The sequence below is a fragment of the Lithobates pipiens genome, unplaced genomic scaffold (genome assembly GCF_037356315.1).
Source record: "Lithobates pipiens isolate NorthernLeopardFrog02 unplaced genomic scaffold, aLitPip1_a1.2 Scaffold_22, whole genome shotgun sequence".
In the NCBI taxonomy this organism is placed as follows: Eukaryota; Metazoa; Chordata; class Amphibia; order Anura; family Ranidae; genus Lithobates; species Lithobates pipiens.
In genome coordinates this window covers 327,368,362-327,488,322 of record NW_027507784.1, presented here as the reverse complement: position 1 = coordinate 327,488,322, position 119,961 = coordinate 327,368,362, and the positions used below count along the sequence as shown (strand labels likewise).

The window sequence follows — 119,961 nt, the reverse complement described above, 5'->3', positions numbered from 1 at the left end:
AAGATAGTGGAATAGAATTGGTAAACCAGCCCTTATTCACACATTGTCATAGTGTTTTCAGCTGACTATTTAAACAGGACAATGTTCAGGGGAGGAGTGGAGATCCTAGCAGTGGAGGATCCTCTTATTGTCAAAGGCTGTAAGCCTGCAGGTAGGTGCAGTCTGCTGTCTCCACTGCAGGTGGTGCTCACCTGCAGTGGCAATGCAGAGGGATAGGAAGTCAATAGGAACCAAATTACTCAATGGTTTCCTGAGTCACTGGGGCAGCGTGCCGATTGGATGCTGGCCACCCATGTGACTCTGGAGTACATCTTAGGTATGGCAGAGTCCATTTAAGACCCTGGCCCCTGGGTTTGGTGCACTCTATGCGAGTGGGTAGAGTAAAGAAAGGTACCCCATCTGTTAGCAACAGTACTAGAGATAGGGAAAGGCTCCTGATGAGGAGGGAAAGCTTAGGGTCGCATCTCTCTGGACACCTTCCTGATTGGGCACAAAACGTCCAGGCCGTGTTCTGTTCCCTCTCAACAGACGCTGCCGGTTCGGCTGGAACCTGCTCCTTCATGTCATTGGGAACTGTAAGTGTGCCCGGCTGAGTAGCTGTTCCACCAGGCTTATTGTGAGCTGTTGCTACACTACTTCAATACAAGTTTATTATTGCACTTGACTGTGTGAATTATTGCCGCCGCACCAGGCTGCATCTGGCCTACAAGCCTGTGGGCCCCAATGATAGAAATCCGGTCCTGTGTACTCAAAGATGGCCATATTGGCTCATTATATATGCAGACTCTGGGTATGGTTCGCTGATCTGCTTATCTCTGTGCAGATCTACCAGAAATGGCTTGACCCATTGAAAACAGACCCAATGATGTGCAGTCAAGCATAGACCATGTGTTCATTTTTTTATTTTTATTCACAGGTAAGAAAGAATAACTTTTTTAAATAAAAATAAATTTGGTGATGCGGATATATGCTGCATTGATTCATATGCGGTGTGTATATCAATGACAGGTCCACTTTACCCCCCTCCTAACAGAAGACCGCATTTTTCATCATCTGCTGAACAAACATCCTCCACAACAAGCAGGAAACAGGATGCAGCCGCGGTTGGCAGAGCCGAGAGGAAAACCCTCCACACTTCACTGACTTCCTATCTGGCCTGTGTGTGTGTGTGTGTGTGTGCAGCCTGCAATCCAGCTGTTGTAGCACTGCAAGTCCCAGCATGTCGTCATTATTAAAAATGGGAACAGGAAGTAAGGGGAAAGCTCTGAATGAGACACAGGCAGAAGTAAAAAGCTGACATAGGTAAGAAAAGAAAAAGGTTTGGCTGAACTCTGGGCAGAACTAAAAGACATAAATGAAGCAGCTCTGAAATCATTACCATCAAGTACAGTACGGGAACATGCACAAAATCAAGTTTTCCTGTGCTGCCTTCTGCATAAGCATACCAGTACCATTAATGGCACCCCCTGCATCTGACATACACACTTACATTAGTGGCCGCCAAAATGCATCGTACCGCAGTACCGTTCTGTTTGGTGTTGGACAATTTTAGAAATCCTACCTGCACAACATTTACGCGTTTTACAGGCATAGAGCAGCCCACTGAAATTAATGGGTTGCCCTAAACACACTTCATGATAATGCACACAGAAACACAGGTGCTTGGGCACACCTTATGGGGTCAAAGAGCCTTAAATGCATTTTTTAATTAGTGTGATCTGGTATCAGCCTTTTCCAGTCCCCTCTACAGCACTGGAGTCTAAGAGCAGGGCCAGAGTTCCCGCTAGGTGAACTAGGCAGCCACCAAAGGCACAGTGCTTCCTAGGGGCGCAGCCATGGCTGAAGAATGTCCGGAGGGCACAGCTAAAGAGGCGGAGGACAGTGGGGAGCTGGATGGGATGAGGCGGGCACTGCTGAGGATCTAGATGGGATGAGGCGGGCCCAGGTAAGAAGGAGGAGGACAGTGGGGAGCCGAACGGGACAAGGCAGGCACAGCTTAAGGAGGGGGAGGACAGTGGGGAGCCAGACGGGATGAGGCGGGCACAGTTGAGGAGCCTGACGGGATGAGGCGGGCACAGTAGGGAGCCGGATGGGATGAGGCGGGCAGAGTTGAGGAGGCGGAGGACAGTGGGGAGCCAGGCAGGACAAGGTGGACAGAGATGAGGAGCCAGACGGGACAAGGTGGGCACAGCTGAGGAGGTGGAAGACAGTAGGGAGCTGGATGGATGAGGCGGGCACAGCTGAAGAGGCGGAGGACAGTGGGGAGCCGGACGAGGTGGGCAGAGCTGAGGAGCCCGATGGGATGAGGCGGCACAGCTGAGTGGACTGAGGACAGTGGGGAACCAGACAGGACGAAATGGGCACAGCTGAGGAGCCAGTCTGGAAAAGGCAGGCACAGCAGAGGAGGCAAAGGGCAGTGGGGTGCCGGATGAGATGAGGCGGGCACAGCTGAGGAGGCGGAGGACAGTGGGGAGCTGGACGGGATGAGGTGGGCAGAGTCGAGGAGCCGGATGGGACAAGGCGAGCACAGCAGAGGAGACAGAGGACAGTGGGGAATCAGACAGGATGAGACGGGCACAGCTGAGGAGCTGGATGGGATGAAGCAGGCACAGCTGAGGAGGCGGAGGACAGTGGGGAGCCAGACAGGATGAGGTGGGCACAGCTGAGGAGACAGAGGACAGTGGGGAACCAGACAGGATGAGACGGGCACAGCTGAGGAGCTGGATGGGATGAAGCAGGCACAGCTGAGGAGGCGGAGGACAGTGGGGAGCCAGACAGGATGAGGTGGGCACAGCTGAGGAGCCTGATAGGGTGAGGCGGGCCCAGGTGAGGAGGCAGAGGAAGTGGGGAGCTGGACGGGACGAGGTAGGCACAGCTGAGCAGCCCGACGGGACGAGACGGGCAAAGCTGAGGAGCCGGACTGGATGAGGCGGGCACAGCTGAGGAGGCAGAGGACAGTGGGTAGCCAGACGGGATGAGGCAGGCACAGCTGAGGAGCCCAACGGGATGAGGCGGGCACAGCGGAGGAGACAGAGGACAGTGGAGAGCCAGACAGGACGAGACGGGCACAGCTGAGGAGCCAGACTGGAAAAGGCAGGCACAGCAGAGGAGGCGAAGGGCAGTGGGGAGCCGGATGAGATGAGGCAGGCACAGCTGAGGAGGCGGAGAACAGTGGGGAGCCGGATGGGACGAGACGAGCAGAGCTGAGGAGCCAGATGGGACAAGGTGGGCACAGCTGAGGAGGTGGAGGACAGTGGTGAGCTGGATGGGACGAGGCGGGCACAGCTGAGGAGGCGGAGGACAGTGAGGAACTGGACAGGATGATGCGGGCTGAGCTGAGGAGCTGGATGGGACAAGGCGGGCACAGCTGAGCAGGCGGAGAACAGTGGGGAGCTGGATGGGATGAGGCGGGTACAGCTGAGGAGGCAGAGGACAGTAGGGAGGTGGACGGGGTGAGGTGGGCAGAGCTGAGGTGCCAGATGGTACAAGGCGGGCACAGCTGAGGAGGCAGAGGACAGTGGGGAGCTGGACAGGACAATGTAAGCAGAGCTGAGGAGCTGGATGGGACAAGGCAGGCTCTACTGAGGAGGCAGAGGACAGTGGGGAGCCGGATAGGACAAGGCAGGCACAGCTGAGGAGGCGGAGAACACACAAATCCCTGTTCTGTGAGGAGCTCCACATAGCATAAAACAATAAATGATTTATTAAAAGCTACTAAGAGCACACTTACAGCAAGTAAATTGTTGAAACACCCATAAATTAAAATGCGCAGGCCAGAACACATACAGTACCCATCTTTCCGGGTTTCCACGATCGTTGTGACGTCAGCACATCAACCACACTATGCGTTTCGTCATAAGTGGCGTCATCTGGGGTCAATATAAGAATAACAATATAACATTATAATAAGGTATTGTGATTATCTTCTAAACGTGCACCATTTAGGAGATATTTACTGTAGATGCAGCTGTTGACGTGTACGATGCATGCGCTCTGAAGGAACAGCCACTCGGCCAATTCCCACGTGTATGTGCGGGAGTGACGTCATCGTGGCTCCGGCCACTCACACAGCCAGAGTGTGATGCATACTAACACACTATAACTTTGCCTTGCAGGTAAAAAAAATAATAATCACCTGCGGTTTACTACCGATTGTATAAAGACCTAATGGTCTTCTATAGATTGTTATTGCCAGAGACGAGAAGTGCATAGGGGTGTACAGCAAAAAAATAGGCAACACAAACCAGGATAATGTATTTTATGCATAGAAGGATACCCTTCTCCCTCATTTGAAATCTGTAGGCACCCCTGGGGAGAATTAAATGCATCTAGGTCACAATACAATGTCCCCCAGACCACACACACAGAAAGGGTGCCGTACGGTCGTTGTCCTCTGCCACAAGAATCCTAAAGATTAACAAAATATGAATTGAAAACAAATGTGTACAACTTGGAGTTCCCCGTTACAGATGAGTAGTTTTCTTTCATTTCTTCTTTAAAATACTGTATATGAAAAATTCACAATGAGTTATGTGAAAGGGAGGCATGGAACAGTGTATGGGAAAGCTCTCCAAAAACAGAACAAAAAGTAGGAATTCCATAGGCCCTGACTCAGTGGTGGCTGGTGCTCAAAATGTTTGGTTGGGGGGGGGCGCAAAAAAAAACATAAATTGCAGCCTCACTGTACCCATCAAACGCAGCCACTGTGCCCATCAAACGCAGCCTCTGTGCCATCAAACGCAGCCTCTGTGCCATCAAACGCAGCTACTGTACCCATCAAACGCAGCCACTTTGTCCATCAAACACTGCCACTGTGTCCATCAAATGCTGCCACTGTGCCCATCAAATGCTGCCACTGTGCCAATCGAATGCTGCCACTGTGCACATCAAATGCTGCCACTGTGCCCATCAAACACTGCCACTGTGCCATCAAATGCTGCCACTGTGCCCATCGAATGCTGCCACTATGCCCATTAAATGCTGCCACTGTGCTCATTGAATGCCGCCACTTTGCCATCAAATGCCGCCACTGTGACCCCCCCCCCCCCCCCCCGCCAGCTCGCCATCTGCCCAGCACTTATCCTGTCTCGATGGGGCAGCAGGAGACAGCAGGGAGTGGTGTCCTCCATGCGTCTCCTTCCGTCCTCTCCTCCCAATAGGCATCCAATCACAGCGCCTGTCATTTCAGCCAATCAGGTGACGGGTAGCAGACCCGAGCACCTGATTGGCGGAGAGGCGGTTCAGTGTTGGGAAAGCGAATGGTCACCTTTTTTGACGCTTATTAGAGCCTATGACATTCGATGGGCACAGTGGCAGCATTTAATGGGCATTAAAGTACCTTTCATAGCTGTACCTAGGATTTTTAATTGTAAGTTACTACTTTTTGCTTTAATAAATTTGATTGAAACACTGCACTATGGAGCCCCCCCCCCCCCTCTTTATTGCATGACCCTACCACACCAGATGACCCTTAAGTCCTCCCCGATATTGGTACCTATGCGGATATCTGTGGGAGTAGATCGATTGCTGAGGATCCTGGTTGTATTCATACCAAGGCCTGACTTGACCTGTAGGGGTCTTCATATTTGGTGAGAGGCTGGGGGAAACCAGTGGCGCACCATTGATGGTGATAGTAATTGGATGAAGTGGATATCATTCGATCATATTGCCCATACACTTTTTTATTTTTCTATGATCTGTAATATGGAGATTTGTTCTCTCTTTATTGGACTTTGATTGCACTCTCATCACTTTTGGACTATTTTTTGCACTTTATTGTTCTATTTGCACTTTATGAGAATATTGGACCTTATTGGATTTTGATTGCACTACCTGCACTTTTGAGTAGTTTTTAGCACTTTATGGCTTTGCTCGCACTTTATTATTACTATGAATGTTTATTATTATTTATTATGCTGAAGATTGTTCACACTTGATTATTTAGCCCATTAGTTGCAGCACGGTTCTGGAAGTGATTTTTATCAAGTGTGTTTATCACACTTAAAGCGGTTGTATAGTCAAATATTTGACTTTGACTCACAGGTAAGCCTATAATAAGGCTTACATGTAGGTAAAAAGAATATCTCCTAAACCTGTACGGTTTAGGAGATATTCCCCTCACAATGAGCCGCTGACTTCAGCGGCACATGCTCAGAGGGGATTCTCGGCTGATAATCCGGCAGATGCCAGACCTTGCTGGGAAGAAAACTCCTGCGCGCATGCGTGCGAGTGACGATATCGCGGCACCGGCCACTCACAGCGTTGGAGCCGCGATACCGGGAAGACACGCCGAGGGAACATGTCAGCTCCTTCGGCGTGGACGGAGTGAGATGCCGACACCTCGTTCTAAGGTAAGTATTTCATAATGAGCTAGTATGCGGTGCATACTAGCTCATTATGCCTTTTCCCTTACAGGTGTTAAAAAAAAAGAAAAAAAAAGTGGGTTTACTCCCGCTTTAATACTGTTCACTATTTGTATTATTTTGTACTTTTAGTTAGCGCCACATACTTTTTTATTCATTAATTTTTTCTGTGTGGGAACACTTTTATTTGTTCTCATATCCTTGTTTTGTATATTTGAGTGAGTTTGGTTTTGCGTGTTAGTTCCTCTCTCTTTCACCACTACTGCCCTGATTCATCAAGCTTTGAGCTTTGAGCTTTAAGGCACCTTAAAGTGATTGTAAAGGAAAAAAATGTTATTCAAAAAAAATAACAAACATGTTCTACTTACCTGCTCTATGCAGTGGTTTTGAACAAAGCAGCCCCAGTCCTCCTCTTCTTGAGTCCCCTGTCCCCTCCCCCTTGTTGAAGGTCCCCATAGCAGAAAGCCGGTTGCTGCAGGGGAACTCGTGGGTGTTCACTCCCGAGCCAGCTCTCTGCGTCCATAAGACACAGAGAGCACGGCTCAGGCCGCATCCGCCTCACTGGCTGTAATTGACAGCAGCTGGAGCCAATGGCTTCTGCTGCTGAATCTCAGCCAATCAGGGGGGAAAGATCCAGGAGAGCCTCGGGTCTGGTGCATATCACTGGATCATGATCAGGCTTAGGTAAGTATAAAGGAGGAGCTGAGGGCAGAGCTGTATACTGAAGGTTTTTTACCTTCATGCACAGAATGCATGAGGGTAAAAAAAAACTTCAGCCATTGCAACCACTTTAACCACCTGCCTACCCCTACACTTTTACCCCCTTCCTGCTCAGGACAATTTTCAGTCTTCAGCGCTGTCACACAATATCAGGCAATGCTGTACCCATATGAAAATTTCATAATTTTTTTCACACAAATAGATTTTTGGTGGTATCTAATCACTGAGTTTTGCTTTTTTTTTTGCCAAACAAATGAAAAAAGACCGAAAATTGTGAAATATTTTATTATAAAATTTTGCAAACAGGGAATTTTTCCCATTGATCATCACCAATGTAAGGAGCATTCTTCCCAGTAATCACCAATGTAAGGGGCATTCTTCCCAGTGATCACCAATGTAAGGAGCATTCTTCCCACTGATCACCAATGTAAGGAGCATTCTTCCTACTGATCACCAATGTAAGGGGCATTCTTCCCAGTGATCACCAATGTAAGGGGCATGCTTCCCACTGATCACCAATGTAAGGGGCATTCTTCCCAGTGATCACCAATGTAAGGAGCATTCTTCCCACTGATCACCAATGTAAGGAGCATTCTTCTCACTGATCACCAATGTAAGGGACATTCTTCCCAGTAATCACCAATGTAAGGGGCATTCTTCCCAGTGATCACCAATGTAAGGAGCATTCTTCCCACTGATCACCAATGTAAGGAGCATTCTTCCCACTGATCACCAATGTAAGGAGCATTCTTCCCACTGATCACCAATGTAAGAAGCATTCTTCTCACTGACCACAAATGTAAGGGACGTTCTTCCCACTGATCACCAATGTAAGGAGCATTCTTCCCACTGATCACCAATGTAAGGGGCATGCTTCCCACTGATCACCAATGTAAGGAGCATTCTTCCCACTGATCACCAATGTAAGAAGCATTCTTCTCACTGACCACAAATGTAAGGGACGTTCTTCCCACTGATCACCAATGTAAGGAGCATTCTTCCCACTGACCACCAATGTAAGGGACATTCTTCCCACTGACCACCAATGTAAGGAGCATTCTTCCCACTGATCACCAATGTAAGGAGCATTCTTCCCACTGATCACCAATGAAAGAAGCATTCTTCCCACTGACCACCAATGTAAAGAGTACTCTTCTCACTGATCAGTGAGAAGAGCGCTCCTGACATTTGTGATCACCAATGTAAGGGGCATTCTTCCCACTGATCACCAATGTAAGGAGCATTCTTCCCACTGATCACCAATGTAAGGAACATTCTTCCCACTGATCACCAATGTAAGGAGCATTCTTCCCACTGATCACCAATGTAAGGAACATTCTTCCCACCGATCACCAATGTAAGGAGCATTCTTTCCACTGATCACCAATGTAAGGAACATTCTTCCCACTAATCACCAATGTAAGGAGCATTCTTCCCACTGATCACCAATGTAAGGAGCATTCTTCCCACTGATCATCACCAATGTAAGGGGCATTCTTCCCAGTGATCACCAATGTAAGGAACATTCTTCCGACCTATCACCAATGTAAGGAGCATTCTTCCCACTGATCACCAATGTAAGGAACATTCTTCCCACTAATCACCAATGTAAGGAGCATTCTTCCCACTGATCACCAATGTAAGGAGCATTCTTCCCACTGATCACCAATGTAAGGAACATTCTTCCCACTGATCACCAATGTAAGGGACATTCTTCCCACTGATCACCAATGTAAGGAGCATTCTTCCCACTGATCATCACCAATGTAAGGGGCATTCTTCCCAGTGATCACCAATGTAAGGAACATTCTTCCCACCTATCACCAATGTAAGGAGCATTCTTCCCACTGATCACCAATGTAAGGAACATTCTTCCCACTAATCACCAATGTAAGGAGCATTCTTCCCACTGATCACCAATGTAAGGGGCATTCTTCCCACTGATCATCACCAATGTAAGGAGCATTCTTCCCACTGATCATCACCAATGTAAGGAACGTTCTTCCCACTGATTACCAATGTAAGGGGCGTTCTTCCTACTAACCACCAATTTAAGGGACATTCTTCCCACTGATCACCAATGTAAGGGACATTCTTCCCACTGATCACCAATGTAAGGGACATTCTTCCCACTGATCACCAATGTAAGGAACATTCTTCCCACTGATCACCAATGTAAGGGACATTCTTCCCACTGATCACCAATGTAAGGAATATTCTTCCCACTGATCACCAATGTAAGGAGCATTCGTAACACTGACTACCAATGTAAGGAATATTCTTCCCACTGACCACTGATGTAAGGGGTCATTGACTGCTTATGATTTGGTTTTGGTAAGGGTTTCCCAAGTCCTGAAAATCAGTGATTCCACAGGTATGGGATATGCGTATTTATATTGTGCCAAACAGTACCAATGTTTCTATTCAATAAAATCCAAACCTGGAGCTCAGCTTTAATAACGAGAACACAGTGCCCTTTCCTGCTACATAAATCCTCCCAATGCTGAGACGGAATAATCTGGTGGAGCTTTAAAGGGTTAAGTTCCCTATTTTGTACTTGCGTTTTCCCTCAGCGAACTTTGTGAGATAAAAGTTTGTGGTGTTGTGCTGAGTTGACTGCTGAGAAGTTCGGACACCCTCTTCCTCCTACGTACACCCACCCGGCAGGTGCAGACCAACTCCCATGGGTGCCTAAGCTGCCGAGAAGTTTACGCTGAAGTGACTCTCCAGTCTTCGACAACTCTTGCACACTTTGTACCTCTCTCGGACCATGCTGGTGTTTCTGCTCTTCTGTTTTTGCGGAGCCAACTTTGTCCATTCACAGGAGTTTATCACAGTTTCAGCTGAAGGTAAGAGATCGTAGATTAATGTACATAGATTAGCCAGTCAACATAGAATTCTAACCCAAATTTTTTGTAAAAGGTAGAAGCATCAACAATTTTGTAAACCAACAATTTTGTATATTACAGTCTTAATGAATTTTGTTTCATTGTGTGTATTTTTTGGCTTGTGAAGTATCTATCGTACTCCAATGAGAAAAGATTTGCTTCTACTGAGTCCAGAATCCCCGGACCATTTCTCCTTATAACACTCATGATTCCCTTGGGCAAGTCTTGGTTTTGTATCTCATTTAGGTTTTGGAGTCTACATTAACATACACTTTTTTTCTTGGGACAGAACAGGATAGAATTTTAACTCAGACTGGAATACATATACTTTTTTTCCTAGGTTTTAATTAGGAAGCAACTGTGAAAAAAAGTACATTCCTGTATTTCTTCCCAACACAACAGTTACGCTACGTAATCAGCACAGCCCCCAATATGTACCCCTATAATATAACCATCAAATTCTGCTTATTAAAAGAATATCACAAAAAAACATTTTTATGTCACCGAGATCAGCTAAGTGCCCGCCAGACCTGCTGAGTCCCAATGCTGTTTCAAATTGGTACTCAAGATTAAAGTAGTTAAGGTAGTTATAACATGCTAGGTGCCTATGTGAATGAGCCAATCCTGCACACTCCCGATGGGGCAAAAATATAATAAAGTCAAAGCCTATGGACAGGATACAAGAGATGGTCAGGGACTGTAAACATGATACAAGAGATGGTCAGGGACTGTAGACATGATACAAGAGATGGTCATAGACTGTGGACACAATATAAGAGATGGTCGGAGACTGCTGACACGATGCAAGAGATGGTCAGAGACTGCAGACATGATACAAGAGATGGTCAGAGACTGTGGACACAATATAAGAGACAGTCGGAGACTGCTGACACGATGCAAGAGATGGTCAGAGACTGCAGACATGATACAAGAGATGGTCGGAGACTGCAGACATGATACAAGAGATGGTCAGAGACTGCAGACATGATACAGGAGATGGTCAGAGACTGTGGACACAATATAAGAGACAGTCGGAGACTGCTGACACGATGCAAGAGATGGTCAGAGACTGCAGACATGATACAAGAGATGGTCGGAGACTGCAGACATGATACAAGAGATGGTCAGAGACTGCAGACATGATACAAGAGATGGTCAGAGACTGTGTACACAATATAAGAGATGGTTGGAGACAGCTGACATGATGCAAGAGATGGTCAGAGAGTGCGTACATGATACAAGAGAGGGTCAAAGACTGCAGACATAATACAAGATATGATCAGAGACTGCAGACATGATACAGGAGATGGTCAGAGACTGAAGACATGATACAAGAGATGGTCATAAACTGCAGACATGATACCAGAGATGATCAGAGACTCCAGACATGATACAAGAGATGGTCAGAGAATGCAGACATGCAGACAGCCTCTAAGCTGCCATGTTGCCTTCTTCAACAAAAATTAATTCTGTTGTTGACAGTCAGCAAAACATGGCAGTTATGGGACACTCAATTCCCTTAACATTTCACATCCTCAGTTAGAAATGTTCTCTTCTACGAACTGATCAAATAAATAATGATACATACAGATACATGACTAACTAGCAAGGTGAAAAAAATCTAATTTTGTAGATCTCACAATATATTATATTATGTTGGATATTGTAAGATCTCATGCCACATAAAGAACAAAAATGCTAATTTAAAGTGGAACTATGGGCAAAATAAAAAATGTCATGAATGGTGCAGGCTATTAGTAATGTTATTATGGCAGTTTTTATTTTATAAGTCACCCTCTGTGAAAAGTTGTATTACCTGTTGGTTCTGCCAGTATAGACGTTAGATTCTCACTTCCTGTAACAGGGTGACAACGCTGTTTGTTCTGCCGTGAAATCACACAGTAGTGTTGTCACCCTGTGGACATCTTGATGGACATGTGACGACCATGGTTGTTATGCAGTGAAATAGCACAGCAGCATTGTCACCCCCTTGGACAGAGTAGTCTTAGATAGACATGTTGTTTAAAACATGTTATAATATAAAAGAGTGTGTAGGGCGCTATACTGCAATATCACAATGTGGATCCATATCAGCAGCCAGAGAGTGGTGCAAACCTGGTATGTGGACTTGTCTGGGCGACCTCAGAGTGACCACTGGGACAGTGGTGAAGACAATATACAGAAACACACATCCCTGGAGCGCCTTGATTGTGTTTTTGGGTATATTGTTTAACCACTTGCCCTCCGGAAAGGTTTTACCCCCCCCCTCCTGACCAGGCCACTTTTTGCAATACTGCACTGCATTACTTTAAATGACAATTGCACAGTCATGCAACACTGCACCAAAATAAAATGTATGTCCTTTTTTTCTCACAAATAGAGCTTTCTTTTTGAGGTATTCGATCACCTCTGCGGTTTTTATTTTTTGTGCTATAAGCGAAAAAATTCCGTAAATTTTGGAAAACAAAAAACAATATTTTTTATTTTCTGCTATAAAACACACCCAATAAATTTTTTTTTAAAAATCGAATTTCGTCATAAATTTATGCCAATATGTATTCTGCTACATATTTTTGTTAAAAAAAAAAATCCCAGTAAGCGAACATTGATTGGTTTGCACAAAAGTTATAGCGTCTACAAAAGAAGGGATATTTTTTTTTTTTTTACTAGTAATGGTGGTGATTAGTGACTTATAGAGGGACTGCGATATTGCGACGGACACATTTTGACACTTTTTTGGGGACCAGTGACACTAATACAGTGACCAGCTGTCACTGTACTAATGACACTGGCTGGGAAGGGGTTAAACGGTCAATTAAAGGGTTAAATGTGTTCCTAGCAAGTGCTTGTGTACTGTGGGGGAGGTGCTTTTACTAAGGGAAGGCATAGATCCGTGTCCCTGCTTTGCAGGAACACAGGATTAATGCCTTCCCTACCATTAGAATGGCAATTTGCCTTGTTTACACAGGCAGATAGCTGTTCTGCCTGTGTACTGAACAATCGGTGGGTGCCAGTGAACATTGAGTCCACAGTACCCGTCGCTTGGCTTCTGTGTGATCACAGTGGGAGTGAGCCGGTGGCGGCGTGTGTGCACGCCCCAGAATGGGAAGTGTCAGATCACGTACTAGGTATCTGATCTGGCGCAGAGCAGCCGCCCTGCTGCAGTATATCTGCGGTGGCCGGTGTGATAGACCTAGCCAGGACAGGAGCTTTTGGAGAGAACTGGGAAACCTTTGTTTCAGCCCCCATGTCCCTCTTATGTCTAAATCTCCCTGTGTCTATTAGGGGCACAGGGTGACCAAGCAAATAGACACATATGTAGCAAGGTCCCAGGCCTCCTTCAGTCTAATGAGGACCTCCAGGGCCAGAGGTAGCCGACATCCTTCTGTAGGTAGTGGGTTGTGAGGTATGGTGGGTGCAAAGATGGTGAAAGTCATTGGGCACCAGACACTGTATTTTTGAGGGCAGAGAGGGTTAGGGCCAGGACACCCTTGGATAGTGGAAAATTCAATTAGCAGACTCCGAGACTTCAATAGGAGGACAGCCGTGCAGAGAAAGGCATCCAGCAAGAAGCCACATCTGCACGTGCAGAAGTGCTGTTTCCTAAGGCAACAATCTTTAAAAGTTCCTTCACTTTCACTAAAACTTCTCCTTGTAGTTCTTCCATACACTGAGCTCCCGGTCTCTCACTAGACCCTCTGATTCACTGCCACTGAATCTCTTGTGTTACTCCAATCTTCACGGTGGTATCTTCCTCAAGCATCACCCCCACTTCTCTGCTGGGTCCCTAGCTTGGCACTCTAGATACCTCTCACCCACGCTGGTCTGCTCGGTCCCTGGCTTGACACACAAGGCTGCTCTGCAAGCGTCATCCCCGCTGGCTGGGTCCCTGACTTGATTGCCACTGAAGTTTCACGATTCTTCACCATCCCCATCTGGTGAGAATGCTGCTGTGGTACTTGCTTCAGTTACTCACTGTGGTCCCTGGTAATAAGGTGGATAGTCCCTTACTGGTGACAGCTTCTCCTCTACCTCCAACCACAACAGGTTCTCCGGCCGGCAGAACCATCACTTCTGGTTGGACTGCAATCCGCAATCCCAACCCTGCAGTACTCTCTTGCTTCTGGATAGGCCCTCAGACAGCCTAGCAGCCAGATGTGCCCAGGATAGGCCCAAACTCCAGCCTAGCAGCCCGGGCAATACAACTCACGTCCACCCAGACAGCCGTCCAGGTGGCATGGAACCCAGATCACCTGACTCCACCCGTATATATAGGTTCTCCCAGCAGGTCAAGGGATTCAAGAAAACCCCTGCCCATTGTCTGAGATACCCCACATACCCTTAACCTGAACCTGCGTTGCCCTTCTCGTATATAGTACCACCAAGTACCCAGCCACCTAGGGGTAGAAGAGAAAAGTGCAACAAGGCCAAACTAAGGGAGAACTTAATAGATCTCTAGCAATCAAACAGGATAACTACCCCTGGAAAGGAAATTTGTGAGGAGCAACCTGTCTAAACTCCAGGGTGCTACACATAGGAGGGGATGGGGGAACTAGACAAGGAGTTTCCAGAGCTTTCCAAGCTAAGCTGGGTTTCACAAGCCCCCCGCTCAAAGTGACTCCCGTCACAGCTGGTTTTCAAGTGATTAAAACTTGTGACAACCCATTTGTTCATCAAGCTTTAACACAGGTCTGGTAGGGCCACCTTTTTGGGAGTTTATTAACATTGACTGCAAAAGCTGTAAAAAAGGGTGAAGCTTCTTTCCTCTGAAACGCGTTGATTGTTTCTGATGCCTTTGAAGACATTTTTATTTTTATTTTATTGGATATGTTTTAGAGCAGAAAGTAAAAAATACAGTTTTTTGATCTTTTTTTGTTCATACTGTAGTGCAAAAAAATAAAAAAAAAACAGTGGTGATCAAATACCACCAAAAGAAAGCTTTATTTGTGGGGAAAAAATGATACAAATTTCTTTTGTGTACAGCATTGCGTGACCGAGCAATTGTCAGTTAAAATAACGCAGTGCAATAAAGCAAAAAATGGACTTGAAGGGGGGTAAATTTTCCGAAGGTCAAGTGGATAAAGTAAAGTTATATTATTGCAACAGTAGTGATTGCTGAATTATGTTTTATTTTCCTACAAACGATAAAGTGTAAGCCCAGCCAAAACTTTTTTGTTAGTTTTGGATAGAGTAAAAAACAATTAGAAACCCTGTTGGGTTTTACTGCTTTCCAGGGCTCTGTAAAAGAGATTTCCCTCACTTCCTGTCCTAGTGACAACATTGTCAGACAGGACATCAGCTTCTACCGCTGCACAACGTAAGCTGGCAATTAACATCCACCCTCCAAACACAGAAGGGGCACCAGCCCAGCATGCCGCGGCACATTATTATGGGAAGGGTGGACTACCAGTTATCTTTTTTTTTTTCCATCCCGAGTACATACTTTGGGGTCTATTTATTAAAAAACTTACTGGATACTAGTAAAACAGCGACCTGAATTTTTTTTTTGCTTTGGATAGAGCAAGGGAAAGGCTACTGTTATCCAGAGTTCCTTTATAGAGATTTCTCCCTCTATTCCTGCACAGGTGACCTCTCAATGGTGTTTACTCATTATTAAAATTCACTGTCTGAATGTCCCAAGCCTTTGCACAGCCCTGTAATTTGTCTAATTTGTGTATTTCCTGTGACCATTAGTTCCATCTAGTGGTCATAATGCAGCATCTTCCTGAAATACTGCTTTCAGAAAAATGCTGCATTATGACCACTAGATGAGGCTGATGATCATAGAAAATATATATTCAATACTGTACATTGTGGGAACTATTAACAACAGCTATGTGAATGCTTGGGGCACTCACACAGCAATTTTTTTATGAATAGACCTCTTTTTGTTGACACCTGTACAGGAAAGAAGAGGGAACCTATTAATAGAGCCCTATATAACAGTAACCTTTCCCCCACTCTATCTAAAATACAAAAGAAAACAGCCTTTACTCTTTAACCACTTAAGGACCGGGCCTATTTTTCAAACTTGTTGTTTACAAGTTAACCACTTAAGGACCGAGCATCTTTCTGAGCATGGGCGTCCGCAGAACTTTTTTCAAGGGGGGGCATAATTTTAGGGTCACCCATGCGCCGCCCCTTTTCGACAATGTCATTATCAGATTATCATGGTCAGAGACTGCAGACTTAGTACAATCCCTAGGATAGGTAATGGATAATGGCCAACAGGCCCTCTTATCAGACCCAGCGAAACAACACCAGTGATCCCTCCGGCTGGAAGATCGCTCACGCGCCACGGGGGCAACTCTGGTCAGTAGTGTAGCATGTATGTACCCTGGCAGTGACTCAGTCTTTCTCTCTCTGGTGGTGCTGGGCAGCATGGCTCTCTCTGGTGGTGCTGGACAGCATGGCTCTCTCTGGTGGCATGGGGCAGTGTAGTTCTCTCTCTGGTGGCTCTGGGCAGCGTGGCTCTCTCTCTCTGGCTTCTGCCCAGCACAATCCTTGTTCTTTTTCCTGTAGCACCCTCTCCCTCAGCTTTTTTCCCAGGCTACAGTCTCTCAATCTCTCGATCAAGCTGTATCCTCCTCCCTGTGGAAAATGGGGCCACCAATCTTTGGGACTACATGTCCTATGATTCTCTCCTCTCCTAATCTCTTTTGATTGGCCCTCAGTTATGGCCAATAGGGAAGGAACAGAGCGGGCAGGAACAGTTATGGCCAATAGGGAAGGAACAGAGCGGGCAGGAAGCTGGGCGAGGAACCTGGTGAGAGCCGTCGTCTCTTCTCCCTGACAGGAGAAAGGAGGGGGTGACCGGGGTAAACCTGATAGCACCGCTGCCGAGTTCTCTGCTGAACTGAGCACAGAAAAGAGCCCGCAGTCACGCTACACTGATAGGGGGGCTTGGCAGAACCTTGATGGTGTCACCCCACTGGCGGGTTGCACATGGGTGTGGGCTGCCCGCACCCCGATAGGGATGGAACTGTGTTGAATTTAAGATCTCATCTCTGATTCCAGGGGGGGGCACTTGACCCCCCTTGCCCCTACCTGCGGACGCCCATGTTTCTGAGATCTGTTGTTTACAAGTTAAAAACATTATTTTTTTTGCTTGAAAATTACTTAGGACCCCCAAACATTGTACATTTTTTTCCTAACACCCTAGAGAATAAAATGGCGGTCGTTGCAATACTTTCTATCACAACGTATTTGTGCAGCAGTCTTACAAGCGCAATTTTTTGAAAAGAATACACTTTTTTGAATTAAAAAAATAAGACAACAGTAAAGTTAGCCCATTTTTTTTGATATTGTGAAAGATCATATTATGCCGAGTAAATTGATACCCAATTTAAATTTCAAAATTGTGCCCGCTTGTGGAATGGCGACAAACTTTTACCCTTAAAAATCTCCATAGGCGACGTTTACATTTTTTTACAGGTTGTATGTTTTAAGTTACAGAGGAGGTCTGGGGGTAGAATTATTGCTCTCGCTCTACTGATCTCGGTGATACCTCACATGTGTGGTTTGAACACCGTTTTCATATGCGGGCGCTACTCACATATGCATTCACTTCTGCACGCGAGCTCATCGGGACAGGGCGAGTTTAAAAAAAAAAATCGTATTTATTTTACCTTTTTTTTTATAAAAAAAAGAAAAAAAATAACATTTTGGCACTTTTATTCCTATTACAAGGAATGTAAACATCCCTTGTAATAGAAAAAAAGCATGACAGTGCAGCAGGTGGGGGGAGGGCCTCTCTCGCCAGCGATAAAAGTGATCTTGCGGCGAATCCACCGCAGAGACCACTTTTATCTTAAACCAGACCGCTTTTTTTTTTACAAAAAATTGTATTGTGAAAGATAATGTTACACCAAGAAAATTGATACTCGATGGGCTACATAGCACATGTGTGTACTCCCGCAAAAATCCTTTGTAGCTGTTCATGAGGCTTTTTTTTTTTTTTTACTGCTCTACAAGCAGCACATGTTTATGCCTCTGTGTGTACAGGGCAGGCCCAATAATAAGAATGGGCTGCATTTAGATCAGTAATTTAAGTAATTTAGATGCCTGAATATCTAAAAATGTAGGGACAGGAAAGGAGTGAATTTAAAAAAAAAAAAAAAAATATATATATATATATATATATATATATATACTGTATATACAGTATCTCACAAAAGTGAGTACACCCCTCACATTTTCTTAAATATTTTATTATAACTTTTCATGTGACAACACTGAAGAAATGACACTTTGCTACAATGTAAAGTAATGATTGTACAGCTTGTATAATGGTGTAAATTTGCAGTCCCCTCAAAATAACTCAACACACAGCCATTAATATGAACCCCAACATTAAAGCTAAATACATTAACAGCATATACTAATACAGTGCAATAAAAATATATGTGTAATAACACCAGTTAGTGTAAACAACCCTATTATCATAGATACTATAATCTCAATAGTTCTGGTACTCCAAGGAAAAACATACAAAAAAAGCTAAAAAGGTTACATAAACGGTTGATATGGCAACATTATAAAGTCCTGGTGAATGGATTCGAAACCACCATGTGTCCACGGTGACTTGTCCAAATTCTAGACCAAGTATAGACGTGAAACAAAAATAAAGTGCACCACCACCGTGTAGATAACAGTAGCTCCTTACCAGATGCCCCAGTAAGGAGTGCGTATCTTAAAGATCGGGTCGGAGTATACGTCAAACTCGGATCATCAAAGGACCGAAAACCTCGGGAGCCGGACTCAAATGTATTCCAACCAAGAGGAAAAATTGGTCCACCGTAAGAAGGAAAAAACACTCCAAATAGTGTAAAACCATTTATTATAAAATAAACATAAAAAGAAGTGCACTTACAAGGGTAAATGAACACAGGGCATATCATCAATGGAAAAGCGTCGGCCGATCGCGAACTCCAAACGATATCCTATTCTGTTACAGTTTTTGATGAGGCAAAAAGCGTGTCACGTCACCCACCGCGTTTCGTGAAAAGATCACGTCGTCCTGGGGTGTGGGTGACACGCCAAAATGCCCCAGATTTATAGTGGATTATGGCCCGAGTCACCTCCTCTATTGGACCACTCAGCCGCACTTCCGGGTGTAGGCCGGAAGTGACGCATGTAGGTCATTCATTACATTAAAAATTGCCCTAATATACCACGAAATAGGGAACGAAAAATATAATAAAAACGGGAATCACATACTCATGGTGAAACCAATAACATAGAAATCCGAAGGGTGCAAATATACTGAAAAACGGGGCAACTAAGCTCCGTTATTCACGAGGCGAAAACCAAGCCTCCATATCAGCGCCAATGAGGTGTGGGGTCAGGGGTCGGAGCGACGGAAGTGACGCGCATCAGCGCCGTCACCCGTCCCTCTCCGGTGAACGAACGACCCGATCCCGCCCCATCCCATAGCGCGATTGGGTGAGCGCACTGCATCTCCGCCCACCACGGAAGTGCGGGCGCTCCACCTAGGCCAAGCCTCGCTCTCACTAGATAGGTGGAGCGATCGTACGTGCGTGCGCCCCACCGCAGCCAAGCCTCGTTTCAATTATGTGAGTGAGGCAGCGGCGGAGCGATCACACGCACGCGCGCCCACCAAAACCAAACCTCGTTACAACTATGTGAGTGGAGCAGCGATGAACGCACAAAACTCCTCCCTCAATAACGATAATTATTCTTTTCGTTATTGAGGGAGGAGTTTTGTGCGTTCATCGCTGCTCCACTCACATAGTTGTAACGAGGTTTGGTTTTGGTGGGCGCGCGTGCGTGTGATCGCTCCGCCGCTGCCTCACTCACATAATTGAAACGAGGCTTGGCTGCGGTGGGGCGCACGCACGTACGATCGCTCCACCTATCTAGTGAGAGCGAGGCTTGGCCTAGGTGGAGCGCCCGCACTTCCGTGGTGGGCGGAGATGCAGTGCGCTCACCCAATCGCGCTATGGGATGGGGCGGGATCGGGTCGTTCGTTCACCGGAGAGGGACGGGTGACGGCGCTGATATGGAGGCTTGGTTTTCGCCTCGTGAATAACGGAGCTTAGTTGCCCCGTTTTTCAGTATATTTGCACCCTTCGGATTTCTATGTTATTGGTTTCACCATGAGTATGTGATTCCCGTTTTTATTATATTTTTCGTTCCCTATTTCGTGGTATATTAGGGCAATTTTTAATGTAATGAATGACCTACATGCGTCACTTCCGGCCTACACCCGGAAGTGCGGCTGAGTGGTCCAATGGAGGAGGTGACTCGGGCCATAATCCACTATAAATCTGGGGCATTTTGGCGTGTCACCCACACCCCAGGACGACGTGATCTTTTCACGAAACGCGGTGGGTGACGTGACACGCTTTTTGCCTCATCAGAAACTGTAACAGAATAGGATATCGTTTGGAGTTCGCGATCGGCCGACGCTTTTCCATTGATGATATGCCCTGTGTTCATTTACCCTTGTAAGTGCACTTCTTTTTATGTTTATTTTATAATAAATGGTTTTACACTATTTGGAGTGTTTTTTCCTTCTTACGGTGGACCAATTTTTCCTCTTGGTTGGAATACATTTGAGTCCGGCTCCCGAGGTTTTCGGTCCTTTGATGATCCGAGTTTGACGTATACTCCGACCCGATCTTTAAGATACGCACTCCTTACTGGGGCATCTGGTAAGGAGCTACTGTTATCTACACGGTGGTGGTGCACTTTATTTTTGTTTCACGTCTATACTTGGTCTAGAATTTGGACAAGTCACCGTGGACACATGGTGGTTTCGAATCCATTCACCAGGACTTTATAATGTTGCCATATCAACCGTTTATGTAACCTTTTTAGCTTTTTTTGTATGTTTTTCCTTGGAGTACCAGAACTATTGAGATTATAGTATCTATGATAATAGGGTTGTTTACACTAACTGGTGTTATTACACATATATTTTTATTGCACTGTATTAGTATATGCTGTTAATGTATTTAGCTTTAATGTTGGGGTTCATGTTAAATTTCATGCAACATTTCATGCAACATTGAGCACCCCTGTCCTTCACTGTTGGGATATTTTACACCTTAATATCAAACATTAGTGATTGCGCAGTTCCTTTTTCTCTTTTTTCTAACTTATATATATATATATATATATATATAGTATTTTTTGGTATATATTTCGAATTGCCGCATTACACAACTCTTTGTTTTTTCACTGTAGCGCAGATTTCTTTTCTTTCTTTTTTCTACACAGCCATTAATGTCTAAACTGCTGGCATCAAAAGTGAGTACACCCCTAAGTGAAAATGTCCAAATTGGGCCCAAAGTGTTAATACTTTGTGTGGCCACCATTATTTTCCAGCACTGCCTTAACCCTCTTGGGTGTGGAGTTCACCAGAGCTTCACAGGTTGCTACTGGAGTCCTCTTCCCCTCCTCTATGATGACATTACGGAGTCGGTGGATGTTAGAGACCTTGCGCTCCTCCACCTTCCGTTTGAGGATGCCCCACAGTTTCTTAATAGGGTTTAGGTCTGGAGACATGCTTGGCCAGTCCATCACCTTTACCCTCAGCTTCTTTAACAAGGCAGTGGTCATCTTGGAGGTGTGTTTGGGGTCGTTATCATGTTGGAATACTGCCCTGCGGCCCAGTCTCTGAAGGGAGGGGATCATGCTCTGCTTCAGTATGTCACAGTACATGTTGGAATTCATGGTTCCCTCAATGAACTGTAGCTCCCCAGTGCCGGCAGCACTCATGCAGCCCCAGACCATGACACTCCCACCACCATGCTTGACTGTAGGCAAGACACACTTGTCTTTGTACTCCTCACCTGGTTGCCGCCGCACACGCTTGACACCATCTGAACCAAATAAGTTTATCTTGGTCTCATCAGACACCAGGACATGGTTCCAGTAATCCATGTCCTTAGTCTGCTTGTCTTCAGTAAACTGTTTGCAGGCTTTCTTGTGCATCAATTTTAGAAGAAGCTTTCTTTCTGGGGTGACAGCCATGCAGACCAATTTGATGCAGTGTGCGGCGTATGGTCTGAGCACTGACAGGCTGACCCCCCACCCCTTCAACCACCTCTACAGCAATGCTGGCAGGACTCATACGTCTATTTCCCAAAGACAACCTCTGGATATGACGCTGAGCACGTGCACCCAACTTCTTTGGTGGACCATGGCGAGGCCTGTTCTGAGTGGAACCTGTCCTGTTAAACCGCTGTATGGTCTTTGCCACTGTGCTGTAGCTCAGTTTCAGGGTCTTGGCAATCTTCTTATAGCCTAGACCATCTTTATGTAGAGCAACAATTCTTTTTTTCAGATCCTCAGAGAGTTCTTTTCCATGATGTGCCATGTTGAACTTTCAGTGACCAGTATGGGAGAGTGAGAGCGATAACACCAAATTTAACACACCTGCTCCCCATCCACACCTGAGACCTTGTAACACTAACGAGTCACATGACATCGGGGAGGGAAAATGGCTAATTGGGCCCAATTTGGACATTTTCACTTAGGGATGTACTCACTTTTGTTGCCAGCGGTTTAGACATTAATGGCTGTGTGTTGAGTTATTTTGAGGGGACAGAAAATTTACACTGTTATACAAGCTGTATACTCACTACTTTACATTGTAGCAAAGTGTCATTTCTTCAGTGCTGTCACATGAAAAGATATAATGAAACATTTACAAAAATGTGAGGGGTGTACTCACTTTCGTGACATACTGTATATTATCCTTTTTTTATTTTTTCACTATATAGCGATGTATATTGAAAGATAGATTATTCTTTTCCAGAAGAGGAGCTTACAATTTCCACCTCGGTCACCCACATTAGTATTCATTTTATTTTTAATACATTATTACATACAGCGGCGACTCGGTTCCTGGAATCATGCTGTTTGTGGATACACAGTAGGATGTTTATCGTATACATTGCATCCACAATCAGAGATGTGTGTCGACTTTGTTTTCTTTTACAGGAACTAAAATTTACACTTCTTGATTTCTATGTTCCTTTTTCAACTTAAACATTTTTTAAGGGAACATTATTTTCTCAGATAGCAAGCAATTGTGCTGCAAGTTTGAAAAAGACTTCCTAAGCTATTGCTAGACTTGCCAGGCTTCGCAAGTTTGTGGCACAATTGCAGCAAGTCCGCGTTGCTTGACTCCAGATCAACTTTTGTTGCAAACATTCCGCCTGTCTGCTGCAAGTTCAGTTATGTTGTGCAATCATCCTCCCACCACAGGGGTCACTGTGGCTGAATTTTCATGCTGTAGACTTGCAGAGCTCTTGCTATAGACTGAGCACTGCAACTTTGCTCTTGCTAGAGACTTGCCATGCAAATGTGCTACAAATTGGAAAAGTGTCAACTAGAACTTGAGCTTCAAGTGCTCTGCTAGTGTACAACTTGCCAGTGAAAATGTGCAGCAAGTTAACAGACTTACAATTGAACTCTGCCACAAATTTGTGGCAAGTTATCCTTACTATCTTGGTTACAATCCCTACTACAGATCGGAGTGGAGAATACAGGAACAGATTTTATGTAAGGCCCAGTCCACCCAAACTCATCCATGATCTACTGACCTCCTGTAGATCTCAGAAAATCTAGTGTTGAAAACTCTGAACCAAGGATTCCCAGCTTCACCTTCTGCCGTGCTCTTGAATTGGCACCCTTTATTTATATAATATTATGGCGCTAAGAAAGAAGACGGGTTCCTGGTCACCTGATTGCTGTGGTAGCCTCTGGTTGGCTGTAACAATGATCAGTCACTGTATAGCCAACACTGTGTTTTTTTTATCATCTTGAATGAAGAAAAAGATACAGAGTGGTTGATTTACTAAAGGCAAAAAGACTGTGCACTTTGCAGGTACAGTTGCTCCAAAGTTTAGTAAATGAGGTAAAGCTTCACCTTGCAAAAAGTACCCAATCACGTGCAGGGAAAATAAAAATAAAAAATGCATTTTTGCATGCACATGATTGGATGATGGACGTCAGCAGAGCTTTTGCTCAATTACTAAGCTCTGGAGCAAGTGCACTTTGCAAAATCCCCAGTGTATTTGCCTTTGTAGCACCCTGGAGTTTAGACACAAATTTACTTGCCACGAAGAGTTATCCTGGTGATTTGTTAGAGATCTATTGATTTCTCCCTAAGTTCGGCCTTGTTGCACTTTTCTCTTATACCACTAGGTGGCCGGGTATTGGTGGTACTAGATATGAGAAGGGCAAGCCAAGGTCTGGGTATGTGGGGTATCTCAGCCAATGGGCAGGGGTTTTCTTGGGTCCCTTGGCCTCCTGGGAGAGCCTACTGTATATTCAGGTGGAGTAAGGTTATCTATGTTTTGTGCCACCTGGATGGCTGTCTGGGTGAACATGTGTCATATTGCCCCGGCCTGCTACGCCAGAGTTTGGACCTATCCTGGGGGCGTCTGGCTGTCGGGCTCTGTGAGGGCCTATCAGAAACAAGAGAGCAACACAGGGTTGGGTTTGCGACTTGCAGTACAACCAGAAGTGACGGTTCTGCTGGCCGGAGAACCTGTCGTGGTCGAAGGTAGAGGAGAAACTGTCGCCACTAAGGGACTATCCGCCTTATTACCAGGGACCACATTGAGTAACTGAAGCAAGTACCAGAAGCAGTATTCTCACCCAATATGCACAGTGGAGAATTGGGAAACTTCAGGCGGTGATCAAGCCAGGGGCCCAGCCAGCAGCAGTGAAGCTTGCAGAGCAGCCGTGTGTGTCAGGGACCGAGCAGGCCAGTGGGGTGAAGCTTGAGGAGTATCTTGAGTGCCACGTTAGGGACCCAGCAGAGAGGCGGGGGTGACGCTTGAGGAAGATACTACCGTGAAGATTGTGGGAGCTCAAGGGATTCAGTGGCAGTGAGTCAGAGGGTCTAGTGAGAGACTGGGAGCTCAGTGTGCTGAAGAACTACAAGGAGAAGTTGTAGTGAAAGTGAAGGAACTGTTACGCTTTGTATTAGGAACTGTTAAAGACTGTTGCCATAGAAGAGCGCATCCCTGCACGAACACATGTGGTGTCTTGCTGGAGGCCTTTCCCTGCACGGCTGTCCTATTGAAGTCTAGGAGTCTGCTTTTTGAACTTGCAACTACTTAAAGGTGTCCTGACCCTAACCCTCTTTCCTCCATAAAAGTTTGTAAGTAAAATAAACATCTCTTTTGCATCCAAGAAGTGTCTGGCGCCCAATAACTTTTTCCACCTCAAACCTACTATACCTCACAACCCACTACATACAGAAGGATGTCAACTATCTCTGGCCCTGGAGCTTCTCATTAGACTGAAGAAGGCCAGAGACCTTGCTACACCTTTAGCAAATCAACCCCATTGCATTACATACAAGATACATCCTAAAATACAGTGATTTACTAAAACTGGAGCACTGAGAATCTGGTGCAGCTGTGCATAGAAACCAATCAGGTTCCAGGTTTTTATTTCCAATGTTTAATTGAAAAGGCTGAAGTTAGATGCTGTTTGGCTACCATGCAGAGCTGCACCAGATTCTGAGTACTCAAGTTTTAGTAAATCTCCAGATTGTATTACATACAAGATGTGAGTGAGTGAGTTGTATAGTGCTACCTATGCAAACTGAATTGCCTCAGGGCGCTTTCTTGCCACCAGAATCCATCTGTGGCTTTGTGTGGTCCTTTACCCCATAAGGTCCTGACATTCTTACAAACACATACAACATTGACATACACATATTAAGGCCAATTTTTTTTTTTTTTTTAGACAAGGTCTAATTAACCTACCAGCATGTCTTTGGGAGGAAACTGGAGGAAACCCACACAGGCACAGGGAGAACATGCAAACTCCAGGCAGATGGTGTTGTGGTCAGGATTTGAACCAACAACCCTAATTACTGCTAGGTGAAAGTGCTAACCACTACACCACTGTGATACATCGTATAACACACTGAGGGTTATTTACTAAAGGAAAATCCATTTTGCACTGCAAGTGCGCTCTTGAAAGGACTGAAAGTGCACATGGAAGTAAAGTCGCTGTAGATTCAAGGGGGACATGCAAGGAAAATTAAAAACTGCATTTTAGCTTGCACATAATTAGATGATCTCTTCAGGAGAGATGACGTGGTGAGCTGTAGTAGTCGCCGGTCGGTTTGGGATCCTCTGTATCTTGTACGTGGGTTCGGCTTCGGGGCGTCTCATCAAGGAAAATGTGGACATCTGCTCGGGCTCTGGTCACACGTCCAATCAGGCAACAGGAGCACCTCCTCACGGCATATAGAAGTAATAGAAACAAAAACATCATGAGTAAATATATCCCTACTTCCTTCAACTATGATCCGCTGCAAAATAAAAAATTAAATTCCCACACCCTTAAGAGGATTCCAACCTTCACTAGCTATAGCTCTGGCTTTGCCTTGCAGGGATCTAAGCCTTATCCATATGGGCCTGAACTTTGTCACTAGTAACCCTGATCCAGCTATAGCAATCTTTACCTATGAATTCCCAGAAACCCCCCTTGGACTGTGGGAACTTCCTTGTAGCTTCAACAGTTACATGAAAACAGCCCATCCTCAATGGATGAGAAATTTCTCAATCATTTCATAAGCTCAAAGCCCCCACCATGTACAAGAAATTCCCTTTCAGTGGGTGGCACAGTGGTGTAGTGGTTAGCACGCTCACCTAGAAGTAAGCGGCATCGCTGGTTCAAATCCCCAACCACGACACTACCTGCCTGGAGTTTGCATGTTCTCCCTGTGCCTGTGTGGGTTTCCTCCGGGTACTCCAGTTTCCTCCCACAATCCAAAGACATGCAGGTAGGTTAATTGGCTTCTGTCCAAAATTGGCCCTAGTATATGAATGCAGATTTAGGATTGTGGGCTCCTTGAGGGTAGGGACTGATTTGAGTGTGCAATGTACAGGGATAGGGACAATTGTAGACACTCACTCAGGATGGACTGGTGTCTTTATTCAACCTTACTAACTATGAATCTATGAAGCTGTCCCTGCCATTCTTACCTTCTCTTGTGCCATCAGATCCTTATGATCGGCTGCGACATAAGATGCCGGGACGAGTTTCACCAGCGCACATGAACCTCTTTCATTAGGGGAATTACCTTATAAGCTGTAGATCCGCATTAATACCAAACTAAAGTTGAAGCACATTTGTGGGCTACCTAGTTATCCCGATATCAAAGTTGGCAAAAACCAGAGCTATTGTTAAAATTATAATTCATTTTACCCTCTAGAAATGTGTTAAAATCCATTGACAAGTGTCTGGAGTCTTTACTAGTTTGTCAAAACTCCTCATACTTATATTAACATCATAAATAGCATGTACCATTGTCATCCAAGGGGACTAAAGCTCCGTGGAGATTCAGAGTAGACCCAGCGATTGGTCCTGTTCGCTTTCTTAGTTAGTCAGAGAATACACTTTAAACAATAAGCTGGGATGCTTTTCATCGTTACCCTTGCTAAAATTTACTAAACAAAAATATATAAAAAAACAAAGATACTCCTCATTCTTTGGTGTGGTTGAGCCTCGTCTTGCAGTGGCTGGCGTGATCCGATCCCTCAAGCTTCTTTACAACGAACCAGTCACCTAGTTGGAAAGAATGTAAACCGGTTAGGGCTGGTTCACACTACGGGCGATGCGAGGCGACACGACTTGCCTCGCCGCGATCTGACAAGTAGCCCCCGTTCTGTACAATGGAACCGTTCTGAGAGGAGCGACTCGAGTCGCTCCGACTCAGAAAAAAGGTTCCTGTACTACTTTTGGGCGACCTCGGGGCGACTTGCATTGACTTCTATACAGAAGTCATTTGCAAATCGCCGCTGAGGTCGCGGCAGGTCGCGGCGAGGCAAGTCGGTGTCGCCTCGCATCGCCCGCAGTGTGAACCGGCCCTTACTGTGTCAGGGTCCAGGAGGGACTCGTGACCCCTGTGGTGGACCTTTTTGAAGTTCAGGTTACAGTGATTGCACCTAACCCATCAGCTGAGAATGTAAGTGACCGCTAATGAGGAAAGTACAACTCTGGTTTTGGTTGACCAACTCCAAACAAACCTCATATGACAATAACCCAGACATGTGGGAACTTAATGACTGTGGTCACTGCATCTTACTATCTGGGGTGTAATACCTGGAACCATTGAAAAAAAGGTTCCTATGGGAGCGTCCTTCACCAGACTGCTGATTCAAATTCCGTCAAGGAAAAAGTCATGGAACCCATCGTTCCTACTAGGTCACAAACTTGGCTAGAATTAGAGCGGTTAGTATTATTGGTTAGAAAATTTGTCATTCTCACCACTCTCACCACTCCAGTTTGTAATAAGGAGGAAAAAAAGGGGGGCTTTTTTTCCTCCTCATTACAAACTGGAGGAAGACATGCAGTGTTTAGAATGGTGCAGAAAAAAACAGTGAAATAGCCTATGATACTTTTACCTTCTTATAGCGGGATTCCACCCTAAAGTGGAACTTCCGCTCATCGGAACCCTCCCCCCCTCCGGTGTCACAGTTGGCACCTTTCAGGGGGGGGTCCAGATACCTGTCTAAGCCCTTGTACACACGGTCGGACATTCCGATAACAAAATCCATAGGATTTTGTCCAACGGATTTTGTCCGAAACTGGTGTTGCATACACAAAGTTGGACAAAGTTGTCGGAAAATCCGATCGTTCGTAACGTGATGACGTCATTTTGTTACGACGGGACTACGTTCAGGCTAGTAGCCAATAGCTTTGGTCTAGGAATTTGATCTGAGCATGCGTGGCACTTTGTCCGATCGGAATTCTCTACAAACGATCGGAAAAAGTCAGATTGGATCATGTTGTCGGAAAATTTTATAGCCCAGCTCCAAAACTTTATCGGTCGGATATTCCGACGGAAACAGTCCGATGGAGCCCACACACGGTCGGATTATCCGACAACACGGTCCGATCGGACATTTTCTGTCGGAATGTCCGACCGTGTGTACAAGAGCTAAGACAGGTATTTGCACCCACTTCCGGGCATAGACTTCCACGGGAGTCTATGCTGTTTCCTTTCCCGGCGCGCTGTCTGCTGGGACACACACGGGTCCCAGAGACAGCGCGGACCATTCCCATTGCGTTGCGCGACTCGCGCATGCGCAGTAGGGAACCGGGAAGTGAAGCCGCAACACTTCACTTCCTGATTCCCTCAACGAGAATGGCGACGGCAGCAGCTGAGAGCCGAGCGATCAATCAGTATCGGCTGCCGACATCGCTGGACCCTGGGACAGGTGAGTGTCCATTTATTAAAAGTCAGCAGCTGTAGTATTTGTAGCTGCTGGCTTTTAATATTTTTGTTTCCAGTGGACTCCCTCTTTAAGCACTTGCTTTCTGTGTATACACACTTTCAGAAACTCCTTGGACCTGAAAATATAATTATAAACAAAAGCTATTACTCTATCCTTCAAAGAATGGTAAACAATACAACATTTGTATACAGTGGTATATTGTCACTTGCCATTCCTCAAAACCGATAACTAAACCCTCTGTAACCCTTACTTTCACGTTCTTACTAAAATACAACACCTGCAACGCGTAAGAGGGCTGTCGCGGTAGGTTCAACCATATTCTTGTTACTACATACAAACATTGAGAAGACTAAAACATGAGACAAACATTTAGATACAAACGTGGAGGGCGATATTTCATAGTTCCCAAAGCGAAAATGAAAAAACAAAAACAACCAGTTGAAATGCTGCCTTCATCTTTTAGCGACAAAAAAAAAAAATACAATTTGAAAAACAAGAGAGCATCTCGAAATCTTTGCATGGACCAGCCACCTAAAGTTCAAAAACAGGCCTGAAAAGTTTTAATCACACAAACGTGTACTACACATCCAACAACTCACTCATAAGAATAACTTGGATGCCTCCTGTTTACTCTCTTACCCAAAACTGTATTACAGTATAAAACTTTCACAAAACAACTGGAATGTAATGCAGTTGTTGATCCCACCAAAATAATGTGTTGGTAGAGAGGATTATTTACATTGGAGATGGCAGAAGCTACACCAGATCCAGTGTTGGTGGACCCAGCCTGCCTCAGCAGAGTTAGCCCAAAAAGAGCCTCTTCCGATTCCAGCATTGGATCACCAGTCACTGCTATTCCCTCGAACCAGGTGTATATAATGCAGTTCTTCCAGATTGAAACCGCTTTCTGTTTACCCTGCCGGTTTATCATAATAGACTTCTGAAGCCACAGCTGAGCTACATCTAAGGTCTTTGCTGCCCTTTTCTCCCATCTCCAGGCATCAAATGTCCCCTCTAGAGGGATAGCCCAAGTAGTATCCTTGGACCAACTATGCCATTCCTTTAGAGGTTTCATGACCTTTGCCCCAAAGCTAGATTTCATGTACTGTGCATCCGTCTGACTGTGGGAAGCCTCCATTCCTTCCCTTGCATGGACCTCCTAGTACCCATTGCGATTCTAATCTGCTTCTCGTCTTACCCCTGCGTCCAGGGAAAGCATTGCACCCATTTAGGAGACCATCGCCCGGTGCCTTCTTTTACGGTGGATCAACAGACTAAAACCACTGTATCTTGTCTAGTTCCCCAACTAGAAACCCTAAAGCGAGGCGTTATTATCCCTCAAATTAGGTCTCTACCCCTCACAGTGTATGCATACACAAGTGTTTTCCGTTGTACACTCATACGCTGCATCGCCAGACTAAACTACACAAAGCACTTCAGTTTGTTTTCACTACAGAACAATGTGGCTTCTCTAAATAATCACAAAAAATAAATAAAACTAAAATGGGGATAGCCTTCTTTTGTCAATTTTAACAGTTGTACGATGTCTCAGTAGTTACACGATCAAATAATATAAAATGAGTTTTAAAAACAAAGACGTTCTTTACTACCGCAAGATATTTAGCGATAGAAAAAGAAACTCAGCTAAAGTGATACAACACAAAACAATGCAGAGTAGACTGCATGGCTACACACATACAAAGGAATTGGAGAAGCTTCCACTCTGGGATGATTTACAGGCTAAAAAGCAGAAAATCCTTAAACTGCACCTCTCAAAATGGCCGCTGACCATGGCCTCATGGGGACTACAACAAAAGCCAGGCCACAACAAAATGGCGCATTTTCCTGCCAAAACCAAAATCCAACACAAAAATTGTCACTCTTCTACTGAAAAGTTGGCAAAAAGTACAAGCACAGCTAACCTACAATAGCTTACATTCACTTAAAGGAAAACAGAAATGATGCCTAGAAAACAAGATGGTAACTCTATCATTTGTAATAACAAAAGTGGTATCTTCAAAATCTAACCATGGAATAAACTATTTCAAACAAGTGAAATTAACATTAAACAAAACAGTTTATCTATTCCAGGTGTCTGACCCCCGAAATTGGAGCAATTTCCATTCTGGAATGATTTACAGGCTAAACTGTATAAAACAAAAATCCTTCAAAATGTGGTTTCTCCCGGGATAAAAGGCTAACAAGATCAAACTGCGCCTCTAAATTACCTTTTTTAAAGCAGGACAGACTGTACTACTTACCTCGCACTAAATGTTGAAATCTGCCCCAAGGGCTGAACACAGCAGACACAACTAGATGGACAACGAAAGCCACAGCACAGTCACATGGTAACAACCAACATAAGAAATTGGCAGACGAATGACAAGCCACGACAAAATGGTGCATTTTCCCGCCAAAACCAAAATTTCTTCACTAGCTACACAACTTCTCCCCACAAAATTACACATTTGAGATACCAAATGAACACTTATAAACATTTCAGAAAACCAGCACAAACCAGAATTTCTCCCTACAAAGACTGAAACAATTGAGACATCAAAATGAACACTAATGGCGCGTACACCCGGCTGAACTTTTCAACAGCAAAGGTCTGACGGAACGAATCCGTCTGACAATTCGATCGTGTGTGGGCTTCATCGGACCTTTGCTGTCAAAAAATCTGATGGAGTTTAGATTTAGAACATGTTTTGTGTGATTGGTGTGATTGTGTGGGTCCAAGTCCATTCGTTCGGAAAGTCCGCTGAAAGTCCGATGGGACCTAGACAAACATTTTAGGAACAGTCACTGGACCCTTGGCCAACCACATTCTCTCCAATCACACAACAACACCACATAAACCAGTTGCCCTTTGCAAGTGCAGTTGCTCCAGAGCTTAATAAATGAGGGAAAGCTTCACTTTGCAAATAATACCCAATCACATGCCAGGAAATAAAAAAAAAACAGCATTTTTGCTTGCACATGAGTGGATGATGGAAGACAGAAGAGCTTCTGCTCATTTACTAAACTCTGGAGCAACTGCACTTGCAGAGTGCACAGTCTATTTGCCTTAAGTAAATCAACCCCATTGTATTACATACAAGCAATATCATATAATACATTGTATCACATATGAGCTACATCATATAGTACATTTTATTACATACAAGATACATCATATAGTACATTTTATTACATACAAGATACATCATATAACACATTGTATCTTTTTCTCCTTGCTGGAGGATGTAAACAAAAAAAGTGTGTTAAAAATAATAATGATAATAATAATAAAAATAAAGATAAAATAGCTATGTCAGCGTTTGATCTAGGTCAGTGCCAGGATTAGGGTTAGAGTCAAAGCTCACGCTCAGTTTCAAAGTCAGGGTCAGTGTCAAAGTTAGGGTCAGTGTATTTTAGGTAGGAGTAATAGAAAAAATACTTTTTTTAAAACTTAATATCAATATCAGTTAGTGCCAGTGTGTTTTAGGTAGGATTCGAAAAAAGAAAAGCACTATTGTTTCTTTGCCCTACTATGGGTACCATTAACATATACATATGTTTTATCGCTGTTATCATCAGGAGTAGAATTTATTTTTGGTGGTGGTCATGGTAAAAGCAAGAAATATGCATCTTTTTTTTTTTAATTGGTAAAGTAAAAGTTTATTGAACGTTCAGAAACACAATGCTTGAAAGAAAACAAAACAGAAATTTTTCAGTATATACAGCCAGTAGCTATGAGAAAGCAGCGTACAGTACAAAAAGGGGCACAATAAAGCACAGTGGTGTACATACAGGAAACCAGCTAAAATTAAACAAATATCTAAAGGGTATATAAGCCTCAGGATATGCCAGCTCAGGATATAAACAGTTTTAAGCAAACTTCCAGGGAAGTACGTACTACCCCCAAGCAGCTTAGAGAATTACAGTAATCTATGTATCACCAAATCCATTGGAGCCAGACCTGGGGAAGCCAACCAGTGTTCCTATAATTTTTCAAATTTTGCTGGGCGTCTACGGTGGAGGTATATTAACTTATCATAGGGTTAGAGTTCCCTACAGCACGTATCCACTTTGCTCTAGTTGGGGGAGTCTACAGAGTCCAGTGCTGAAGAAGCAATTTACAATCCTAAAATTACACTTTGAATAATGCCTCAATCTGATAGGAAGACAAATCACCATTATGCAGAATTCCCAATTTGCGACGTTTCAAGTCTAACTTTATGATGGTTTGAAAAACAGTATGAAAGGTGTCTACCATTGACTCCCAATAGCGATGCAATCTGGGACACCACCAAAGCGTGTGAATGACATCTCCGTGATCCCTCTTCCATGCAGCTAATTTTTTAAAAAGGGTATTTTTTTTGCTTTTTGGGACAGTTTCATTATCATCAAAATCATATTCATTACCATTTACCAACCACTAAAAGCCAATTTTTTCCTGAAACCTAAGTAGTTGTGATGTTATACAGTTTTGCTAACATATACCTTTATCATGCTGGGGTTAAATTGTCCCTTTACTATTTTGTATGCTGATCAATCATCTAAGAGAATTCAAGTAATTGACGTACTAGAAGCCAAAGGCATAAACAAATGCCATCGGCGCTTGGGGACAGGCAAGCAACCATGCTCTCTAATGGCTGTTGACTCAACCAGTCCAAACAACAAAAGTAGATTTGAGGCACTGGACTCCATCAATCAGGTGCCAACGGTTGGACTTGATGACCTTACCGCGATAGCTCTACCAGGAAGTGGGGGGCACCCAAGGGCCACTGGCCACTAAATTTAGAAATCAAAATAAATTTGACAAGTGAGCATCACAAAGTCATCTTCAGAATCCATAACCAAACTTTCAATAAAAATTATTGAAAAGACATAACCATTTACTACCGACGCTCAGGGGCTGGCAAACAACCATGCTTTCTCTTGGCTGTTTACTCAATCAGTCCAAATAAAAGTAGATGTGAGGTGTCAACCAGGTGGTATTGGCTGGACTTGATGACTTAACTGTGACAGCTCTACCACAATGCAGGGGGTCTCCAAGGGACCAAGGTCTCCCAAATTGAGAAGTCCGAGTGAAATTGACTATGAGCCCTTGTATACACGGTCGGAGATTCCGACGGAATGTGTCCTATCGGACCGTTTTGTCGGATAATCCGACTGTGTGTGGTCTCCATCGGACTGTTTCCGTCTGAATATCTGACGGACCAAGTTTTCCAACTTGTCTATAAAATTTTCCGACAACATGCTCCGATCGGACATACTCTGATCATGTGTAGCCTACTCCGACGGACAAAGTGCCACGCATGCTCAGATCAAATTCCTAGACCAAAGCTATTGGCTACTAGCCTGAACGTAGTCCCGTCGTAATGAAATAACGTCATCACGTTATGTACAATCGGATTTCCCGACAACTTTGTCCGACCGTGTGTATGCAACAGTTTCGGACAAAATCCTTCGGACAAAATCCAACGGATTTGGTTGTCAGAATGTCTGACCGTGTGTACAAGGTCTAAGAGTTCCAGACAGTCCTCTTACAAGTCCGTAATCATTTAACCACTGCCGCTTGCCATGCTCTCTTGTGACTGTTGACTCAACCAGCCAAAACAAAAGTAGATGTGAAGGCTGGGCTCATCCATCAATTAATTGGTATTGGTTGGACTTTTTTGCTTAACCTTGACAGCTCTACTACAATGCAGGGGGCCCCCAAGGGGACAATGGCCTCCCAAATTGAGAAATCCAAGTAATATTGAAAAAAGAACATCAGGCAGATGTCTGTTAAGCAACCATGCTCTTTCTTAGTTGTCGACTTCCTAGTTTTCAAGTGAAATCGACAAAAGAAGCGCCAGACAGTCTTTTTAAGAGTCCATAATCATTTAATAGTGATAACATTATGACAACAGAAAGAAAAAAGGTATCCGACACACATTTCGGGGGCTAACATTAGTGGTCGCAATACACATGTGCTGGAAAAACTCATGCAGCTGCACGAGCATCAAGAATGTTCCTTCCCTGACAATGATGAAGGGGGTTGTTGGCCCCCAAAATGCATCAACCACCTTTTATCCCCCTTTTGTCATATTTTTATCAACATTAAATGGTTTTGGACTCTTATGACGACTGTCTGGCACACTAATTGTCAGTTTCCCTTGGATTACTCAATTTGGGGGGGCAACTGCCCCAGTCTTGGTTGGTTTGTTGCATACGATAGAAGGTATTTTCCCAGGACTCACATGTTTTTCTCCTCTAGGTAACGTCTCTCTGCCTTGTGACCAATCAAAGCTCATTCCCTTGAAGGTGAAGGTATTCATGGGGGAAGACAAAAATAATTCGTGGGTTAGCCTGGAGCTGAATTCAACATTTTTGGAGATAAACACTACAAAGCCATTCCTGAGCCTGCCAGCAGACCTGTCCAGGAACGGCTCCCAGACATATTCCTGTTATGCCTATAACAGTTTTCATCTGAAAAGAGACACAGGTAACCATTTCTCTTATTCTATATGCCAGGTGTAATTCTCAGTATCTATTCTTATTGTAAATGCATGGACTCTGCACAGTATTACTTCTCTTGTCCTGTATACTGGGTGTAATTCTCAGTATCTGTTCTTTTTCTGTATGTATGGACTCTGCCCAGTATTACTTCTCTTGTCCTGTATGCTGGGTGTAATTCTCAGTATCTGTTCTATTCTATATGTATGGACTCTGCACAGTACCACTTCTCTTGTCCTATATGCTGGGTGTATTTCTCAGTATCTGTTCTTTTTCTGTAATGATGGACTCTACACAGTACTACTTCTCTTGTCCTGTATGCTGGGTGTAATTCTCAGTATCCGTTCTTATTCTTTATGTATGGACTCTGCACAGTACTACTTCTCTTGTCCTGTATGCTGGGTGTAATTCTCAGTATCCGTTCTTATTCTTTATGTATGGTCTCTGCACAGTACTACTTCTCTTGTCCTGTATACTGGGTGTAATTCTCAGTATCAGTTTTTTTCTGTATGTATGGACACTGAACAGTACTACTTCTCTTGTCCTGTGTGCTGGGTGTAATTCTCAGTATCCATTCTTATTCTATATGTATGGACTCTGCGCAGTATTACTTCTCTTGTCCTGTATACTGGGTGTAATTCTCAGTATCAGTTTTTTTCTGTATGTATGGACACTGCACTGTACTATTTCTCTTGTCCTGTATGCTGGGTGTAATTCTAAGTATATATTCTTATTCTGTATGTATGGACTGTGCACAGTACCACTTCTCTTGTCCTGTATGCCGGGTGTAATTCTCAATACTTGTCTGAATGCAAAGTGTATGGTACCACCTCTGTCCTGTGTAAGCTCCAAGTCATAACCAAGAGCTTACACGTGGCTTTGTCATTGTGCTTCCAGCGGTCACTGGAGGCATTAAAGAGAACCTGTTGCCTCCCCCTACAGGGGTTAAAGTCCTGTATTACAACCATATCCCATTAATAGCAGAGTTGGGAATGTGTAGGATCTACAAGGACAAAAAATATAAAGCTGTGAAAAGAAATTCATTTCAAAACAGCTTTTTAGCAACCTCTTTGATTCCTCTTTCTTGTAATTTTTTTTTCGCAGTCAACCTTTTGCAAGCTTCTTATTTTACGTGCAAAGAAAAAAGAAGAACTGCGCTAACCTCAAAATCCCAAAGTGAATGAGATGTATGTATATGCTAAATAAAATAATAAAAAACTACAAATATAATGCCTCTAGAGCCACCTCAAAGAATGGTGCATTCAATTATATAATAATAAATGTACAAAATTAGATATACATAAATGTACAAAATTAGCATAAAGTGAAACACAATTACGTGTCATTATGTGATAAATAAAACATATAAAAGATAAACCATGAAAAACAGCCCAAAAGCAAAAATGTAAATATATACCCCATAGGGAAAAACATAGGCTCCAGATAGTGTAAAACCAATGACTTTAATTCACAAACAATGGACATATACACTTACATGAAAGAATTTAAAAGCAGGCTCAAACAGAAGCGTGCACCGGCCGGACACACGCCACAGAAAAACCAACCCGTCCTTCCTGGTATGTAACAAACGAACACGACTGGGGTGACGTCGACACGTCCACACCGCCCTACGCGTTTCGTAATAACTTACGCCGTCCATAATAACGACGTAAGTTATTACGAAACGCGTAGGGTGGTGCGGACGTGTCGCCGTCACCCCAGTCGTGTTCGTTCGTTACATACCAGGAAGGACGGGTTGGTTTTTCTGTGGCGTGTGTCCGGCCGGCGCACGCTTCTGTTTGAGCCTACTTTTAAATTCTTTCATGTAAGTGTATATGTCCATTGTTTGTGAATTAAAGTCATTGGTTTTACACTATCTGGAGCCTATGTTTTTCCCTATGTGATACTACGTTGAGTTGGGAGTGATATATGGAGTACAGCTATAGTCCCACTGTGTGAAAGATCTGGGATCGCTTAAAGGGGAACAGCTACCTGGACATCCATTTGATTATATTTTGCTTGTGGTGACCCTCTGTAACGGGGGGGTCGCTTGGAGCCGATAAGGAGCCAATTCATTTGTCTGGTGACGGGAAAGAGCACATTACACTTCTGGAGAGGAAATTTAATTTGTATGCTTCAAATTCAGTCATTCACATGAAGATTTTCTCACTGGTGTTTTGTTTAATCATATGGACACTTTGCATTAATAATTTGTCATATAATTATATGGATGTTATATAGAGTTGATAATTTTTAGTACAATTTTTTGTCCTTTATCTCATGCACTTCTTAAGTTTTGGGGTGTGTTTATTTTTAGGGGTATATATTTAAATTTTTGCTTTTGGGCTGTTTTTCATGGTTTATCTTTTGAATGTTTTATTTATCACATTAACGCGGAGGTCCACCCTAAAGTGGACCTCCGCTCATCGGAACCCTCCCCCCTCCGGCGCCACAATTGGCACCTTTCAGGGGGGAGGGGGGGTGCAGATACCTGTACAGCACAGGTATTCTGCACCCACTTCCAGGATAGCTCTCTGCGGAAAGGGGCGTAGATTACGCCCCTTTCCGCAAGTGCCCGCCCCTTTCCGCAAGTGCCCCGCTGCCTGCTGGGAAACACACAGATCCCAGAGGCAGTGAGGACCATCCTTATTGCGCAGCGCGATTCGCGCATGTGCAGTAGGGAACCGGGAAATGAAGCCGAAAGGCTCCATTTCCTGATTCCCATACCCAAGATGGCGGCGGCAGCACCTTACAGACGATCTAGAGATCGGCTTCGGGTGCCGACATCGCGGGCGCGCTGGACAGGTAAGTGTCTCTATTTTAAAAGTCAGCAGCTGCAGTATTTGTAGCTGTTGGCTTTTAAAAAAAAAAAAAACGCGGAGTCCCGGCGGACTCCCGCTTTAATGACACATAATTGTGTTTCACTTTATGCTAATTTTGTACATTTATGTATATCTAATTTTGTACATTTATGTATGTATAATTGAATGCACCATTCTTTGAGGTGGCTCTAGAGGCATTATATTTGTAGTTTTTTATTCTTTTATTTAGCATATACATACATCTCATTCACTTTGGGATTTTGAGGTTAGCGCAGTTCTTCTTTTTTCTTTTTGCTTACCGTATATACTCGAGTATAAGCCGAGATTTTCAGCCTCTTTTTTGAGGCTGAAAGTGCCCCCCTCGGCTTATACTCGAGTCATCGCTGTCTGCCCGCTCGATCAGCGTGTCGAGCAGACAGACAGTGGCCATTCTATAGTTCAAAAGCCGCGCCTCCGGCTCCGCCTTCGCCTGTGATAGGCGGAACACTGAATTTCCCAGCAGCCTGTGTTCCGCCTATCACGGACTTCGTATCATCCTCGTACTACGGACGAGGATGATACGATGTACGTGATAGGCGGAACACAGGCTGCTGGGAAATTCAGTGTTCCGCCTATCACAGGCGAAGGCGGCGGCACAGCTTTTGAATTTTACAATGGCCGCCGAGGCGCCGACGAACGAAGAGGGCACGGGACGGAGGCAAGGCAAGGCACGGCACGGGACGGGACGGGACGGGACGGAGGCAAGGCACGGCGGCGAGGCACGGAGGCAAGGAGGCTCGGCACGGGACGGAGGCTCGGGACAAAGGCTCGGGACACAGGTAGGCTGGACACACACACACACACACACACACACACACACACACGGATGGATACACACACACACAGGGATGGATGGATACACACACACACAGGGATGGATGGATGGAGACACACACACACAGGGATGGATGGATGGATGGAGACACACACACACAGGGATGGATGGATGGATGGATGGAGACACACACACACAGGGATGGATGGATGGATGGACACACACACAGGGATGGATGGACGGACACACAGGGATGGACGGACACACAGGGATGGACGGACACACAGGGATGGACGGACACACACACAGGGATGGACAGGCATGTCTTACCCTCGGCTTATACACGAGTCAATAAGTTTGCCAGTTTTTTTGGGGGTAAATTGGGGGCCTCGGCTTATATTCGGGTCGGCCTATACTCGAGTATATACGGTATTTGTGTATTTTTGGTATACATCAGAATTGCAGCTTCCGACCAGTGTTGTTTTTATTCCATAGCGCAGTTTTTTTCCCCCTTCTTTCCTGTCTTATTTTACGTGACCTCCACCATCTTCTCCTTTTTTATATATATTTTTTTTTAGAAACGTCGTTCTATTACTTTCATTTTGCAAAACACCCTTTTTTTCTATTTAAAGATTCCCTTTGTGACAGGCTGTTCCTGTAGATTTAGTTGTGTCCCCTCCCACAAAAACAAGCTTAGTCCTTCTTGAGCTCCTTTCTTGTCAGACACATAACTGTAGACACTTGGGGTGTGACAATGTAAGAAACGCAACACACCTCAGCTATTCGTTTCCAAGAAATCTTTTATCAGTAGAAAAACATGGAGACCAGTAAGGAGTCCAGGCTTTTCTTACAGCCCTTTGTTTAGAAAGTCCAGGAGTTTAACCGCTTCAGCCCCGGAAGATTTTACCCCCTTTCTGACCAGAGCACTTTTTTGCGTTTCGGGCACTGCGTCATTTTAACTGACGTTGCACCCCAACAAAATTGACGTCCTTTTTTTCCCACGAATAGAGCTTCCTTTTGGTGGTATTCGATCACCTCTGCAGTTATTTTTTGCGCTATAAACAAAAAAAGAGTGGCAATTTCGAAAAAAAACGCAATATTTTTTACTTTTTGCTATAATAAATATCCCCCAAAAATATATTAAACATTTTTTATTTTTTTCCTCAGTTTAGGCTGATATGTATTCTTCTACATATTTTTGGTAAAAAAAAATCACAATAGCAATATTTTTTACTATTTGCTATAAGAAATATCTCCCAAAAATATATTTAAAAAAATGTTTTTCCTCAGTTTGGGCCGATATGTATTCTTCTACATATTTTTGGCAAAAAAAAAAAAAATCGCAATAGCCATATATTGATTGGTTTGCACAAAAGTTATAGCGTCTACAAAATAGGGGATAGTTTTATGGCATTTTTCTTTTTTTTTTTTTTTTAATTAGTAATGGTGGCGATCTGCAATTTGTATCAGGACTGCGACATTATGGCGGACACATCGAACACTTTTGACATGATTTGGGTACCATTGTCATTTATACAGCGATCAGTGCTATAAAAATGCACTGATTACTGTGTAAATGACACTGGCAGGGAAGGGGTTAACCACTAGGGGGCGATGAAGGGGTTAAGTGTGTCCTAGGGAGTGATTACAACTGTGGGGGGGATGGGCTTCCACTCTCATGACAGTGATCACTGCTCTCGATGATCTTTGTCATGACACAAGCCAGAACAGGGAAATACTTTGTTTACATAGGCACTTGCCCATTCTGAGGCTCCGTGACACTATCGCTGGGAGAACGGAAAACATCGAGTCCGCTGGTCCCGCGGGCACGGTCACGCTGTAGGCGGTGGCCACGCCCCTGCTATACCCGCCTCTTAAAGGGGATGTTCAGGTACGCCCATTTTCCCACCGCTGCCATTGTGCCGACGTATATCGGCGTGCAGCGGTCGGCAAGTGGTTAAAGTGATTCTAAAGGAAAGATTTTTAATAAAATAATAATAATAAACATATTATATTTACCTGTTCTGTACAATGGTTTGGCACAGAGCAGCCCCGATCCTCTTTTTTTCTGTGGTCCCCCGCTCCTGGCTCCTCCTCCCTGCTGAGTGCCCCCAATAGCAAACCTCTTGCTCTTTTATGTAAATTATATATTTTAATAAGTTTGCCTGTCTACATTCAGCTGCTCTGTTGAAAAAAAAAAGCCTTCCTCTTTTCATGTTAATGTTTCTGTCAGACAGTTTGAAGGCAAACAGTTTCTGCTATGCTGCTGTTTCTATTTTTATTTGACATCTCAGTATGGATATCACACCACTTTCTCAAACTCAATCTTTCTAAAACTGAGCTTGTAATATTTCCTCCTTCACGGTCCCCCCCCCCATGACGTTACCATTAAGATCAAGAGCACAACCATTGGTACCTCCACACATGCCAGGGTCCTGGGTGTAATTTTTGACTCTGACCTCTCCTTCACCCCCCACATCCAATCACTGTCCTGCCGCTTTAACCTCCGCAACATCTCCAGAATTCAACCTTTCCTGACTAATGACACCACAAAGCAACTTATTCACTCCTCGATTATTTCCCGCCTTGACAACTACAACTCTCTCCTTAATGGCCGACCCTTACGCCGGCTATCCCCCTTCAGTCCATTATGAATGCTGCTGCTAGACTAATACACCTCACTAATCGTTCCGTGACTGCTGCCCCTCTCTGCCAATCCCTTCACTGGCTCCCCCTCCCCCACCATATAAAATTCAAAATGCTAACCATAACATACAAAGCCATCCACAACATCGCCCCCATCTACATCACCAACCTCATCTGCAGATATCGCCCAAATCGTTCCCTCCGCTCCTCCCAGGACCTCCTGCTCTCTAGCTCCCTTGTTACCTCCTCTCATGCTCGCCTTCAGGACTTCTCCAGAGCCTCTCCCATCCTCCGGAACTCCCTGCCCCGGTATATCCGATCAGCCCCTACCCTGTCCACCTTTAGGAGGTCCCTGAAAACTTACTTATTCAGGGAAGCCTATCCCACACCCACCTAACAACCCCATCAAGTCATTCCTCGCATCTATTACCTTTTGTACCACCACTCCCTTCCTTTAGAATGTAAGCTCTACGAGCCGGGCCCTCCTGTCCCTTCTGTATTGAACTGCACTGTAATTGTGCTGTCCCCCCTCTACATTGTAAAGCGCTGCGTAAACTGTTGCCGTTATATAAATCCTGAATAATAATAATAATATTTCAATCCATTGTCAGGGGTGCAATGCATATTAAATTTTTATTTGTGAAATAAAGATTGTTACACAATTTAAAAGTCTTATTAGAAATCCACTATGCTTTGCATGTATAAAATATCAGTTAAACTGTGTGTCCAGCCCAAACCTTATTTCTCCCTAGTTCCCCTCCTTACTTACCATTAGGGATGGGGGAACGGTTCGGCCCGGGCATAAGTTTGGGCCAAACTTTCGTTGTTCTATGCATTAAGGTGAAAAACCTTTTGTAGTGTAGCAACCCCCCAGAGCCCTCCTTTTATTTACCTGAACCCGATCTTTCCAGCGATGGGGACGAGCACAGCAGCTTCAGCTGCTGTCTCAGGTGCTCATTGGGTAGATTGATAGCAGCGGGAGCCATTGGCTCCTGCTGCTATCAATCAAATCCAGTGACAAGGGAGCCAGGGGCGGGGATGAGTCCTGCTGTCTGTGCCAATGGATGCAGCATCAGGACTCAGGAGCGTGCCCACACGAGTACCCCCATGGAAAGCGGCTCTCCGTGGGGAAATCAGGAACAGAAGGATCGGGGGCCACTCTGTGCAAAACCTTTCCACACAGGAGGCAACTATAACATGTTTATTTTTTATTTTTATTTTTAACTAACCTTTACAACCCCTTTAAGCTTGGCAATAAAACCTGGAAGCTGATTGGTTACTATGCACATCTGCACCGGATTCTGTGTGCACCAGTTTTAGTAAATCCCCCCCATTATGGGAACACCTGTGTGAATGCTTGATGTATTTACACAGCTAATTTTTTTTTTTTTAACCCCTTTGCACTGACTCCTTTAGGCGTTTGGCATCATGGGAGGCCGGGCAGGGCTTGTGACCATGTGACTGCCGTGATTGCCTGTCACTGCGGTCACATGATTGGAAAAATCCTGACCATAAGAAGCGTTCAGGAGCTTTTTGTGAGCTGCCGGTCACTGTCCTGGGTGTGTGCAGCCTGCGTTCTCTCGGCACAGCTCTTTAGGCGCTAATGCAAGAAAAATTGTACCCCCTCAGAGCCAAGGCCCGGCCACCGAGTGGTTGCATATTTGCGTGCGGTCGGCGCCTAGGGGTTAATGTGTACTTCCTATGATTGGCAGCTCCATCTAGTGGCCAAAATGCCATATTTCTCTGGTTGCGGTATTTTAGGAAAATACTGCATTATGGCCACTAGATGGAGATGATGATTAGAGGAAATACACATATCAGACTTTTTATGGGGATTATCGGGGCTGAGACATTCGGATGGCAATTTTTTTTTTTTTTTAGGGAGACACCAAAGTGTAAAGGGGGGTTAAGAATCCCACCAGTCTTCACATCACCTGATTAATTGTAACAGTGCTTGAAAAATTTAGTGAAGCTCACCTAGATCTCTGTGCATTGCACCACCCAGGACTGACACACAGCAGCCATATTTACAGAGAGGTCATTAGATGTGATACCGGATAGTCCTTGTGTCAAGTTAGCAGCTTCACACACTTTCACATCCCCAAATGTGACTATTTTCTCTATTTCTCGATTCAGCAAGCAAGAAGTCATAATGCTGCAGACAGCACATTTTGCAGAGGCATGACTGATCACAGTCATGATATTGGATGCTGGATGGCCAAAATGCCATGGCAGACGTCAGAGGGTTGCTTAATGCTGAGCTTCTCTGGAAAATGTACATTATGCTGACCCTCTTGGCTTCAATACTGTCTGAGTCACTGTCCCATGACACCGTCCCTGACAAAAAGAACTGACATTTTCCAAAAACTTGCACTACAAAATCCATTCAACTATCCAACCAAAGGTGTAGTCTGTTTTTGCCTGTGTTTCTTTTTTGATTTTCTATTGCTGCAGCCCTATGCCAAACAGCCCTGTGCGGGCAGCAGGCTGGAGAGCCGGACCTCTGTGCTCTGTCATCTAATGCCCTGTACACACGCTCGGACATTCCGACGACAAAATCCGTCAGAGTTTTTCCGACGGATTTTGGCTCAAACTTGTCTTGCATACACACCGTCGCACGGTCGAAAATCCGATCGTTCTGAACGTGGTGATGTAGAACACGTACAACGGGACTATAAAGAGGGAAGTAGCCAATAGCTTTCGTCTCGTAATTTATTCTGAGCATGCGTGACACTATGTCTGTCGGAATTGTCTACACACATTCGGAATTTAACCCCCCTGGCGGTATTCCCGAGTCTGGCTCGGGGTGGAATTTCAGTACCACTAGCGGTAACCCCAAGCCAGACTCGGGATCGCATTGCAGGATACAGGGAGAGTTACTTACCTTGTCCCCTGGATCCTGCGATGTCCTCCCCGCTGTGTGTGCGAGCCGTCCTCCGCTCGATTCACACAGTGCCCGAGTGCCGCTGAACTCCGTTCCCTGTGACGTTACGACGCACGGGAGCGGAGATCGGCGCCAAATTCAAAAAACTAAAAACACACAATACACATACAGTGTACTGTAATCTTACAGATTACAGTACTGTATAAAAAAATGATACAACCCCTTTGTCCCTAGTGGTCTGTGCAATGCCCTGCATGTAGTTTTATATTATAAATACTGTTTTTTCTGCCTGGAATTTGGAGATTGTCCATAGCAACCAAAAAGTGTCCCTTTATGTCAAAAGTGGTTATAGACCAGCTAGAAAACAGCGATAATAAATGATAATCACTTGCAGAATTGAGCGATAGTGATTTCTGGGGAAATTCGTCATCAAACACTAAATTTAATGACAGCGACAATTCTGCAACTCAGCACATTTCAGTGTTTTTGATTTGATTACATTATTGAATATTTTTTATTATTATTATATTATTATTTGTTATAATTATTTATAGTTATTTATTATATTATAATTTATGATTTTGTGTTTCAAACTACTATCATACCCAGGATGAGTTATTCCTAAGAATTGCAAGCCTACAATATAAAACGCTAAATTTCCATGTAAAATAATGGTACCGCTTTCAGGACCTAAAATCAGAAATAATCGTACCGCCAGGGAGGTTAAACAATCGTATTTTGTTGTCGGAAAATTTTAGATCCTGCTCTCAAACTTTGTGTGTCGGAAATTCAGACGGAAAAAGTCTGATGGAGCCCACACGCAATCGGATTTTCCCGACAACAAGATCCGATCGCACATTTTCCGTCGCAATGTCTGACCGTGTGTACAGGGCATTGAACTGCGGCAGTCCAACACGCCCCTTGCACAGTGATCCAATCAACAACGCTGCTCAGGAAGCGTGAGCATTGCTGATTGGAGCATAGCAGTTGTGACTGGGCAGGGGGGCGTGTCAAACCACTGGAGACTAAAACCGTTGCTGTCCCACACAGAGCAGTGGTCTGGATCTCCAGTGTGCTGGTGGTATGGTTAGGTTTGACATGGGACAGGCAGACCTAACAAATATAAAAAAATAAAAATAAAAAAGGCATTGCGGCATGTTTTATTTGCAAAAAAATACAAAGGTTTTAAAGGCTGCGTGCCCTAAAGCTCAGCAATGACCAATTCTCATGCTCCCTCCTGATTGAGGAGCTCAGACTCAGTAGGAGGTTTGTTGAACCTAGACATGGGCAGAACGAAAAAAAGTGTTTAGCTTCGGATCGATTCGTTACTAATTTTGTTTTATTGCATTCATAATGAAATTAGTTTCCTTTTAATTTAGTTTGTTTTTGACCGGATTCAAATTTTTCCAATGGATTCAAAAGAGTTATATTCTTTCTATTATGTTTTATTTTTTTTCTATTGTATTCTGTTCTATTCTTTTACTTTGTATTCTATTATTTTCTACTCCTTTTTTCTATTTTCTATTATTTTATTATTTTATTTTCTATTCCATTCTGTTCTGTTTTACTCTATTCATTTCTATTCTATTCTACTCTATTCTGTTTTATTCTATTCTTTTTGAATTACTATAGAATTGCTATATTCTTTCTATTTGATTTAATTATATTTAAATCTATTCTATTTTTATTATTCTATTGTCTTTTGAATAGTCAGCAATATGTTTATATTTCAAATTTGTTTTCAGATTTGATTTAGTTTTTGAATTGGATTCAAATTTCCTACAAAAGTTATTTCCATTATTTCAGATTTGTTTAAATTTTATTATATTTAAATCTATTCTATCTTTTTTATTCTATTGTCTTTCGAATAATCAGCAATATTTTTATATTTCAAATTTGTTTTCAGATTTGATTTAGTTTTTGAATTGGATTCAAATTTCCTACAAAAGTTATTTCCATTATTTCAGATTTGTTTAAATTCGTTACTATTGTAATTGGGAAATTTGGATGCATCCAACTCTCTGAATAACAAAAATTTCATCCGAATTTCGATTTGGAACCAAACGAATCGCACATGTCTAGTCAAACCTTTGCAGATAGACCACTGCTTCCACACAGAGAGCAATGGTCCTTTCCGTGCAGCATGCTGGCAGGGGATAGGCTTTTCTACTCAGGTTGTGGCTGCTTTCAAAAGGAAACAAGCTGTTAGACATTTCACACCTTCTGGTTTGAGGCACGTGGAATTTAGCTGATTTAAAATGAAAGCTCTTTTTTCCCCTCATTTGCATGTTTGCTGTAGCAGACTTTGGGGTTAATTTACTAAAACTGGAGAGTGTAAAATCTGCTGCTGCTGGTCATCCAACTTCAGCTTGTTCAATTAAAGTGGTTGTATACTCGATTTTTTAACTTTTACCTACAGGAAAGCCTATAATAAGGCTTACCTGTAGGTAAAAAAAATATCTCCTAAACCTGTACGGTTAAGGAGATATTCCCCTCGGTATGCGCCGCTGACTGCAGCGGCGCATGCGCACAAGGGGGTTCTCGGCCTGAAAATCCGGCAGTGGGCGGCGGCCGGAATGAAATCTCCCGCGCGCATGTGCGTGAGTGACAATATCGCGGCTCCGGCTACTCACAGCGCCGGAGCCGCGATACCCGGAAGAAACGCAGAGGGAGCATGTCAGCTCCCTTGGCGTGGATCAGGCCAGATGTCGGGGCCTCGTTCTAAGGTAAGTATTTCATAATGAGCTAGTATGCGGTGCATACTAGCTCATTATGCCTTTTGCTTTGCAGGTTTAAGCTTTGATCAAAAAACCTGGAAGCTGATTGGTTTCTATGCAGAGCTGCACCAGATTCTGCAAGCTCCAGTTTTAGTAAATCAACTCCAGCGTGTGCAAATTCATGAATCAACTTTAACCACTTCAGCCCTGGAAGAATTTACCCTCTTCAAAGCACTTTTTGCGATTTGGCGCTGCAACGTTTTAACTGACAGTTGCACGGTTGTGTGACATGGCTCCCAAACAAAATTGATGTCCTTTTTTCCCCACAAATAGATCTTTCTTTTGGTGGTATTTGATCATCTCTGCGGTTTTTATTTTTTGTGCTATAAACAAAAAGAGAGCGACAATTTTGAAAAAAAACAAAAACACTATTTTGTAATTTTTGCTATAATAAATATCCCCATTTTTTTTTTTAAAGCAATTTTTTTCTCAGTTTTGGCTAATACGTATTCTCATACATATTTTTGGTAAAAAAAAAATTGTAATAAGCGATTAAGCGTATATTGATTGGTTTGCGCAAAAGTTATAGCGTCTACAAAATAGGGGATAGATTTATGCCATTTTTAGTATTTTTAATTTTTTTACTAGTAATGGCAGCGATCTGCAATTTTTATCGTAAATTGTGACATTATGGCAGACACATCGGACAGTTTTGACACATTTTTGGGACCATTGGCGTTAGTACAGCGATCAGTGCTGTAAAAATGCATTGATTACTGTAAAAATGTCAATGGCAGGGAAGGGGTTAACACTAGGGCCCGATTAAGGGGTTAATGTGTTCCCTAATGTGTGTTCTAACTGAAAGGGGGAGGGGACTGTGCAGGTGAGATGACAGATCACTGTTTATACTCTGTATGAACAGACGATCTGTCTCTTCTCCCTCAGAGAACTAAATTATCTGTGTGTTTGTACAAACAGATCCTGGTTTTCCATACGCCCCAAGCGATCGCGGGAGCCCGCCGGTGATCGTGACCGCCGGGCACTCGCACGGGCTGGGGGGAGACAGGCCACAGGGCTAGTGGTCACAGGGCGAAGCGATGTTACATTATGTTGTTTCGCCCAGCCGAGCCATTCTGCACAACTGCGGCGGCTGGTCGACAAGTGGTTAATCATTTCAATACTGGGCACTTTTACCCTCTTTCTGCCCAGGCCAATTTTCAGCTTTCAGCGCTGTCGCACTTTGACTGACTCAGTCATTGTTATAATTTTTTTCCCACAATAATGAAACACCAATTTCCTTCTTTCCTCCATTTGTAGGATTTAGTGATGTGTCGACTTACCAAGGAAAAAATAATTACATCTACTGCGACCCCTCCGATGAATGGACTACCCTTGAGTGGTTTCAGCATGATCATCTCATAGCGAAGGTGATCAGAGGGGACCCCAGGATTAATATCCGAGCGGTGGTGACGGGGCCATTGTCCATCGCTATCATCTCCATTATCACACCAGATGCTAACCAGCAAGGAACAGTGGAGAAGACCACACGGCTGTCATGCGGATCTGCAACAGGTGAGATTAAAGTCATTGTAAACGATCACCTTGTAAAACGATCCATTTAGTTTAAGGCCGGGTTCACACCGCTGCGATGCGGGAACGCCGCGAATCCGCTGCGTTTTCCCGCATCGCATTACTCCCGCCGGCAGTTCACACTGCCCTATGCGGACGGCTGGGAGTGTCAATGATATGTTAATGACACCCCCAGATCCGTCCGCATATCGCAGTGCGATCTGCCGACTCGCACAGGAATCGGATCGCATGGTGTGAACCCCCCATGCGATCCGATTCTGTTGCGGACCAAAAAAAGGGTCCCGTGCGAGTTTGCTGCGGGAGCGATGCGAATTCAGCCATACTATCTGTATGGCTGAACTCGCATCGCTACGGAGATCCGACGTGATTTGCGGTGCGAATCACATCCGGATCTCCCCCCGCAGCAGTGTGAACCCAGCCTAAAATAGAAATGAAAGGCAAAAAAAATTTGTATTGATAAAAATAAAAAATAAAACATTATAAATAAAACATTATAAATACCTTTTTTTGCCCTTTTTGTGATCATATGCCCTCTGTATGGTGATCTATAGAAGACTAGAAAATGCATTTCCTGGAGAAAATGAGTGGGGATGCTGAATAGCTGAATTGTTAAAGCTAACTGGATGAATGGCTTAAATCCGTAAGAAAAAGTTGAAGTGAAAATAGTTGGAAAAGTAGGAATGGTTTTAAAATAAACATGAATTTCATTAAAAAAAAGTTTAACAACACCACTAATGTATGAAAGATGTGGAATATTTAAAGTTTTTTTTTTTAAAGCTTTTTGATCATCCTAATGAGTGTGGGGATTAAACGAAACAAGCTTTGGCTATACTTCTCCTTTAACAGGGGTACAGACAGCAATAAAAACTGACAGGGGCTCCTATTTCTCTCCACTCTATCCAAAACAAAAACAAAAAAAAGATTTGTCTTTAGTTATGTTTTAACTCTTCAATGAGACACAGAAGTTGAATGCAGTGCCATATTACTTCAAATAATTGCAGTACAGAGGATGTTTTCCTAGTCTTTTGAAGTGTAAGAAAACAATGACTATCCTAAGCCCTGTCCCTGGGAATAACTAACACTGATTGAAGGAACATGGAAGGACTGAAGAGGGTCTAGCTAGGACTGAACTACCTTGCACTAAACAGAAGGCATGGACAGAGGAAGATAACAAAATCTCAGTAGTAAACAAGATGCAGTGGCCTGAAACCACCACTAGATGTCAGCATACTACAAAATAATGATAACCTCATGCAGTTTAACGCCTTCAGATCCGCGCTATAGCCGAATGATGGCTACAGCGTGGATCTGCTTTGCCGGGAGTATGGCTATTGACGTCCTCCCCTTTGCAAGCTTGCCACGCCCCCCTGAAGGGGGCGCGCGGCACTTGCTGTGATCACCCGAGTCAATGAGAGTAAGCTCCGGTTCAGACTGAGGCAGCGCGACTGCCTCAGGCGACCAAGACGCGACCACTGCGGCGACTTGCAAAACGACTTCTGTATAGAAGTCAATGCAAGTCACCTCAAGTCTCCCCAAAAGTCGTACAGGAACCTTTTTCTAAGTCGGAGCGACTTGAGTCGCTCCGATTAGAATGGTTCCATTGCACAGAGCGGGACGCAACTTGTTAGGTGGTAAGTCGCCTGACGAGTCGCCCCTGTGTGAACCGGCTCTAAGGGGCCGATACGAATGTAGAATAAAGATTTAAAGAATATAAACTGAAGAATAAAATAATAAAATGTAGAATATAGTCAATTACAATGAATGATAGATAATTATAATCGATGGTTAATTATATTGGACTCATTTAGATTTGTGATGCTTTACAGCAGTATTAGGGTTTTTCACTAGGGTGGTATATGTGCTTTTGGTTATTTTTATTTGCTGTATTGTTATCTTTTCCCTCAGACAGTTTATCCTTCCTTTGTGTGTTTATACCAGTGATGTATGTTATGGTTATTCCAATGGGGGCACTAGTTCTGGTGATCCTGGTGACAATCAGGGATTTTCTCACTTTGTTCCAGTGACCGCTGACAACTAGTGTGTGAATTTGTCTCTGACTACCTATGTAACTGATAATTTTCCATCTGCTGACAGGTTTCCAGAAATTCATTGATGAGAAGTACTGGATCATCGCGGTATCTGCATTGAGTTACATCCTATTTTGTGTAACAGCGATCTGCGGCTACATGACCATCAGACGCAGTGCGTGTTCAACTACCAGTTTTTATTCCCTAAATTTTCTTTACTCTTAAAATAGAGAGAGCAGAGTGAGGGAAGTATAAGGAGAAGAGATCGTCGAGCCATTAACATAGAATCCAAATTTAATTTAATTATTTCACAAAAATCCATTAAAAAAAAGCCAACGTATTTCAGGAGTTCAGAGGTGACCTCTCTTCATCATGGCTAAAAAAATTATATGATATATATAGAGATCTAGGAGAAAATCAGAATTTCTTTCTTTCTCCCTCCATCCCCCTCTCTTTCTTTCTCTCGTTCTTTCTTTTTCCCTCCATCCACCCGACTTTTTTTCTTTCTTTCTTTCTTTCTTTCTTTCTTTCGTTCTCTCTCTCTCTCTCTCATTTTCACTTTCTTTCTTTCTTTCTTTCCTCTCACTCTCTCTCTTTCTCTCGCTCTCTCTTTCTTTTTCCCTCCACCCCCTCTTTTTCTTTCTCTCTTTTCTTTTTTTTCTTTTTCCCTCCATCATCCTTTCTTTATTTCTCTCTGTCTCTCTCTGTCTATCTCTCTCTCTCACTCTGTGTGTCTGTGTCTCTCTCTCTCTCTCTCTCTGTCTCTCTCTCTCTCTGTCTGTCTCTCAGTCTCTCTCTCTGTCACTCTCTCTCTCTGTCTCTCTCTCTCTCTGTCTCCTTCTCTCTGTCTCTCTCTCCCTCTCTCTCAGTCTCTGTCTCTCTCTGTCTCTCTCTCCCTGTCTCTCTCCCTGTCTCTCTCTCCCTCTCTCTTTCTCTCTATGTCATTTTCCTCCATCTTTCTTCCTATTTTTCTCTCTTTCTTTCTTTTCCCTCCATCTTTCTTTCTTTTTCTTTCGCTCCCTCCCTCTCTCATTTTTCGACCATCTTTCTTTCTTCCTCTTTTTCCCTTCATCCCTTTCTTTCTTTTTCTTTCACTTTCCCCCCTCTCCCTCCCTCTCTCTCTCTTGCTCACTCATTTTCTTTCTCTCTCTCTCTCCCCCCCCCTCGTACTTCCTCTCTCTCTCTTTCTTTTTCTCTCTTTCTTTCTCTCATTCTCTCTTTCTTTCTCTCTCGTTCTCTCTTTCTCTCTCTTTCTTTCTCTCTCATTCTCTCTTTCTTTCTCTCTCGTTCTCTCTTTCTCTCTCTTTCTTTCTCTCTCGTTCTCTCTCTTTCTTTCTCTCTCGTTCTCTCTTTCTCTCTCGTTCTCTCTTTCTCTCTCTTTCTTTCTCTCTCGTTCTCTCTTTCTCTCTCTTTTTTTCTCTCTCGTTCTCTCTTTCTCTCTCGTTCTCTCTTTCTCTTTCTTTCTCTTTTTCTCTTACCCCCCCCCCCTTTTTTTTCTTTCTTTTGATCTCTCTTTTTTATTCTTTCTTTTCTTTTACTCTCCATCCCTCTTTCTTTCTTTTTTCTTTCTTTTTATCTAATTCTCTCCCTCGCTTTCTTCCTTCTTTTCCTTCAGTCTTTCTTTCTTTCTGTTTCTCTATTTCTCGTTCTCACATCTTCAACAGAAGAGGTCAACCTCCATATCTCTCTTATGACAGATTTATTTGATAATGATGGCCAGGACTAGAGCTTTCACTCAGTGCCCATATATACACTGCTCTCTATACAAGCTACATGCACCCAGTCCATTCTGAGTTTGGCCATATATAGAGTTCTCTTCAGCAGGATTCAGTATATCACAGTTTTCTTTCTATCAGTATACTAACACTGACAATCATATACAAATATCTGGAGAAATGTGTGTATTCAACCAGTAACAACTTTTATTTTGCAGGAAGGAAAGCAGAAAAACGGAGGAAAGCCCAGGAACGGTAAGAAATTCAAATCTTGATTAGTATCAGACCGGGTCTGCAGGGCCAAAAATTAAACATGATTTATGCCGCCGAACAAATGCATTCAAGTGGTAGCATGGCGGTGGGCTTAAATGGCGTCTCATGCATGTATGGGAGCACGCTCACTTAGTGCCCCCAACACTTTGACTGTGTTGTTAGTGACAGCTTAGCTAGTTAGTAGGACAGGCTTTCAATCACATGACCACTGAGGCAGCCAATCACAGCGGTCACACCTTCCTACCAGCCTGCAGGAGCCGACAGTAAGGGGGGGTATAAAAACAGTCACTGTTGGGATTTTACAAGAATTGTATTTATTTGTTTTGTAATGCATACTACTTTACTAGAGATATACTGTTTGTCATCCTATTTAGCCTTACTTGTTATCCAGCGCTGGAGCTGGGAGAGAGGCCCCCTGAGATCTGACTGTTGCTGCCCTATCAACGTCCTTAAGCTGCCTTCCATCTCCTGAGTTTGCCTAACAGTCTCAAATCACAACTCCTCATATTAAAGAAACATGTAACTCTTAATTGCTGCAAGATTTGACATACTCAGGGGCTGGAAAACAAAACGGGTCCTCCTCATGAGATCAGGGCAGCAAACAATAGACAATTAAAGTATTCTTAGCTCCAACTCCCGTCTCCAGAGTCAGCCTCAGGACCCCATTAAGACATTTTGATGTTTGCATAACTCCGCCCACTACTTGCATTGGGGCCCAGGGCTCATAACAGGAGTTCAGAGGCAGGGAGCTGTGATGTTGTCAGGACAGCACCCTGCCACCAGCCATGATCTGCCTGCATTGCACAGAGAAGCACAGAGGCCCAGTGAAGACATGTCTGAGAATAAAATAAGATATGTAGAATCCAAAAAACACATATGTGAGCTAGTGGTGCTGCACACCCCAAAATATTTATATAATGAAAAAATTCCCTCGTGGGGTTTATTATGCTTCTGCATAGAATACAATTCCACCTGAAGAAGACCACAATTATAAGGGTAGAAACGTGTAGGGGTTTTTATGTGGAAGATAATATACAATTTTGTCAAAAAATGCAATTTTAGCAAGATTTCATATGATATGTAGTCATCATGATCGATGAGTTGTTAATTTCATGTGAATGCCAAACTTTTTACAACTCTCATGTAATTGTCAAATTGCTTTTTGATACAATAAAGAATTTTAATCAATGACCTTTGAATAATTTTTTGCTGCTAAAAAACCCCACAAGTGATTTTTTTCATTATAAAATGAGATCTGTAATGAAAATGTTGCATGCTGCAAAGCTGTGAAAGCACAAAGTGACAACATGGGTAATAATAAATGATCATTCCCTCTTCTTATCAGGTTTTTTAAAGTGAGCACAGCCAGGAACCTGTACATGGAATCCATCAACCAGGAGCCTGGTGAGCTTGTGTGTGGCTGACCGCCACGGTATTCTTCTCTTGTTCTGAGGGTGCCATAAAAAGAACCAGTCATATTTGGGCTTATGCAAGAAATTTAATATTATACAGTATGTTAAATGAGTATGTAGCAAAGTCTCTAACCTCTTCCAGTCTAATGAGATCCTTTGACACCACAGACAGTTGACATCCTTCAATATGTAATGGGTTGTGAGGCATAGTGGGTGCAAAGATGATGAAAGTCATTGGGCGCCAGACACTTCTTGGATGCAAAAGAGGTTTTATTTCTTTTAACAGTCCTTTTTATATTTTGAAGGGAAAGAGGGTTAGGGCCAGGACACCTTTGAACAGTTGCAATTTTAATTGGCAGACACTGAGACTTCAATAGGATAACAGCCGTACAAGGAAAGGCCTCATCCAGGTGCCACTTCTGTACGTGCAGGACTGCTGTCTCCTATGGTAGCAGTATTTAACAGTTCCTAACACAAAGTTCAACAGATCCCTCAGCTTCACTACAACATCTACTTGTACTCCTTCAGCTCCTTGAGCTTTGAACTCTCCGATTCAATGACTTTGAATCCTGTGGGAACCTCAAGGCTTTTGCGGTGGTATCTTCCTCAAGCATCAGCCGCGCTTCCATGCTGGGTCCCTAGCTTGGCACTCCAGATACTTCTCAAGCTTCATCCCCGCTAACCGGCTCGGTCCCTGGCTTGACACACAAGGCTTCTCTGCAAGAGTCACCTCCGCTGGTTGGGTCCCTGACTTAATCACTGCCTGAAGTTTCCCAATTCTCCGCCATGCTCATTCGGTGAGAATGTTGCTCCGGTACTTGTTTCAGTTACTCACTGTGGTCCCTGGGGTAAAGGTGTGTGGCCCCTTAGTGACGACAGCTTCCCTTGTACCTCCCACCACGATAGGTTCTCTGGCCAGCAGAACCATCAATTTTGGTTGGACTGCAAGCCGCAGTCCCAAACTTGCGCTGCCCTCTTACTTCTGGATAGGGCCTCACACAGCTTGGCAGCCAGATGCCCCCCGGGATAGATCCAATCTCCGGGCTAGCAGCCTGGGGTGTACGACACACGTCCACCCAGACAGCTGTCCAGGTGGCACAGAACATAGATCACCTGACCTCATCCGAATATATAGGCTCTCCCAGCAGGCCAAGAGATTCAAGAAAACCCCTGCCCATTGGCTGAGATACCCCATACACCCATAACTTGACCTTGAAATGTCCTTCTCACATCTAATGCCACCAAGTGCCCGGCCACCCAGTGACAGAAGAGAAAAGTACAAGGCCAAACTTAGGGAGAAAACCAAAGGATCTCTAAGCCCTTGTACATGCGGTTGGAAATTCCGACCACAAAATCCATCGGATTTTTTCCGACCGATTTTGTCCGAAATTGTTGTTGCATACACACAGTCAGACAAAGTTGTCGGAAAATCCGATCGTTCAGAATGTGATGACGTTCGTTTGTTACGACAGGGCTATGTTCAGGCTAGCAGCCAATAGCTTTGGTCTCGTAATTTGATCTGAGCATGCGTGGCACTTTGTCCGATCGGAAATTCTCTACAAACGATCGGACTTTTTCCGATCGGATCATGTTGTCGGAAAATTTTATATCCAGCTCTCAAACTTTGTTGGTCAGACATTCCGACGGAAAAAGCCCAATGGAACCCACACACGATCAGATTATCCGACAACATGGTCCGATCTGACATTTTCCATCGGGAATTTCCGACCATGTGTACAAGGGCTAACAGTTATCTACAGTAGCTACACCTGACAAGGAATTTGGTGAGGAGCTCCCTGACTAAACCTCAGGGCTCTACAAGTATAATTGTCTTATTTATGCAAGATGTAACAGTTAAGGAAGGATGCCTGCTTTGTCTACTGCATAACCTTTTGTTGGTAACAGCTGCTGCCTGCTAGCTCCTGAGTGTGCAAAACAGTATAAAATAACAACATAGGGGGTTGTTGTTTGATAATGTTATGCATGCTCAGAAGATAGAAGATTGATTACATGTGCTATCTGTGGGAGTCAGGCAGGTGACAGGGCAGCAACTGTCAGATCATAGGAGGCCTCTTGGCTCTGACTCTAAGACTGAAGAGTCGGGGGGGGGGGGGGGGGGGTCAGTGTGAAACTTTCATATGTACACCTGAACAGGTTCAGAAATTTAAAGCAGATCTTCACCTTTAAAAAAAAAAAAAATATTTTCCCTGCCTTCTCTCCCTTCCCTCTCTCATATATAGGGTTGCCATCTATCCGGGATTCACCCAGACAGTCCGGGTTTCAGTCCGCCTGAAACCCAGACACGATATTCAGACAGGAATGGGGCTTGGTACAGGGTTTCGGGTGCTGGTAGCTTTCTGTGCCAGTAACCACCTTGTCTGCGCATGCATGGAAATAATCACATGCATGGTTAGATTTGTTGCAGGGCTTTTCTGGGACCCACAGGGCTTGACCTGGCCTTTGAGTCCTTGCAGAGCCCTGCAGCACATCTGTTCACACTCCATGCATGTGCAGACATGGATGAAGGCTGGACACGCCTGCTAGAGGTGAAAAGCCTGACGGGTGCTGAAGGAAGGGGGCGGGACCAAAGGTAAAGGGGATCGAAGTTCTTCTTTAAGACTGAGGGGTCTATTTATCAATGTCTTAACCCAGGATTCACACAGCTTTCACCCAATATTTTTCACAAGCATTCCAAATGAAAAATGGGTGATTCTTGGGTGAAAGTTGTGTGAATCCTGGGGAAGAGCCCAGTGTTTAAATTCCAGCTAATTTCCCCCCCCCCCCCCCACAAGCTTTGCTTGGATCTGTTTAAATGCCCTTTTTTTTATGTGTTTTCTATTAATGATTTTGTTTTTCTGTTTCCTCCAATCAATAGCGAACTGGAAGCAGGATGAACAGTATCAGAACTTCTCTCCAACCAAGGACAACAGTGGGGACCATTTTTCAAACAAAAGCTCATTTTTGGACGTGTCTGAAGGTACGTCATATGAGCCGGTTCTGCTGGAACCCCTTAAAGTGACACAGGAGCCACTATTTTCCCACTTTGTGCGTGTCGGGAACGTGCGCTTTCCTGACACGCTCAGAAATGCGTTGCTCTTTAGTAAACGCAGAATGTTGCCAATAATTTATAATAGCACCTCCATGCATCTGCGAACGTGCACAGTTTCAGTTCAGTGCAGGGGCGGCCCATCCATTATGGGTGCACCCCCCATCCATACGTCCGGCCCCTTACAGGACACCGGATGCATGGATTCCAATGGGCGGGTGTTTTTTTGAAGCACCTGATTAGAGGCAGAGGCTCTAATAGGCTTCAAAATAGGGTGGGCTCTGGGCGCAGAGAATGCGAACCGAGCCCACCCAGGTGTGTTATAATAGCGAATATTCGCTATTGTAACAGTGATCATCCTCCCGGCTAATCAGGAAACAGGTCTTGAGACCTGTCACCCAATTGGCTGAAAGGAAAGGCGATCCTATTGGGGAGGGGAGGGAGACGCACGGCGGAAGCTGCCGTGATGGAAGAGAGCCTCTGCCCTCCACCTGCTGCATAGATGAGGTAAGTGCCGGACTGACTGGCATACAGCGAGCGGGGGGGGGGAGGGGGGGTAGGTGCTAGACCAATACATGATGTGTGAAGTGGAAGGAAAATGATAAATGGTTGTCTAGATTTTTTACAAATAAATATCTGAAAAGTGTGGTGTGCATTTGTATTCAGCTCCCCTGAGACAATACTATGATACCCCCAACTAAAATACAGTGGAAGCAATTGCCTTCAGATCTCATCTAATTCGTAAATAGAATCCACCTGTGTGTAATTTAATCTCAGTATAAATACAGCTGTTCTGTGAAGCCTTCAGAGGTTTGTTAGAGAACCTTAGTGAACAAACAGCATCATGAATACCAAGAATCGCACCAAACAGGTCAGGGATAAAGTTGTGGAGAAGTTTAAAGCAGTGCTAAGTTATAAAAAAATATCCCAAGCTTTGAACATCTCACGGAGCTCTGTTCAATACATCATCTGAAAATGGAAAAAGTATGGCACAACTGCAAACCTACCAAGACATGGCCGTCCACCTAAACTGACAGGCCGGGCAAGGAGAGCATTCATCAGAGCAAAAGACTTGAGACTGGGGCGGTGGTTCACCTTCTAGCAAGACAACGACCCTAAACATACAGCCAGAGCTACAATGGAATGATCAAAGAATATTTATGTGTTGGCCCTTGTACACACGGTCGGACATTTTGACAACCAAATCCCTCGGATCTTGTCCGAAACTGTTGCATACACACGGTTGGACAAAGTTGTCGGAAAATCCGATCTTTCAGAACGTGATGACGTAATTTCGTTACGATGGGACTACGTTCAGGCTAGTAGCCAATAGCTTTGATGTAGGAATTTGATCTGAGCATGCGTGGCACTTTGTCCGATCCGAATTCTCTACACATGATCGGAGTATGTCCTATCGGACCAGTTTGTCGGAAAATATTTCCAGCAAGTTTGAAAATTTTGTCCGACGGATATTCCGACGGAAACAGTCCGATGCATACCACACACAGTCAGATTATCCGACAACACGGTCCGATAGGACACATTCCGTCGGATTCTCCGACCGTGTGTACAAGGGCTTAGAATGGTCCAGTCAAAGTCCAGACCTAAATCCAATTGAGAATCTGTGGCAAGACTTGAAAATTGCTCTTAACAGACGCTCTCCATCCAATCTGACAGAGCTTGAGCTTTTTTGCAAAGAAGAATGAGCAAAATTGTCCCTCTCTAGAGGTGCAAAGCTGGTAGAGACATCCCCAGAAAGACTTGCAGCTGTAATTGCAGTAAAAGGGGGTTCTACAAAGTATTGACTCCAGGGGGCGCCATACAAATGTACCCCACACTTTTCACATATTTATTTGTAAAATATTTTGAAAACCATTTATCATTTTCCTTCCACTTCACAATTATGTGCCATTTTGTGTTGGTCTATCACATAAAATCCCAATAAAATACATTTACGCTTTTGGTTGTAACATGACAATGTGGAAAATGTCAAGGGGTATGAATACTTTTTCAAGGCATGTTGTATGTTAGTTATTTGCTTTAAGGCACTTTAAAATCCCCATTCCCCATAGTCTCCGAATGTGGGAAAAACTCAGTAAGAAAGGAATTCATGAAAAATAGATGGCAGGGCCATTGGGCAGTGGATGAGTATGGATTATTTTTGAAGAACAAGGTTATTATTTAGCGTCACCTTAATAATCATTTTGGGGACCCTATACAGAACCCCCTCCCCCCTTCCTCCCAGTGATAATCAATTGTTAATATTCTGTACTTTTTATTGTAACATCATAGACAGTCAGAACAGAAGAGGAAATGAAATTCAGTTTCCCTCCGGCGTGTTGTTGTCACGCATCGCAGACTCCAGCAGCCCAGCCGAGCCTTGAAAAACATTTTGGTAGCAGAAATGTCTCCGCACGTTGGAGAGAAAAATAAAATACAGGCGTTGTGAATGTACAAAACAAGTAACATCAGCACTTACCAAAGCAGAAGGTTCGAAATCTGACCTCCAGCCTTCCCTTCAGTCTTGTACAGTTGTACATAGTGCTGGGAATCTGCCCCCCCCCTTAAATTTCCCCTCCCAGCACAAATGTGCCCCCTCACATCTCCCAAACCCTCCCAGCACAAATGTGCCCCCCCATCTCCCAAACCCTCCCAGCACAAATGTGCCCCCCCATCTCCCAAACCCTCCCAGCACAAATGTGCCCCCCCATCTCCCAAACCCTCCCAGCACAAATGTGCCCCCCCATCTCCCAAACCCTCCCAGCACAAATGTGCCCCCCCATCTCCCAAACCCTCCCAGCACAAATGTGCCCCCCCATCTCCCAAACCCTCCCAGCACAAATGTGCCCCCCCATCTCCCAAACCCTCCCAGCACAAATGGGCCCCCCCATCTCCCAAACCCTCCCAGCACAAATGTGCCCCCATTCCCGAAAAACAAATTACCCCTCCTAGCAGGAGCATTGCTTGGTCTACAAAAGATCTGGGGCTAGAGCCCATAGCAGCATAGTAAAGAAAGTCATACACTTGGGCGGGCATACACATGTATATAATATACGTGTGTGTGTATATCCCCAGAGAGCCCCCCATTATATCAGGGTCCCCAGAGAGCCGCCCCTTACATCATGGTCCCCAGAGAGCCACCTCCCCCCCCCCCCTTGGGGACCCCTGCAGAGACTCGAGGCTATGAACCCTAGATTCAGGGCTATAGCCCCAAAAGCCACCCCCTAGCATAAATCCTCTACTCCTCAAATTTCCCCTCTGAGTATACACCCCACCCACTCCAAATCCCCCCCTCCTCCATGCCCTCTCCTAGAACCCCCCCCCCCTCCAAAAAATGTCCCCTTCTAGTACAAATACCACCCAATCATCCCTACTTGCACAAATCCCCTCCTCCTAAAAAAACAAACCCTCCTACAAATTTCTACCCCACAAATTTCCCCTCCTCACTACATCCTCTCCTCCCCTCACTCCAAATCCCCCTCCCAGCACAAATTCCCCCAGCCGCATCACTTCTCCTAGCACACATCCCCCCACCCCCAAAAAAGTGCTCTCCTAGCACAAATAGCCCCCACATCCCCCTCCCCTCCTAGCACAATTATTTTTCCCCCCATCCCCCCTTCCAACACAAATCTGCCTAAATCGCCACTCCTAGCACACCCTCTCCCCCAAATTTCTTATGCTAGAACAATTTCCCCCATCCAACTCAAATCCCCTCCCCAAATCTCCATGCAGCACCCCCCCACCCCCCACCTCACATGATACCACAGTGCCCAGGGCAGCTTCCCCTTTTGCCCCCCTCCTTGTCCCAGCCCTGGTTGTACAATCTCCTTTCCTGTACTGACATGGCTTACTCTGATTTCATTGCACACTGTGAGCTTCTCAGAATGTACATTAGAAGCTGCAGCTAGTCAGATAGAGCCTGTCTAATTTCCTGGCTGGAGAGGGCCTATCGTAATCTAGCTCTTTCCTCCCATGTTCCTGGACCCCCCCCTTTCTTTCATTAGATTTCAGTTCATGGAGGCTCAGAGTTGCATGTTAGCTTTGCCCACATGCAGCCTGCCTAGGAACACCCACTTCTCCAGACTGACCCATCAAGGAATTTTTATATTTGCATAATTCCTCCTAAGAGCCAACTCACTGCTTGCATTGCATAGAGGAGCGCAGAGACCCAGTGATGACTAGGTCTAAAATAAAATATGTAATGGAAACTGGAAATGTTATTTTAAACATTTCATTAGCATGTTGATGAGTCCCGAAGAGGTGGGGGAGCAGTGTTAAAATAGTCGACTAAAACGACTAAAACATTTTAGTCAACTAAAATGACTAAAACATTTTAGTTGACTAAATGAATACTATTTCAGTCTACTAAAATACGACTAAAACTAAAACAATTGAGACAACTAAAATACGACTAAAACTAAAACAATTGAGACAACTAAAATATGACTAAAACTAAAAGCCATTTTAGTCAAAAGACTAAAATGAGACTAAAACTAAAATGCCATTTTAGTCAAAGGACTATGACTACAACTAAATTGCAATTACTGAAATGTACTGGAGGTTTTAGTCGACTAAAACGTGGGACATTTTAGTCGACTAAAATGTACTGGAGATTTAGGCCCCTTTCACACTGGGGTGGTGCGGGCGTTGGCGGTAAAGCGCCGCTGTTTTTAGCGGCGATTTACCGTCGTTTTAGCGGCGGTCTGCGGGCGCTAGCGGGGTGGTTTTAACCCCCACTAGCGGCCGAAAAAGGGTTAAAACCGCCCGCAAAGCGCCGCTGCAGCGGCGCTTTGCCGGCGGTATTGCCGCGCTGTCCCATTGATTTCAATGGGTAGGAGCGGTTTAGGAGCGGTGAATACACCGCTCCTTCAACGCTCCAAAGATGCGGCTGGCAGGACTTTTTTCACTGTCCTGCCAGCGCATCGCTCCAGTGTGAAAGCCCTCCGGCTTTCACACTGGAGTGAAAGGGGCCGGTTTTTTTTCAGGAGCTACACAGGCGCTATTTTTAGCGCTGTAACGCCTGAATACCGCCCCAGTGTGAAAGCAGCCTTAGTCGACTAAATACGACTAAAACAATTGCAGAAGACTAAAATGGGCCTAAAACTAAAATGCCATTTTAGTCCCAAGACTAAAATGAACACTGTGGGGGAGGACACTCAATCCACACACACCGTTGCCGGCACATCTGTATTTTATTGGCTGTTGTGTGCGAATATAGACAGTTCATATTTCAGGTACTGTAATGAAGGTAAATGTATCTGTTTTATACAGGGGGAGATTCTTACCTGGAACCGATATCGCCGGAAGAAGCTGATGAAATATCGGATGGTGAGATATTTAAAATGTTTAAATTTTTTAAAAGAAATATTGTCAGGCAAATGTCTCAGGGGCAGTGGGATTGTTGACCCTCCTAGCTATGGCCTGTGGTCTTCTACCTGGCCTGATCAGTGGAAAAGTCTATGCATGCAACAGTCGCTGTTGCTCCTTGGGTCCCCGTTTACACCAATGTCTCACACAGACAGAAGCTGCAGCTTCTCAATGTGTGACTTTTTAAAAAGTCTGATCACTGAAGGGAGAGGAAACTAGGGAAATGCTTCTTCCTGCCTGCGGCAGACTGATGATATCATCTCAGCCTAGTCACTTATTAGAGCCCAGAAAGAGATTTTTAATGATAAAAATTACTTTGTTGCTGTATATTATGAGATGTCAGGAATTTATTTGTGCAGACTTGTAACGTTACTAAAAGGTCCACTTTAGGTTAGCCAATTAAAGGTATCACTTAAACTGTAAATGTTTTATAATGATAGATGACAGACAGGTTTCAACACTCTACTACTACTATGAATGACTAGATATAGGATGGGGTTATAGTCACTGAATAGATTTCATTTTACTTATGACCAGGATCGATACCAGCTACTCACAAGGGAAGTAATCATAAGGGCCAGATCTTGCAATAACCAATTTGTGGCATGGCTTAAGAATGGCAGGGACAGCACACAACCACCCACAGTTTCTAGGTGTCATTAAAGTTCCAGTTTATAATCAATGGGCTCAGACTGCTGACTAGGTGGCCAATACAACCAGCTGAGTGTTTGTGGTCACTGTCCCAACACAGGTTATGTATTTTTGCTAGGGGAATAGTGTACTGTTTACTTATGGCCCATGCAATCTACCTCCGTACACCTAGGACTGAACTACTAACACAACAATGTCTGCCATACTGTATAATCTGTTAGTCAAAGGCCTACGGCCATATAGTGGGCAATCTGCCATTGCCTCTCCTTCACCAATCTTGGTGTATCTTTGATCTTGTTGGTGTGATACTTAGGGCCAGTGACAATGGGTGTTTGTCCACATCAGAACTGGTTTTATCCCTATACAAGCCTACAGAAATGCAAAAGCAACTAAAGTGGGTCAAATGCAGGCCAGAAAATGGTCAAATGCAGGTCAGAAGGTGGTCAACTGCAGGTCAAATTTGGGTTAGAAGGTCAACTGCAGGTCAGAAGGTGGTAAACTGCAAGTCAACTGCAGGTCTTAAGTGGTCAACTGCAAGTCAAATGTAGGTCAGAGGGTGGTCAAATGTGGGTTGGGAGGAAGTCTACTGCAGGTCAGAAAGTGGTAAACTGCAAGTCAACTGCAGGTCTATAAGTGGTCAACTGCAAGTCAAATGTGAGTTGGAAGGTCAACTGCAAGTCCAATGTAGATCAGAATGTGGTCCAATGTGGGATGGAAGGAGGTCTACTGCAGGTCAGAAGGTGGTAAACTGCAAGTCCACTGCAGGTCTGAAAGTGGTCAACTGCAAGTCAAATACCGGTCAGAAAATGGTCAAATGCAGGTCAGAAGGTGGTCAACTGCAGGTTAAATGTGGGTCAAAAGTAGGTCAAATGTAGGTCAGAAGTTGGTCAAATGTAGGTTGGAAGGAGGCCAACTGCAGGTCAGAAGGTGGTAAACTGCAAGTCAACTGCAGGCCTGAAAGTGATCAACTGCAAGTCAAATGTGGGTCAAAAGGAGGTCAACTGCAGATCAGATGCACCTCTCAATAAATTACAAAGGACCCAAACCCAAAGTCTGATAACACAGGCCACAAGGCTAGCCAGTTAAATAGCGTACAAGCTGGAGTGACACAAGGCAGTGGGCATATGGGAACAGGAAGTATAATGACTAATAGGTAAAAAAAAATGCCTGACCCTTCTTTACTTTGATTCTTTTTCAGATGTAGACTGCTATGAGAATGCCAATGAAGAAATTAAAGAAGGATCAATAGGTAGATCTTGTAACACTCTATATGGCTGTTTGCTTTGTATCTACCATCACCAGCCCCATCCCATTTATCCTTCACACAGCTCAAAAATACAATGAATCTCATGTTCCCAGGTGTAACTTACAAGATATTGTCATTGAAGGGGGAAAACTATAGAAATATCACCCCATTGTTCAAAGATTTCCCCTATGGGATTATTGGGCAGCAAGTTCACCATGTCTTCCCACCAACTGCACTACCTTAATTTTAAATATTTTCTGCTCCAGTAATATGCCAGTACTTTTTGATTACTTCACCATGAATGATTTATCTAGTAGTAGTTGGTCAAATTTAACTGGACCAGTTTAAAAACGGCTCAGTTCAGAACAGCAGTGACTTGGAGAAGCTAAAAAAAGTCTTCAACATCACAGAACAAGTCCAACTGAATGTGACCAACTACTACTAGACATACCATGACTTGGATAAATGGAAACCTTCATAGATATATATGAATTAGAAACTATTTTACAGAATCCTGTTGTGGAAGGTATACAGTTTGTGTTTTGCAGCCTCTTAACTTATACTGGATGATGGTGTAAGAATCAGGGGTACGGTACGCTGGATCATTTATTTAAATTGGATTATTCATTACAATGAAGCAAGAAGGTTTGCGCCAACCAAATGTTTTAACTGTAACTAGCCACAGCTTGCTAGCTCATCACCAATAAAAAGCTGGCCCATCTTCCACTCAATTTTCTGAATTGGTCTCCAACATGACTTCTCTGATGAAGCTCAGTTCTTTAGTAAATGGAACTCTTTAGCAAACAAAAAATAATATGTATAACACATGTAGTCAAAGAAATGCAAAGGCTACCATGGCTGCTGTCTACTTTTTAAAATGACACTTACCTCGGATCCACAACAAGCATATTGAGAAGGGGTTGTTCGATCTTTGGATGCTGGTTCTAGGTCAGAACCATGCAATCAACAAGACAGCTAGGCCCCTCACTGTGTGAGTTCCCTTTGAGTGGACCTAACGTTACATCATTTGAAGAGACCATTCCTCTTTTGAAACCAATTCTTTTTCAGTCTGACGTGTAGACCATAATACCATTTAAGTAAAGCTTGGGGCTGGAGAGGCAGAGCCAACTGTAAATCAGGCAGCTGGGTGGATCCCAACCGTATGGTTGGGGTCCTTTCAGAGTCTGGAGCAGCTCTGTCACTTCTGCTGATTCAACTGATTCTTGGTCACAGGAGAGCACAGGCAAGTTCACTGCTGGGACCCAGAAGAGAAGTATGACCAAAAAAGCTTTGGCTATACTTCTCTTTGAACCAATACTTTTTTGCCTACTAACTCCTTAAGGTCTACTTCAGGGGTCTCTAAACTTTCAAAACAAAGGGCCAGTTTACTGCCCTTCACACTTTAGGGGGACAGGACAGTAGCTAGCTAGTGGAAGTAGAAAATGCCTTGACATCATTGGGAAAAAACATTACCAAAGGCTTGGTGGTCAGTGGTAATAAAAAAATGACATTATTGGTGTCAGTGGGAGAAATAGTGCCCCATCATTGGTGTCACTGGGAGTAGTAGTGCCCCATTGCTGGTTTAAGTGTAAAGAATAGTACCCCATCATTGGTGTCAGTGGGAGGAATAGTGCCCTCATAATTGGCGTCAGTGAGAATATTGGTTAAAAAGTGAGGAGGGAGAGGCACAGGAGAACTGCTGGTTTCATGCACATCGCTGGTGAAGATGGGGCTCAGGTAAGTATAAGGTGAGGCTGGGGGTAGGGAGCTGCACCCAGAAGGTTTTTCCCTTAATGCAGAGAATGTAAAAAAACTTCTGCCTTTAGAAACACTTTAAATGACATGTCAGGGGTTTTCCTTGTACTACTTACTCGGTGCTAAAAGGTGAGCCACCTTCTTGTCTGAGAAAAGTTGGGAGGTTTAAACAAAGATTTACAATCAAGTTAAAGGACAGAACTACAAAGTATATTCTATTTCTAATGTAGAAAACATTCCTTTACCATAGGTTCACAGTCCTACGAAGACATGAACGGGCCAAAGAATGGAAAGTCTCTGATCCCAGAGAAGACCCGTGAAGAAGGTGGAAATTTGTTTTTAAGTTTCTCTTTTACTCCAAAAAGTTTTTGCTAGAGAGAGAATACCCACCTCCCCATGTTCAACATACGTCACTATAGCTGCAATTTCCTGCCATATAGATTAAATAGGGGACGTGAAATTTGGTTCCTCTAGTAATTAGCAACTTTGCTCCGTTTTAAATAGCTAGTAGTAGTTGGTGACATTCATCCAGACTTGTTCTGTATTGTTAAAGATGTTTTATCTTTAATCCAAATGGCTTCCTCAGTTCCATTGAGTGTCAGAGACATACCCAAGGATTGATAGCCACATGGGCAACTCAACTCATTTAACTTAATCCAAAGACCACAACGTCATGCAATGTGCCAAGGCAGATACTATTGTGCAAGAACATGATGGGAGAGGTGAACGATTCACTTCTCACCCAAGTATCTTCCCAATTCCGATGAATGTCAGGAACGTACCCCAGGATTAATAGTCATGTGAGCAACTCAGTTACCTTAATCCAATAACCATGGCATCATGAAATGTGTCAAGAGATTGAACTGTATGTGGAGTGCTGGACATTAATATAAAGAATAATTAGCAGACATGTAGTAGAGGGCAGTTCTCTGTAAAATAGATGGACCCAACAGAGGTCACTGTAGTAGTGATGCAAAAAAGACGGTCAAGAATTAAGACCCCAATTAGGTTTAATGGATCCAGTTTATTTTCATATGCCAAAGTGGGGCATAGTCAACACATTGGGGTTGATTTACTAAAACTGGAGAGTGCAAAATCTGGTGCAGTTCTGAATAGAGACCAATCAGCTTCCATTTTCTTTTATTTTTGTCAAACCTTAATTGAACAAGTTGGAAGCTGATTGGCTACCATGCAGAACTGCACCAGATTTTGCACGCTCCGGTTTTAGTAAATCAACCCCATTGTGAAGGCCCACCAGTCCCCCCTCAACAGGGACAAAGGGTTCAGCATATACATAAACATTTTTAAGTAGATAAAAATGAAATACATACTGTATCATAAAAGATACATTATAAGTTCATAATCAATAGAAAAAAAAAAATATATATATATATATATATATATATATATATATATATATATATAAAAGAAGAAAAGGAAACTATAGTAAAAATTATAACAATAATAATATTTGTTAATATAAGAACAATGCTACTCACCGTAATATTAAAATGTCAGGCAAAATGCATATGATAAAAGATGCCCTATAAGGTCATACTTGAAGAAATATAATGTCAATAGAACCTGTAAAAGTATAATCTATAGGGATTTGGTGAAAATTGGGAGATTTTGATAAAGTTTCACCTTTTTGGTAAAATCCTAATGGGAAATTGTGTTGTGAAATGGGCTCTGTCTGTATGGTTCCTGATGGTTCCAAAAGCTCATTCAAACAATTCTGGACCTGTTCTTGTGCAAAAAAATTTCACCTTTAACTTTCCAATAAAGATTCCATTTAATAAAACCTTATTACCTATTTATTTTATTTGTGTCTATAGATGCTGATTCTTATGAGAACATGCAGGCCCCCATATACTCACAGCTGAACCGTTCCCTCAACTCTCTGGGCCATTCTGTTGAAGATGAGGTTGAACAGACAGGGTCAAATATGGCAGACGTCTCACCAGAGCAACAGTGGCCCACCGGAACCGAGCTGAAGCAACTAAGTACGAATATCTGGAATATACCTGATGTACAAGTGCATGATTATTATTATTATTATTCAGGATTTATATAGCGCCAGCAATTTACGCAGCGCTTTACAATGTAAAAGGGAGACAATACAGTTACAATACAATTAAATACAAGAGGATTAAGAGGACCCTGCTCAGAAGAGCTTACAATCTAAAAGGGTGGGGCAGGTGGTACAGAAGGTTATAATTGTTGGGAATGAGTTTATGGAAGTGGTAGGAGATTAGTTTGAGACGTGATAGGCTTCCCTGAATAGATGAGTTTTCAGGGATCGTCTGAAGGTAGCAAGAGTAGGGGATAGCCGGACCGGTGGAGATGTATGTAAGGCTAGGATAAACTTGTCAAATGAAATAAAATTTCTCATTTTCCTTTTTTTTTTTTTTGGCAGATGGAGACTTTTACCTGTCCTACCAAGCCAACAACTTCTGAGAGTCCTCATGGCAGGGATGGACTGTAAACTGTCCAGTGAAAATGAAAGAAAACTGACATGTTACAATGGCCATTAGAATGAAGGATAACTGTCATTTTTAGTACGAAGAACAGGACACCTGGAGGATCAGGGATGGACCACCAATAGTGAGACAATGTGGATATCATGTGACCTCCTTTATGTTTGACCATAGAGGCTTGTGGAATTTTGGTTGTAATTGAAAACAAGAGGAAAACCACCAACTGTCCTTTAATGAATGGGGACTGTTAGTGGCATGAAAAGAAGAAATGTCATTGGACTGCACAATCTTAGCTCAGTTAGGCTTTCAACAATGGCGCTGACCAATACAAACCCATCGTTTCACTTTTTTTCCCAAAAAGGAGACAACCATTTCTGATAAACTTTTGTACATGAAAATATAAGGACCAGCTCTTAGAAACATACGGATTCTTCATTTTCATGTCCTCTTGGAAAAACAATGACCACATGGTTACTGCTAGAACGGCCCAAAAACTACAATTTTGTCCTTGGCTATATGTCTATAATAGAGACAACTGAGTCTGATAGATAATTGGCGGCGCAGTCTGAGAATTTCACAGGGACATGGAACTTATGTGCACAATTGTCACAAATTGTCTATTATGTCACAATGAACTTGGTTTTAAATAATTTATATAGAGCGTTTCTTCCTGGGGACTCTTGGGAATTTATCTAATGTTGGCGAGCCAGCCAGAATATCACACCAGGGCCATTTTTAGACAGGAGACAGTTAGCCTACCAGCATGTCCTTGAAGTGTGGGGAGAAAGCAAAGTGCCTGGAGGAAATGCAAGCACACAAAACATGCAAACTCCATGCAGATAAGTGTCCTGGCCAGGATTCAGACTGAGGATCCCATTACTACAAGGCAGATGTCCTGAGAAATGTGCTGCCCTTACAGTTGATATGGAGTACTGCACAATTGACTACCTGTGCCTATTCAATGTGCCAAATTATATGCAGTCTTTTCAGTTATTTGTCGCATAAATCGCAACATTTCTGTGAAATGTCGCAAATAGGGGGTTTTCCTATTTCCTACGTCACATGTCACATTCAACGTGAACATTCATTGAGACTTATTGTTTATTTGTCGCATTGGTAAAAATTTTGCAATCTGCGCTATTTTAATGTTGCACCGCTTTGACTTGTTGCCGATTTATTGACTTGTTTCATTGGCATCTGTTTGTGTGGAATTGTTTCGATCTTTGTAATTTTTTATATGTATTTTGAAAAAAAATATTCACAATATCACTTTTATAATTGATAATAAATGTACAATTTCACTTGATCACTTGACTGAACATCATAAGTGTAGCGGCCATAACCCTCAATGGGGCGGCCTTGACTTTTGGGCTTACCGGTTACTTCCGCTTGGCTTCCATGTCTAGGGGTTCCCAGGGTTAGTACCCAACAACTTTGGACGCTGGCACCATAAAAGTCCTTTACAAAGGTTTTTATTTGCAGGGGTAACATCCAACAAACACAGTCTCGTATGGGAACAGAGGGCAAGGGTGAAGAAACTCAGGCACCTTGAACTGCTAATCTTTAGAAAGTCTCTAATGCAACCCAGGGAGTAGCCACTCGCAGTTGGGCACTTCAAAGCTGAACAAATTTCTAGCCAGAGATGGCAGTCAGCACTTTAATCCAGAACTTGAAAAGTCTCTCACCTTGAATAAATTTGCAACTGAAAGTGAACAGGAACCTTTTCTCAGTACCTGAAACGTTCTCTGTCTCCTTGGCAGTACTGGAAAACGTGGACTCGGTAGTGTCCTTGACAACCCAGCAACCAGGCACTTATTGGTATGCCAGCTTGTTGGCCCTCCTCCGAAGAGTCCTCCCCCGGTCGCTTACACGAGCTGCGGTGCCCCTCCAAGTTGAGAGCACACCCGGATGCCTTGAATCCTCCCTCAGTTACTGCACCTCGGACCAGCCGGTTCCGAGACTCGGGAACAGATGGATCCTGGCCCCAGACCAAGCGGGTCTAATGGGGCTAGTCAAACCGACCATGTTGCGGGGCAGCCTACGCTCCTGTGACTGGGACCCCTCGCGGGGCTACCTCGGTTTAGCTGCAGGAACAGGCCGCTCTGGCCTCATGAACGAACCCCGAACATGTGACTTCATTAAGTACCCTTCCCCAGACACCCACTGATTGGTTCTGGGAAACGCCGATACCTAAAGCGTCCAACCAGGCCTGGTTCTGAGCCTGTCATGTGCACCCACTGTACACATGACCAGGCAGAACCCTAATACAGCCCAGTCAAACTGATGCCAAAGTTAAACCTACACAATCAGCCCTCAGAACCCCTTTACTGTTCTGAGGAAAAACTAAATTTGTACAAAGCGGACACCTTGTCAAAAGTGTCGCCGCTACATAAGCAAAAAAAGAAAATGAAAGGACCCAGGAAACACTCTAGAAGAGTTGAGACCTCTGTACAGTTTTTATTTCTGATCCACACTCTGTATTAGTCCTAATAACCATTATTATCACAAGAAAATGGTGATGGGAAATACTGAATTTTACAGCTGTCACTGCAACTGGAGGTACGGGGCAATCTTCCAATGAGGACTCCTGTACCAAAAACAACTAAGAGCAGATTTCTTTTGACTTCCTGTTATGTCTCTTGGACAGGAAGTAAAGGGAAAGGGAAATATCAATCACACAGAGCCAACAACAACAACAAAAAAAGAAACCATTCTCTACTATATTTTCAGCTTTAAATATACAAAAAAGTAATGTTATAGGTAATGAATTGCAGCTTACCAGTCAGTCCTCCTTAGATGTGATGGCTGCAATAGTTGTTTTGTCTTGGGAAGTCCTGTCCTCGGATGACAACACTTATTGTACTCTATGGAGAAGCAACATTGTCATCCCGAGGATGGGAGTACAGAACACTTCTTTCCTCTCTTAGGCTGCTTTCACACTGCAGCGGGAGCGGCGTCGGTGGTAAAGTGCCGCTATTTTTAGCGGCGCTTTACCGTCGTTTTAGCGGCGGTGTGCGGGCGCTAGCGGGGTGGTTTTAACCCCCGCTAGCGGCCGAAAAGGGGTTAAACCCGCCCGCAAAGCGCAGCTGCAGCGGCGCTTTGCCGGCGGTATTGCCGCGGTGTCCCATTGATTTCAATGGGTAGGAGCGGTTTAGGAGCGGTGAATACACCGCTCCTTCACCGCTGCAAAGATGCGGCTGGCAGGACTTTTTTCACCGTCCTGCCAGCGCATCGCTCCAGTGTGAAAGCCCTCCGGCTTTCACACTGGAGTTAAAGGGGCCGGTTTTTTTCAGGCGTTACACAGGCGCTATTTTTAGCGCTGTAACGCCTGAATACCGCCCCAGTGTGAAAGCAGCCTTATTGTTTATATTCTATAATATGGGGGGGTTGGTAGATCATAGAATATAACTGGGAAAGCTTATAACCATGTTTGAGATTTAACTTCTGTGCGCCAGAAGTTACAAGGACATGTGATTTTTTTGGCAGGATCAATGGTTATTTTCCCTTACTTAGCCTAAAAAAGACTAAAGACTGGTAAACTGTAATATACACTCTCCGACCACTTTATTAGGTACGCCTTGCTGGTAACGGGTTGGACCCCCTTTTGCCTTCATTCTTCGTGGCATAGATTCAACACCGTGTTGAAAACATTCTTCTGAGGTTTTGGTCCATATTCACATGATAGCATCATGCAGTTGCTGCAGATTTGTCGGCTGCACATCCATGATGCGAATCTCCCATTCCACCACATACCAGTGGTGATCTTTTGGATGAGATCTGGTGACTGTAGAGGCCATTGGAGTACAGGGACCTCATTGTCCAGTGGTGAGATGACTGGAGCTTTGTGACATGGGGCATTATCCTGCTGGAAGGAGCCATCAGAAAATGGGGACACTGTAGTCATAAAGGCATGGAGATGGTAAGCAACAATACTCAGGTAGGTCGTGGGGTTTAAAAGATGCTCAATTGGTACTAAGGGGCCCAAAGTATGGGAAAAAAATATCCCCCACACCATTACACCACCACCAGCCAGCCAGAACCATTGATAGAATGCAGGGTGGATCCCTACGTTCTGACCCGACTATCTGAATGTCGCAGCTGAAATCAAGACAAATCAGACCAGGCAACGTTTTTCCAATCTTCTATTATCCAATTTTGGTGAGCCAGTGCAAATTGTAGCCTCAGTTTCCTGTTCTTAGCTGACAGGATTGGCACCCGGTGTGGTCTTCTGCTGCTGCAGCCCATCTGCTTCAAGGTTCGATGTGTTGTGCTTTCAGAGATGGTATTCTGCATACCTTGGGTCAAGGCTTTTTTTTCCACACAACCTCCGCTCACTGGATATTTTCTTTTTCGGACCATTCTCCCTAAACCCGAGAGATGACTGTGTGTGAAAATCCCAGTAGATCAACAGTTTTTGAAATCCTCAGACCAGCTCGTACGGCACCAACAATCATGCCACGTTCAAAGTCACTTAAAGCCCCTTTCTCCCCCATTCTGATACTTGATATAAACTTCAGCAAGTTGACTTCACCACGTCTATATGCCTAAATGCATTGAGTTGCTGCCATGTGATTGGCTGATTATTTATTTGTGAATTTGTGTTACCAAGCAATTGAAAAGGTGTACCTAAAAAAGTGGCCCATGAGTGTATATTATATGTACAGTATATTATACTACATTTTTTATTTTAGCCTTTAGATGCACCTTGAAGCTCAATTGCAGCAAAAATATTTTTTTTATAATTATGAGTGGAGCAAGAAAGGGGCAGAATTATTAGTCCTGGGTAGAACAGGGAAGGGTCAGGATTATTAGTCCTGTGTAGAACAGGGAAGAGTCTGAATTATTAGTCCTGGGTAGAACAGGGAAAGGTCAGAATTATTAGTCCTAAGTAGAACAGGGAAGGGTCAGGATTATTAGTCAGGGGTAGAACAGGGAAGGGTCAGGATTATTAGTCCTGGGTAGAACAGGGAAGGTTCAGGATTATTAGTCCTGGGTAGAACAGGGAAGGTTCAGGATTATTAGTCCTGGGTAGAACAGGGAAGGTTCAGGATTATTAGTCCTGGGTAGAACAGGGAAGGGTCGGGATTATTAGTCCTGGGTAGAACAGGGAAGAGTCGGGATTATTAGTCCTGGGTAGAACAGGGAAGAGTCGGGATTATTAGTCCTGGGTAGAACAGGAAAGGGTCAGGATTATTAGTTCTGGGTAGAACAGGAAAGGGTCAGGATTAGTCCTGGGTAGAACAGGGAAGGTTCAGGATTATTAGTCCTGGGTAGACAAGGGAAGAGTCAGGAATATTAATCCTGGGTAGAACAGGGAAGAGTCAGGAATGTTAGTCCTTGGTAGAACAGGAAATGGTCAGGATTATTAGTCCTTGGTCGAATAGTGTAGCACTAACCCCCGAAGGAGCTTCTGGTTATTTTTGGGCTTACCGTTACCCTCTCCTTGTTCCACGCCTAGGGGATGTCCCGTGGTAGATGGCCCAGTAACTTGAGGCTGACAATAGATCCACTTGAATGGAATTTATTTGCAAAAACTCAAACCATTGAACAGTCTTTCAACTTGGGATCAGAGGGTTGGAAAGGAAAGTTCAGGTACTCTCAATGTCAAAGTCAAAAACGTTGAAGAACATGCTTACTTTGACTGCATCCAGAGAATATCTATTCGCAGCTGGATGAACACCCAGATTGGACAGTCCCTCTTTCACAAGGCCTAGCAGCCAACTAGGTGTTTACACAGGAACAAAGTCTTTGTCACAGACGTTGTCACAGGACACGTAGGGAAACTAAGCTGTAGAACCACTTGTAGGATACCTGGATCTTTCAGCCTGCTTGGCGATATCCACAAGACCGGATTCTCTTGGTTACTTCAGCCCTTCCAGGCTCTTGTTAAGAAAACCAACCCGTACGTGCAGGGCCGCTGATAAGCCAGTACAGCTGACCCTGTTGTACCGGGCCCAGCCAGTAGGGGGGCCCGAGCAATCTTAACAGCATTTAGAATAATAAAAAAAAAAGAAAAAAGTCTGACTGCACAGGGCTGACCGAGGGAGGAGGAGAGCATCACCGCAGGAGCCTGGATCTCAGATAACACAGGGGTCTATGGATAAGAGAAGAGGGGACGTGTATTCCTATCAGCACCCGAGCCTCCCTCCCCCTCCTCGGGAAGGACAGAACACTGGAGCTCTCCTCAAGGCAAGATAACAGGTGACAGATTGCATTCTTCTCCTGTGATCCCCGTTCTGCCTCTGTACAAATCTGTGCTGTAAACTTGCTCTGCACCTCAGCAGGACAGGTCTGGTGGAAGTGAAAGCTAAATTCATGAATATGTTAGGAAAATAATGGGACTTTTCAGGGACTACACACAGATGCATTTCACAAAATCATTCTTTTAATATAGTTGTATGTTGAATATATTTATATAGCACCTGAAAAGTCCCAGTATATTCCTAACATATTCATAAAGTTGAGTATTAACAGCAAAGAAAGTGTATACATATATATATAATACAACCCATCTCCAGGAAATGAAATAAAGTCCAATCTTGCAGTGTGTGTGTGTGTGTGGGGGGGGGGGGGGGGGGAATAGACTCTTTCACTTACCTGTTTCCATGCTCCAGCCAGCTGCAGAGCCCTCTTCCTCCACCAAACCTCATCACATCGCAGGGGGGCTGAAGTGTGAGCAACTGGGCTTAGGTGTCTGTTTGTGAAGCAGTGATCAGCAGTGATCCAGAGGATCGCCGCTGATCACAGCCCATAAACAGTTTATGAACCAGAGATAATCGGGGGAGAAGTGTTTGAATATGTTCTCCCGCCGATGATCTCCACACACTGAGAATCCTCGTTGAATGACACAGAAACGGCCAGTTTATGAAGCTGTGATCTCAGCGCTTCACTGGTGATCTGTGTCAGAATTCACACTCCCCGATTCACCAACTCAGAGGTGGAGAATCGGGGAGTGAAGACAGAATCTGGGGGATCTGAGGAGGAAAGAGGAAGATGATTAACTTCCTTATGCCTCGTTCAGACCCCCCAACACTGTAACCATGTCCCCCTGTCATATTTATATATAATGTGTATATATATATAATGTTTGTGTATATACATGTATATATAATGTCTGTGTGTGTATACATGTATATATTATGTAGGGGGACTCTTTATTTTACTAACATTAATCACACCGTGTGTCAGTGTATTGAGCTGTGATAATTTATCACTTCTTAATAAATTGACATCTCTGTGTATTGGTGAATTTCTCGTACTGTAAACTTGTAAAGTCTCACGAGATTGCAGTATTGGGGGGCCGTTCTCCAGTGTTAGAAGCGTTTGTGGATCGCTTCACTCCTCCAAGGGTGAAGCGATCTACTCCGCTTTATAAACTGACATACAGAGGAGAAAGATCTCCTCTGTGAATGCCGGAGAATGAAGTAGTGAATAGATTTCACTGCTTCATAAAAGGACACCATAGTCAGTAAAACATACACAAGCGCTGTAGGGAACCATTCAGCGCTGGAAAAAGCCAGCTAAAGCAAGAAATTGGGTAAAGCTGGGTACACACACATCAAAATTCAGTTTAGCAGTAATCGGACAAATTTTGATCTATGTGTAGCCCTCCGTGTTAGAAGCCAATCATTATACCACCTTGGTATATTCATATGCCATCCCACATACTGACTCCTACCACCTTTGATCACTTCAAATCACTGAAGTGGTCATTGTGGTTAGAGTGTTCCTTTAATATCTCTCAGAAAAAGTTAACCTCTGTATACTGATTCCATTTCATTTGATCATCCTCTAGTTGTGTTAAATTGGTGGGGGGTGCTGCCTGTATACCCTAGCCTCTCGGTATAGGGGCGGGGCCAGGGATGTGGCTAAAGGGGGCCCCATCAGGTAGGCTGTACGGGGCCCCATGATTTCTATCAGCAGCCCTGCGTACGTGGTATTCTTCTAAAGAGTCCCCCCCTGGAATGCTCAAAGTTCAATGGGTATCTCCCGAACCGGAGACAGCACCCATTCACCTTGGAATCCTTCCTTAGTTCCCTTGCCTTGGACTAGCCAGTCCGAGGCATTAAAGTCGGGTGGAACTGCATCCCAGGCCATAGCCTTCCTGGGGGCTGGTCAGGAGGACCAGGACCATGTAATCAGCACAGCATACTGGACCGGAATCCCAAAACCACGTGACGTCCGCATCTTAACCACTTTCAGACCGGACCATTTTGCTGGTAAATGACCAGAGGTCTTTTTACACTTTGGCACTGCGCTGCTTTAACTGGTAATTGCGCGGTCATGCAATGTTGTACCCAAACAAAATTTGCGTCCTTTTCTTCCCACAAATAGAGCTTTCTTTTGATGGTATTTGATTGCCTCTGCGATTTTTATTTTTTGCGATATAAACGTAAAAAGACCGCAAATTTTGAAAAAAAATGATATTTTCTACTTTTTGTTATTAGAAAAATCCAATAAACTCAATTTTAGTCATACATTTAGGCCAAAATGTATTCAGCCACATGTCTTTGGTAAAAAAAAAGTCAATAATTGTATATTTATTGGTTTGCGCAAAAGTTATCACATCTACAAACTAAGGTAAGTTTTCTGGAATTTACGCAGCTTTTAGTTTACGACTGCCTATCTCATTTCTTGAGGTGCTAAAATGGCAGGGCAGTACAAAACCCCCCCAAATGACCCCATTTTGGAAAGTAGACCCCCTAAGGAAATTGATAAGAGGCATGTTGAGCCCATTGAATATTTTATTTTTTTGCCTCAAGCGATTGAATAATGACAAAAAAAAAAATTTTTTTTTTTTTTACACAAAGTTGTCACTAAATGATATATTGCTCACACATGCTATGGGCGTATGTGAAATGACACCCCAAAATAAATTCTGCTGCTTCTCCTGAGTACGGAGATACCACATATGTGGGACTTGTTGGGAGCCTAGCCGCGTACGGGGCCCCGAAAACCAAGCACCGCCTTCAGGCTTTCTAAGGGCGTAAATTTTTGAGTTCACTTCTCACTACCTATTACAGTTTTGAAGGCCATAAAATGCCAAGATGGCACAAAACCCCCACAAATGACCCCATTTTAGAAAGTAGACACCCCAAGCTATTTGCTGAGAGGCATGTTGAGTTCATGGAATATTTTATATTTTGCCACAAGTTGCGGGAAAATTACAAACTTTTTTTTTTTTTTTTTTTTTTTTCACAAAGTTGTCACTAAATGATATATTGCTCATGCATGCCATGGGCATATGTGAAATGACACCCCAAAATAAATTCTGCTGCTTCTCCTGAGTACGGGGATACCACATATGTGGGACTTTTTGGGAGCCTAGCCGCGTACGGGGCCCCGAAAACCAAGCACCGCCTTCAGGCTTTCTAAGGGCGTTACAGTTTTGAAGGCCATAAAATGCCAAGATGGCACAAACCCCCCCCCAAATGACCCCATTTTGGAAAGTAGACACCCCTAAATTTAGGGGTACACTAGTGAGACTAGGTAATAAATGGCGGGTGCCCTGAAACTATAAAAAAATAACTAACCAACCAGCGTCACCTGTAACAGTTATATGGTGATCACTGGTGAAAGGGTTAACTAGGGGGCAATCAGGGGGCTTTATGCGGTAGTATATGGGGGTCCCTGGCGCTATAAAAAGCTGCAGCGAACCTAAATACCTACCTGCCTAACTAGCGTCACCTGTGACACTAATACAGCAATTAGAAAAACGATCGCTTATTAGGCTGGGTTCACACTGGAGCGATGCGGGAACGACACGAATCCGCGGCGGGTTCCCGCATCGCATGCCTCCCGGCGGCAGTTCACACTGCCCTATGCGAACTGCTGGGAGTGTCAGTGAAATGTTACTGACACCCCCAGATCAGTTCGCATATCGCAGTGCGATCTGCAAACTCGGATCGCATGGTGTGAACACCCATGCGATCCGATTCTGCTGCGGGCCAAAAAAAGGGTCCCGTGCGAATTTGCGGCGGGTGCGGCGGGTGTGGCGGGTGCGGCGAATGGCTGAACTCGAATCGCACAGAGATCGGATGTGATTTGCACTGCAGTGCGGTGCGAATCACATCCGTTCTCATAAACCGCTGCAATGTGAACCCAGCCTTAGTGACACTGGCGACGGGGGGTGATCACGGGGTTAAACCTTTATTGGGGGGGTTAGGGGGGTACCTTAGAACTAAAGGGGGCTAACCCTAACTGCCCTAACAGTTATTAGTCACAAATGACACCCGCCGGGTGATCAGGGGGTTAAACCTTTATTAGGTAATAAATGGCGGGTGCCCTGAAACTATAAAAAAATAACTAACCAACCAGCGTCACCTGTAACAGTTATATGGTGATCACTGGTGAAAGGGTTAACTAGGGGGCAATCAGGGGGCTTTATGCGGTAGTATATGGGGGTCCCTGGCGCTATAAAAAGCTGCGGCGAACCTAAATACCTACCTGCCTAACTAGCGTCACCTGTGACACTAATACGGCGATCAGAAAAATGATCGCTTATTAGGCTGGGTTCACACTGGAGCAATGCGGAAACGTCGCGAATCCGCGGCGGGTTCCCGCATCGCATGCCTCCCGGCGGCAGTTCACACTGCTCTATGCGAACTGCTGGGAGTGTCAGTGAAATGTTACTGACACCCCCAGATCAGTTCGCATATCGCAGTGCGATCTGCAAACTCGGATCGCATGGTGTGAACACCCATGCGATCCGATTCTGCTGCGGGCCAAAAAAAGGGTCCCGTGCGAATTTGCGGCGGGTGCGGCGGGTGTGGCGGGTGCGGCGAATGGCTGAACTCGAATCGCACAGAGATCGGATGTGATTTGCACTGCAGTGCGGTGCGAATCACATTCGTTCTCATAAACCGCTGCAATGTGAACCCAGCCTTAGTGACACTGGCGACGGGGGGTGATCACGGGGTTAAACCTTTATTGGGGGGGTTAGGGGGGTACATTAGAACTAAAGGGGGCTAACTCTAACTGCCCTAACAGTTATTACAGTCACAAATGACACCAATGCAAAAAAAAAAAAAAAATGACATTGGTGTCACTGTGACTGGGGGGCAGGGGTAATTGGGGGGGTGATCGGGGGGTAAAGGGGGGGTGTGAGTGTGCCTGGCATGTTCTACTGTGTGTGTAGAGTGTTGGTGCAACTCACCGATCCGCTCTCCTCCGTGTCGGAACGAAAAATACCGACACGGAGGAGAGAATACATCACTTCCTCTCCTGTGTTTACATTACAGGAGAGGAAGTGATGTCACGGGGGATTTCTATTCGTCGGGAGCGATCGCGAGGGGGTGGCCATGAATGAATGGCCGCCCCCTCGTCCCGGATCGCTCCCGGACGAAAACCGACCGCCGCAGGCACCGGGCGGGGGCCCGATCGGGCCCCCGACCCACGGGAGGCAAGGGACGTACATGTAAGCCCTTATGCCTGCCCGTGCCATTCTGCCGACGTACATCGGCGTGCGGCAGTCGGCAACTGGTTAAATACCCTCTCCCAGAGGGCACAGCGAGAAGGCCACTCCCACTGACCTGAGTAAATTAAGTGCCTAACCAGACCATAGTTCCATGCCTGCCACCAGAGATAGTGCCCCCTGTGGCCAGGCTGAACATCTCACAGCCCAGTCAGACTGACACAGACGTCAAATTTAGGCAAATAGACCCAAACCAAACTGTAGTTTGGGCAAAGTTAAATTATGAAAAACACAATAGGAAAGGGTCAGGATTATTAGTCCTTGGTAGAACAGGAAAGGGTCAGGATTATTAGTCTTGGGTATACACATTTAAAATAGCACAACTCACACCTGTGTACACACTGAGGTCTGATATGTGTGTAGCATCCTCCTGGGTACAAGGTGCTAGGATAGCTAGTTAAGTGTTAGCATTTGTCAGTGTGGCTGTAAATTTGAGTTAGGCAAAAGCATAGTTTGGCTCACTGTACTCAGTGAGCTGCAGTTGTTTAGTCAGGTCTGAATTTTAGTCAGGTCTGATGTGTGTACCCTGCTGCTGCCAGGCTCCTGGATAGCTCCCTTTTTATGCAGTTAACTTGAGAAGTTTCTGAATAATAGGTGTGAAGCTATTCAGATGGCAGAATGAATATTGATACAACCGCAGCATATCCCAGAGAGGCTGGCTTTGACGGCTTGCTACTAGAATGGATTTTTTCTGGGAGCAAACAGAGCTCTGGGGCTTTTCCCAGGGTGGAGGTGTTCAGTCGAAGGGGGGCACGCTGCCCTCTCAGGCACAAGCTGTCCTCTCAGGGTCACGCTGCCCTCTCAGGCACAAGCTGCAGCAAGGGAGCCTCAGGTGGGTGACCTGAAGGAGGAATCCTGAGACTCGGGTGCTTGGAAGTAGCTGACTGAGGGGAGATGTCTGCCTCATACCTATCCAAGTTCTCCAAAAATAAAAACAATGTCCCCTAGACTCGTCCTTGGAAGAAGGAGTGAATGAGCCGGTTAAGTGCCTGGCTGTGGGGCAGAAATTGGGAAGAATTGGACAGTAATTCCTGTGGCTCCTACAGGCATAGAGCTACACATGTGACACCAAAATGGATGGATTTTATTTGCCTTCTTATCTGTTTTATGTCAACACTTATGCATTATGACGTCAGAACATTTTTGAGGTACATGTGTGTCAATCTGGCTAGTTATTGTAACTGAGCTATAACACAGTGGGGGTTATTTACTAAAGGCAAATCCATTTTGCACTACAAGTGCCAACTACAAGTGTAAAGTACACTTGAAATTGCACTTAAAGTGCACTTGGAAGTGCAGTCGCTGTAGATCCGAGGGGGACATGCAAGGATAATAAAAAACAGCATTTTAGCTTGCACATGATTGGATGATAAAATCAGCAGAGCTTCCCCTCATTTCAGATCTACCCCTCAGATTTACAGTGACTGCACTTCCAAGTGCACTTTCAGTGAAATTTCAAGTGCACTTTACACTTGTAGTGCAAAGTGGATTTGCCTTTCATAAATAACCCCCAGGGTCCCCATAAGCTGAGTGAGCACCCCTACATTGGGTGTATGCATACCTCACAACTTTTTGAGATGGGAATGAGGGACACCTATAAGAAAAAGTATGCAGGCATAGGACACACCCCATCACGCCCCCTTAAAGGAGAATTGTACAAAAAAACAAGATTGGTTAAATCCACAAGTGATTTTTTTTACCGCTTCTATTCCTTTATATTGGCTTTTGGGTTTTACAAATGCAGCAATTTAGAAATCAGATGAAAGGTTTAGCACCGGGAAACACTTTTTTTTATAGATAAGTAGAGCATTTTATATACAACTATATAGATCAGACCAAAATGAAGGACAAATGTGGAGGAATAAGGAACATAGAGACATTACTCCAAATCAGGGACAGTCCCTCGAAATCAGGGACAGTTGGGAGCTCTGGGCACAGTGCTAGATTGGACAGTTTTCTAGGTTTGTAATGCTGACAGTGTTCCCGTTTGGGAAGATTCAGCCTTCTGGTGGCCATTGTCACCAAGGTGTAAAGGCCCATGCTTTTGTGTGAACAAGCCATAAGAAAGTGAGCGGAAGTCCAAAGCGTTACAGTTGCTCCTAGAATGAAAGGTGAGGCAAAACCTTCCAATGAGGATACAGGAACTACTGTCTAAGTGAGGAAATCCCCTCATATTGGGAGACCTCCTCTCACTTCCTGTTGTGTCTCTGTGACACGAAGTGAAGGGAAATTTCCTCTGTGGTACCCAAACATAAAAAAAAAATGGCAGGGGTTTTAACTATTACCTACTCTATCCAAATGATAAAAATACAAACGTTTGGGTTTAACATGAAGTGCTATGATGTACTATGAAGGTGAGCATTGTTCACAAACAATTCTGAAGGACTTTGTGATTCAGGAAGAGTGTCCATGTCTGGTGTATGGATTGTGAAGTGGAATCTAATGATAGATGACGTGTATGTCTGAGGAATGAGATAAAAACTCCTTTTATTTATTACACAGTATGTGTTGGGTCCATAGACACACTCTATAGGAGAAGTACACACAAGTACCACAGCGGCCTCTGCTGGTGACTAGCGACACTAACACCATCACCAACAGAGCACTGTACGGCCTGATTGGAGAGCGGGAGATCGCTAGGCGTGACGTTACGCGCTCTCATTGGCTCCGCCGCTGCGTCTCTGTTGGTGTCGCTCAAGAATGACATCAGACGAGGAGGTTGCTGTGGCAACGTGACGCCGCGGCCTTATCATGGCTCTCGCTCGGGTTCTCCTGGTCGTTGTCGCCTTGTGGGGTCAGGCCGGGCCGGTGAGGGGGGCCTCGAGCGGTGAGTGGTGCCTTAGAGCTGCAGGGGACTCCTCTGTAACACTAAACCTATTACAGATAGAAATAAAGCTGACCCGTCACCTACACACAGGGTGACACAAAAAATGAAGTTCTGTGACAACAGACTTCCCTGTAGGAGGAGGCGCCCAGGGCCTCACCACTGCAGTGATCTGATAGGCTGTATGGAGGTGCACCTCACTAAGTGGTCCCCCCTATGCTGTGTAAAGACATGGGGGGCGCTATAGATAGCATTGGAGGGGGGTGGTTCAAGGGTAGTGTTTCCACCTGTCCAGGATCCACCCGGAAAGTTCGGGTTTTGAATTATGTGTCTGGGTTTCAGTCCACCTGAAACCCATGCACATTATTCAGACCAGCCTGTGGCTCCCCAAGTAACCCGGATAGTCATACACAAATCTGTTGACGCTGCTGGTGGTGCGGCATCACTGAAGGGTGGGGTGATGATGTCAGCAAGAGCAATGTGGCCACACCCACTGGCGCACTTTGTGCACTACATTACTACTCTCCTTGGGGCACCCAAATGTGTCCCAGGTCTTTTATAATCCTATAGTGTTTACTGGAAAAAGAAATAAAAAATTGACCTGTGCCGCAAAAAGTGTTCGGTTTTGGCTCGAACAAAAAGGTGGCAACCCTAGTTGGGGGTGCTGTGGAAAGACATGGTGGGGGGTTGTGGAAAGGCATAATGGGGGGGGGGTGCTGTGGAAAGGTTTGGCGGATGATGTGGAAAGGCATAAAGGGGTGGGGGGTGCTGTGGAAAGACATAGTGGGGGGATGGCGGATGCTGTGGAAAGGAATGGGGGGGGTGCTGTGAGAAGACATAATGTGGGTCATGTAGGGGGGGGGCTGTGGAAAGGCATAATGTGGGTCATGTGGGGGGGGGGGGCTGTGGAAAGGCATAATGTGGGTCATGTGGGGGGGGGCTGTGGAAAGGCATAATGTGGGTCATGTAGGGGGGGGGGGCTGTGGAAAGGCATAATGTGGGTCATGTGGGGGGGGGGGCTGTGGAAAGGCATAATGTGGGTCATGTGGGGGGGGGGGGCTGTGGAAAGGCATAATGTGGGTCATGTTGGGGGGGGGGGGGCTGTGGAAAGGCATAATGTGGGTCATGTGGGGGGGGGCTGTGGAAAGGCATAATGTGGGTCATGGGGGGGGGGGGGCTGTGGAAAGGCATAATGTGGGTCATGGGGGGGGCTGTGGAAAGGCATAATGTGGGTCATGGGGGGGGGGGGCTGTGGAAAGGCGGGATGGGGGTGCTGTGGAAAGGAATGGTGGGGTGCCGGCATAATGGGGGGTGCTGTGGAAAGGGATGCTGGGGGGTTGTGGAATGGAATGATGGGGTGCTGTGGAAAGGGATGCTGGGGAAAGGCATAATGGGGGGTGCTGTGAAAAGGCAAGGTGGGGGGGCTGTGGAAAGACATAATGGGGGTGGGGGGTTCTGTGGAAAGGCATAATGGGGGGGATGGGCAGTGCTGTGGAAATGGATGGTGGGGGGAGATGCAGAAAGGCATTGTGGGGGGATGGGGTGCAGTGCCTTACAGGGGACATTTTGAGGCCAACGGGAGGTGGAGGCACCATGTGCGTGTAGGAGAAGCTGGACACCAGGATAAGCAGTTATTGTCTATACACATTCATCATGTGTCTTCTTGATGAGATTTGTGTATTTCTTCCAGGTCTGTGCAGTAATCCAGTGTGAGACTTTCTGTAATAAAGACCGATCACTGCTGACCTCTCTCCTTGTGCAGGGGGACCGGTCTTGTCTCCGCCCCTCCTGTAGATCTCTGTAGACAGCCTGTTGTCGGTGGAGCTCGCTGCCCCCCTCCCACGGCTCCACTCTCAGCACAGTGTTGATGTCACTGATATATTTACAAGTTAATATCTGGGTTTGCAAAGGCATATAATGCGCACAAAGTGAATTTTTGTCCTTTGCATCCGAGGAATATATTTAAAGTATAATTCTAGCCTAAATCTAACTGGTCATACAAATACCCCCTCCCCCATCCTTACACCTATGCTGACTAACCTTAGTAAGAAAGCTGTACATTAACTTACCTGTTTTCCGGCCGCTCCTGTCCAATCACATGATCCAGCACTAGAAAAAATAAAATGGAACTATGGCGCTACAGAAATGCTAGTGAATGACAGAGAGGGTCAGGTATGTGAGGAAGCAGCAAGGAGATGCAGATGGTGGCAGCTCCCAGGCCCTGAGTACCTAATACACATGTAGATAAGAAAAGAGAGAGGAGAGGGCGCCTCCATCTGAAATGATATCATTGGGAATAAAGCGATGAGTAAAGCACTCATTTGGTGAAGATAAAAGACTTGCATGTCATCTGTGGAGTTGTAGGTATCACTCATTTTAAGACTAGGTAGGTTTAAGCTGGAATTCTTCTTTACATTTAAGTTTTTGTACTCAGAGTTTAGCTCTCAAAACAGTTACATTCAAGGCATTCCATGAGTGGTAACTGTCACAGTTTCTTGTGCTCTCAGCTGAACTGTGAAGCCAATAACTGGCTGGTGTCATAACTGATCACATGTGCAGCATTGTGGCAACTGCAGATTAAACAGAGATGGCCACTTCCTCAGCTGTAAAGGATGGAAAGGGCTTAGTTCCGTTTTGATCTCAGCTTGGAAACAGTGAAGACATTATGTGCAGCCTGGACCTGCGACCCAAAGACTGATCTGTAGACCCGGTTCCTTGCAGGGAGAATGTGGTTGTAATTGGTACTGTTCTCTGTAGACCTCTTTCACACTGAGGCAGTTTTCGGTGCGCTTGTGGGATGTTAGAAAAAGTCCTGCAAGCAGCATCTTCGGGGGGGGCGGTTTGGGCGCGGTGTATAAATCGTTGCCAAAACGCCCCTGTCCATTGAAAGGAATTGACAGCGCTTTCGAAGTGCCGCAACATGGGCGTTTTTTAACCCCTTCTTTGGGGTTAAAAGCGCCCCGCTAGTGGCCGCTTTAACAGTGGTAAAGCACCGCTAAAAGGAGCAGCACTTTACTGCTAATGCACAGGCGGCACCAGCATGAAAGGAGTCTTAGGATTTAAAGAATGCGGGAAGAAAGTCCTGCTAGGAAAATCTTTTTTTATATTCTGAAAGCCCAGAATGTATTCCGAGTCCATTTCTGTCCGGTAATCAGACGTTTCTTTCTCTGCTCAGCTGTGACAATCTGCTCCTGTGATCTTTCACCCGGGAACTGTGACTTGAACTGCTGCTGTGACTCCGACTGCTCCCTAAGTGATCCCATCAGTGTCTTCTCTTCCTGTGTCCCCGGCAGTACCAAGTAAGGTCCTTGTCTTCTATCTCCCACATACACTGGAACACGATGATCATTATTTGTTTGAATTTCTATTCCAATGAAGATTTTATTCCTTTATGTGCTCAGCTCCTTCTATGTATGTGATTTTTAATTTTTTTTATTGCTTCCTCTGTGATCTCTGTTAAGGGCGGAGAGCTTGGTGTGTCTGTACAGTTGGCTGATATTTCGCAACAACACCCCTTACACCACCACCCTGGTCGGCTCGCCCCCCACTCAGCTCTTCTGCGTCCTCTCTGCTGATGGTAAGTGTCTCATGGCTCCTTCTGGTTGTTAGGGGTTGTCAGTCTGGGGGAGGAAGGGTTCCGCATTGTGTGTGGCAAGCTGCTATAAGCTTCAGAGACAACGCGTGACATCAAACGTGAGGCCTCCTTACCACCATGGAAAAAATGCTAACTTACCAAAAACTTGTGACCCCCCCCCCCTTAAATCAGAGTGGTTAAATAGCGCTTTTAATTATATCATGCCACAAAATCAAACAACCATAGTCCCATCCTGTTTGATGTAAGTATACAAAAAGGAGATATAAAGAGCCAAAAGTCCAATACAGTGGAACCTTGGATTACGAGCATAATCCATTCCAGGAGAATGCTTTTAATCCAAAGCACTCGCATATCAAAGCGAGTTTCCCCATAGAAGTCAATAGAAACAAAGATCATTAGTTCCGCATTGACTTCTATTACATGCAATACCGCATGTGGCAGGGTGGGGGGGGGCACCGGAGAGCCTCGGAAATACTCAGGAACGGCTTGGCTGAACTCGGAAAGGCTCGGCGGAAACACTCAGGAACAGAGTATTTCCAAGAGTTTCTGAGTATTTCCAAGAGTTTCTGAGTATTTCCGAGTATTTTCCGAACAGCTCCGAAGCGTTCCAAGTGTCCCCATCACCTCTGGCCAAATGCGGTACTGCACACCCCATTAGCTTGAATTCTGCTCGTTTTGCGAGACAACACTCGCAGACCGAGTCAGAATTGAAAAAAAAAGTTGCTCGTCTTTCAAAGCGCTCGTTAACCATGTTACTCGTAAACCAAGGTTCCACTGTGTAGTTTAAAACTGCTTAAAAAGTTCATTATATGAAGATTAAAAGTACAAATATATGAAGTAACAGTTGTGTATAGAAAATCTCTTGTTCCCGGAGGAACTAATACACACTTCCAGTTTGATGTACTTCTAATTAGCATGGTGACATCACATTGTATTAACTGACATTATCGTCAGTTGTTTTTTTTCCACAAGCGCAGATACTTTGTCTTCATTATTTCACTAGGTGTATTTTATTCCATGTCTCTTCTGCATTAAATAGCCTACGTGCTTGTAAACTTTTTATAAATGCCTTCAGTTCTTCTTCAAGTGACATTATCACTCTCATGGAAAAAAAAAATATTAAATGCCCTTGCGCCGAAAACAATAGAAATTGCCTCATACCCCTAACATCCAGCCAAGTATTAGCTTCCACTCTCTACCTCCTCTACAAAAATGGCAGCTGGATTATGATTGGTCAGTATGGGACATAATGGTTTGTCTATATTCTGTTTCTTTGCAGCCTCCTTGAACTACTTTGTCACCCCTCAGATAGTGAACGCATCCAACTTCCAGTCTATCAGTGAGCCATACAAAGGCCCATCCTTCTCTGCTGCCTCACAAAGTGTGCCTGTCTTCTCCAGCTTCTACAAGGTGAGAGGGATTAGCTGACAGCTGATTTAGCGCTTGTGTCTATAAACACATTTCTGACATGTCTTTCTTCTCTCCAGGCCGGCGATCCTGTCCTCACAGTGTCTGCTTCCAATGCTTTAAATGTGCTGAGACAGCCAGCCCCTGTGGGGGCCCAAAATCTCTGTTCAGACAACAGTCCTGCAAGTAAGAGTTGCCCTGTAACTATACGAGAATAGTGATGTGTCTACCTATATGTGATCCCATAGTACCATTATTAGTTACCACTTTATGGTTATCCAGTGTTATCCAACTCCAGGAAACATAAAAATGATTCCTTGCCGTTGGGGCTGAGCACACACTGCATGGCTTAGCTGCTCATTTAGTCTGGGGGTAATGAACAGCGCATTAACTTGCCTGGTCCTCCGCTCCCAAGCAGATGGCGCTTCCCCCCCGCTCTGGCGGTGGACTGTCCCTTGAGGTCATCCTGTCCAGTGCATGGCCTGCACTAGTCTTGATAACATCAGGACCTTGAACTGCTGGAGCATGGGGGAGAAGATGCTCAGGGGCTGTTGTAGTAGTGCAGAGGAGCTAGAGATCTGGTAAGTAGATCTCTTTTAAGTCTCCTAGACATAGATAAGCAATTAACCCTTGTAGTGTGGGCTTTAAGACTACATATTTTACTGTGTAAAGCATTAACTGTCTAAGGCATAATTCAGGGACTTGTCAGTTCTTACATATTCAGTACAAGGCCTTATATACTTAGGTATGTACATTATTATAAATGCAGTATAGCACTGCCATCTTGAATTTGGGAGCCGGCTGTGATTCCTGGCTCTTACACAGCCAGCTGCCCAGTGATCATGCAATGCTGTCAGACTGATCTCATAGCCTCCTGGGACGTATGAGGTGTCCTAGGAGGTTGCGGACTGGGCAAGCTGGCAAAATTTGAGAAAAAGGTATTCATTTGAGAAAAAAAAAACAAATGTGTGCATGGGTCTTCAAACTACGGCCCTCCAGTTGTTCAGGAACTACAATACCCCTTAATGCCTAGTCATGTCTGTGAATGTCAGAGTTTTACAATGCCTCATGGGATGTGTAGTTTCGCAGTAGCTGGGGGGCCTTAGTTTGAGGATCCCTGTGTTAGAGCAATGTTTCTCAACTCCAGTCCTCAAGTACCCCCAAACAGGTCATGTTTTCAGGCTTTCCATTACTTTGCACAGGTGATTTGATCAGTTTCACTGCCTTAGTAATTACCACAGCCAGTGTTTCATCACATATGGTGACCCATCACATTTGGCTACCCACTGAACTGCGCATACACGACGCCGCCAATTCAAGCTTGTGCCATAACCCATCCCAAGTTTCATGTTTCTGGGATGGCTGCTTTCTCTTGCAGCCTCCTATAGAGCCACCCTTACATGCAGGGACTAGAGTTGCGTCTCCCAACTCTGTGTGCATCAAGAAAAACACACAGCCCCAAAGCCTAGGGCAGTGATGGTGAACCTTGGCACCCCAGATGTTTTGGAACTACATTTCCCATGATGCTCATGCACTATGCAGTGTAGGTGAACATCATGGGAAATGTAGTTCCAAAACATCTGGAGTGCCAAGGTTCGCCATCACTGGACTAGGATGACAAGGCACTCCCCTCTTCCTCTCTCCCGTCTCCAAGCTAACAGACTGACTGGAGATTGCACTGTCCAGTGTTCACACTTTCCTTTTAAGACCGGAAGTTCGGGGAAGCAGCACCTAGAGAGCAGGAGCCAGCTGCATTGAAAGTTGTAATCTGCAATTGCTGGGGTGAATTTTACCCAATAGTTTGGTAAGTTTATTTAATTGTGGTCAATGTAATAAATTATAAAACTCTATAATATTACTTTAAGGCAGCTCATCCATTACAAATTGGCTTGCCAATGCACCATAACAGATAAAAGAGCATGACCCTCTTTTTTTTATTTATTTATTTTTTACTACGCAGCACAGGACAATGCATGGCATATTGTGGTGATTATGCTAAACTGTGCAATATGTGGGGGTGCCATTCACAAATAATTGCACTGCAATGCACAGAATTTGGAGCAGGAGCGTTGCCAAGCGCAGTGGTAACATTGTTTTTGTGAGTTTTAGTGTGACTAGTCCCTCAGTGTGAATGGTACTGCGCCTCTTAAAGGAGGGGGTTATACCTTTCATGTAAGCATGTATTTGTACTGTACAGTATATGTTCCTAGTGTAGATGCTTCTGTAGATTACAGCAGGTAAGTGCTCGCATGTGGCCTTTCCACCTATTTGAAAATGCACGCAAACTGAGGCCTCTAGTTTTTATTAAGAATCTGTAAACCAGCGGGTTTCTTTTGCTGGATAGCAAGGCTGAGTGTTGGGAATTTTTTTTTAATATTTTGTAATGAATGACTTCTATGGATATCCATTCATTATGTACATACCAATGGTCCTTTTCCTTGGTTAGGGGGTTAAATACATTTGACTAACATAATACAAGTAGTTTATTTTCCAGCACTGTCTGCAGACGCTTGTGTTTTATTTCCCAGAATTCCTGCTGAGCAGCAGCACGGTGTGCCTGCGGGTGTTCAGTAATCTGACTGACAGCTGTGAGACGGATCTCTCTCTGGACCCAGCCTACTATTACCAGGATATCGCAGTGCTCAGGGTAAATTTGCCATTGGTATTACAGACCTAATAGGTGGATAAAGAACACTTATACCCCGTACACACGATCAGACTTTTTCCGACAACAAAACCGTGTTTTTGTTCGAAAGGATGTTGGCTCCAACTTGTCTTGCATACACACGGTCACACAAATGTTGGCCAATAATTATGAACATAATGAGTACAAGACGTATGTGATATCTCCATTACGAACGCTAGTTTTACAAGACCGAGTGCTTCCAAGTCGTACTTTATTCCGAAACATGTGTGGACTTTTGTCCGATGGACTTGTGTACACACGATCGGAAAGTCCGACAAGAAACATTTCTTGGCAGAAATTTTGGGAACCTGCTAGCCAACGTTTGTTGGCAGAAAGTCTGAAAACAAATGTTTGATGGAGCGTTCACACAATTGGACAAGCTCACATCCAACATTTGTTGTCGGAAAATCCGATCATGTATACGCGGCTTTACAGCAGAATTTTCTCTGACAATAGAATTAGATAGAATTGTGAACACAGATGGGGCACAATTGTGTCCAGATCCAGAAACACTAAGACCCCTTTCACACCACACCGCTGATAGCGGCGGCGGTAAAACGCTGCTATTTTTAGCGGCGTTTTACCGCCGGATTTGCGGCGCATTTCGGCCGCTAGCGGGGCGCTTTTACCCCCCGCTAGCGGCCGCGAAAGGGTTAAAACAGCCGGCAATACGCCGCAATAGCGGCGTTTTGCCGGCGGCATTACAGCGCTGCCCCATTGATTTCAATGGGCAGCAGCGGTGGAGGAGCGGTAAACACACCGCTCCTTCACCGCTCCAAAGAAGCTGCTGGCAGGACTTTTTTCTGACGTCCTGCCAGCGCACCGCTGTAGTGTGAAAGCCCTCGGGGCTTTCACACTACACACAATGGTGCAGCTTCTTTAGGGTGTTTTGCAGGCGCTATTTCTAACGCTATAGCGCCTGCAAAACGCCCTGGTGTGAAAGGGGTCTAAAACATAGCCAATTCTTTAATGGCAGACAGTTTATTGTTTTTCTTATATATCCTGCTTTCATCCTTATAATTTTTAGTGATCTTGCCAGGAAGATGTACCTACAGACACTTCCTTTCCTATGGTGACACCACTGCCTGAGAGCTGTGGTGTTGTCACCCTTTCCAGTGTGCAGTTGAGTTAGAACACAAGCAGCTACAATTAAACTATTTAATTGTAATTTTTTTTTTTTTTTGACTTTTTTTTTAGACTTTGAAATGGAATAAAAATATTAATAATAAAGATATTTTATATTTTTTTTAAAAAAGAAAAACACACAAAGTCTGTGCCAATGCACAGTACACTGGCAAGTTCTGCACTAAAACTGTGATGTTCAGTCACTTCTGGAGTGCGCACAGGTCCACAGGAAGTCCAGGGGATGTGCACAGGTGTGGAGAACAATGGAAGCAGGAAATTCATTTTTTAATTCCCCCCACAAAAAATAAAAAAATAAAATGCAATCCAGTTTTACAAACGATAAAAAAAACTGTGTATCATTTTGTGATAGCAAAGTTCTATTTTAAAATCTCTCCGTATATTATATGTGTTTCTAAAAACAATAACAAGTGTTTAAAAACAATAGTTAAAAAAAAAAAAAAATAATCTCTACGAAGTGCTGTCTTGGAATATGTTGTTTGTTGTTTCAGATGACGGAATGGCTGAATTGTACAATGAAATATATGTTTCTCTCTTCTCTGAAGGTGCCGGCAGATGTCTCCAGTCAGGGAGCCAGGACGGTAAGAAGAGGATGGATTGGACCCCGGATGTACAGTAAAATTAGAACAATTACATGTTAATCGTTTCTTTTTTATAGGTCCCAATTACCAGCCCTGTGACAGACAGGCCCATTCTACTGGGGGACCAGTGTAACAACGTTGTGTCCCAGGTATGATATTACATCTGATCTCCGGCCTTCCCTTCAGTCTTGCACAGTTGTACTCAGATTCCACTGCACACTGTGGGATTCCCATAATGTACATTAGAAGCTGCAGCAAGTCCATCATCAGCTAGCCCTAGCCTGACGGTCCTTGGCCCATCCATTTCATTCATTGGATTTCAGTTCTTTCAGTCATAAAGGTTCAGAATCACATGTGGGTGTTACCTCTGCATGCTAATAAAGCCTGCATAGGAATGCCTACTTCTCCAGACTGAAACCCTGCCCATCAAAGTATTTTACAATGGAACTAAACCCCCCCCCCCCCTATCCTTTTCAGCCGAGGAAGCTGCCATCTTGGCCTCTGTTTGTTTGATCTGCAACTGCCATGATGCTGCACATGTGATCAGTTATGACTCCAGCCTTTTGATGCTTTCTCAGTTTGGTTGAGAGCGCAAGCAAAATGACAGTAATCATTTCCGGCATGCTGGTAATGTAACTGTTTTTTGAAACTTTGAAATCAATGGGTTTAGTATCACTTTTATATTTGCATAACTCCTCCCAAGAACTCCTCCCACTGCTTGTATCAGGGCTGAGGGCTCAAGAGGAGTACTGTGAAATGGTGCTGTGATGTTTTCAGAAAACTATGTACAGCACAATGCCAGCTAATCCCACCAGCCATGATCTGCACAGGGACACCGTAATCGCATCACTAAACCCTAAATAAGGTAATTTAATATAAAGGAAAAGGTTTTATTTAAAAATCCCATTAGCATGTTGATGATTGGGTTTGGGGGAACCAAGTGAGGGAAAATATAAGGAGATTAACCTTCAGCTTTAATTGCTGTCTGTGATTCCATTGAAAATGGTTCTGCTTTTCTTTTATCCCTGTGAGAAAATCGATAAGGGAAACGAAGGGTTAAGCCAGCCATACATGGATCAAAATTTGCCCGGTTCAGCAGGGATCCACGTATGGGTTAGATGTTTGTACACAATCTATCACTCAACTTGTGTAAAACCAACAACCAACCTGTAGCGTTTCTCCCAAATGATCAGGACTGCCAGCTATAGCCAGCAACACTGATCGCATTCTGCTGGCAGGGAAGGCTTCGCTGCCATCAAAATACAATTGCAAGGCAGGAGGATTCCCCCATTTGCATCGAATGTGTGGATAGGAGAATCATCTCATTTTTTTTTTTTTTTTTCATTCAACCCACTGGTTGAACGAAAAAAAAAAGAATCATATATGACCTCCCTTACTGGCATATGACATATCACAGACGGCAATGAAAACCTTCCTGCTGGAAAATTTATAATTTTGTAGGGGAACTGCAGCCATGACTACTATTTTTATTATAGGCTTACCTGTAGCAAAAAGTGGTCTGTAAGGGTTTACAACCACTTTGAGAGTTTAATTTTGTATACAATCAGGCAGGCCCTTGCACTACATGGTTTTGGTAAATCTGAAGACAAAAATCTGCAGAAAATCTAATAGTGTGTATGGGGTTTTACAAAAACAAACAAACAAAGATCTTATTTTTTTTAGGTAACCTACACAGTGCGGTATAATGGAACTCAGGGCATCTCTAGTGTAAGTGTTGACTTTACACTCAGCAATGTGTCCATCACCAGTACCAGCATACAGCAGAATACCACCGTCCTTTATAAGGTAGGGTATGACGACTCGTACTCTGTCTTATGTCACAGCCTGGGGCAAGTCTGTCCTATTGTACTGTAATGATTCTGATTCCCTGTGCTGAGTGTGATGTCACCTATCTTTGTTAAAGATGTCATAATCCTACTTACAGCCCATCACTTCAGCCGCTGCCAGTTCTGTCCAGATTCGGAGTGGGAATCCCGGTTATCTCACTGGATACCCTGTGCTGAGCAACAATGGAAATGTATCCTAATTAAACCCTTCCCTTTATGAAACCGGACATAATATTTCTTCTATTGCAGTTATTTCATGTTATAATGGGAAGGGTACTAGAGTAAAAATACTAAATCCACCATGTGTCTGTTCTGCGCATGTAATGCATCTTGCTGCATGCGTGCGCCTTTAGTCACTTACTGCCCCCTGGAATTGTTAGGTGTGATAGACTCACCCGGGACAGAGGCTTTTGAGGGGGACTAAATGCTTGCAGCTCCCTCAAATGCCAGGGCTCATGGTCGGTAAGTAAGAGGCTAGCATTCAGGCCCCTCCAAAAGCCTCTGTCTCAGGTGAGTCTATCATAGGGGTGGCAACCTTGGCACCCCAGATGTTTTGGAACTACATTTCCCATGATGCTCATGCACTCTGCAGTGTAGATGAGCATCACGGGAAATGTAGTTCCAAAACATCTGGGGTGCCAAGGTTTCGCCATCACTGGTCTATCACAACACCTATCCCAGGAGGCAGTGGGGTCAAGCCTGCATTGAAAAGCCGGAAGCTCTGCTTTTTATTTTTTCTGTTAGAGGGAGGAGGGAGAAAAAAGAAGTTACTTTACTGAGTGAAGTTTCACTTGATTTCCCTGCTCCCATTGCTTCTCTTCTGAGGCTGCTGTGAGCTATACTGTGTATGCATAGCAGTTAGGGAGCTTTCATTACTGTGGACATAGGTGATCTTGTTTCCCGAAGCTGCTGATTCATTTCTCCTGTACTGCTGTGCGGAGAATGAAACAGAGAAGCCGATTACTGCTAAGGACAAAAAGGGGGAGATCGCCTAAAACTGGTGCACACAGATTCTGGTGCAACTGCGCATAGTAACCAATCAGCTTCCAGGTTTTATTGCCAAAGCTTAATTGAACAGGTTGAATTTAGAATCTGATTGGTTACCATGCACAGCTGTACCAGATTATCTGTGCTCCAGTTTTAGTAAAACTCCCCCAAAGTGTCCTTCAGCCCCTGGTTCATATTGATGTGATTTGACATGTCAAATCGAATGTCAAAATTCCAAATCGGCGTCGATTGCAAGCAATGGCAGCATCTGAATCGGTGTGTAGATTCTGTACTACTTTTGGCGATTTGGGGGTGCGATTTCCATTGACATCTGTGCAGAAACCCGCACAGATGTCTCCGAAATCTCCCCCGAAGTCGGGACTGACCTGCAGGAATAAACTTGCACGATTTAATTCCTGCAGTCAGTGTGAACCTTGCCTCAAGTTCATTATTCTATATGTGGAAGGAGAAGATGCCATCTGGCACTCCCTTTTGGATCTCTGTTGTGTATATATCCTCCTTGACTCCCAGCAGCTGTTGTTACTCCGGTCTCTGGGTGGAGAGTCATGCTCCTACAGTCCGGTCCAGTTTGGAATAAACGCAGTGAGCGGCTGCACAATCAGGTAATGTCTTTGCTTTATTACTCTGGCCTTCTTCGGAGGCTGACTAAGTGGTGGGTGCATTTTCTGTGTGTGTCCTAATGATCTACCCCTCTTTTATTTAGTGGTACAGCCCAGGATTCTTGCAGTAGTTTCCAGGCTCGGGCATACCAAATTCTGCTGGGGGGGAACGCACCACATAGTCTGGCTATATATGGCAACGTCACAGCTGCACAGAGCGGGTACTGGACCCAGATCATCTATCAGAACTGCAGCAGTCAGGTACTCTCTGGACTTTGGTTAGGTGCTGTGTGTCAGCAGTTGTCAAAGGCATAATCCATCTGTGGCACAAAATTAGTAAATGCACCAACATAAATTTAATAAAAAATAAATATGCACACCATGATTCAGGAAAGGTTTGGGGGGGGGGGGGGTAAATGTGGGTTTTGGGGGTGATGTATGCAACCATGTTTCATGTTACACCCTACATTTGGATAACATGAAACGTGGTATAAAAGGTGGACTGAACCTTTTAAAGTGAGCTTGTCCTTCATTATAAATAAAGTAAAAGTCCTTTTTTTGCCACATGATGTTTGCCTTTACCTTCTTCTTATTCTTGTGCCTCTCTCTGATCTGTTTTTTTACTTAATTACTTTAGTCTGTCTTCATCGACTTCATTGCTAAACCTTACCATCTGCTATTCCATTGTCCAATGAGACTGCTACTCTGGCCAGTAAGTAGCTAAATGGCACTGAGAGTGCCGCAGGATCTTAGTGATATTAAACACATTTTTTGAACTTGTACCTACAGGTAAGCCTATAATAAGACTTACCTATAATAAGACTTACCTGTAGGAAGGAAGGGGGAAGATATAAGCCCTGTCAGTGGTGACGGCTCGCTGCTGGAGGGCTTTGTTCTAAGGTAAGTATAGCATACTATCATAATATCTTGAAGGGGATTTTTTTTATTTTTTAAATGCTGGTTTACTGCCACTTTAAGCTGGCCATAGATGGGTCAAAGTTCGGTTGGTTCAGCAGGGACTGGCCACATTTCGATCGATGTATGCCTGTCCCTGTTCAAAGTTGATCTGGAATGTTGCAGCCACTGATTATTGTCTTCTAATGCTGCGGACACACGATTGGACATTCCGACAAAAAAATCCATAGGATTTTTTCCGACGGATGTTGGCTCAAACTTGTCTTGCATACACACGGTCACACAATGTTGTCGGAAATTCTGAAAGTCAAGAATGCGGTGACGTACAACGAGCCGAGAAAATTGAAGTTCAATAGCCAGTGTGGCTCTTCTGCTTGATTCCAAGCATGCGTAGAACTTTGTGCATCGGAATTTTGTACACACGATCGGAATTTCCGACAACGGATTTTGTTGTTGGAAAATTTGAGATCCAGATCTCGAATTTTGTGTGTCGGAAATTCCGATGGAAAATGTCCGATGGAGCCTACACACGGTCAGAGTTTGCAACAAAAGGCTCCCATTGAACATTTTCCATCGGAAAATCTGACCGTGTGTACACGGCATAATAGTGGAGTGTCCCGCTGTCAGAATACAATAGCACAGTCAGGGAGCAATCTGTTCATTTTGTTTTCAATCAGCCTGCTGGCTGATCAAAAAAGACAAATTGCCTTGTGGAATTCTCTTCCACAAGCAGTGGTATCAGCGGGGAGCATTGATAATTTAAAAAAACTATTAGATGGGCACCTAAATTACCACAACATACAGGGATATACAATGTAATACTGACATATAATCACACACATAGGTTGGACTTGATGGACTTGTGTCTTTTTTTAACCTCACCTACTATGTAACTATGGCCAACTTTAGGCCTGGTTCACATTATTGGGATGTGACTTTAATGCGATTTTCAGTGCCATTATGTGGTACAACTTTGATGTGGCATTGCATATTCAATGGGGCCAAATCGTACTGTAAATTGCACTAAATTAGTGCAGTAATCTTTTCCTTAATTGCACTGTTCTGAGTCAGATTGATTTTTACATTTCTTAAAGTGGTTGTAAACCCTGTTACATCACTTTTACCTACAGGTAAGCCTATAATAAGGCTTACCTGTAGGTGCCGTGAATATCTCCTAAACCTGCACAGTTTAGGATATATTCAGTATATGCCCTGCCGCCGACGTCATCGGCGCATGAGCACTGAAGAAACGGGCCGCTGGTGCCGTTTCTCCAGTAGACATGCCGTGACTGGCGGCTCCTGCACGCATGCATGGGAGTGATGTCATCACAGCTCCAGGCAATCAGAGCCCCTTGTCATGCAATTCTGCATGACTCACATTTGCATCAGAAGTTGCACTAGTGTAAAACCAGGCTTAAGTCTCTAATGCCGCGTACACACGACCGGTTTTCCCGTCAGGATAAACTCAGAGGGTCTTTCCGACGGAGTTCCGCTGAAACTGATGTGCGTACACACGATGACACCGAAGTCTGATTGTTATTAGCATGGTGACGTACAACACGTACGACGGGACTAGAAAAAGAAAGTTCAATAGCCAGTAGCCAATAGCTTCCGTCTCATACTTGCTTCAGAGCATGCGTGGTTTTTGGTCTGTCGGAAAAGCATACAGGCGAGGCGGTTTTCCCGATAAGAATTGGTTCCGTCGGGAATATTTAAAACATGTTGTATTTCTAGGTCCGTCAGAATTTTCGTAAATAAAAAAAAGTCAGATGAGGCATACACACAATCTTAATATACGATGAAAAGCTTCCGTCTGATTTTTTTCTGTCAGACATTCCGCTTGTGTGTACGCGGCATAACGGTCTCAATGTTTTTGTTGAATTTAACAGCAAAATAGGTTAATAAGATGTTAGTAATTCATGCATTTATTAAAGATAGCCAGCACGTTTCAGGGGTTACCGAAACCCCTTCTTCAGAGAAAACAGAATACAATACTCTTTTCAGAAGTTGCACATCAAAGTCAGTTTGGCCAGTAAGGACAGGGAATACCAGCAAAGCTTAGCTATGAAATACTGAAATACCTTTGTGTCCCATTCCGCCAACCTGCCTTGGCAGGAAAATCTCATTGCTGATATTTTTATTTTATATTCTGAATATAATACAGGCACTGGGGTTACACAGATAAGAGGCGGAGTGAGATTTACATCCCCTTTCTTCTGGTCCTAATAATGACTGCAATTTTCTGGTCACTGTTTCTCAGGGCACCTGCTCCTCGGGCTGCCTCATCCCCGTCCTTCTGAACATGCAGATCATGTGGGCAGAAGTTGGGCTCTTCTCTAATCCTCAGGCTCAGCTGCTGGGTGGCTACTTCCTCTACACATGCCAATCTGTCAAGGTGAGTCTGATGAACATATCGCTTGAAAGCTAACATGAGCTCCTTAAGAGTCAGCGCTAAAACAATGCCCGTAAAATTATCAGTAAACTCAGACATAGGCTACTGAAATGTTTTGCAGATTTAGACCAGTTATGTAAATGTCAAGCCAGTCCTGTCAGCTACAGTAGGTTGGGGGTTGTTCTGGGGTGATTTTCTCTAAATGTGCCAAGTGACATATTCCCTTTAAACTGTTCCTATTGCTTTGAAGGATACAAAGACACCAGGAGCTTAATTAAAGCATTTGTTAACATAAAAAAGAAAAAAACTGATTATGTTCCCTTAAAGCATGTTATAATCCCCATTGCTTGTGCTGTGTAATTTGGCCCTCTGTATCACCTAAAAAAACCTGGCTGATCCTGCCTGGCTATACCCCCCCCCCACCCCCCCCCCCTAATTTGGCCCTCTGTATCACCTAAAAAAACCTGGCTGATCCTGCCTGGCTATACCCCCCCCCACCCCCCTGTAAATTAACCACAGTATATCATGGCTGCTGAGCCCTGGCACCGTGGTCAGTTTACTAGCCTGTCATCCGCAGCTCTGCTCTGTCCTTCTGTCCTCCTCCCCCTCCCTGCCTGTCTGCTGATGTCAGTACCCTCCCTTCCCCTTCCCCTTCCCCTCCCTTCCCCTTTTCCTCCTCTCCCCCCCCCCCCCCGCTGCTCTCATAACTACTATAAAATCCTCCCATCCCTTCTGTAATATAATAATATGTGTCCCTGTGCCTGTGCTATGTAAATAAAAAGCTGCTGATCTGCACCTATATCAGAGCGTCTCCCTGCGCTCACGTGACTCCTCAGCTCTCTCTCCTCTCTTCCTCGGCTGATGTCAGCAGGAGTGCTCGGCCTCGCCTGCTGGAACTGTCAGCCGGGCAGGGAAGAGAGTCGAGGAGTTATGCCGCTCTGATATAGGTACAGCATATTTTTCATATAACACAGGCACAGGGAAACATATTGTTATGTTACAGAGGGGATGGGAGGTTTTTATAGTAGTGGCTTATCAACCAATTTAATCAGTACTAAAACTACAATTCTGAGCAATTTTGAGCTTGTTTAGATCTGGAGAGTTGTGCCGTCTGTACATTTTTGGAAGATTTGTGAAAAGGAAATCAAATCTCAGAACCTTGCACCATCTTCAGGGTGGCGAGGAGCCATGCTAGATAGTTGCTGTAGAATTTTTGAACATGGTGGGGGTTAGTTATTTAAAATATCACTAAGCCCCTGAGACTGAGCCGGATCAGGAGAGTTCTGGAATTCTATCCAGTAACACCAGCCATTACAGAGCCTCCTGTTGATTGATGCAAGATGTTCTATAAGCACATTTTGTATTGATTTTCTTGGTCAGTAGGCTTATGCATAGGGGGTGGAATGCAGGTTCATCTGCATTTAATAAATAGCTCAGAAGGGATCCCTTACAGCATTTTGTGCAGATGAAAAGAAGCTGGATGTACTGGATTTTATACCGAGATACATTAGATCTGTTGGCTGTTGTGTCAATCCATTCCTAGCTGGTAAAAAAAAAAAAACACCTGATAACAGATGCCCGCAATAAAGCACTACTATGCCAAAGGGCACACAGATTGCATCAAATTCTGAGGCAAGCTTAATAGACGAGAAGGCAACTGAATTTTACCTGTACATATGTGGTCACCCTCTAATGTCAAGGCTTATGCCCGCATAAACACACGACCGGAGTTTGACGGACTAGGTCCGACGGAATGAATCTGCCGGATATTCCAATCGTGTGTGGGCTCCAGCGGACTTTTTTTTCCCCCAAAAGTCAGACGGATCTAGAAATAAAACATGTTTCAAATCTTTCCGACAGACTCGAGTCCGGTCGAAAAATCTGTTGGTCTGTATGCTAGCCCGACGGACGAAAACCGACGCTAGGGTAGCTACTGGCTATGAATTTACTTATTCTAGTCTGGTCGTATGTCATCACGTTCGAAACCGTCGGACTTTGGTGTGATTGTGTGTGGCCAAGTCTGTTAGTTCGGAAAGTCCGTCGGAACTCTGCCGAAAGTTCGTCGGGAAGACCGTCGGACCTAGTCCGTCGAAAAGTCCAGCCATGTGTATGCGGCATTATATTTAGAAATGTGTTACATTTATGCTTTATGGTGGTTTGTTGAGAATAGAAGGAGATTGACAAATAATGCTGTGATGGGGGAATAAAAAGAACAATAAACCAAATCTGTTACACGGCAAAACAAGCCACTCCAGAGTGCTGCATTTCAAGCTAGAAAGTTCATAATGACCACATATAGGCTATATAATGGGTAGGCTCAGCTTGCTTCAATAAGACTTAGAGCAGCCACTCAGCAGATAGAAGGAATATCTGTAGGAATGCAAAGGAACACAATATGATGCTTCTAAGTGCAGTATGTAAGATCAATTTATTAATCAAAAGCAAAAAAAGCCACTCGCATGTAGTATTATAAAAAGTGCATGCCATAAGTTCTGTTGCCATCATCCAGAAACCCAGGCAGTGCAAATAGAGGGAGCAGAAACCGCCTATAAGAGAGCATATACAAGCTCTGGAGCTGATCTGACAGAGCTTGTGACAAGCATTTTTTATTTTACTACATGTGAGTGGTTTGTTTGCTCTTTATTAATAAATTGATCTCACATACTGCACTTAGAAGCACCCTCTTGTGTCTTGTTACATGGGGGGGGGGGGAGCTGCTTCCAGACCTATATATTGGGAGCAAATTTCAATTATCACAGTGTTGTTTGACATTGAGGTCAATAACTCTAGGTTTCTACCCCCCCCCCCCCCCCCCACTGCAACAGAAGTGTGCCAACTCCAAACATTCTATGATCAGCTCGAGATTATGATCTTCAGGGTGTAAAATATGTTTATTAATGTCACCCAGTACAAGATATATACACCTGCTTCCCTATTACACATTTTTAATTCAAAAGTATCCTTCCATACAGCAATCGTCGAAGTGCCGAATGGATTGAAATGCGTAAAAGGGGAGCAGGTGGATTTCTCTTGTAATGAGTAACTTTAACAAACAAATTTTGGACTCGGAAGTTGAGCAGCTCCACTTCTGTTGTTTGCATCATTTACTTCTACTATTACCAAAGCATAGCTATGAGCAAAACCAGTTACCAGCACACAGCATCTTCATGAATAGTACTTTATTATGAACACGTCTTTGTAGACAAACCGCCAACACATTTCTGCCTGCACAGCCTTAGCGCTATTATTAAGGTCACTTAGGCTGAAACGCATTAGCAGTTGTTAATTAACATGCAAGATGCGTTCATAATAAAGTATTATTGGAGGAGAAGCTGTTTGCCGATCATTGCCTTTGCCCATTACAGCAATGGTGAGATGATGAAGTGTGAGGCGAGATAAGAGGTTGAGCGGTGTGTCTCCAATTTTATGTTTGTACATAGCGGCTGTGGAACGCCATTTTGGTTTTGGGAAACAAAGACTAGTAATTTTTGTTTTTGGGATTTCAGATGTGTTTGTACAGCACCAATATTAAACACACCTCACACCAGGATTGTGCTTTGTATTTTATCTTTGACATTGATTTCTCCGTTTTTTAGTGTCAGGACTTGACGGTTCTGCAGACTCAGGTCTCGTTCACTGATATAACCAGACGTGGCCCCGCCCCTCGCGGCAGTCGCGGTATTACTGACAGGGATCCAGTGGATTTCTTCTTCCCATTTCAGACGAACAAAGCTGTGACAAATCCCAGGTCTCTCCTCCTGTATTTAGCACTATACTGCTGGCTGATAATGCAGGTGGTAAGAAGTGTATGACCACCACCGTAAATCGTGCTGGAGCAAATATGACAGATTCTCTCATACACTGCTCCTACATAAGAGAGAGAGAAAAGGCCTGCAAGCAAGATGAATACTTGTATGAAATCCTTTATGCAAGGGACCTGCTTCAGGGTAGAGATTTAGAATCTATTAAGATGACAAAAACTGACATGAAGGCCAGAAGGCGGAGGAGGGGGGCAGCTTCTACGTTTCTCACCAAAGGTATATAAGGTAACTCCGGCTAAATTACGATCAAAGACAGAAATTGACATCTATTGTGTACCTGAAAACCAGTGCTTACCTTGGATAATCACAAGAGAGCACACATCAGAGCAACTATGGGCCAGTCAGGCTGTGCTCTTAGACACGGTCACTTTACCCATGCAGGGTGCAGGAACTGTCTCTGCAAGGGGAATTCCCTCCCCCTTATTTCTGCTTCTATTTATATTATTATTATACAGGATTTAATTAGCGCCAATAGCTTGCGCAGCGCTTTACAACAAGATAGCTGCAAGCTCATTGGTCCTCTGTAGCCCCAGAATTTCTGGGTATGGGGGAGCATGAGAAATTTCTCCCTTTGGCAGTGCTGAGATGTAAAAACCAATCACTAGGCCCGAGTACAGTCACACAAGTAGGGGGGAGCAACGGCTCTGCTTCCTAGGTCACCAACACAGGCGATTTCAGCACCACATTCAGGAGAATAAAGGAGCAGCAACAAAACACAGCCCTACGTTGATTCATTTTTTAAAGACCGTGGGGTTGATTTACTAAAGGAAAATCCACTGTGCACTGGAGGTGTAGTTGCTGTAGATCAGAGGGGAAGATCTGAAACGAGGGGAAGCTCTGCTGATTTTCTATCATCTAATAATATGCAAGCTAAAATGCTGTTTTTTTTTTTCCCCTTGCATATCCCCTCAGATCTGCAGCGACTTCATTTGAAGGACACAGTGGATTTTCCTTTAGAAAATAAATCCCCCATGTCACTTTACCCTACATAGGTGACTGTGGTAGCTATTTAAACCTAAAACCTGGATTCCAGTTTTATTGGCAAAGCTTAACTTGAACGAGATTCTGAGTGCCCAAGTTTTAGTAAATCGCCCCCCCTGTGTCTCTTTCATACCATGTTGTAACGGGCAGTAGAATAAGCATTACTTGAAAACAGTTTTAGATACACTGTTCAATATCATACATGTGAAGTTGTGTGCAAAAAATAAAAATTCAACAGACATGATGTGAAACAAGCCCTATGCAGGGAGCAGGTGGGATGGGGCTGTTCATATATGCCACGAAAGTGGCATTTACAATTAAGGGTGCAAAGTTTGATAGACATCACCACCTGTCAAACTCATCCACTGAGTTTGGTTGCGACACACAGGTGCAGCATTATAGGGTTAAATCAGGCAGTGTGGAGGAGATAAAATGTCCTCTGAATCATTTAAAATACAGATCTCTCTTCAGAGACCATAAGTGTGAAAGAAGCCTAATGCCGCGTACACACGACCGGACTTTTCGACGGACTAGGTCCGACGGAATTAATCCGCCGGATATTACGATCGTGTATGGGCTCCAGCTGACTTTTTTTTTTCCCAAAAGTCAGACGGACCTAGAAATTAAACATGTTTCAAATATTTCCGATAGACTCAAGTCCAGTAGAAAAATCCATTTGTCTGTATGCTGGTCCGACAGACGAAAACCAACACTAGGGCAGCTATTGGCTGCTGACTATAAACTTCCTTATTCTAGTCCGGTCGTACGTCATTGCGTTCAAATCCGTGGACTTTGGTGTGCTTGTGTGTGGCCAAGTCCATTCGTCCGGAAAGTCCGTCGGACCCCCACCAAAAGTCAGTGGGGAAGATCGTTGGACCTAGTCTGCCGGAAAGTCCGGTCGTGTGTACATGGCATAAGGCAGCACATTCATCTTGAAGGGACTAGCAACACATCTTGGCATACTTTTAAGCCCCATACGCACAATTTGATTTTCTGCAGATTTTTGTCTTCGGATTTACCAAAAGCATGTAGTGCAAAGGCTTGCTTGATTGCATACAATTTCAAACGCTTAAGGTTTGACCTCATATATTATATGGTTTTGGTAATTCTGAAGACAAAAATCTGCACAAAATCTTATGCCCCGTACATACGAGCAGAATTTCCGTTGGAAAAATCTTGGATGGTAATTCAGACGGAATTTCGCTCAAGCTTGGCTTGCATACACACGGTCACACAAAAGTTTCGACCGTCAAGAACATGGTGAGGTACAACATTACGACGAGCCGAGAAAATTAAGTTTAATGCTTCCGAGCATGCGTACAGTTGTTTCCAAGCATGCGTAGGAATTTTGCGTGGCGGAATTGCTACAGGCGATCGGAATTTCCGATTGGAACTTTTTCCGTCAGAAAAATAGAGAACCCGCTCTCAATCTTTTGCTGGTGGAATTTCCAATCGTGTGTACGTGGCACCCCCCCCCACACTGAAAATACAAGGGTTACCAGTGTTGGCAAGCTACCCATCAGTCAAACTGAACCAATGCCTTTTGAGCCTGTGACCTGGACCCAGTTTACAGCTAGTACAGTCAGCACTCCAAATAGTAAAGAGTAGGACAAGAGGTGAGCACAATTGCTGTTAGCATTTTAAGATGCAATTTTCAACAGTATCCCTCCTATAAGACCCTCCCAACCCTTTTGTATTGTCTCCCTTTAAATTGTAAAGAGCTGCACAAACTGTCGGCGCTATATAAATCCTGTATTATAATATTGTATGGGGGTTTTTAATGGGAAGCTACAAACTGAACAAGATTTGTTATAGATCTAGCCACATAGGATCAACTTTTTTTATGAATGTTTTCCAAATTATTTTGTATGAATAAATTATTTTTGTAACTTAAACTATCACAGGCGTGATGTGTGTCAATTGTATTGATTCCTTACTTCTGCACTCAAGTCACAGCTCACATATTAACCACTTGCTTACTGGGCACCTAAACCCCCCTCCTGCCCAGACCAATTTTCAGCTTTCAGCGCTGTCACACTTTGAATGACAATTGCGCGGTCATACAACACTGTACTCAAATTAATTTTTTATCATTTTTTTCACACATATATAGAGTTTTCTTTTGGTGGTAATTAATCACAGTTGGGGTTTTTATTTTTTGCTAAACAAACAAAAAAAATGGAAAATTTTGAAAAAAAAAAACATCATGTTTCATAGTTTGTTGTAATATTTTGCAAACAGATGATTTTTCTCCTTCATTGATATGCGCTGATGAGGCGGTGCTGATGGGCACTGATAAGGCAGCACTGATGGGGACAGATAAGATGGCACTGATAGGCACAGATAAGGCGGCACTGGTAGGTGACACTGGTGGGCAGCACTGTTAATGAAGCACTGATTGGTGACACTGGTGGGCACTGGTAGGTGGCACAGATAAACTGGCAGGAGCTCTCCTTGATCAGGACTGATGTCCCTCTGAGAGCCGCCGGTGATCGGCTTTTCAGTACGAGGAGAAAAAATAGCCGATTACCAGCTCTGTTTACGTCACATGATCAGCTATCATTGGCTGACAGCTGATCTGTGTCTCATAGACTCGCTGATCACAGAGCATGCCGTGTGCTGGGAGCATGCAAGCCGCTTGGGCATGGGAGGATTTCAATAGACGCACTCCTGGCAAAGTAGGTCCCCTCTGTAGCCGTCATAGTGGGGATCTAAAGTAGTTAAAGTAAAAAAAAAAGAACAAAAAAACTTGTCTGCACTCAAGTGTGTTCACCAACAACACAGTAAGGCTCAGTTCATATCTATGCAGTTTGCTTTTGATCACTTTCTGCACTGTGGACATGGACCAGTCATCCGCCTGCTCAGTGGAGAGATTCCCTGCTGAGCTGGCAGACTCCGCCAATGTGAAAGTGGCCTACACTCTGTCAGTAAAGTTGGATTAAATTAGTGTGGGAACCTTTTTCGAAGTAACAGTGACTTCAGTTGTGTCAACTGGAACGGCTCCCCTAGAGATGCATGACATTTCACATGTCCTGGGACTTTGGGTCACACAAGTGTGAAACAAGCCAAGAGTGAATCTAAACCCAAGAACAAAAAATGTAACATTTTGCAGTTTATCAGACCTTGGATTTGGTGCCTACATTATTGTATATAATTTTATTTTTTTAATCCAGCTTTTCTCTCCCTTTTTTCCATTTTATTATAATAAGGCTTACCTGTAGGTAAAAAAATATCTCCTAAACCTGTATGGTTTAGGAGATATTCCCCTCGCTATGAGCCACTGACGGCACGCACATAAGGGATTCGTTGCTGAAAGCATGGCAGACGCCGGACCCTGCCGGAAAGAAATCTCCCGCACGCATGTGTGGGAATGGCGACACTGCGGCTCTGGCCAATCACAGCGCCAGAGCCGCGATACCTGGAAGACACGCCAAGGGAACATGTCAGCTCCATCAGCGTGGATCGGGTGAGATGTCGAGGCCTCGTTCTAAGGTAAGTATTTCATAATGAGCTAGTATGCACTGCCGTTTGCCTTACAGGGGTGTAAAAAAATATATATATATATTTCAGCGGGTATACAACCGCTTTAACATCAATGACAGCTGGAAGTCTTTTGTGATATTTGTGGATGAGGCTCTTTTATGTTCTCAGATGGTAAAGCTGCCCATTCCTCTTGGCAAAAAGCCTCCAGTTCCTGTAAATTCTTGTCTTGCGTGAATGGCACGTATGAGATCTCCCCAGAGTGGCTCAATGATATTGAGGTCAGGAGACTGAGATGGCCTCTCCAGAACCTTCACTTTATTTTGCTGTAGCCAATGACAGGTCAACTTGGCCTTGTGTTTTGGATCATTATTATGTTGGAATGTCCAAGTACGCCCCATGTGCAGCTTCCTGGATGATGAATGTAAATGTTCCTCTAGTATTTTTTGATGACATACTGCATTCATCTTGCCATCAATTTTGACCAAATTTCTTGTGCCTTTTGTAACTCACACATCCCCCAAAACATCAGCGATCCACCTCCGTGTTTTACAGTAGGAATGCTGTACCTTTCATCATAGGCCTTTTTGACTCCTCTCCAAATGTAGTGTTTTATGGTTGTGGCCAAAAAGCTAAATTTTGGTCTCATTACTCCAAATGACTTTGTGCCAGAAGGTTTGAGGCTTGTCTCTGTGCGGTTTGGCATATTATAAGTGGGATACTTTGTGGCATTTGCGCAGTAATGGCTTTCTTCTGGTGACTTGACCATGCAGCCCATCTTTCTTCAAGCGCTTCCTTATTGTGCATCTTGAAACAGCCACACTACATGTTTTTAGAGGGTCCTGTATATCACCTGAAGCTATTTGTGGGGTTTTCTTTGCATCCCGAACAAATTTTCTGACACTTCTGGCTGAAATTATAGTTGGTCTACCTGACCGTGGTTTGGTTTCAACAGAACCCCTCATTTTCCACTTCTTGAGTTTGAATACTGCTGATTGGCATTCTCAATTCCTTGGATATCTTTTTATATCCCTTTACTGTTTTATTAAGTTCAACTACCTTTTCCCGCAGATCCTTTGACAATTCTTTTACTTTTGCCATGACTCAGAATCCAGAAACATCAGTGCACCACTGGATGAAAGATGCAAGTGTATCATAGTTAGTCAAGTTGAAAAAAAGACACAAGTCCATCTAGTTCAACCATAAAAACAAATAAAAAATATCATACAATAATCCTATATACCCACAGTTGATCCAGAGGATGGTGAAAAACCCCAGAAAAGCATGATCTAATTTGCTACAGCAGGAGAAAAAAAATTCCTTCCTGACCCCCCCCCCCCCCCCCCCAATTCCTGATTAGAAAGTAATCCAGGCCTTTTTTTAAAGGCAAGCTACTGAGCTGGCCAAAACCACCTCTGAAGGGAGTCTATTCCACATTTTCACAGCTCTTACTGTGAAGAAACCTTTCCGTATTTGGAGATGAAATCTCTTCCTCTAGGCGTAAAGAGTGCCCCCGTGTCCTCTGTGTTGACTGTAAAGTGAATAACTCAACACCAAGTTCACTATATGGACCCCTTATATATTTGTACATGTTGATCATATCCTCTCTCTCTTCCCCCCCCCCCCCCTTTAATAAATTCAGTTCCTCTAATCTTGCCTCATAGCAGTGTTCCTCCATGCCTCTTATCAGTTTGGTTGCCCTTCTCTTCACTTTCTCCAGTTCCCCAATATCCTTTTTGAGAACTGGTGCCCAAAACTGAACTGCATATTCCAGATGAGGTCTTGCTAATGATTTATACAGACACATAATTATATCTATCTTTCTCTCTGGAGTCCATACCTCTCTTAGCACAGGTTCACACTGAGCCGCAGGAATGAAGCTGTGCAAGTTTAGCTGAACTCTCATGATTTCACTTCTGCATGTCAGTCCCGATTTCAGAGACATCGGTGCAGGTTTCTGCACCAATGTAAATTGCAGCCTGAAATCACAATAAAGTAGTACAGAAACTACTTTTTGTAATTGGCTCAGCACCGCAAATGCAGCTTCGCACCAATTAAGATGGTGCCATTGTCAGAGATTGCCGCCAATTTGACATCTCAAATCGCACCAATGTGATCCAGGGATAAATACAAGAAAGGACTTGGCTCGCTTTTGAAACTGCAGCTTGGCATTGCATGTTATTATTGAGCTTATGATCAACCAAAACCCCCCCAGATCCGTCTCCACTATGGATCCCCTAATTGTACTGCCCCTAGTATGTATGATGCATGCATATTCTTACCCCCCAAGTTCATAACTTTACATTTATCAACATTTAGGCCTCATGCACACAGAAGTTTTTACAGCTGCTTTTTTGAGCGTTTTTTTCAGCTTAAAAACGCCTCTCTATGTTAGTCTATGGCTTCATGCGCACCTAGGTGTTTTTGAGCTGCAAATGGCATAGGCGTTTTTAAGCTGTACAAAAAAAAAAAAAAAAAAACAGGACCAGTGCGTTCTGAGGCTCCAGCGTTAGAGCTGTAAAAACGTCAGATGCCGCTAAAAAGGTGTTAAATGCGAATTAACGAGGCTGAACGCTGTGATAAGCCTCGTCCGGCGTTTCTGCCTCTATTCAAAACCAATGGTTCCCTATGGGAGTCCATTGATTTGAATAGAAGTCATACCAGAAGTCAGATCAAGATGATCTGACTTGCGGTGTGACTTGTGTGCTGGGGACTGTGACGTCATAAGGGGCGCAGTCACCGTGAGACATCACCCGGTGACCCCACACCATGCCTATATAAGTCACCGCGCACGTTGCACGCTGAATTTCAGCGGGAGAGAGCGTTGTGTCAAGATCGGAAGAAGAGAGATGTAGGAGACCAGCCCACCGCTAGTAAAAGAGCTGGAAGAAGATAGCGGTGGAGCCCAGAAGAAGAACCAGAGACCGGGAGAAGAGGCCGGAGAGCGCAAAGTCAGAAGACCACCGGAGCTGCCTAATAAAATTACTTTATAAACCGTGATTGATCCGACTCCTGGTACGACTTCTATTCAAATCAATGGGCTCCCATAGGGAACCATTGGTTTTTGAATACAGACAGAGAAATGCGGCTGAAAGCTGGCGCAGCTTAACGTGCATTGAATTCGGAAAAAAAAATCACGTTTTTAACGCTGCTTTTTTCCTGGCGTCTGTACTAGCTTTACAGGCTATTTTTTAAAACGTCCGTGTGCATGAGAACTCAACCTCATCTGCCATATAGTCACCCAATTAGACAGTGCATTGAGGTTGGCTTGTAAATTCGAGACATCCTATAAAGGACGTTATTCCACTGCATAGCTTGGTGTCATCTGCAAAGACTGAAATGGTACTTTTATTCACAGACCCAATATCAAGGGTCCCAACACTGAACCTTGGGGTACACCACTGATAACCTTAGACCATTCAGAGTAAGAATCATTAACCACTACTCTGAAGTCTGTCTTTTAGCCAGTTTTCTATCCATTTACAAAGTGATATTTCCGAGCCTGTAGACTTTACCTTACATGAGCCGTGTGTGGGGAACTATATTGAATGCTTTTGCAAAATCCAAGTACACCACATCCACCGCCATCTGTCCAAGCTTTTACTTACCCCCCCCCCCATAAAAAGAAATCAGATTCGTTTGACAACTTATCTCATGAATCCATGCTGTCTGTTGCTTAAAGTGGAGTTCCAAACAACAATGGACCTTCCGCTTGCGCATTAGCGAACCAGGAAGTGAAGCCACAAAGCTTCACTTCCTGATTCCCTTAACGAAGATGGCGGCGGCAGCACCCGAGGGACAGACCGGCTTTGGGAGCCGACATTGTGGTCTCCCTAGACAGGCGAGTGTCCATATTTTTAAGGTCAGCAGCTGCCGTATTTGTAGCTGCTGACTTTAAAAACAAACAAAAAAAAAAACGGCAGAATTCCACTTTAAAATATTTTTTTCCAGCAAGAATTCATCTGTGTGGTCTTTTATCAATCTCTCCAGTATCTTCCCAGCTACAGAAGTTAAACAGGTGTATAGTTACTTGTTCCCTTTTTGAATATAGGCAACACATTGGCCTGACGCCAATCCAGTGGTACTATTCCCATAATTAATGAGTCCCTAAGAATTAGATACAATGGCTTTGAAATGACAGAGCTCAATTCTTTTAGGATCCGTGGGTGGATGCCATCAGGTCCAGGTGCTTTATCCACCTTTATTCTGTCCAAATATTTCTGGACCATATCACTACTGAGCCATTGTGGATCATTTGGGGCTGTGTGAATACCATCCCCATTATGGACTTGAGCTCCTCCATGTGCCTTTGTATACACAACTGAAGAATGTATTTAATAAATTTGCCTTCTCTTTGTCCCCAGTCACCCACTCCAGATTTTGTAAAGGGCCTACATGCTCAGACCTGACCTTTTTACTATTAATATATTTGAAGAATTTTTTGGGGGTTTGTACTACTTTCTTTTGCAATCTGTAATTTTGAATTTTTGCATTCTTAATTTCTCTTTTACATATTCTGTTATATTCTTTGTAACAGTGGTCATCAACCATGTCCTTAGGGCCCACTAACAGGCCACGTTTGCAAGATAACTAAAATACATAACATGTGATATAATTTGCTGCTTAGTGCTTGCAGTACTCTACTCTGCATCTCCCCTAGGTAATACATAAAACCTGGCCTGTTAGTGGGCCCTGGGGACAGGGTTGATGACCACTGCTTTGTAACATTTAAATGACAATATAGTGTTCCTTCATTTTTTTTTTTTTTTTTTTTTTTTTTTTAAAAAGCTCTTTTCTTATTGTTTTTAGATAAAAAAATTTTTTTAACTTTGGCCGTAAGCCACATAGGCTATAAATAAAACCTTTTAACCACATGACCACTGGGCACTTAAACACCCTTAATAACCAGACCAATTTTCAGCTTTCTGTGCTCTCACAATTTGAATGACAATTACTCAGTCATGCAACACTGGACCTATATGAAATGTTTGTCCTTTTTTTCACACAAATAGAGCTTTCTTTTGGTGGTATTTAATCACCACTGGGTTTTTTATTTTTTGTGCTATAAAATAAAAAATACAGAAAATTCTGTAAAAAAAATGAATTTTTCTTTGTTTCCGTTATAAAATTTAGCAGATTAGTAATTTTTTTCTTCATAAATTTTGGCCAAAATTTATACTACTACATATCTTTGGTAAAAATAAGTACAAAGTGGTGGATATTATTTGGTCTTTGTGAAAGTTATAGAGTCCAAAAGCTATGGTGCCAATATCTGAAAATTGATCACACCTGAAGTACTGATGGCCTATTTCAATTCTTGAGACCCTAACATGCCAGAAAAGTACAACTACCCCCCAAATGACCCCTTTTTGGAAAGAAGACATTCCAAGGTATTTAGTAAGAGGCATGATGAGTTTTTTTAAGTTGTCATTTTGTCCCACAATTCTTTGCAAAAATCAAGATTTTTTTAACTTTTTTTTTTTTCCACAAAATTGTCATATTATCAGTTTATTTCTCACACACAGCATATGCATACCACAAATTACACCCCAAAACACATTCTGCTATTACTCCCGAGTATGGCGATACCACATGTGTGAGACTTTTACACAGTGTGGCCACATACAGAGGCCTAACATGCAGGGAGCGCCATCAGGCATTCTGGAGCACCCAGGACAATTCTGACATTTCTCTCCTACATGTAAAAATCATCATTTATTTGCTAGAAAATTACATAGAATCCCAAAACATTATATATATATATGTTTTTTTAGCAAACACCCTGGAGAATACAATGGTGGTCGTTGCAACTTTTTATCTCGCACGGTATTTGCGCAGCAATTTTTCGAATGCTTTTTTTTGGAAAAAAAAATCAGTTTTGTGCTTAAAAAAAAATAAAAAAAACACACAGTAAAGTTAGCCCAATTTTTGCATAATGTGAAAGATGAAGTTACACCGAGTAAATAGATACCTAACATGTCACTCTTCAAAATTGCACACGCTCGCGGAATGGCGCCAAACGTCGCTACTTAAAAATCCCCAAAGGCGACGATTTAATTTTTTTTTACTGGTTATATGTTTTGAGATACAGAGGAGGTCTAGGGCTGGAATTATTGCTCTCGCTCTAACGTTCGCAGTGATACCTCACATGTGTGGTTTGAACACCGTTTTCATATGTGGGCGGGACTTACGTATGTGTTCGCTTCTGCATGCGAGCACATGGGGACAGGGGCCCTTTAAAAAAAATTAGATTCTGGCTTTGATCGTATTTGCGAGTCAGTAGAAGCACCGGGGGGTGGCGGGAGGGGGGGGGGGTGTCTATGGCTGGGTATCTCAGAGTATGGCGTTGCAGAGTATTGCGTTGCAGAGCATTTCAGGGTATTGGCAGGTGTTGCAGGGTATTGGCAGGGAATTGAGGGGTTAATTTTCAGTGAGCAGCAATATGGGCACTGCAGATGCAGCCCACATCGCTGCTGACACCAATCTCTTCCCCCTCCGCTGTACCAATCGATACACAGAGGGGGAGGGAGGAACCGGCTTCATAACATGACACCGGTTTGATTACAAGTGATCACTCCGTCATTTGACGGAGCGTTCACGTGGTAAATGGCCGCGATGAGCGGCCGTTTACCGTGATCCGTCGGGTCATGGATGCTCTCGAGTGTGCGCCCGAGAGCAGAATTCTGGGAGGACGGCATATAACGTCCTCCCAGAGTTAAACAACCACCCTGAAGCCATTGTTCGGCTATGGGCCGGTTGTTAAGTGGTTAAACATATTGCCCATGGGAATATACTTTGCAGTGAGTTCACAGTTTTTTTGAAGAATTCCCATTTCTGTTCTGTTCCCATTGATGCTAATATTCCCTCTCAGTCTAAGCCCTTGTACACACGGTCGGAGATTCCGACAACCAAATCCGTCGGATTTTGTCCGAAACTGTTGCATACACACGGTCAAAGTTGTCAAAAAATACAATCTTTCAGAACGCGATGACGTAATTTTGTTACAATGGGACTACGTTCAGGCTAGTAGCCAATAGCTTTGATGTAGGAATTTGATCTGAGCATGCGTGGCATCTTGTCCGATCAGAATTTTCCACACATGATCGGAGTATGTGCTATCCGACCAGTTTGTCGGAAAATATTTCCAGCAAGTTGGAAAATTTGGTCCGACGGAAACAGTCCAATGCAGACCACACAGTCGATAGGACACATTCCGACGGATTCTCCGACCGTGTGTACAAGGGCTTAGTCTTGGAGAGCAGCCCTCATCCTTGGAAAATTTGCTCTCAAAGCGGTGTTTCAGCTGTAAAAAAAAAAATTTTTTTTAATAGTCAGCAGCTATATATAAAAAAAAAAAAAAAAAAAAAAAAAAAAAAAAAAAGCGCAGCTGCTGACTTTTAATAAGGAGACTTACCTTTCCTGGGCGCCTGAGATGTCGGCCGCCGGGACCCAGCGCCACCATTTGTACTAAAGGGAAACAGGCAGTGAAGCCTTGCGGCTTCACTGCCCGTTTCCGACTGCACGAGTCGCGCGGCACTTTGTGAAAGGGAGGCGCTGTGTTAGGGAACACACAGTTCCCAGAACACAGCGTGCCCCATTACCCAGAAAACCGAAGATCACGAGGAGCAGGAAGAAAGCAGATTAGAAAACTGCCTAGCAACAGGGATTTCTGACCAGGTAAAAATTATTAAGGTTTTTTTTTTTTTTTTTTTTTTTTAGGGTGGCCCTCCACTTTAAAGTCAAGTGTTTTTATCTTTCCCGTGTGTGTTTTTTGCTTATAGCCAACATCATATGAAATCATGTTATGGTTGGTCATTGCTACTGCAATGTTCCTTTATCCGTACACTAGTACTATGCTCTGCATCGTTTGAGATTACCAGGTCCAACAGAGAATCATTCCTAGTTGGGGCCTCAAACTGGACCATAAAATTGTACTGTTATAGGTTTCACATTTTTGCCCTTTAACTATCCCAGCAGTGCCATTACTCCAGTCAATTTCCAGGTAGTTAAAAATCCCCCATTATTATCACTGTCCCAGCCCTTTCCATCTGTGCGAGGAGCTGAGTCTCCACCTCCTCATTAACATTGGATGGTCTAAAACAGGGATATGTAATTATTGGACCTCCAGCTGTTGCAAAACTACAAGTCCCATCATGCCTCTGTGTCATGCTTGTGGCTTTCAGAGTCTTGCTGTGCATCATGGGACTTGAAGTTCTGCAACAGCTGGAGGTCCACTAATTGCACATCCCTGGTCTATAACAAACGCCAATGATTAACTTTCAACTACGCCCATCTACAAGCTGCTCCACCCATAATGCTTCAGACTCATCATCAATTAGGTCCTCGATGAGGCTGGGTTCACACTGAAGCGATGCGGGAATGCCGCAAATCCGCTGCGTTTTCCCACATCGCATGCCTCCCGCCGGCAGTTCACACTGCCCTATGTGGACTGCTGGGAGTGTCAGTGAAATGTTAATGACACCCCCAGATAAGTCCGCATATCGCAGTGCGATCTGCAAACTCGGACAGGAATCCGATCGCATGGTGTGAACATCCATGCGATCCGATTCTGCTGCGGACCAAAAAAAGGGTCCCGTGCGAGTTTGCGGCGGGTGCGATGCGAATTCAGCCATACTATCTGTATGGCTGAACTCGCATCGCTACGGAGATCGGATGTGATTTGCACTGCAGTGCGGTGCGAATCACATCCGGTTCTCGCTTCCGCAGCAGTGTGAACCCAGCCTCACACTCGCTTTGAGATCACTTCTTTTAAAGGATAAAGAGTCCAGAAACTCATTGACCTTTTAGGCTGGGTTCACACTGCTGCGGAAGCAAGAACCGGATGCGATTCGCACCGCACTGCAGTGCAAATCACATCCGATCTCTGTGCGATGCAAGTTCAGCCATACAGATAGTATGGCTGAATTGGCATCGCACCCGCCGCAAACTCGCACAGGACCCTTTTTTTGGTCCGCAGCAGAATCGGATCGCATGGGTGTTCACACCAGGAGATCTGATTCCTGTCCGATTTTGCAGATCGCACTGCGATATGCAGACTGATCTGGGGGTGTCATTAACATTTCACTGACACTCCCAGCAGTCCGCATAGGGCAGTGTGAACTGCCGGCGGGAGGCATGCGATGCGGGAAAATGCAGCGGATTTGCGGCATTCCCGCATCGCTCCAGTGTGAACCCAGCCTTATACACACATTAATTACAAGCAGACCGATCACAGGTGAGGATGGTTACCTTTAATAGCCATTCAGACCCCTTTGTGGCAACTTGTGTGCATGTCATCAGGCCAAAATCACCAGGGTATGTAAACTTTTGATCAGGGCCATTTGAATAGTTTCTGTTGGGGTTATGATTTAAAAAAGAGTAAACACAGTTGATTGCTCATAAATCATTTCAGCCAAACACTAACCATGAGTGAAAGAAAAGTTTGTGTTATAATTCATAGTCTGAAAAATGGCCAGAAAAAAAAAAAAAAAAATTCTGCCAGGGTATGTAAACTTATGAGCATAACTGTACACAATGGCAAGGTTGGGGAAGTAAATTTGTTATTTAATCTGTAAGAAATATTGCCATTTTGTAATTTCAGCCTAATGCAAGTATCAGATTAATTTTCATTATACCATACACACTATTCTATTTGTGTTATAACAACTGTTGCAATAAAACCCAATTGTGAAAAGAAACATATAGAAAACTGTCAATTTTATAAATTTGATTCAACAAACAGGGAACAAGTTTGTTTTTAGGGCTTACATTCTGTTCACTTTAAATCAGAACTCCATACAAAACATCAAGTACACATATTTAGCAAACAGTCTTTAAGGACTCGCATGTGCTTTGAGCTCAAGAGCAATACCTGTTTGGATCACTCTTCAGAGAGCTTTGACAGGCGGTGAGCAGACATTGTATCACCTCCTATCTACTTTCAACCCTTGATCTCCAGACTAGCACATCGCTCCACATGCAGTTGTGCAAAAGGAATGGTGCAATGTCTGACCACACATTAAAGAGGAAGTAAACCCTTCCAAACAACTTGGACCTACAGGTAAGCCTAGATTAAGGCTTACCTGTAGGTCCAAGCAATATCTCCTAAACCTATATGGTTTAGGAGATATTTGCCCGAAAATGGGCACCGCTGTCTACGGCGCATGCGCGGGAGTGACGTCATCGCGGCTTCGCCGAGTGGCAGCCGGGGAGCTGCGAGACGCGACTCCCGTGCGCATGCGCGGGAGTGACGTCATCGCGGCTTCGCCGCTGTGATTCGTCTGAGCTGCGAGACGCCACAAGCAACATGGATGCGGCGGACTACAGGGATCAGCGGCGACTTCGCTGGCTCCTGTGTCAGGTAAGTGACACATAATGAGCTACTATGCGATGCACAGTAGTCCATTATGCTTTACCTTTGCAGGGAAAAAAAGAGGAAGTAAACCCATCAGGGTTTACTTCCTCTTTAAAGCAGCAATCAAGTACAATAAATGGGGGCACATACGCTGGAAGACAAGGTGCGCCAACCTAAGTGCAGTATGTAAGAATTGTTTAAAGGGACATTTTTATATATATATATATATATATATATATATATATATATATATATATATATATATAGTGGTGTGAAAAAGTGTTTGCCCCCTTCCTCATTTCCTGTTCCTTTGCATGTTTGTCACACTTAAGTGTTTCGGAACATCAAAACAATTTAAACAATAGTCAAGGACAACACAAGTAAACACAAAATGCAATTTGTAAATGAAGGTGTTTATTATTAAAGGTGAAAAAAAATCCAAACCATCATGGCCCTGTGTGAAAAAGTGATTGCCCCCTAAACCTAATAACTGGTTGGGCCACCCTTAGCAGCAACAACTGCAACCAAGCGTTTGCGATAACGTGCAATGAGGCTTTTACAGCGTCCTGGAGGAATTTTGGCCCACTCATCTTTGCAGAATTGTCCTAATTCAGTTACATTAGAGGGTTTTCGAGCATGAACGTCCTTTTTAAGGTCAAACCACAACATCTCAATAGGATTCAGGTCAGGACTTTGGCTAGGCCACTCCAAAGTCTACATTTTGTTTTTCTTCAGCCATTCGGTGGTGGACTTGCTGGTGTGTTTAGGATCATTGTCCTGCTGCAGAACCCAAGTTTGTTTCAGCTTGAGTACACGAACAGATGGTCGGACATTCTCCTTCAGGATCTCTTGGTAGACAGCAGAATTCATAGTTCCTTTTATCACGGCAAGTCTTCCAGGTCCTGAAGCAGCAAAACAGCCCCAGACCATCACACTACCACCACCATATTTTACTGTTGGTATAATGTTCTTTTTATGAAATGCAGTGTTCCTTCTACGCCAGATATACTTGGACACACACCTTCCAAAGAGTTCCACTTTTGTCTCATCGGTCCACAGAATGTTGTCCCAAAAGTCTTGGGGATCATCAAGATGTGTTGTGGAGAAATTGAGACGAGCTTTGATGTTCTTTTTGCTCAGCAGTGGTTTTCTCCTTGGAACTCTGCCATGCAGGCCATTTTTGCCCAGTCTTTTCCTGATGGTGGAGGCATGAACGCTGACCTTAACTGAGGCAAGTGAGGCCTGCAGTTCCTTGGACGTTGTTGTGGGGTCATTTGTGACCTCTTGGATGAGTCGTCGCTGCGCTCTTGGGGTAATTTTGGGCGGCCGGCCACTCCTGGGAAGGTTCACCACTGTTCCATGTCTTCGCCATTTGTGGATAATGGCTCTCACTGTGGTTCGCTGGATTCCCAAAGCTTTGGAAATGGCTTTATAACCCTTTCCAGACTGATAGATCTCAATTACTTTCTTTCTCAATTGTTCCTGAATTTCTTTGGGTCTCGGCCTGATGTGTGGCTTTTAAGGATCTTCTGGTGGACCTTACTGTGTCAAGCAGCTCATATTTAAGTGATGCCTTGATTGTGAACAGGTGTGGCAATAATCAGGCCTGGGTGTGGCTAGAGAAATTGAACTCAGGTGTGGACAACCACAGTTATAGTATGTTTTAACAAGGGGGGCAATCACTTTTTCACACAGGGCCATGATGGTTTGGAT

At 44.1% G+C, this 119,961-nt stretch overlaps 2 protein-coding genes across 3 annotated transcripts; both read left to right on the top strand.

Annotated features, from left to right (window-relative positions):
* Positions 1-9,661: 9,661 nt before the first annotated feature.
* CD19 (CD19 molecule) lies at positions 9,662-70,448 on the top strand. Its single transcript, XM_077449615.1, has 12 exons — positions 9,662-9,931; positions 35,462-35,689; positions 48,901-49,155; positions 51,268-51,375; positions 53,134-53,170; positions 54,534-54,592; positions 57,476-57,577; positions 62,918-62,974; positions 64,863-64,913; positions 66,916-66,990; positions 68,501-68,668; positions 69,082-70,448. Exons 1-12 carry the CDS (start codon positions 9,853-9,855, stop codon positions 69,120-69,122), a joined length of 1,260 nt encoding a protein of 419 aa, XP_077305741.1. The 5' UTR covers positions 9,662-9,852; the 3' UTR covers positions 69,123-70,448.
* Positions 70,449-83,315: 12,867 nt separating this feature from the next.
* TCTN3 (tectonic family member 3) lies at positions 83,316-106,309 on the top strand. Of its 2 annotated transcripts, XM_077449613.1 has the most exons (14): positions 83,316-83,442; positions 86,615-86,738; positions 86,901-87,016; positions 88,314-88,444; positions 88,522-88,627; positions 90,970-91,088; positions 92,816-92,851; positions 92,929-93,000; positions 94,535-94,657; positions 94,797-94,889; positions 96,220-96,308; positions 96,410-96,566; positions 99,481-99,615; positions 103,209-106,309. In XM_077449613.1, the coding sequence occupies exons 1-14, from the start codon at positions 83,367-83,369 to the stop codon at positions 103,422-103,424; spliced, it is 1,593 nt and encodes a 530-aa protein (XP_077305739.1). In that variant the 5' UTR covers positions 83,316-83,366; the 3' UTR covers positions 103,425-106,309. The 2 variants fall into 2 exon arrangements, with proteins under 2 accessions (XP_077305739.1, XP_077305740.1); XM_077449614.1 differs by lacking the exon at positions 99,481-99,615.
* The last annotated feature ends 13,652 nt before the right edge of the window (positions 106,310-119,961 follow it).

Excerpts from the sequence above, each read along its gene's own strand:
- CD19 (XM_077449615.1), top strand. The coding sequence starts at position 9,853 with ATGCTGGTGTTTCTGCTCTTCTGTTTTTGCGGAGCCAACTTTGTCCAT. Across the intron at positions 9,932-35,461 it reads TATCACAGTTTCAGCTGAAG|GTAACGTCTCTCTGCCTTGT; the intron begins GTAAGAGATCGT and ends TTTCTCCTCTAG. Across the intron at positions 51,376-53,133 it reads CTACATGACCATCAGACGCA|GAAGGAAAGCAGAAAAACGG; the intron begins GTGCGTGTTCAA and ends TTTATTTTGCAG.
- TCTN3 (XM_077449613.1), top strand. The coding sequence starts at position 83,367 with ATGGCTCTCGCTCGGGTTCTCCTGGTCGTTGTCGCCTTGTGGGGTCAG. Across the intron at positions 83,443-86,614 it reads GGTGAGGGGGGCCTCGAGCG|CTGTGACAATCTGCTCCTGT; the intron begins GTGAGTGGTGCC and ends TTCTCTGCTCAG. Across the intron at positions 94,658-94,796 it reads ATACCACCGTCCTTTATAAG|CCCATCACTTCAGCCGCTGC; the intron begins GTAGGGTATGAC and ends TCCTACTTACAG.